This window comes from Scyliorhinus torazame, chromosome 20 (genome assembly GCF_047496885.1).
Source record: "Scyliorhinus torazame isolate Kashiwa2021f chromosome 20, sScyTor2.1, whole genome shotgun sequence".
Lineage (NCBI taxonomy): Eukaryota > Metazoa > Chordata > Chondrichthyes > Carcharhiniformes > Scyliorhinidae > Scyliorhinus > Scyliorhinus torazame.
The window spans coordinates 102,104,166-102,248,344 of record NC_092726.1 but is presented as its reverse complement, the minus strand read 5'-3'; positions in this window follow the sequence as shown (position 1 = coordinate 102,248,344).

Here is a 144,179-nt window from a genome sequence, read left to right as displayed (position 1 = left end):
GCCCTCAGTATTCTGGGGTCACCCCATCCGGCCAAGGAGACTAGGATCTACTTTAATATATTTTAAAAGACCCAATACTTCCTCCTTTTTGATTTCAACATGACCCAGACTATCCACGCACCTTACCCAAGAATCGTCTTCCACTAAGTCCTTTTCTTTGATCAACACTAATGAAAAGTAGTCACTTAGTACCCTTCACGTCCTCTGATTCAACATATAGATACCTCCACTCACCTGGTCCAATCCTTTCGCTGGTCACGCTCTTGTTTTTTTACGTACGAATGAGATGCTTTGGGATCCACCTTAACCTTCCTTGCCAAGGATATTTCATGGTCCTTCACAGCCCTCTTAATTTCCGTCTTGACCACCTTCCTACTTTCTTTATAATCTTCTATAAAGTATCGACGTTTTCATCATAAAGGATTCCCATCAGCCAATAGCGTCTGTGTCCTTTGCGAAGCAATCACGGAAGAATGTTACTGGATTCGGTGACATATCGAACATAAAACAGTACAGCACAGAACAGGCCCTTCGGCCCTCGAAGTTGTGCCGAGCCTTGTCCGAAAACAAGATCAAGCTGTCCCACTTCCTGTCATTCTGGTATGCTCCATGTGCCTATCCAATAACCGCTTGAAAGTTCCTAAAGAGTCCGATTCCACTATCACAGCAGGCAGTCGATTCCACACCCTATCCACACTCTGAGTAAAGAACCTACCTCGGACATCCCTCCTTTATCTCCCACCCTGAGCCTTATAGTTATGACCCCTTGTAACAGCTACATCCAACCGAGGAAATAATCTTTGAACGTCCACTCTATCTACCCCCCTCATCATCTTATATACCTCTATTAAGTCGCCTCTCATCCTCCTCCGCTCCAAAGAAAAAAGCCCTAGCTCCCTCAACCTTTCCTCATAAGACCTATCCTGCAAACCAGGCAGCATCCTGGTAAATCTCGTTTGCACTCTTTCCAATGCTTCCTCGTCCTTCCTATAGTGACGTGACCACAACTGCACACAATACTCCAAATGTGGTCTCACCAGGGTCTTGTACAGTTGCAGCAGAACCTTGAGGATCTTAAACTGAAGCTCCCTGTTAATAAACGCTAACACACTATAGGCCTTCTTCACGGCTCTATCCACTTGAGTGGCAACCTTCAGAGATCTGTGGACATGAACCCCAAGATCTATCTGTTCCTCCACATTCCTCAGAACCCTGCCGTTGACCCTGCAATCCGCATTCAAACGTTTTCTACCAACATGAATCACCTCGCAATTATCAGGGTTAAACTCCATCTGCAATTTTTCTGCCCAACTCTGCATCCTATCAATGTTTCTTTGCAACCAACAACAGTCCTCCACCTCATCCACTACTCCATAAATCTTGGTGTTATCAGCAAATTTACTGACCCACCCTTCAGCCCTTAAGCTGCATCTTTTCAAATGGCCGGTAAATCCTATCTTTCAGGACCTTTTCTCTTAACTTACCGACCACCGAAGTAAGTCTAACCGGCCTATAATTACCAGGGTCATTCCTATTCCTTTTCTTGAACAGAGGAACAACATTCGCCACTCTGCAGTCCTTTGGCACTATCCCCGTGGACAGTGATGACCCAATGATCAAAGCCGAAGGCTCTGCAATCTCATCCCTTGCTACCCAGGCCAACGCCATGACCCTATCCCCATAACCCAGAGACCCCACCAAACCATTTTGGACATTATGGGCAACTTAGAATGGCCATTACATCTAACCTGCACATCTTTGAACAGTGGGACGAAAGCGCAGCATCCGGAGAATAACATCAATGCTGACACGGGGAGAACGTCAAGACTCCGCACAGACAGTGACCCAAGCCGGGAATCGAACCTGGGCCTGGAGCTGTGAAAGAACAGTAACAACCACTGTATACCATGCCAACCTAATATTTGAACCGGATCAATAATCATTCTGTCAAACTAACGGTTTTCTCTCCGTCCAGCTGCAGAATTTCACTGTTTATTTTGCTCCTCTCCAGCTAATGTAGCTACGATTGTGACCCTGGCTCATCGGAATTGTGGACTCTCCAGATGTGTCACTCGCTACCTGCTGGCGATGGCAGCAGCAGATGTACTGGTCATTATTATCGATCTAATATTCAGACACATCCCGATTGTTTACTGGGAGCGGTTTTATTTCCTGTGGTTTATCCCTGTGTGTAATATCCATGCTGTCGTTCTTTATGCAGCTACGGATTGTTCTGTCTGGTTTACTGTGGTTTTCACCATTCATCGATTTGTGGCCATTTGTTGCCAGAAGCTGAGCAATAAATATTGCACTGAGAAAGTGGCTGCTGTGGTTCTCGGAACAGTGACTCTGCTGAGCTGTTTTAAAAACATTTTTTGGTACTTCATGTTGTCAGACTCGTACTCTATTAGAAACAAACCCAGCTTTTGTATTATAACATTCGCCACTCAATTATCTCTTGTTTGGATAGCCATCGAGTTTCTGCATCACATTGTGACCCCGTGTGTCCCATTCGTCCTGATTCTGTTGCTTAATGTTGCAACCATCAGGCACATAGTGGTGAGCAGTAAAGCACGCAGCCGACTTCGGGCAAACAATGCTGCGAAGAGTTCCAGAGACCCAGAGATGGAGAGTCGAACAAAATCAATCATATTGCTGTTCGTTATCTCGTTGAATTTCATCCTGTTATGGACAGTTTTAATGGTGTATTCTATATGGAGACGGACATATTATTTGATAGAAGATTCTGCATTGATGAGTGATGTGGTTCTGGAAATTGGCTTCATGTTGCAGCTTCTGAGCTGCTGCACAAACACTTGTATTTATGCCGTGACCCAAACCATTTTCAGGGAGCAGTTGATGAATGTACTAATATATCCATTTGTTTCGGGTTTTCGATGCATTCAGAGATGTATAGAAATGAATGATTGACAATTTGGAGCAATTATTTGTGTGTTTCAATTTTCCCATCGGAGTCGTTGGGAGACAGCGGACCGGAAGTACTCACGCGGGAAAAGGCGGGGGGACCCACTGTCACTGTCGCAACATTAGCAGGGTGGATCCTATCACTCTGGTGTCAGAGAGATTTGCGGAGACTGTGGCTATCGCTGAATAGCAAAACGTGTTGCTCCTATCGTGACAGCTATGGTGAAAGTGAGGGAAAGTGTTATGTGCTTACAATGATGAGGGGCAAGGTCTGCTACAAAGGGGACGGAGCGGACGTTCTAGGCCCCACTGTTAGCTGAGGGGTTGGCGGATACTCTGATTAGGGTAACAAAGCCCTGAGACACCTCATGCTCTGGTAGCGGAGTTATCTTGACGTATTGGTGATAACGTGACTTCCAAAACCTCCTAATTCTGACGTCAGTAGTCTCCCTCGCCTGTGCTGAAATATTCGAGTGTTGATGAAGCTGAAATCTTACCCATTGACCGGAACCCCATCATCGCCAGTAACATTAAATTGTTCGGGGGATGTCATTAAAGGTACTTACCGAATTTGCTGATACACCAGATAGCTGGGGGTGCGTGAGATGTCACAGGTAAATTGTGGCATTAGGACCTCTGCCATACACTTAACGAGAGGCTTTTTCATCGCACAGACAGACTGGGAAGTGCACTCATCGGTAAATGCGGGTGGGAATGATCTGTCGCTGCCACAGCAAAGAGCCGTGTATCCTCGCAATCCAGTGTCAGAGCGAATGGCGGAGCTGTGGGAACACCAGAAGAAGAGTCGTACACACAGTGCCGAGAGCCAAGTTTTGATTTGTCAGTGACATTTCAGCAAGGATTTTATATAGCATGTACAAACATTGAGGGAGGGAGAAACATTTTGTGGATATGAAATACAAGGTGCAGAAAGAAGGGATTGACAATACACCATAGAACATGGAATATAGAACTGGACATCACAGAACAGGCCTTTCGGCCCACGATGTTGTGCCGAACTAGTCTGAAACTAAAATCAAATCAACCTATTCCCAATCATTCTAAGCACTCCATATGCATATCTAATAACCGCTTGAAAGTTCCAAAAGTGTCCGACCCGACTTCCATTACAGGGAGTGCGTTCCACACCCCAGCCACTATCAGAGTAAAGAACCTACCTCTGCCATCCCTCCTATATCTTCCACCATGAACCCTATTGTTATGCCCCCTTGTAACAGGTCCATCTACCCGAGGAAAAAGTCGCTAAACGTCCAATCTATCTATCACTCTCACCAACTTAGACACCTCAATTAAGTCACTTCTTATCCTCGTTCTCTTCAATGAGAAAAGCCCTAGCTCCCTCAGCCTTTCCTCATAAAACCTACCCTCCAATCCAGGCAGATCCTGGTAAATCTCCTTTGCACCTTTTCCAATGCTTCCACATCCTTCCTAAAATGAGATGACCAGAACTGCACACAATACTCCAAATGTGGTCTAATCAAGGCCTTGTACAGTTGCAGCATAACCTCACGGCTCTTAAACTAAATCCCCCCCCCCCCCCCCGTTAATAAATGCTAACACACTATAGGCTTTCTTCGCGGCTCTATCCACTTGAGTGACAACTTTCAGAGATCTATGGACATGAACTCCGAGATCTCCCAGCTCCACATTCTTTAGAACCTTGCCGTTAACCTTGAAATCCGCATTCAAATTTGTCCTACTGAAAGGAATCACCTCACACATATCAGGGTTAAACACCATCTGCCACTTTTCAGCCCATCTGCATCCTATCAATGTCTCTTTGCAGCCTAAAACAGCCCTCCATATTATCCACTACTCCACCAACCTTGGTGCCATCAGCAAATGTACTAATCGAAGCTTCAACTCCATCATCAAAGTCATTGATATAAACCACAAATAGTAGAGGACCCAGCACTGATCCCTGTGGTACACCGCTGGTGACTGGGCTCCAGGATGAAAATTTACCGTCTACCACCACCCTCTGTCTTCCATGTGTTAGCCAGTTACTGATCCAATCGGCCAAATTTTCCTCTATGCTATGCCTCCTTGCTTTCTGGATGAGCCGACCATGGGGCATCTTGCCAGATGCCTTACTAAAATCCATGGAAACGACATCAACTGCTCTACCTTCATCTATGTAGTCAGTTACCTCCTCAAAGAATACAATCAGACTTGGGAGGCTAGACTTACCCCTCACAAATCCGTGCTGACTATCCTGGATTAAGCTGGATCTTTCCAAACACATGTATAATAATAATAATTGGGTACTCTAAGTTTATTTTTAAAAAAGATAATGCATGGGCCGTACAGCGACCACTGTGCTACCACTGATCCCTTCAACATTTCAGAGTATGGTTAAAAGTCAACCTCTGAGGGTCACATGTAGGTCAGACCATGTGAGGCTGGCAGATTTCCTTCCCTAAAGGATGCTGATAAACCAGATATTTCTTTAAGGACAGTCGATGATGGTTGCATTGTCACCATGACCGAGAGGAGCTTTCAATTCCAGACTTTGGAGTTGAATTTAAATCTGGCGAGCTGTTATGTTGTGACTTTAATTAGTCTAGTGGCATTACGTGTCGAGTGACAATACCACTGGACCAGTATCTAATCATAATCGTCAATTATCGAACACAGTTCTCGTCTTTCGTCCATAAAGAGACGGAAAGTGCTCACAGTTCTCCAAGAATAAAATAGACAAAGTTGATGTTACTCAGCACGTTCTGGCAGTTCCTGTCGCGTGAGAAACATAGTTTTTTTCATTTTTTATTTAGTAAAGTTAGAGTTCCCAATTATTTTTTTCGAATTAAGGGGCACTTTAGCGTGGTCAATCCACCTACTCTGCACGTCTTTGGTTATTGGAGGCGAAACCCACGCAAATACGGAGAGAATGTGCAAACTCCACACAGAGAGTGACCCAGAGCCGGGATCGAACTTGGGACCTCGGCGCCGTGAGGCAGCAATGCTAACCACTGCGCCACCGTGCGGCCCCTGTGAGAAACATAATTACCATCTGGCGTCCGTATTTCCATCATCCCCGTATTCCCGAGTTCATCTGACCAGCGCGTTGTGCAACTGTAGAAAATCCCCTGTTATATTCCATCATCCTTGTTAAAAATCACAACATACCATTTACCTTCCAAACTGCGTACTGTGCCACCAGACTAGCCGTCGGTGATTCATGGAAAATTACACCAACTTCACGCTGTACTTCCGGAACTGCATTAATTTAAACAAAACGCTGCTTATCTATATGGCCTGCGAAAATTGGACATGTTTACACATTTCCTTTCATATGTTCCATCTGCCAAATGTTCGCTGCCTCACTTAGTCAATCTGTATCCCTTTGCATCCATTGATTTGATGAACTCATGCATTTTTTTAAATCCACGTTGGAAAAGGCCGAGATCCCAGTAATACTTTCCCCTGCAAGCTTGCAGCCTGAAAGATGGTGTCATTTAAAGTGGTAACTAATTCGAGCTGCAGATGTCAATGATGGTCCCATGCCTGGTTCCTGAAGCTGTGAAAGGTGCTAAGTCACTGGTGTGAGCTCGAATGGACACTTTAAGGGATTCTCTTCAATCAGCACTGCTGATTCACCATTCAGTTTCTGTTCACTCATCAGAGTTCAACGGTTCAGGAACAGTTCTCAATGCCAGGAATAAAACTCGAGGAATAACGCACACTTCACAGGAAAAGTCAGAGTTATTGGTGTGAGGTTTTTAATTTACAATTCAACTCCCTCCCCTCTGCAATCTCTTCCGCTCCTCACTACTGCACTGGAATGTCAGCCAGGATATTTTGTGCTCAAGTCCTGGTGTATAACTTGAACCTACAGCCCTCTGGCAAAGAGAAGAAGGTTGTGGTTTCAATTCCATCTCCGGGTAGAACATTGTTGCCAGGGCCACACGAATAATTTCTCAGGCAAAGGGTTCCATGCACAAACCCAACCACCATATTTTGAAAAACTAGCATGTGGTAAAATGAGTGAAAAAAATATCCTGTAGATGTCTACACATTTCATTGATCATGACGGCAATCAGATCGCAATACTGCTTCAATGGTTGCACAGACATTTATCAGAAGTTTCCCTTCATAAAATTCCTTGACAAATAAGCAACAGCACAAGTGCACAGATTGAGATCTTACACGGGTTTGGGTCGGTTTTACCGGCTTTATCCGGCGGAAATTAACGGATTAAGAATGTTAAATGTAAGTAGCATCATACGCAAATTGTCCACTGACGATGTTCAATGCGGTGCATTAAACATCACCAAGGAAGCTGGCACAGAAATAAACACGGTCCCATAATGGGAATAATGAGTGTGATGGACTCTGCTCATTGCGTGTGTTTCAGGCGGTTCTTCACATTTCACTCAGGAGTTTGGGCGTCCAGGCACTAACAGTCAGTTATATTCTTAGCTCCTGTCTATATGCTGTGGCAGCAATTATTGAAGAGAACTACAAACCAACAGATAACAGTTTATTCCAGTTGTGTCATTGAGACAGGAGGGGTAGTTAAAATAATTTGATATAGTCACAATTATTACCTCGATAATATTTTTTGGAGCTTCGGCTTTTTCTTATCATTTATGATCGAATTTGAAATGGTACCTGCTCGCGCCATTCCGCTCGTCTTTTTAATGCTGAAGGAGAGACAGAGAAAGTGTAGGACTGAAGGTAGGAGAGAGAGTTGAGGATGAGAGTGCGGAGGAGACTGAGAGACAGGAGAGTGAAGATAAATTCCAGACCAATTGTAAGAGGACCGCAGAGATCATTGCAATAAACCAAACTTCCTGATATCTAACATTGATGGGGTACGCTGAAATGATTCACCATTGCGCAGGATAATGAATATCATCATCAACCACCATGTGTTCTGCTGACACATGTCACAGAGCAGCTTCAGCCTCGGTTCCCTGACATCATCTTCTGAAACCTGATGAAAAACTGTATTTTCTTTAGAGTTACATTTCTGGAGACATATTAATGACCACATATGAACTAAAAAACATCAAACATCTTATTTACACCAATAAATACTCACCATTGATCCATGACCTCTGAAAGAGATCAGATCCTCGCTGTTTTCGTGACTGATAGATGACAATTCCGGCCACGTCAGTGTCTTTATTCGGTTAATAGATCACCACGGCATGAAGTCATGTGCAGTGAATCCAGTCAGTCCGTATATAGAAACTCGTACATACATTAGATACAAAGGCGACACGGCTTGCCATGCACGGGAATGTACATTTTCTTCTGAATGAAATGAAATGAAAATTGCTTATTGTCACGAGTAGGCTTCAATGAAGTTACTGTGAAAAGCCCCTAGTCGCCACATTCCGGCGCCTGTTCGGGGAGGCTCGTACGGGAATCGAACCGTGCTGCTGGCCTGCCTTGGTCTGCTTTAAAAGCCAGCGAATTAGCCCAGTGTGCTAAACCAGCCTAAACCAGCTAAACCATGATTCATGGATTTCAAGATTTTCTTCCCATGTTCCACGATCCACTTGACTGTGGGAGGGACGAAATGTGACAGTTTCGGTGAATTTCCAATACGGTCATGACAGTTTGCATGTAAAGTGTGAACATTGATGAGATCCAACATACGTTGGAAAGTTTTTACTGGGCGAATACATGGCGTTCATGTTTATCGGCCGTCACAGTTGTGGTTTTGGCTTTTGAGGGAAATGCTTCGACCAATTTGTTGAAAGTATCATTGGTTGCTGGCATATATATGTGTAACCCCCTCCACCTCCCAACTCTCAACAAAGCGCAAGATCATCCACAAAATAAATTTGCAAATTCGACATGCGCCTGAATATCTGATCGTATGATCGTATCGGTCAATGTGCCTCCGGGCACATATCAAGCACTTTTCAATGTAATGCTTTATATATTTATCAAAATATTCCTCCAACATAAGTTCTTCATTCTGTCTACAGTTCTTGCTATTCCATGATTATCCCAATCCGCAATAAATTGATTTATTACTTAGTTACAATCTAGGGTTGGCAACACGCATCTTCCATTTTGAAGACCTAGACCCTCCCTGATGTTTAACCTGTTTTTCTGCTTCTTCAATGATGATGAGAATGGGTTCGAATGGGTTTGAAAACAAATTGTTCATTTAGAATTGAAAATGCCCCTCAAATCGAGCCTGCCAATACCGGGGCAGCAAACTGGCCTCTTGCGGAGCACACTCATCTGCATTTAGATTGCCTGCTGGCGAGGGTCTATCGCGAATCTTTACCTTAATTACCCCACTTTGTCCTCCGTGGGCGTTCTAGATTACATATTTTAGTAAGGTGGTCGACGGGAGAGACTGTTCATCCATTAACACAAATACTCCAGCTTCACTTATCCTCAAAAAGTCAGTCAGTCCATGAGAAACATACATGCTATCTGAAACAATATCATGTGGTTTGGAGTGGGTGGGTGGGGGGGGGGGGGAGTGATCCGAGTAGGTGACTGCAAATGTTACTACTGTTCATCAGATACTATGAGCCCTCATGGCACTGGGTAAGTTCAATGTTCTTGCCTCTAACACCTGCCCTTGACTGTTTACCGTATGATTACCACATCCGAAATTCCCTCTCTACATCCTCATTCGAGGATCCCTCTATTAGATGTTTTAGTGGGTGTTTGTGTCTGTCTGTTGCTCTCTGGTTTCTACCGGGCTATTGGACACTACCCCTACCTCCCTGTTTTATTTTGGCAGATGTAGTCCACTGGGACAGGGTGCTGCCACACACTGACAGTCCAGCGCTTCCCCGCTATTACTGATTTCTGCTAGGAAAGTGATTGTAATACGTCTGTTAACAGGAATGTCCTTCCCTTGTAACTTTAACATTCATCGGGCTTTGTGATCCTGACTTAGAATTCCATCTCTTATGCGTCCATCTAATAATAATTGGAGGGGACTCTGTACTGCTGAGATAGTGAGTGGATTAGTGCTAATTACATGGGTAATCAATTGGACTGCCCAGGAAACTGCCAGTATGTGGCGTTCAAATGTGGAAAATGCCTAGAGGAGCAGAGATATCTTGGGGTCTCTGTTCATAGATCATTGCAAGTTGCCACTCAAGTGGATAGAGCTGTGAAGAAGGCCAATGGTGTGCTAGCGTTCATTAACGCTAATGTAAACAGAGGGATTGAAAGTAGGAGCCGTGAGGTGATGATGCGGCTGTACAAAACCTTCGTAAGGCCATATTTGGAGTACTGTGTACAGTTCTGCTCGCCTCATTTTAGCACGCATGGGGAAGCTTTGGAAAAGGTGCAAAGGAGATCTACCAGGTTGCTGCCTGGAATTGAGAGCAGGTCTTGCGAGGAAAGGTTGAGGGTGCTAGACTTTTTCTAATTAGAACGGAGAATGATGAGAGGCGACTTGCTAGAGGTTTAGAAGGTGATCAGGGGAATAGATAGAGTAGACAGTCAGATACTTTTTCCCCGGGTGGTACAAACCATTACAAGCAGACATAAATTTAAGGTGAATGGTGAAAGATACAGGGGGGATGCCAGAGGTAAGGTTCTTTACCCAGAGAGTAGTGGGGCATGGAATGCACTGCTTGGCAAAGTAGTGGAGTCGGAAAAATGAGGGACCTTCAAGCGGCTATTGGATAGGTACATGGATTACGGTAGAATGATCTAGTGTAGATACATTTGTTCTTAAGGGCAGCACGGTAGCATTGTGGCTAGCACAATTGTTTCAGGGTTCCAGGGTCCCAGGTTCGATTCCAGCTTGGGTCACTGTCTGTGCGGAGTCTGCACATCCTCCCCGTGTGTGCGTGGGATTCCTGCGGGTGCTCTCGTTTCCTCCCACAGTCCAACGTTGTGCAGGTTAGGTGGTTTGGCCATGATAAATTGCCCATAGTGACCAAAATTGCCCTTAGTGTTGGGTGGGGTTAATGGGTTATGGGGATAGGGTGGAGGTGTTGACCTTGGGTAGGGTGCTCTTTCCAAGAGCCGATGCAGACTCGATGGGCCGAATGGCCTCCTTCTGTACTGAAAATGCTATGATAATCTATGAGTAATCTAGGACAAAGGTTCGGCACCACATAGTGGGCCAAGGGGCCTGCTCTGTGCTGTATTTTTCCATGTTCTATATTCTATCGACGTAAGAATCAGAAATAGTATCGTCCATCGCCACAACCGGAATGTCAAAAGGTAATTCTGGATTCTGTTTGTATGGCTGGCTCCTGAGTCAATGTCTTTTTAGTTCACGAATGGCCTATGTGAACAGGTCAGTCCCCTTCCAATGGGAGTTCTTTTTTATTAGATCAGACAACGGTGACGCTTTTTGTTGCAAAACTGTCCATGTGGTTTCAGCAATGTTGTAACAATCCTAAAATTGAACGTTAAGAGTTTTCAATCGATGGTAACGGGAATTGTCAGGTGGTCAACAGCCTTTTGCTTTCTATCTTGCGATTCGTCCAGGTCACCATAGCGCCTTAGTTGGTGACCCGGCTTTCCATAATATCAGCACTTTGGCTTAACGTTTTGTCCCAGGATGTCGAGAAGGCCTTGCAAATCATCGCGGATATCTGTGTTGCTCTCTCGGTACGTTTTGGAGGATAAGGCCGTCTTCATATTGAATTAAAATGTTGGGTTTGGAATATGGCAATATTGTGAAATCCCTGCGGTAAACATGTGCAGGTGGACTGACGAACCAGGACGGTGAAGGTGAATTTGTGCCGGGGTTCCTTTCTTAAAGAAATTGACCAACATCTAAAACAGTAACATTTCGGGCTTGTGTTGTTCGTTATATCAATATTTCGGCAGTGCTCACTACCGTGAGGGAGGTCAAAGGGGTTGTGTTATTCAATTTTGGATACTTAGGGGCCAGGATTCATGCGGCGTCTTAACTGGCCAGATGGGTGAATTATTTGCTGAGAATACGGGAAGTAGGACTCCCTGCCCCACTAATCCGCTAATTACTTTCAGCAATTTTTCTTGTGATCCCTTGGGGAACCCATATTCTTTCTGAAGCTTGGGTCCAGCCCTCTACAGCGACCTCTGCTGACAATCTGCTGCTATCATGTTTGAGTTGCGCTGAAACCCGCTCTCGATTCCAAACACTTGTTGCACTAATGGTCACCCTGACAGGTTATCTTTCTGAAAGCAGAGTTTACCCACGGCACACATTTGGTCCGTGTAGTTAGACACAGGAATCGGGGATTATATCTTTAACTCTCCATCAATTTATCAAACAATAAAGGATAAACTGAACTTTCACATTCGCTCAAAGCCTAGGATGTGTTATGTCCGAGAGATAACTCACTCAAGAGAGCAGAATGGAAAATCAATATGACTTCCAGTCGAAACTCTAAAGGGTCAGTTTCTCCACGTTTTTACAAGTGACCGTAGACACCGTTCAACATGATTTTCCTTTGTATGAACCAAGTGGTGCGCGATCCTCCAGTATCCCAGAGGCATTTGGCTGGATGCCTCCTACTTAATCGTTCACTAGGAGGTGCCCTATATTCTCACATTTGATGCTGCACAGGCCAGAGACCGTTATTGATTACAAAGAGGGACGTGTGTAGATTGAGACAGGGGCGAGCGCTTCTCAAAACTACGAAGGTTCTTCTTTCATGCATACTGGGTTCTTCCATCTCCTTCAGGCCCGTCCGAGTGCTGGAGACTTTTCTCAGCAACTTGTGAATAATGTTTAGTTTCGTCAGAGTCTCGGAAATAACTGAATTCGAACTATTAGGTCACAATTAGAACTCCGGCCGGTTGACGCTAGTCCTGGTCTGGCTGGTGGCGCGGGATGTCTGCTGATTGTGGTTCCACCATGACTCTTTTCTCGAGATAGGGAGAGGAATGTAGCTTTATTATTATCTCTCTGTGTCCTCCGTCATTCTCCAGATTGTCCTATGTCCCTGAATTAGAGCAACAAGAGTTTGCCATTTTCGGGGGCGATCCCGGTGGCCTGAGTTTCTCTTTGCCGTGCTCGGGTTAAATGGTGAAGGAGCCAGGTTACAGTGTGTGTTCAGTCAGGAGGATCAACAGATTCCCAAGCTTTCTGGCCATCATGGCCTGCATGTGAGACCAACGCATTCGTCAATCTGGCACGATTTGTGTTGCGCATGTCTTGTCAGAACGAATAATATTGTCCAGAACTGTGATCTCTAGAAACTCACCACAGTTGGCAATGCAGAGATTGCTACAATGATTATCAGCCTCTCCTTTCTTGTTCATCTCGTTCAATGTACAAAACTCAATTCCTCGGCGTCACTGTGATATCCAGGCTGTTTGTTAGATTTTAGTCAATGTCTGATGCAAATCCTTTCTCACTGAAAATAGTTAACTGCACCTGATTGTTCCACTTCTCAGGTTGTTATTATTCCCTGATGGACATTAGTGAACCAGCTGGGTTTTAATCACAATCGAAAATGGTTTCATGGTCATCGTTCGGCATTTTATTCTAGATATATATTGGATTTAATCCCTCCAATTGCCCTGGTTGGATTCAAACCCAGGACCCCAGAGAATTTCCTTGTGTCACTGAATTACTACTACCTGCTATTTTAGGTAATGGTAATCGGATCAGTCTCCGTGGACCCAACTTGTTTCCCTTGAGAGAGTCCACTTTCTTTAAAACGAGACTCCTTTCAAAGTTGTTCTCCCATAATCTCTTTGGCAGCATCACTTCGGCATCTGAGAGAGATAAGCAGCTCCAGAGGGTGTGAGCGGAGACATTGAAATCTGACATTCACAGCCTGGCATGTTACAACAATGGCTGTGAATGTGAGAACAATGGATTGGAATGATGCAACAATGTTTCCGAATCAGAGAACAGTCGGTAGGAATGTTACATCAATGGACGTTTTGATCTCTCTTTCTTCTGGCCTGTAACTTTTAATCAGCAGGGAGAGAACCTGAGAACATCTGGCACCCTCAGAAGGTAAGTAAGTGACTTTTACTCATTTTAAGTTTTATTACCTTTTCAAATTGCGTGTGTGTGTGTGTGTGTGGGGGGGGGGGGGGGGGAGGTAACTGAAGTGGCATCACAGAAAAGCTGTGACCTGAGTGGCTGGTTGGGAATCTACACTAAATTAAAAACAATTAAGCATTGGTAACTAATTAGACATAATTACTTAATTATAATTTAGAGGGGCATCTAAGCCAGAGATCGGAGAGTAGTGTATTTAGCTTTCACATTTATAGTAGAAATCTAGTGCTAGGAAACAGATAGTTAACAGTCACAAAAATGTTTAAATTTTACCTTTTAACTTTAATTTACAAATTAATTGACGCAATGTCAGTTAGAGGGGTGCAGTGCTCTGACTGTGAGATGTGGCAGGTCCGGGAGGCTTACAGCGTCCCGGGTGGCTTCATCTGCAGAAAGTGCACCCAACTGGAGCTCCTCACAAACCTCATGGTTCGGTCGGAGCAGAAATTGGATGCACCTGGGAGCATGCAGGTGGCGGAAAGCGTCATAGATCGCAGTCATATAAATGTGGTCACACCCAAGGTGCAGGCAGAGAAATGGGTGACCACAAGAAAGGGCAGGCAGTCAGTGCAGGAATCACATGTGGTTGTCCCCCTCTCGAACAGGTATACCCATTTGGATACTGTCGGGGGGGGGGGATAGCCTATCAGGGGAAAACAGTAGCAGCCAGAGCAGTGGCACCACGGCTGGCTCCGATGTTCAGAAGGGAGGGTCAAAGCGCAGAAGAGCAATAGTAACAGGGGACTCTATAGTCAGGGGCACAGATAGGCGCTTCTGTGGACGTGAAAGAGACTCCAGGATGCTATGTTGCCTCCCTGGTGCCAGGGTCCAGGATGTCTCCGAACGGAGACATCGTGAAGGGGGAGGGCAAACAGGCAGAGGTCGTTGTATACATTGGTACTAACGACATAGGCAGGAAGGGGCATGAGGTCCTGCAGCAGGAGTTCAGGGAGCTAGGCAGAAAGTTAAAAGACAGGACCTCTAGGGTTGTAATCTCGGGATTACTCCCTGTGCCACGTGCCAGTGAGGCAAGAAATAGGAAGCTGGAGTAGCTAAACACGTGGCTAAACAGCTGGTGTAGGAGGGAGGGTTTCCCTTATCTGGACCACTGGGAGCTCTTCCTGGGCAGTTGTGACCCAGAAAAGAAGGACGGGTTGCATCTAAAGTGGAGAGGCATAAATATCCTGGCCGCGAGGTTTGCTAGTGTCACACGGGCGGGTTAAACTAGTATGGCGGGGGGGTGGGCACGGGAGCAATAGGTCAGAAGGTGAGAGCATTGAGGGAGAACTAGGGAATAGGGACAGTGTGGCTCTGAGGCAGAGCAGACAGGGAGAAGTTGCTGAACACAGCGGGTCAGGTGGCCTGAAGTGCATATGTTTTAATGCAAGAAGTATTACGGATAAGGCAGATGAACTTACAGCTTGGATTAGTACTTGGAACTATGATCTTGTAGCCATTACAGAGACCTGGTTGAGGGAAGGGCAGGATTGGCAGCTAAACGTTCCAGGATTTAGATGTTTCAGGCGGGATAGAGGAGGATGTAGACGGGGTGGCGGAGTTGCGCTACTGGTTAGGGTGGATATCACAGCTGTACTACAGGAGGACACCTCAGAGGGCAGTGAGGCTATATGGGTAGAGATCAGGAAGAAGAAGGGTGCAGTCACAATTGTTGGGGGTTTACTACAGGCCACGCAACAGACAGCGGGAGATAGAGGAGCAGGTAGGTAGACATTTTGGAAAAGAGTAAACACAACAAGGTTGTGGTGATGGGAGTCTTCAACTTCCCCAATATTGACTGGGATTCACTTAGTGCCAGGGGCGTAGGCGGGCAGAGTTTGTAAGGAGCATCCAGGAGGGCTTCTTAAAACAATATGTACATAATCCAACCAGGGAAGGGGCGGTACTGGACCTGGTATTGGGGAATGAGCCCGGCCAGGTGGTAGCAGTTTCAGTAGGAGAGCATTTCGGGAACAGTGACCACATTTCAGTAAGTTTTAAAGTGCTGGTGGAAAGGATAAGAGTGTTCCTTGGGTGAATGTGCTAAATTGGGGGAAGGCTAATTATAACAACATTGGGCGGGAACTGAAGAACCTCGATTGGGGGCGGATGTTTGAGGGCAAATCAACATCTGACATGTGGGAGGCTTTCAAGTGTCAGTTGAAAAGCATTCAGGACCGGCATGTTCCTGTGAGGAAGAAGGATAAATACGGCAATTTTCGGGAACCTTCGATAAGGAGTGATATTGTAGGCCTCGTCAAAAAGAAAAAGGATGCATTTGTCAGGGCTAAAAGGCTGGGAACAGACGAAGCCTGTGTGGAATGTAAGGAAAGTAGGAAGGAACTTAAGCAAGGAGTCAGGAGGGCTAGAAGGGGTCACGAAAAGCCATTGGCAAATAGAATTAAGGAAAATCCCAAGGATTTAACACGTACATAAAAAGCAAGAGTGTAGCCAGGGAAAGGGTTGGCCCAGAGGAAATGGGCGAGGTACTAAATGAATACTTTGCATCAGTATTCACCAAAGAGAAGGAATTGGTAGATGTTGAGTCTGGAGAAGGGTGTGTAGATAGCCTGCGTCACATTGAGATCAAAAAAGACGAGGTGTTGGGTGTCTTCAAAAATATTAATGTAGATAAGTCCCCAGGGCCTGATGGGATCTACCCCAGAATACTGAAGGAGGCTGGAGAGGAAATTTCTGAGTCCTTGACAGAAATCTTTGGATCCTCACTGTCTTCACGTGATGTCCCGGAGGACTGGAGAATAGCCAACGTTTTTCCTCTGTTTAAGAAGGGTAGCAAGGATAATCCAGGGAACTACAGGCCGGTGAGCCTTACTTTCGTGGTAGGGAAATTACTGGAGAGAATTCTTCGAGACAGGATCTACTCCCATTTGGAAGCAAATGGACGTATCAGTGAGAGGCAGCATGGTTTTGTGAAGGGGAGGTGGTGTCTCAATAACTTGATAGAGTTTTTCGAGGAGGTCACAAAGATGATTGATGCAGGTAGGCAGTGGCTGTGGTCTATATGGACTTTAGGAAGGCTTTTGAGATGGTCCCTCATGGTAGACTAGTACAAAACGTGAAGTCACACGGTATCAGGGGTGAGCTGGCAAGGTGGATACAGAACTGGCTAGGTCATAGAAGGCAGAGCATAGCAATGGACGGATGCTTTTCTAATTGGAGTGCTGTGACCAGTGGTGTTCCGCAGTGATCAGTGCTGGGACCTTTGCTGTTGGTCGTATATATAAATGATTTGGAGGAAAATGTAACTGGTCTGATTAGTAAGTTTGCAGACGACACAAAGGTTAGTGGAATTGTCGATAGCGATGAGGACTGTCAGAGGATGCAGCAGGATTTACATTGTTTGGAGACTTGGGCGGAGAGATGGCAGATGGGGTTTAATCCGGACAAATGTGAGGAAATGCATTTTGGAAGGTCTAATGCAGGAAGGGAACATACAGTGAATGGTAGAACCCTCAAGAGTATTGAAAGTCAGAGAGGTCTAGGAGTACGGGTCCACAGGTCACTGAAAGGGGCAACACAGGTGGAGAAGGGAGTCAAGAAGGCATACGGCATGCTTGCCTTCACTGGCCGGGGCATTGAGTATAAGAATTGGCAAGTCATGTTGCAGCTGTATAGAACCTTAGTTAGGCCACACTTGGAGTATCATGTTATATTCTAGTGGCCACACTACCAGAAGGATGTGGAGGCTTTCGAGAGGTTGCAGAAGAGATTTACCAGAATGTTGCCCGGTTATGGAGGGCATTAGTTATGAGGAGCGGTTGAGTAAACTCGGTTTGTTCTCACTGGAACGACGGAGGATGAGGGGCGACCTGTTAGAGGTATACAAAATTATGAGGGGCATAGACAGAGTGGATAGTCAGAGGCTTTTCCACAGGGTAGAGGGGTCAATTATTAGGGGGCATAGGTTTAAGGTGAGAGGAGCAAGGTTTAGAGTAGATGTGCGAGGCAAGAGTTTTTACATAGAGGGCAGTGGGTGCCTGGAACTCGCTACCGGAGTAGGTAGTGGAAGCAGGGACGATACTGACATTCAAGGGGCATCTTGACAAATACATGAATAGGATGGGAATAGAGGGATACCGACCCAGGAAGTGCAGAATATTGTAGTTTAGTCGGGCAGCATGGTCGGCACGGGCTTGGAGGGCCGAAGGGTCTGTTCCTGTGCTGTACATTTCTTTGTTCTTTGCTTGTTCCTTGCGTTTCTGTGCCCTCCATTTTTGAACTTGGTTTTCCCAATTCATTGTCTTGACTCCGTCCCCTGAATGCTGTACAATCAACCCATGTTTATACTTCCCAGTGGCCTTCCCTGTTCTACTAATAACAGTTGCATCATTCCATTGAATAGACCCTTCAGGCAAGTATGTCACTTCTGTACCAACTTTTGGCAGTTGCCCTTTCGGAAAAATGGCGTGTTCTAATTCATCAGCAGTGTTGTGTTCCTCCATAGAAACCCTGTCTATTTCAGTTAATTGGTCCTCATAGTTCTGTAACACATGCGTCCCAGATGACTCTGGTTCCTCGTGATGTCTGACTGCTCTGTCTAAATTTGAACATTTTAATCTGTACCCATTATCCTTGATGAATGTACCCTAATAGTTTGATTACCATGTTGCAAAATAATTGTTTTGCCATCTATGCCTATGATCTTCCCTGTGCCTTTCCATTCATTAGAACTGTCTCTCTTATAGTATACCATGCTTCCTTGCTGAAAAACGGCATCTGATGACCGTATGTTATGTCTTAAAGCTCTGCGAATTCTTTCAGTGACTTCTGCTTCCAAAAAAGCTGTTCTACTGCTATGTAATGCATTTAAATGTTCAGCAAAACCAGAGCTAAATGTAGTTCCCTCCCAATCTGGAGGCTGATCATCCAAAATGGACGGCATTTTGGATTTCTACCAAACACTAATTGACAAGGACTATAGCCCCCAACCGTCTGCAATGAATGCTTTGCATGTACTGCCCATGTTAAAGCTGAATTTAGCCTGCAATTTGGTCGATCTGCCAAAATTTTCCGAAGCATGCCATCGTTGACAGCATGATTTCTTTCACAGACACCATTACTAAATGGGCTTTCTGCAGCCGTATTTATAACTCTGATATTCATGTTTTCACATATATCCCTAAACTCATCATTAGCAAATTCTCCCCCATTGTCCGTAAGGAGTTTGCCGGTGGACCCATTCCTGTCCCTATCCATTTTTCCACGATTTGATCCAGGATTACTCTCTTTTCTTTACTTCGTACAAGCGTTGATTGACTAAATCTGGTTGCTAAATCTACGAAATGCAAAATAAATATATTATTTGCTTCATCCCAGATCTGAAGGTCCATGGCCACAATGTCGTTAAATTACCTGGCCAAAGGTAGGGTTGCTATCGGTCGTGCTGGTGTCCTTCTGTACTTCCTACATACTTCACAGCGGTACGAACCCGTTCTATCAGTTTAGTATAGTCGTCATCCCTTACCCCTGCATCCTGTTATAATTTTTTCAGCCTCCAAGTAGACGGATGTGCAAATTGCCTATGCAGTTTTAATACCACAAGCTTTTTATCATCTAAAGTCCCATTTTCAACTGCCATTAACACATCCTTAACCACTCTACTTGTAATATTATTTGTCAGTAATGGAATACAATAGTGTCCCGACTGTATTAATTGTACGTCCACCGTCTTTCCAAAAACGGTTGCCTTATCCTGTTCCATATCCGGTTTCATGTGTGCTTTCTTCATCAACGGTCTGCTCAGAAGCAAAGGTATCTCACTTGATACAACATCCGTGCTAATGAAATGATTCACTCCGGCAATATTGCAAGGGATCACCACTCTTTTCAACGACTTCAGAATATTATCATCCCCAAACCTGAAACTTGTGGAACTTTCAAATTCCTTAACCTTGTTACGATGTTCAGCATTCAAAGAGTCCATGTAACATTTTACCCAGTCAATTCCACGGACAGTAGATGTGCAGGCACTGTCCAATACAGCACAGTTGAAGGATCCTGCAACCAACACCATCAATACCGGCGTAAACCTGCTTGTCAATAGGACAATGCCTTCTTTCTGTTCACTATCATTTTCTTCTTCTGACTCTTCCGTGTCATGTGTCGCTTCAAACACTCTATCATAACGAGTTGGACAGTTAAAAGCATCATGGTATTGAGAGTCACATCGAAAACATCGATGTATCATGCCCCGTGCATTTCTGGAGTTCATCTTCCTATTGTAGGTTCTATCTGGGATTCTGTCTTCATAATTTCCTTGTCTCGGTCTCCTTCTATAGTCTTGAGCCCTGTTCGTAACCATACGACTTCGCCATCCTATTAGTAATGTATCTTCCATATTCTGCCTTATTGCAGGCTGACCTATTTGGGTCATCAGAGCCATCGGAATCGAATGTTTCCCTAGAAACTTTTGTAAAGCTTTTGTCATCTGTTCGAATAAGGTATCCTTATCAGTAAACTGAACTCCTGTCAAAATCAGGAGACTATCCATGTTGCTCACTCTAGCATAGTCACGTAATTTAAAGGCCAACAGACTGTGGACATTACAGGTTGTGTTTCTGCAGCCTTTTATGTAGTCTGCCCAATTCCATTATATAATCTTCCATGAAGATAATCTCCATTTTCCAGAACTTATCAAAATCCGACCATGCTTCATACGCACTTAACAAGTCATCTTTCTTATAAATCGTATCCATATAATGTAATAAACTCTCCAGACATTCTTCTGAGTCTAACTCTTCCAATTCCAGCTCAGAAAGCACTTTGTTTCGGGTTTTACTGCCATATGGTAGAGAAAGAGCCAATGTCATACCTTGTTTTCTCTTTCCCAAAGCAATTACCTTCGTCCACATAACGACTGCACTTCTCCATTGGTCGTACGATTCCCTTCCAGAAAACAAGGGAGGATAGTCATATCCAGCCATCTTTATCCTCGGTTCAGCCATATATCCTTTTTTTTCTCACTCACTCTTGGTTTGACCTGGAAAAGTTGTATCTTCCAACCCTTCTCATTTACACAGCAAACCATCCTCTGCTACCAATTGTTTGACGTTTTAGTTGCTGTGATTTGAAGAGTCTAAAGTTCCGTCCCTTTTTCACAAACACCCATTTATTTCGTTCCAACAGCCTTTGTACAAAACCTTAACTATACATCAACTGACAGAGGCCATCTGAAGCCGCTTTACATATTAGTGTGAATTAATGGATACTGAACATAAATGAGACAACTAATTGCAATGTCTCGTAACCCATTACTTAACACCCAGAACCGGTTCCAATGTCACAAAAATCTGAACCCCTCCCTCCTGCCCCATCTCTCAAGCCACTATTCCTTCTGACTATTCTTGAATTTCCACTCTGACTGTCCCGTGGCACTTTTAGCAATCCTGAGATTACTACCTTTGAGGTCCTGCTTTTTAACTTATCTCCTAACTGCCTAAATTCTGATTGTAGGACTCATCCCGTTTTTTACCTATATCGATGGTGCCTATATGCACCACGACAACTGGCTGTTCACCCTCACCCTTCAGTATGGCCTGCAGCCGATCTGAGAAACCCCTGACTCGTGCACCCGGGAGGCATCATGTCATTCGGGAGTTTCGTTTTCGACTACAGAAACGCCTGTCTACTCCACATACGATTGAATCCCTATGACTATAGCCCTGCCAGTCTTTTTCCCGCCCTTCTGTGCAGCAAAGCCAGCCACGGTGCCATGAGCCTGGCTGCTACTGCCTTCTCCTCGTGAGTCATCTCCCCCAACAGGATCCAAAGCGGTATCTCTGTTTTAAAAGGAGATGACCGCAGAGCACACCTCACTGCCTTCCTGCTCTTTCTCTGCCTTTTTGGTCACCCATTCCTTGCCTCCCTCACCAATCCTATTCTGCGGTATGACCAAATCTCTAAACGTGCTATCCACGACCTCTTCAGCATCGCGGATCCTCGAAAGGGAGTCCATCCGCAGCTCCAGAGCCGTCACGCGGTCTAACAAGAGCTGCACCTGGACACACTTCCCGCACATGAAGGAGTCAGGGGCATCGGCCGCGTCCCTGAACTCCCTCATTGAGCACGAGGACATAACACGCGTCTGGGATCTCCTGCCATTTTTACACTTTACCTTAACTGATTACAAATATAACATCAAATAATGAATAAGTGAAAGGAATAAAGATTTTACTTACCAATCACAACACTTACCAAAACACGAAGAATTAAATTTCTCCCAGCTGTTGCTAATTGGAGCACTTTCCTTACCAGCCAATCAGGCCACTGCTTTGCTGTGATGTCACTCTTCAAGGTAGGTTTTTTAAGTTGAAAACTTACCTTCCTGACAGACCCCTGGCCACTGCTCCCGCCGAAAATCTGAAGGTCGCTTCTCAGGCAGCTGTGTCCCCGCCGCTCTCCTCTCGCTCTTTCACTGTGTCCCCGCCGCTCTCCTCACGCTCTTTCACTGTGTCCCCGCCCCTCTCCTCGCGCTCTTTAACTGTGTCCCCGCCGCTTTCCTCGCGCTCTTTCACTGTGTCCCGGCCACTCTCCTCGCGCTCTTTCACTGTGTCCCCGCCGCTCTCCTCGTGCTCTTTCACTGAGTCCCCGCAGCTCTCCTCGCGCTCTTTCAGCCTGAGTCCCCACCGCTCTCCTCGCGCTCTTTCACTGTGTCCCGGCCACTCTCCTCGCGCTCTTTCACTAAGTCCCCGCCGCTTTCCTCGCGCCCTTTCACTGTGTTCCCGCCGCTCTCCTCGCGCTCTTTCATAAGACCATGACCATAAGACATAGGAGTGGAAGTAAGGCCATTCGGCCCATCGAGTCCACTCCACCATTCAATCATGGATGATTTCGACTCCATTTACCCGTTCTCTCCATAGCCCTCAATTCCTCGAGAAATCAAGAATTTATCAAATTCTGTCTTAAAGACACTCAACGTCCCGGCCTCCACCGCCCTCTGTGGCAATGAATTCCACAGACCCACCACTCTCTGGCTGACGAAATTTCTCCTCATCTCTGTTCTAAAGTGATTTCCTTTTTTTCTAAGGCTGTGCCCCCGGGTCCTAGTCTCCCCTGCTAATGGAAACAACTTCCCTATATCCACCCTATCTAAGCCATTTATTATCTTGTAAATTTCTATTAGATCTCCCCTCAACCTCCTAAACTCCAATGAATATAATACCAGGATCATCAGACGTTCATCGTATGTTAGGCATACCATTCCTGGGATAATCCGTGTGAATCTCCGCTGGACACGCTCCAGTGCCAGTATGTTCTTCCCGAGGTGTGGGGCCCAGCATTGCTCACAGTCTTCTAAATGGGGCCTAACTAAACTTTGAAAAAGCTTCAGAAGTACATCCCTGCTATTGTATTCCAAGCCTCTTGAGATGAATGACAACATTGCATTTGCTTTCTTAATTACGGACTCAACCTGCAAGTTTACCTTTAGACAACCCTGGACTAGGACTCCCAAGTTCCTTTGCACTTCAGCATTATGAATTTTGTCACCGTTTAGAAAATAGTCCATGCCTCTATTCTTTTTTCCAAAGTGCAACACTTGCCCACGTTTAATTTCATCAGCCATTTCTTGGACCACTCTCCTAAACTGTCTAAATCTTTCTGCAGCCTCCCCACATCCTCCATACTACCTGCACCTTCATCCTGTGTCCACGCCAAACTCCTCGCGCTCTTTCACTGAGTTCCCGCCGCCCTCCTCGCGCTCTTTCACTGAGTCCCCGCCGCTCTCCTCGTGCTCTTTCACTGTGTCCCCGCCGCTCTCCTCGTGCTCTTTCACTGAGTCCCCGCCACTCTCTTAGCGCTCTTTCACTGAGTCCCCGCAGCTCTCCTCGCGCTCTTTCACTGTGTCCCCGCCGCTCTCCTCGCGCTCTTTCACTGTCTCCCTGCCGCTCTCCTCGCGCTCTTTCACTGTGAGCCCGCCGCTCTCCTCGCGCTCTTTCACTGTGTCCCCGCCGCTCTCCTCGCGCTCTTTCACTGTCTCCCTGCCGCTCTCCTCGCGCTCTTTCACTGTGAGCCCGCCGCTCTCCTCGCGCTCTTTCACTGTGTCCCCGCCGCTCTCCTCGCGCTCTGTCACTGTGTCCCCGCCGCTCTCCACGCGCTCTTTTAGTGAGTCCCCGCCGCTCTCCTCGCGCTATTTCATTGTGTCCCCGCCGCTCTCCTCGCGCACTGTCACTGTGTCCCCACCCCTCTCCACGCGCTCTTTCACTGAGTCCCCGTCGCGCTCCTCGCGCTCTTTCAGTGTGTCCCCGCCGCTCTCCTCGTGCTCTTTCACTGAGTCCCCGCCGCTCTCCTCGTGCTCTTTCACTGTGTCCCTGCCGCTCTCCTCGCGCTCTTTCACTGTGTCCCCGTCGCTCTCCTCGCGCTCTTTCAGTGTGTCCCCGCCGCTCTCCTCGTGCTCTTTCACTGAGTCCCCGCCGCTCTCCTCGTGCTCTTTCACTGTGTCCCTGCCGCTCTCCTCGCGCTCTTTCACTGTGTCCCCGCCGCTCTCCTCGCGCTCTTTCACTGTGTCCCAGCCGCTCTCCTCGCGCTCTTTTCCAGTGTGTCCCCGCCGCTCTCTTCGCGCTCTTTCAGTGAGTCCCCGCCGCTCTCCTCGCGCTCTTACAACGTGGACCCGCCGCTCTCCTCGTGCTCTTTCACTGTGTCCCCGCCACTCTCATGGCGCTCTTTCACTGTGTCCCCGCCGCTCTCCTCGCGCTCTTTCATTGTGTTCCCTCCACTCTCCTGGCGCGTTTTCACGGTGTCCCAGCCGCTCTCCTCGCGCTCTTTTCTCGTCTGTCCCCACCGCTCTCCTTGCGGTCTTTCACTGAGTCCCCGCCATTCTCCTCGCGCTCTTACACTGTGTCCCCGCCACTCTCATGGCGCTCTTTCACTGTGTCCCCGCTGCTCTCCTCGCGCTCTTTCATTGTGTTCCCTCCACTCTCCTGGCGCTCTTTCACGGTGTCCCAGCCGCTCTCCTCGCGCTCTTTTCTCGTCTGTCCCCACCGCTCTCCTCGCGCTCTTTCACTGAGTCCCCGCCGCTCTCCTCGCGCTCTTACACTGTGTCCCCGCCACTCTCATGGCGCTCTTTCACTGTGCCCCGCCGCTCTCCTCGCGCTCTTTCATTGTGTTCCCTCCACTCTCCTGGCGCTCTTTCACGGTGTCCCAGCCGCTCTCCTCGCGCTCTTTTCTCGTCTGTCCCCACCGCTCTCCTCGCGCTCTTTCACTGAGTCCCCGCCGCTCTCCTCGCGCTGTTTCACTGTGTCCCCGCCACTCTCCTGGCGCTCTTTCACTGTGTCCCCGCCGCTCTCCTCGTGCTCTTTCACTGAGTCCCCGCCGCTATCCTCGAGCTCTTTCACTGTTTCGCCGCCGCTCTCCAGGCGCTCTTTCACTGTGTCCCCGCCGCTCTCCTCGCGCTCTTTCACTGTGTCCCACCCGATCTCCTCGCGCTCTTTTCTCGTGTATCTCCGCCGCTCTCCTCGTGCTCTTTCCCTGAGTCCCCGCCGCTCTCCTCGCGCTCTTTCACAGTGTCCCCGCCACTCTCCTCACGCTCTTTTACTGTTTCCCCACCGCTCTCTTCGCGCTCTTTCACTGAGTTTCCGCCACTCTCCTTGCGCTCTTTCACTGTGTACCCGCCGCTCTCCTCGTGCTCTTACACTGTGTCCCCACCGCTCTCCTCGCGTTCTTTCACTGTGTCCCCGCCAGTCTCCTCGCGCTCTTTCGCTGTGACCCGCCGCTTTCCTCGTGCTCTTACACTGTGTCCCCGCCGCTCTCCTCGCGCTCTTTCACTGTGTCCCCGCCACTCTCCTCGCGCTCTTTCACTGTGTCCCCGCCGCTCACCTCGCGCTCTTTCACTGAGTCCCCGCCGCTCTCCTCGCGCTCTTTCACTGGGTCTCCGCCGCTCTCCTTCGCGCTCTTTCACTGTAGTCTGTGACGTCACAGTTCTACTTCTTTCCACTTCAACCTGCCCTCGAGTCTCCCTCTTGCTCTTTACTCGGCGGGGATCCTTACCGTGATTGTCTTTTTTTTCGGTTAGAGGAGGAGGTGGGGAGGGAAACACTGAAGAATTGACTCGGGTTAACTGTCACTTGACAACTGCTCCTCCACAAACCACCTTCAAGGTGTACAGTGCTGGAATCGAACTTGGGTTTCCGCAGTGTGAGATTAGAAAGTAAACACGTGGCAAAAGCCCCTTTTCAAAACAGATCAATGCAACCTCTAAACAAAATACACCCACTTCTAATTATAAATGTGCTGCTGCTTTTATTTATACAACACACATGTTTTGGGAACAATTAACACGCCCCGGCGAGACAGGTCCGAACTTACAATTAGGTTGATGCTGTGAAGTAACCAGTGAGCTAAAGCTGACGTCGGTTTCAAGCATGTGCCCATTTTAAAAAAATGATTACCGTGATCATACTCGCCGTGGTGGGTAACAATGACGGGAAACTCAAGGTGTTGGTGCACATCATCTGACAGCTAGACGGGACCAAACATTTAAAAGTGCTTGAAGTACACACGGAGGACATTCATTCTGTTTAACCTCAGCGGCTCTTTAGATTAGCCGTTCATTCAATCCCACTCGATCGACCTTTCCCCAGAGACATGCATTTGATTTCCTGTCGTTTCTCGCATTGACATTTCAAAGCCACTGTTGTTTCCACCTCCACCAATCTCCCAGGCAGTGCAGACTAGATAACTGAACTGTGTCCCAGAACATTGAAATAATTATTCGAGAGATATAACTTAAAAATCTTACCTTGCAGTTATATTCACCTGCGAGCTTCGAGTGCTGTGGCAACTGGAACTGATAGCAAATTACAACATAGGGAGACGACACGGCCAATCACTGCTGCCCCAACATACAGTTTGATCACAGCTGAGCTTCTGCCTCAGTGTAATTTCCTGCTTGTTCCTCGGATACTTTCATTCCCTCAAAGTTCACTGTCGGTAAGAAAAATGAAGGCAGACCCCCACAGCAAAATTTCAAACCGATTTGGACATTAGACGGTGTGCTCGAATCTGCAGCGACACAGATCTGGAAGGTGGGACAGGTCATAGGGTCATCGAAGTTTACAGCATGGAAATAGGCCCTTCGCCTAACTTGTCCATGCAGCCCCGTTTTACTACACAAAGCCTGTCCAATTGCCCACATTTGGTCATATTCCTCTATACCCATCTTCTCCATATATCTATGTAAATGCCCATCTTCTCCATACATCTATGTAAATGCATTTTAAAGGCAGAATTGCAGACGCCTCTATTTCTGCCTCTGCCAGCTCGTTCCAGACACTCACCACCCTCTGTGTGAAACAATTGTTCCTCTGGACCCTTTTGAATCTCTCCTCTCTCCCATTAAACCTATGCCCTCTAGGCTTGGATTCCACTAACCTTAGGAAAATCTACTTCATCTGTGCCCCTCATTATTTTATAGCCGACGTCAAGATCAAAGAACAAACAAAGAACAAAGAAATGTACAGCACAGGAACAGGCCCTTCGGCCCTCCAAGCCCGTGCCGACCATACTGCCCGACTAAACTACAATCTTCTACACTTCCTGGGTCCGTATCCTTCTATTCCCATCCTATTCATATATTTGTCAAGATGCCCCTTAAATGTCCCTATCGTCCCTGCCTCCACTACCTCCTCCGGTAGCGAGTTCCAGGCACCCACTACCCTCTGCGTAAAAAACTTGCCTCGTACATCTACTCTCAACTTTGCCCCTCTCACCTTAAACCTATGCCCCCTAGTAATTGACCCCTCTACCCTGGGGAAAAGCCTCTGACTATCCACTCTGTCTATGCCCCTTATAATTTTGTATACCTCTATCAGGTCGCCCCTCAACCTCCTTCGTTCCAGTGAGAACAAACCGAGTTTATTCAATCGCTCCTCATAGCTTATGCCCTCCATACCAGGCAACATTCTGGTAAATCTCTTCTGCACCCTCTCTAAAGCCTCCACATCCTTCTGGTAGTGTGGCGACCAGAATTGAACACTATACTCCAAGTGTGGCCTAACTAAGGTTCTATACAGCTGCAACATGACTTGCCAATTCTTATACTCAATGCCCCGGCCAATGAAGGCAAGCATGCCGTATGCCTTCTTGACTACCTTCTCCACCTGTGTAGCCCCTTTCAGTGATCTGTGGACCTGTACTCCTAGATCTCTTTGACTTTCAATACTCTTGAGGGTTCTACCATTCACTGTATATTCCCTACCTGCATTAGCCCTTCCAAAATGCATTACCTCACATTTGTCCAGGTTAAACTCCATCTGCCATCTCTCCGCCCAAGTCTCCAGACAATCTAAATCCTGCTGTATCCTCAGACAGTCCTCATCGCTATCCGCAATTCCACCAACCTTTGTGTCGTCTGCAAACTTACTAATCAGACCAGTTACATTTTCCTCCAAATCATTTATATATACTACAAAGAGCAAAGGTCCCAGCACTGATCCCTGTGGAACACCACTGGTCACAGCCCTCCAATTAGAAAAGCATCCCTCCATTGCTACCCTCTGCCTTCTATGGCCTAGCCAGTTCTGTATCCACCTTGCCAGTTCACCCCTGATCCCGTGTGACTTCACCTTTTGTACTAGTCTACCATGAGGGACCTTGTCAAAGGCCTTACTGAAGTCCATATAGACAACATCTACTGCCCTACCTGCATCAATCATCTTAGTGACCTCCTCGAAAAACTCTATCAAGTTAGTGAGACACGACCTCCCCTTCACAAAACCGTGCTGCCTCTCACTAATACGTCCATTTGCTTCCAAATGGGAGTAGATCCTGTCTCGAAGAATTCTCTCCAGTAATTTCCCTACCACTGAAGTAAGGCTCACCGGCCTGTAGTTCCCGGGATTATCCCTGCCACCCTTCTTAAACAGAGGAACAACATTGGCTATTCTCCAGTCCTCCGGGACATCCCCTGAAGACAGCGAGGATCCAAAGATTTCTGTCAAGGCCTCAGCAATTTCCTCTCCAGCCTCCTTCAGTATTCTGGGGTAGATCATCCCTAGCCTCCAGGAAACATGCTCCAGACTATCCAACCGCTCCGTTTAACTCAAAACATCAAGTCCGGTAGCAGCCGAGCAAATCGTTTCTGATCTCTTTCTAGGTTAATAATATCCTTTCTATCTTTGTGTTACGAGAACTGTTCACAATATTCGAAGTGTGTTCTTCAAACTGTCCTGAAGAACTTCAGCAAGACGTCCCAAATCATGTCTTCAATAATCTGACCATGTATCTGTATAATAGTAATAATGGGCACAGAAGCAGTAATTGTTGAACAAGGAGACTCCTTTAGTGTTGGGAATTTCCAATTATTCATCATGTTTGCTGTGGTTGCAAAAAGCAACGCAGTCGCAGCATGTGGCTGACTGGAAAAAATGTAGAAGAATGTCTTGTTCAAGAGACCCACAGCTAATCAAATCTTCACCCGATATCAATAGAAACAAAAGAGAAACAGAATAAAGGAGGGTGGTAAAGAGAGAAAGGGGAGAAAGCGTTTAATGATGGAGTATATTGCACACCACTCCCTTCCACCTTACTGCAGAAAACACATCGTTTCTATCTTCAAGTATTCATGCTGTTAGAAATACATTAGATTCACTTTCCTCTGAAGCAGAAGTTACATAAGAACATAAGAACTAGGAGCAGGAGTAGGCCATCTGGCTCCTCGAGCCTGCTCCACCATTCAATGTGATCATGGCTGATCTTTTGTGGACTCGGCTCCACTTTCCGGCCCGAACACCATAACCCTCAATCCCTTTATTCTTCAAAAAACTATCTATCTTTATCTTAAAAACATTTAATTAAGGAGCCTCTACTGCTTCACTGGGCAAGGAATTCCATAGATTCACAAACCTTTGGGTGAAGAAGTTTCTCCTAAACTCAGCCCTAAATCTACTTCCCCTTATTTGGAGGCTATGCCACCTCGTTCTGCTTTCACCCGCCAGTGGAAACAACCTGCCCGCATCTATCCTATCTATTCCCTTCATAATCTTATATGTTTCTATAAGATCCCTCCCCCCACCCCCCTCATCCTTCTAAATTCCAACGAGTACAGTCCCAGTCTACTCAACCTCTCCTCGTAATCCAACCCCTTCAGCTCTGGGATTAACCTATTGAATCTCCTCTGCACACCCTACAGTGCCAGAACGTCCTTTCTCAAGTAAGGAGACCAAAACAGTACACAATACTCCAGGTGTGGCCTCACTATCACCCTATAAATTGCAGCATAAGCTCCCTAGTCTTAAACTCCATCACTCTAGCAATGAAGGTCAAAATTCCATTGGGCCTTCTTAATCACCTGTTGCACCTGTAAACCAACGTTTTGCGACTCATGCACTAGCACACCCAGGTCTCGCTGCACAGCAGCATGTTTTAATATTTTATCATTTAAATAATAATCCCTTTTGCTGTTATTCCTACCAAAATGGATTACCTCACATTTGTCAACATTGTATTCCATCTGCCAGACCCTAGCCCATTCACTTAGCCTATCCAAATCCCTCTGCAGACTTCCAGTATCCTCTGCACTTTTTGCTTTCCCACTTATCTTAGTGTCGTCTGCAAACTTGGACATATTGCCCTTAGTCCCCAACTCCAAATCATCTATGTAAATTGTGATCAGTTATGGGCCCAAAACTGATCCCTGAGGGACACCACAGCTACTGATTACCAACCAGAGAAACATCTATTAATCCCCACTCTTTGCTTCCTATTAATTGACCAATCCTCTATCCATGCTACTATTTTCCCCTTAATGCCATGCATCTTTATCTTATGCAGCAACCTTTTGTGTGGCACGTTGTCGAAGGCTTTCTGGAAATCCAGATATACCACATCCATTGGCTCCCCGTTATCTACGCACTGGTAATGTCCTCAAAAGATTTAACTAAATTAGTGAGGCAAGACCGGCCCTTTATGAACCCATGCTGGGTCTGCCCAATGGGACAATTTACATCCAGATTCCTTGCTACTTCTTCCTTGATGATGGATTCCAGCATCTTCCTTACTACCGAAGTTATACTCACTGGCCTATAATTACCCTATTTCTGCCTCCCTCCTTTTTTAAACAGTGGTGTCACGTTTGCACATGATTCATTCCACCGTTAGAATGACAAATAAGGACAGCAGCATGGCCCAGTGGTTAACCCAGCTGTTTCACAGCGCTGAGTTCTTCGGTTCGATTCCGGCTTTGGGTCACTGTCCGTGTGCAGTTTGCACATTCTCCCCGTTTTTGCGTGGGTTTCGCCTCCACAACCAAAGATCTGCCGGATAGGTGGATTGGCCATACGAAATTGCCCTTTAATTGGAAAAAAGGAATTGGGTACTGTATATTTATTTTTGAAGATTGGAGAACAGTTAATTCCCAGGCCCCAGAAATTCAAAGCACCAATCCATTAAAAACATCACTTTTACTGGATGTGAGAGTTGCTGGTTAGGACAGAATTTATTGTCCATCCCTAGTTGCCCTTCAGAAGGTGGTGGGGCGCTTCCTCCTTCAATTGTTGCAGGCCGTGAGGTTTGGGTGCACCCACGTGCTTTAAGGGAGGAAGCTAAATTATTGTTTCCCCCGTTACCCTGAAGGAACGTTTATATGGTTCCAAGTGGGAGTGGTGAGTGGTTGAAGGGGGAATTGCAGTTGGTGATTTTCCCAAGTAGGGGCTTGTCTAATTCTTCAAAATGACAGTGGTCGTCGGTCTGGAAGGTACTGTCGAAGGAACAATTGCCTGAGGAACTTTGTTGAGTTATTGCGGTGCATTTTGGGATAGCTGTGGCGGAGGGATTGAATGCTTGTGGCAGGAGGAGCAATCAAGCGCACTGCTTGGTCCTCGATGGTTTCGAACACCCTGAGTCTTCCTGGATATCTGGGGAACAGCATTTCACGTGGAAAAAACTGGATTAATCAATTCGCCTGCGTAAACTATCTTGTTCCGAAATTTCAAAAAATGTATAATAGATAATCGTTAATGCTCCTTTCCTCCATTTCGGTAGTGAGTAATTGACAAAGTGTGATAGGTCAGTTATTGTACAGAGCTGGAATCGAACTTGTGTTTCCGCAGTCTGAGATCAGAAAGTAAACAGGTGGCACAAGCCCCTTTTCAAAACAATGAATGCAACCTCTAAACAAAATACACCTACTTCTAATTATAAATGTGCTGCTGCTTTTATTTATGCAACACATGTTTTGGAAATAATAAAAGCTCCAGGCAGCGCCCACGGTAAGACAGGTTCGAACTTACAATTAAGTGGATGCTGTGAAGTAACCAGTGAGCTAAAGCTTACGCTGATCACAAGCATAGACCCATTGTATACGAAGGATTACCGTGATCATACTCGCCGTGGTGGGTCGCATTGAGGGAAACTCCAGTGTGGTGGTGCATATCATCTCACAGCCAGACGTGACCAAAAACTTAAAAGTGCGCGAAGTACCGATGGAGGACATTCATTCCGTTTAACCTCAGCGGCTCTTTTGATTAGCAGATCATTCAATCCCACTCGACCGACCTTTCTCCAGAGGCATGCATTTGATTCCTGTCGTTTCTCGCATTGACATTTGAAAACCACTGTTGCATCTGCCTTCACCAACCTCACAGCCAGTGCAGACCAGATAACTGAACTGTATCCCCGAACATTGAATTAATTGATGGAAAGATGTAACTTAAAAATCTTATCGCGCAGTTATAATCATCTGCGAGCGCTGTGGCAACTGGAACTGATAGTAAATGACAACATAGTGAGACGACCCGGCCACTCACTCCTGACCCAACATCCAGTTTGATCGCAGCTGAGCTTTTGCCTCAATGTCATTTCCTGCCTGTTCCTCAGATCCTTTCAATCACTCAGGGACCATTGTCCATGAGAATGATAGAGGCAGACACCCATAGGAAAATTTCAAAATCACTTTGACATAGAGATGGAGTGCTCGAATCTGCAGCTTTACAGAGCTGGAAGATGGGATAGGGTCACAGAGTGCGAGAGGTTCACAGCATGGAAATAGGCCCTTCGGTCCAACTTAAAATGAGGCATTTGTCAGGGCTAAAAGGCTGGGAACATACGAAGCCTTTGTGGAATATTAGGAAAGTCGGAAGGAACTGAAGCAAGGAGCCAGGAGGGCTAGAAGGGGTCACGAAAAGACATTGGCAAATGGGGTGAAGGAAAATCCCAAGGCTTTTTACACGTACGTAAAAAGCACGAGGTAGCCAGGGAAAGGGTTGGCCCACTGAAGGACAGGAAAGGGAATCTATGTGCGGAGCCAGAGGAAATGTGGGAGGTACTCAATGAATACGTTGTATCAGCATTCACCAAAGAGAAGGAATTGGTGGATGTTGAATCTGGAGAAGTGTGTTTAGATAGCCTGGGTCACATTGAGATCCAAACAGACGAGGTGTTGGGCGTCTTGAAAAATATTAAGGTAGATAAGTCGCCGGGGCCTGATGGGATCTACCCCAGAATACTGAAGGAGGATGGAGAGGAAATTGCTGCGGCTTTGACAGAAATCTTTGGATCCTTACTGTCTTCAGGTGATGTCCCGGAGGACAGGAGAATATCCAATGTCGTTCCTTTGTTTACGTAGGGTAGCAAGGATAATCCAGGGAACTACAGGCCGGTGTGCCTTACATCAGTGGTAGGGAAATTACTGGAGAGAATTCTTCGAGACAGGATCTACTCCCATTTGGAAGCAAATGGACGTCTTAGCGAGAGGCAGCACGGTTTTGTGAAGGGGAAGTAGCGTCTCACTAACTTGATAGAGTTTTTCGAAGAGGTCACAAAGATGATTGATGCAGGTAGGGCAGAGGATGTTGTCCATATGGACTGCAGTAAGGCCTTTGAGAAGGTCCCTCTTGGTAGACTCGTACAAAAGGTGAAGTCACACGGGATCAGGGGTGACCTGGCCAGATGGATACAGAACTAGCTAGGTCATAAAAGGCAGATAGAAGCAATGGAAGTATGCTTTACTAATTGGAGGGCTTTGACTAGTGGTGTTCCGCAGGGATCAGTGCTGGGACTTTTGCTGTTCGTAGTATATATAAATGATTTGGACGAAAATGTAACTGGTCTGATTAGTAAGTTTGCAGATGACACAAAGGTTGGTGGAATTGTGGATAGCGATGAGGACTCTGAGAGGATGCAGCAGGATTTAGATCGTTAAGAGTCTTGTGAGGAAAGATGGGAAATGAAGTATAATCCGGGCAAATGTGATTCAATGCATATTGGAAGTTCCAATGCAGGTGGGGAATACACAGTGAATGGTAGAACCCGCAAGCGTATTGACAGTCAGAGAGATCTTCGTGTGCAGGTCAACAGGTCACTGAAAGGGGCAACACAGGTGGAGAAGGTAGTCAAAAAGGCATTCAGCATGTTTGCGTTTATTGGCCGGGGCATTGAGTATAATAATTGGCAAAGCATGTTGCAGCTGTAGAGAACCTTATTTAGGCCACACTTGGAGTGGAGTGTTCAATTCTGGTCGCCACACAACAGAAGGATGCGGAGGCTTTCGAAAGGGTGCAGAAGAGATTCACCAGGATGTTGCCTAGTATGGAGGGCATTAGCTATGAGGAGCGGTTGAATAAACTCGTTGTTTTCTCACTGGGACGACGGAGGTTGAGGGGCGACCTGATTGAGGTCTACAAAATTATGAGGGGCATAGACAGAGTATATAGTCAGTGGCTTTTTCCCAGGATAGAGGCGTCAATTACGGGGGGGGGGGGGGGGCATAGGTTTAAGGTGCCAGGGTCAAGGACGTACGAGGCAAGTTTTTACACAGAGGGTAGTGGATGCCTGGAACACGCTGCCGGAGGAGGTGGTGGAAGCAGAGACCAGAGTGATATATAAGGTGCATCTTGACAAATACATGACTGGCATAGGAATAGATGGACCCGCACCCAGAAGTGTAGAAAAGTTAAGTTTGGACAGGTGGCATGGTCGGCACAGGCTTGGAGGGCCAAAGGACCTGTTCCTGTACTGTACTTGTGTTTGTTCTTTGTTCTTTATTCGTTGTTCTTTCAACAGTCTAGTTAAACAGTGTCCCACAGTAAGCAGGCTATTTGCACAGTGTCTGACTGGAATCAATCTATTTGCACTGTTCCCTACAGTAAACATTCTATTGAAACTGTAGCCTACAGTAAACAGTCTATTTAAATATTGTCCTACAGTAAACATAGCCTACTTAAACAGCATCCCACTAATCAGTCTGAACCCTGTCTATTTAAACAGCATCCTACAACAAACAGTCCATTTTGGATCAGAAATTGGCTAGCTGGAAGAAGACAAAGGGTGGTGGTTGATGGGAAATGTTCAGACTGCAGTCCAGTTACTAGTGGTGTACCACAAGAATCTGTTTTGGGGCCACTGCTGTTTGTCATTTTTATAAGTGACCTGGAGGAGGGCGCAGAAAAATGGGTGAGTAAATTTGCAGATGACACTAAAGTCGGTGGAGTTGTGGACAGTGCGGAAGGATGTTACAAATTACATAGGGACACAGATAAGCTGCAGCGCTGGGCTGAGAGGGAGCAAATGGAGTTTAATGCAGAAAAGTGTGAGGTGATTCAGTTTGGAAGGAATAACAGGAAGACAGAGTACTGGGCTAATGGTAAGATACTTGGCAGTGTCGATGAGCAGAGAAATCCCAGTCTCGATGTCCATAGATCCCTGAACGTTGCCACCCAGGTTGAGAGGATTGTTAAGAAGGCGTATGGTGTGTTAGCTTTTATTGGGAGAGGGATTGAGTTTCGGAGCCATGAGGTCATGTTGCAGCTGTACAAAACTCTGGTGCGGCCGCATTTGTAGTATTGCGTGCGATACTGGTCACCGGATTATAGGAAGGATGTGGAAGGAGAGGAGATTTACCAGAATGTTGCCTGGTATGGAGGGAAGATCTTATGATGAAAGGCTGAGGGACTTGAGGGGACAGAGATTTAAATTGAGGGGAGATACATATAAGGCAGATGTGAGAGGTACGTTCTTTACTCAGAGAGTAGTAAGGGCGTGGAATGCCCTGCCTGCAGCAGTAGTGGACTCGCCAACACTAAGGGCATTCAAATGGTCATTGGATAGACATATGGACGATAAGGGAATAGTGTAGATGGGCTTTAGAGTGGTTTCACAGGTCGGCGCAACATCGAGGGCCGAAGGGCCTTTACTGCGCTGTAGTGTTCTATGTTCTATGTTCGGTTTACTCTAGGCCATTGTTTAAATAGACTCTTAACTGTCGGGCACTGTTTAAATCGACACCGTTTACTGCAGGACTGTTTAACGAGACTCGATTAACTGTAGGAAACTCTTTGAATAAACTGATTACTGTTGGGACCGTTTAAGTAGATTGCTTACTGTAGGGCATTATTTAAATAGACTCTTTATTGCAGGGTACTATTTAAATAGACTTTGCTGTAGGGCACTGTTTAAATAGATTGTTTACTTTAGGGCTGTTGAAATAGACCTTTTACTGTCGGGCACTGTTAAATAGACACTTTATTGTAGGGTACTGTTTAATGAAAAATGAAATGAAAATCGCTTATTGTCACAAGTAGGCTTCAAATGAAGTTACTGTGAAAAGCCCCTAGTCGCCACATTCCGGCGCCTGTTCGGGGAGGCTGTTACGGGAATTGAGCCGTGCTGCTGGCCTGCCTTGGTCTGCTTTCAAAGCTTTCAGGGATCTATGTACATGGACACCGAGATCTCCGAGATGTCCTTGCCCTCCCCCTCTTTTACCACCTTCCCTGAGCTTACTGAAATACCTAAGCTCCGGCACCTGCAACAACCATTCCTGTCCCTGCTCTATCCATGTCTCCGAAATGGCCACAACATCGAAGTCCCAGGTACCAACCCATGCGCAAGTTCACCCACGTTATTCCGGATAGTAGTAAGGGATGACATCGGTGCTATGGAGGACAAGGTTGAAGCCATTTGGATGGAAATCAGGAATAGTAAGGCGAAAAAGTCACTGATAGGAGTAGTCTATAAGCTACTGAATAGTAATATTATGGTGAGGCAGGCAATAAACAAAGAAATAACTGATGCATGTAGAAATGGTACAGCAGTTATCATGAGGATTTTAATCCGCATGTCAATTGCATGAACCAGGTCGGTAAAGGCAGCCTTGAGGAGGAGTTTATAGAATGTATCCGCGATAGTTTCCTAGAACAATATGTAATGGAACCTACGAGGGATCAAGCGGTCCTACATCAGGTCCTGTGTAATGAGACAGGATTGATTAATGATCTCATAGTTAGGGATCCTCTCGGAAGGAGCGATCACAATATGGTGGAATTTAAAATACAGATGGAGGGTGAGAAAGTAAAATCAAACACTAGTGTATTGTGCTTAAACAAAGGAGATTGCAATGGGATGAGAGAAGAACTAGCTAAGGTAGACTGGGAGCAAAGACTTTATGGTGAAACAGTTGAGGAACAGTGGAGAACCTTCCTAGCGATTTTTCACAGTGCTCAGCAAAGGTTTATACCAACAAAAAGGAAGGACGGTAGAAAGAGGGAAAATCGACCGTGGATATCTAAGGAAATAAGGGGGAGTATCAAATTGAAGGAAAAAGCACACAAAGTGGCAAAAAATTAGTGGGTGACTAGAGGACTGGGAAATCTTTAGGGGGCAACAGAAAGCTACTAAAAAAGCTATGAAGGATAGGAAGATAGATTATGAGAGTAAACTTGCTCAGAATATAAAAACAGATAGTAAAGGTTTCTACAAATGTCTAAAACAAAAAGGAGTGGCTAAGGTAAATATTGGTCCTTTAGAGGATGAGTAGGGAGAGTTAATATTGGGAGATGAGGAAATGGCTGAGGAACTGAACCGGTTTTTTGGGTCGGTCTTCACAGTGGAAGACACAAATAACATGCCAGTGACTGGTGGAAATGAGGCTCTGACAGGGAGGACCTTGAGATGATTGATTTCACTAAGGAGGTAGTGTTGGGTAAGCTAATGGGGCTAACGGTAGACAAGTCTGCAGCCCTGATGGAATGTACCCCAGAGAGCTAAAAGAGTTGGCTAGGGATATTGCGAATGCACTAGTGGTAATTTACCAAAATTCACCAGACTCTGGGGTGGTCCCGGCGGATTAGAAATTAGCAAACGTGACACCACTGTTTATAAAAGGAGGTAGGCAGAAAGCGGATAATTATAGGCCAGTGAGCTTAACTTCGGTAGTAGGGAAGATGCTGGGATCTACCATCAAGGAAGAAATAGCGAGGCATCTGGATGGAAATTGTCCCATTGGGCAGACGCAGCATGGGTTCATAAAGGGCAGGTCGTGCCTAAATAATTTAGTGGAATTTCTTGAGAACATTACCCGTGCGGTAGATAACGGGGAGCCAATGGATGTGGTATGTCTGGATTTCCAGAAAGCTTTCGACAAGGTGTCACACAAAAGTTTGCTGCATAAGATAAAGATGCATGGCATTCAGGATAAAGGATAAAGTAGTAGCATGGATTGAGGATTGGTTAATTAATAGAACACAAAGAGTGGGGATTAATGGGTGCTTCTCTGGTTGGCAATCAGTAGCTAGTGTAGTGGTATCCCTCAGGGTTCAGTGTTCGGCCCTCAACTATTCACAATTTACATAGATGATTTGGAGTTGGGGAGCAAGGGCAACATGTCCAAGTTATTGTCATATAATTTACAGTGCAGAAGGAGGCCACTCAGCCCATCGCGTCTGCACCGGCTCCCGGAAAGGGCACCTTACCCAAGCCCACACCTCCACCCTATCCCCATAACCCAGTAACCCCACCCAACACTAAGGGCAATTTTGGACACTAAGGCCAATTTATCATGGCCAATCCACCTAACCTGCACATCTTTGGACTGTGGGAGGAAACCGGAGCACCCGTAGGAAAACCACGCACACACGGGGAGGACGTACAGACTCCGCACAGACAGTGACCCAAGCCGGAATCGAACCTGGGACACTGGAGCTGTGAAGCAATTGTGCTATCCACAATGCTACCGTGCTGCAGATGACACTAAGTGAGTGGTAAAGCGAAAAGTGCGGAGGATAGCGGAAGTCTGCAGAGGGATTTGGACAGGTTGAGTGAATGGGCCAGGGTCTGGCAGATGGAATACAATGTTGACAAATGTGAGATTATCCATTTTGGTAGGAATAACAGCAAAAGGGATTATTATTTAAATGATAAAATATTAAAACATGCTGCTGTGCAGAGAGACCTGGGTGTGCTGGTGCATGAGTCGCAAAAAAATGGTTTAGGTGTGCAACAGGTGATTAAGAATGCAAATTAGTCAGGGTAGGGGCTGTTCACAGGGAGGGATCTTAGTCAGGGGAGGCGCTGTTCACGGGGAGGGGGCATTTGTCAGTGTGGGGGCTGTTCACAGCGAGGGGAATGAGACAGCGTAGGGGCTGTTCACGGGGAGGGAGAATTAGTCAGGGTAGGGGCTGTTCACAGGGATGGGAATTAGTCAGTGTTGGGGTGGGAGGGGGATTAGACAGGGTTGGGGCTGTTCACAGGGAGGGGAATTAGTCAGTGTAGGGGCTGTTCACAGGGAGGGGACAGTAGTCAGTGCAAGTGCAGTTCATATTGGAGCGGAATTAGTTATTGACTCTTTCAAATCCAAACGAACGATTTTACAAAGCTAGCCACAGGTGTGCGTTCCTTTTACATTATCCTTCCTTCAACCAAACGACGTTGGCGAATAAGGAAGTGGAGCAGCACATTCCTCCGCACCCCGGAATAGCACAATATTGGGATCCTGTTTGGGAATTTACAATTCAGGGGACCGCTTCCAGATCATATCAGAGCGGCGAACATGTAGAAACTGTATAAAGTAAATTGCACATCGATAAAAACAGCAAGAGCAGAAGAATATTTCATAAATAATGGAGCATTTTGTGTGAATGTAGGATTCAGTATCATGTAAACAACTTTATAGATAATGAATAGACAACAAGAGCAAATAGGTTACTTTCAACTTGTACAATTCTGTGCAGGAATATTATGTCCACTTGCTGACGCCATAGTTCTGGAAGGATTTGAAGGTATTGTGTAGAGTCCAGAATGGATTGACCAGAGCTTTGATGGCGGTTTGCCGATCACAGGGATTCAGGAGGAGATAGAACATAGAACATTACAGCGCGGTACAGGCCCTTCGGCCCTCGATATTGCGCCAACCTGTGAAACCACTCTATCGCCCATCTACCCGATTCCCTTATCGTCCATATGTCTATCCAATGACCATTTGAATACCCTTAGTGTTGGCGAGTCCACTACTGTTGCAGGCAGAGCATTCCACGCCCTTACTACTCTCTGAGTAAAGAACCTACCTCTGTCATCTGTCTTATATCTATCACCCCTCAATTTAAAGCTATGTCCCCTCGTGCTAGACATCACCATCCGAGGAAAAAGGCTCTCACTGTCCACCCTATCCAATCCTCTGATCATCTTGTATGCCTCAATTAAGTCACTTCTTAACCTTCTTCTCTCTAACGAAAACAGCCTCAAGTCCCTCAGCCTTTCCTCATAAGATTTTCCCTCCATATCAGACAACATTCTGGTAAATCTCCTCTGCACCCTTTCCAATGCTTCCGCATCCTTCCTATATGTGGCGACCAGAATTGCACGCAATACTCAAAATGCGGCCGCACCAGAGTTTTGTACAGCTGCAACATGACCTCATGGCTCCGAAACTCAATCCCGCTACCAATAAAAGCTAACACACCGTACGCCTTCTTAACAACCCTCTCAACCTGAGATGGGGAGAAGCGTTCACATTGGTGAAAAGATTGAGGACGAGCAGCTCAGGATGAAAGGATTGAGTAAATGAAGAAATGATGATATAAACTAGGACTTTCTCACACAGCGAGTGGTGAGGATGGGGAATCCCCTGCCTGAGTGTGTGGCGATGACCGGTTCGATAGGAAGAATTCAAAGGGGAATTATAATCTGATGTGAAAGTGAATCCCGATATACAAAGAACAAGAACAAGAAGAAAGAAAAGAAAAGCCCAGGAACAGGCCCTTCGGCCCTCCAAGCCTGCGCCGACCATACTGCCCGTCTCATCTAAAATCGTCTACACGTCCGGGTTCCGTATCCCTCTATTCCCATTCTATTCCTGTATTTGTCAAGATGCCCCTTAAACGACACTGTCGTCTCTGCTTCCACCACCTCCTCCGGCAGCAAGTTCCAGGACCCACTACCCTCCATGAAAAAGAATTGCCTCGTACATCTCCTCTAAACCTTGCCCCTCGCACCTTAAACCTATGCCCCCTAGTAATTGACCCCTCTACCCTGGGAAAAAGTCTCTGACTATCCACTCTGTCTATGCCCCTCATAATGTTGTAGACCTCTATCAGGTCGCCCCTCAACCTCTTTCGTTCCAGTGAGATTACTGGCATGTGTAAATCAACACCCTGCGCATTCATCATAGCCTATCAAACTAACCTGTACATTTTTGGATTCCCTTGTGCCCTAGCAAGTTTATCTTTGCTCTCCCATCCAGACTGACTTGTGTTTATTTCTGTAATTATCTGGATGTGACCCCCTACTGAACCTGCACACTGTGTCCCATTCCCCTCGCCAATCCAGTTGTCATACCCTCGAACAGCCTTAGAAAACCCACGGCAAAGTTGTAGATTCCATTCCCATTCAGGTGCAACTCATCCGAGATTTAAAGGTTGCGCCGGACCCAGGAACGGAATCACTGGCCGCGAAAATAAAGCCTATTCGCCCACACCATCTCTGTAGCAACCATTCATCTGCTATACCCCCCTACATCCAATCCTCGCAGTCAAGGATCTGGAGATATTAACCTCGGACGTCATTCTTTTCAATCTGCTCGGAAAACTGTAAATTATTGACGCAGGACCTCGTCCCTTTTTCTGTATCTGTCGTTGGTACCAATTTAACCCACGACCTCTGTCTGTTCGCACTCCACCTTCAGAATGCCCTGAAAGGGTTTGCCGATATTCATGGCACTGGCACCAGTCAGGCCAAATGCCATCCTGGACTCAGAGATACGGCAGTGGAAACGCTCATTGGACCTCTCACAGCGCAATGACCTTGTTTCTGGTGCATTCCCCAGATTAAACGTCGCTTCCAGCGTTTTCAAAACAGAAAAACTGTCCTTGAATGAGATGCATGCTGCGTCTTTCCTAATCTGCTGATTCCCCCTGATTATGACTGGTGGTCCCAAATTTGTACAATATAGATTAATGATCTGGAAGAAGGTACTGAAGGCACTGTTGCTAGGTGTGCAGATGAGACAAAGGTCTTTAGAGGGACGGGTAGTATAGAGGAAGCAAGGGGACTTCATGTGGAAAAGCGTGAAGTTATACACTTTGGAAGGAGGAAGTTAGGCATAGACTATTTTCTAAATGGGGAAATGCTTCGGAAATCAGAAGCACAAAGGGACTTGGCAGTCCTTGTTCACAGTTCTCTTAAGTTTAACGTTCAGGTCCAGTGGGCAGTTAAGAAGGCAAATGTAATGTTAGCATTCATGTCAAAGCGCAAGAATACAAGACCAGTGTTGTGCTTCTGAGGCTTCTGAGGCTGCATAAGGCTCTGGTCAGACCCCATGTGGAGTATTTTGAGCAGCTGTATCTAAGGAAGGATGTGCTGGCCTTGGAAAGAGTCCAGGGGAGTTTCACAAGAATGATCCGTGGAATGGGGAACTTGTCGGATGAGGGACGTTTGAAGACTCTGGGTCTGTACTCGTTGGAGTTTAGAAGGATGAGAGGAGATCTTATTGAAACTTACAAGGTACTGCGAGGCCTGGATAGAGTGGACGTGGGGAGGATGTTTCCAATTGTAGGAAAAACTAGAAGCAGAGCACACCATCTCAGACGAAAGGGACGATCCTTTAAAACAGAGATGAGGAGGAATTTAGTCAGCCAGAGGGTGTTGAATCTGTGGAACTCTTTGCCGCAGAAGGCTGCGGAGGCCAAATCATTGAGTGTCTTTAAGAGAGAGATAGATAGGTTTTTGATTAATAATGTGATCAGGGTTTATGGGGAGAAGGCAGGAGAATGGGGATGGGAAAGTATCAGCCATGATTGGATGGCGGAACAGACTCGATGGGCCGAGTGGCCTAATTCTGCTCCTATGTCTTATGGTCTTATTCCATCTTTAATTGCAAATATAATACTCCACATTTCCTACACTAACTTCCCTCTCCACACCTTAAATTACCCTCCACTACTTTCACTTCTTCACAATTCTGTTCTGTTCCCCTCATCTCTCATCTCCTTTTCCGCCTTCATTCTCCACACCTTTTTTCAACCTCTCGGTTCCACTCCTTACTTTACCTCCCAGCCACTCTTCAGTTGCCAACAATCCACTCTGTGTGCTTCCCGACATGTTGCACTATTTCAATCTCCTCCCATATCAATCTATTCATCTCGTGTACGTTCCTTTCCTCTCAATATATTTCCTATCTTCTCCCCACCTCTCTTATGCCCATCACTCTACCCTCATCTCTTGTTATTCAACTCTCAGTTCGACTAGAATTTGCAAATGCAAAATGTTTAAATATAAAGAGGAGGAAGATCGTAACAGACTCCACGGGGCGGGGTAGACGCAGGGAGGTCAGGTAATATTTAATGAGTGGTAGTATAACGTGACGGATTTTGTTTGTAGTCTCAAACGAGACATCATTATGCTAAAGTTGGCAATTTAAACTGTTGTTTCACACAAAAGCGTGATATATATTTGGCAACAACACAATTTACATTACGAGAAGTATTTATACATAGCCTGCTATTCAACCATTTCAGTGTCGTTTCCAATTGTAAACACCACGATTTATGACCAACATAAATATCGTTCAGTTAATACCACCGAACCATTATGAAAGTACTTTGCCTGGCAATAATTCAGAGACTTTGAATGTTTTCCATGAAACGTTGAAGATGGAACAACATTTAAGGAAGATAATCAATATGAAATTGATTATCATACAAAGGTATGTGGAGGCACAGGTACTATTGAGGAAACCGGGGGCGACAGAAGGACTTGGGAAGGCCAGGAGCTGGGCAAAGAAGTAGCAGATTGAATACAATGGGGAAAAGTGTGAGGTTATGCATTTTGGTAGCAAGAATGGAGGCATAGAATATTTTCTAAATGTAGAAATGCTGAGAAAACGAGAAGCACAAGTCCGAGTCGAAGATTACCTGACCATTAACGTGCAGGTTCAGTCGGTAGTTAGGAAGGCAAATGCAATGGTCGCATTAATGTTGAGAGGATAGAATGCAAGAGCAGTGATGTACGTCTGTGCCTGTATAAGGTTATGGTCAGACCACATTAGAAGTATTGTGAGCAGTTTGGGGCCTAGTATCTAAGGCAGGATGTGTTCGTCTTGGAAACAGTCCAGAGGAGGTTCACAAGGATGATCGCTGGAATGGAGAGCCTGCCGTTTGGAGCAGTTGGGGACTCTGGATTTCTACTCGTTGGAGTTTAGAAGGATGAGGGGGGCCTTTGAAACATACAGAACACTGAGAAGCCTGGATAGATTGGTCGTTGAGAGGATGTTTCCAGCGGTAGGAAAAACTAGAACCCGAGGACACAGTATCAGACTAAAGGGACGACACTATAAAACTGCGATGAGAAGAAACGTCTTCAGCCAGAGGGTGCTGAATCTGTGGAACTCTTGCCGCAGAAAGTTGTGCAGGCCAAATCACTGAGTGCCTTTAAGGCAGAGATAGTAGGTTATTGTTTAAGAAGGAGGTCAAGGCACGGAAGAACATAACAACCATGACTGAATGGCGGAGCAGACTCATTCGACGAATGGACTAGTTGTGTTCCTGTGTCTAATGGACCTACGGTCTTATAATATTGATTTGGCGCGGGGGTTCAGAGAGACGTTTGCTATATTGGTAGAAACTAACTCCATTGAACGTTCGGTATGAATGGAAACAGACTTAAGACAATCATTAAATGTATCACAGAGACATACAGCGGTGAAAGGTTATGAGGTTGCATAGAAATGTTTGGAGTGTCTGAATCGATCACATCCTCTGAGCTGAAATGTCATATTTATTATTCTGGGAGGAAATCATTTAATTACACTCATAACCAATCCAGTAATTAAACATGTCGATCTATTTCCGACGTTCCTATCTCAATCATGTTGCACCTCCTGACCAAATCAATGCATCCTTGACATTGTTTCGTCCTCCCACTCTGGCGAATTTTAACTGAGCCAAAACATCTGCCCTCCTATACCACTTGAAACAACGTTTTCGAAGTTAGTATTTTCACTGACCTATATAGATATTCCCCAGGCACACAGAAAAACAGAAACAACAATGCCACATTCCAACAAGTGTTTGGAAGTCTCTTTCTGGACTTGCTCTGTCTGACACATCACTGAATCGAGTGCCGTCAGCTAGACCCACTAATCCTGTTGTGCTCTATTCAGTGCCTTGTCCAGGTGTAACAAGATTTCCCTGTTTGTGTGCTCACCTGTCCATGAAACAAAGAACAACATTCCATTTTACGCACCTATTACCTGCTCAAATTGCATGCTGGCTTTTAATGCCTGACCCCCCCCCCCCCCACCTCTCATCGAACGCCTCGGTGCTGCATATTTCTGCTGTCTTTCTGCATTTGAATAATATTCAGGACCTTTGTTCTTCCCAGCAATGTATAAAATTACAATTCCCTACATGATATTCCATCTGTCAAGCCTTTGTTCATTCACCCAATCTGTCTATGTCTCTCTGTAACTCTGTTCCATCCTCACCACTTGTCCTCCAAGTTATTGCAGTGTGAGCAGGGCAGAGCAGAGAAGAGACGTGAGAATTAGAGCCACAAACAAATAACAGTGACGCAAAGAGTGGAGGTAAATTGAAGATGGGGCAAAGTGAAATTGATTTGCTATAAAAGGGAGACATAATAAGAGAGAAAATAATTTTGGAAACGTGAATGGGGAAGGTCCAGAAAAAGATAATCTGGGGAAATTGAAAGAAAGAAAGGAGAGGAATCTTTAATAAGAATAAGGACTGTGAGCGCGACATTGTGAGTGAGGGGATGATGCGAGGGAATGGGCAATACGTGCACAGTATTCAAATGCAAAAACAGTGTTGCTCGCCCCGGTTTTGAAATGAGCAACATTGTATAGTTAACTTTAGTCGGCATCTTCGAGCTTCGAGCCTGATTCTAAGATTGTGATGTAATCCCCAATGAGACTTGCAGTGAGAGCGCAGCTGCTCTCAACAACTTCTTTGTTGAGCAACCTGTGAAAAACATCATTAGGGATGTACAGACCTCGGATCACTAAGCATCCAGTTTAATATAAATACACCGTTCATGACCCTTTACTGTGTCAAACACCAGGGGACAGATCTTCACCAGCACCAGCACGATTCCTTGACACAGAAAATGCGTTGGACAAAATCTTCCGAGTCAGCAGCTGTGTACTATCCTGTTCTCGCAACGGCCGGCGTTCCTGGTAAATTACTTTTAGATCTTGACATTTTGAACTTGTTTCTGTATAATTTTCAAAACCGGCCAAATGTATTGCGTTGACCTTCAATTTTGAGCTAAACATGGTGATGATTATTTAACGTTCTTCAGTTTGAACATGAGAATAACTATCTGATCTGGAAAACTCATTGTAGATTATCTCTGAGTGCGTCCTTTGTCCCACTGCATTACAGTCCGGATACTTTTTTTTATTCACAGACATTTGCATTTTGATATGTTTTCTTCTGATTATTTATATTTGTCAGATATTCTGCAACACCCTTTTCCGCCCCTTTGGACTCTCTTACCTCCGACCAGCTTCATGTTTAATGATGAACTGCCTTTCAAATGTAGCGCAGTGTTTTCTTTCTGCTCCTTTCCGCTCCGTTTCCTATCATCGTTCCAGAGCGGTAGATCAGACTGCTCATTTTTATCATTGGTTTCTTCTCTGGCGGTCTGTTCATCATTCTTATTTTCTGTCCCCTCAAACCATTAACCGTGGATATTATCGGCTTTCCAACTCGGCTTTCTACCCAGCTTTCATGGATCCATTGAAACAGCTAATTCAACGCCATTTGACGTCTCAAACACAGCATTACAGCTGAGAGGTGATAATCCGCAATGTATGTCAACATCAAGCACTGGGCATTCAGGAGATTATCGCAGCACGCCGGGTGTGGGTATCAGGACATGGAACTTCAACTGAACCTGATTGTAGCAGATTCTCTATATTGAGTGTTGACCAGTGAGAGAATCATAGAATGATATCATAGAATCATAGAGTTTACAGTGCATAAGGAGGCCGTTCAGCCCATCGAGTCTGCACCGGCCCTTGGAAAGAGCAGCCCACTTAAACCTATCTCCGTAACCCAGTAACCCCACCTAACCGTTTTTGGACACTAAGGGCAATTTAGCGTGGCCAATCCACCTAACCTGTACATCTTTGGACTGTGGGAGGAAGCCGGAGCACCCGGAGGAAACCAACGCAGACACGGGGAGAACGTGCAGACTCCGCACAGACAGTGACCCAAGCCGGGAATCGAACCTGGGACCCTGGCGCTGTGAAGCAATTGTGCTAACCACTGTGCTACCGCGCCGTTCTTTTCGCATTATCACCTTCCCGGACTATAACCTGGCGGTAGCACAGTATTCAAGACTGTTGCTTCACAGCTCCAGAGTCCCAGGTTCGATTCCCGTCTTGGGTCACTGTCTGCGTGGAGTCTGCACGTTCCCCCCGTGCCTTCGTGGGTTTCGTCCGGCTGCCCTTGTTTTCACCCGAAAGTCCCGAAATATGTGTCTGTTACATGTGAAATTGACTTTCTGAATGTTCTCTCTGTGGCGACTTCCACAGGAACCTCATCGCAGTGTTTATGTGCGCCTGCCTGTGACATTATTATTCTAACTGGTTTCTATTCTCCTTCTCACAGTGAACACCGTTACAATCGCAATCCTGTCTTTCAAAAACTGTGGCCTCTCCAAATGCATCGCCCGCTATCTGGTAGCGATGGCGGCAGCCGATCTCATGGTTATTGTCTGGAATGTAATCTTACATCGCATTGCTACAATATATTGGGATTACACTTTCCTGCTCTACACTCCCGTGTGCAGATTCATTCTCTTCATGTCTCCCGCCGCAATCGACATTTCTGTTTGGTTGACGGTCTCTTTTACCTTTGATCGCCTGGTGGCCATTTGCTGTCAGAAGCTGAAAACAAAATACTGCACCGAGAAAACCGCTGTTGTTGTTATCACCACTGTGAGCTCGCTGCTCTGCTTGAAGAACATTCCCGCGCCCTTCCTGTATTCCTCCTATTCCAACTGGATGCCGTGGGGATGCCAGCTGTCCACACATGTTTTCTTTGAGCCGATTTGGATAGCATATTCTTGGATTGATCAGCTGCTAACCCCAGTGATTCCATTCTTTCTCATTTTGTTCTTTAATATTGTCACCGTCAGACGCATTTTAATCGCCAATCGCGGCCGAATGAGCCTCCGGCAGCACAGCAGCGACAGGGATGAAAAGGATCCTGAGCTGATGAACCGGAGACGATCCATTGTGTTACTCTTTGCAATATCCAGTAGTTTTATCCTGCTCTGGATGACAACAGTTATATATTTCATCTCCGTTAGAATTACGTCGGCCTTCAAGAGCAGATTCCTATTTACTACCTTTCCTCATTTTCAACAGGCTGGGATTATGCTGCAGCTTCTGAGCTCCTGCACCAACACAGCTATTTACACAATAACCCAGAGAAAGTTCAGAAACCTGCTGCTCAGTGCGATCAAATATCCCTTTACACTGATAGGGAAATTACCGAAATTTTGGGGGAAACATTGCTGAAGATGGGACTCCCATTCTCCTTGTCCCATTTCAAGTACATTACAATTATTATCCAACATTACATAATCCAATCAGCAGAAGGTCAAATAATTTTAACTGACGTTTTAAAATAATCTATTTGTTGTAAAAAGTAACCAGCATTCAATTGACCAATATCTGGAATCCAATGACTTAAGAAAATACATCCAATACGCGAAGCCCACTCAAATAATGCAATTTGTTCATTTGTCAAATTACTTCACAACACTGAAAAAAATGTAAAAATCAAATGGCTCCAATTGGATATTGATGCTTATTTCCACCGAACCATTTTACTAATTAATCCCAGATTATGGACCATTTTCCCGTCATCCACTTCACTTATTTATGAGGTTACTTAACACATACTCATTATTCAGTACCTGTAATAACTTAATAAATGTTAGACAATTTTAAACGAAAAATGTATGTGGCGGGATTCTCCCAGCCCGGCGCGAGGCCAGAGAATCCCCGCGAACGGGCCACGCCGCCCCGACGCCGGAGTGATTCTCCGCAGTGCAAGTTTTCCTTCTCATCAGCGACGCCCCCTTGTACACGGAGGCGCTAATGCTGCTGAAGGGACAATATGTAAAGTCTGTAAACGAGGTGTATGCGAGGCACTTTCTTGCCACGAGGAGACAACGCCCTGGGGAATCACTAGCCGACTTCCTGCGTGCCTTGCGGATACTCGGCCGGAACTGTGCTTGCCAGGCGGTATCGGCTACCCAACACACGGAGCTGCTGATCAGGGACGGCTATGTCGCAGGTATGAAATCGAATTACATCCGCCAGCGATTGCGAGATTGTACACCCGGCCTCCCAGAGACAGTGCAGCTCTCAAACTCGCTGGATGTCGCCTTCCAGAACATGGAGGCCTACACCTCCGACCACACGGCACCCCCGTGGACCTCGTGGGCGCCGCCATCATCTGACTCGAGTGCGGCCCAATCATCTGCTGCACAGCAGCCTGCCAACGCCGGAAGCCCGAAGTGCTGCTTTCGCGGCCAGGGTAAGCATCCCAGACAACGCTGCCTTGCACGGAACGCGACTTGCAACGGGTGTGGGAGGAATAGCCACTTTGCGAAAGCCTTCCAGGTCGAGCTCTCCCTAAAACACATGGGCCAAGCTGCGCTGCCTGCTGCCCATCGGAGCCGCCCCAAGCTGCCGCGCCACCCGCCGTGTGCGACCTGTGGGCGCTGCCATCTTCGATTTCGCCCGCCACGCGGGACCCATGGAGGCCGACTTCTTTGCCGCCATCTTGTACTCCACCCGCCATGCGTGAACCAGGGGGGCCGCCATCTTTGACGCCATCTCCGATGCCACCCACTATGCGCAACTCATGGGGGCCACCATCTTGGGACTACTCCGCAGTCTCCCAGGAGCCCTGCTCACCCGGTAGTACACTGACGGCCTCTACCTCCGACAGGCCTACCCATCACCTTCTGAAGCTCGCCGCCATCACGCTCGACCAGTCCCGGCCTCAACACCTTAGAAAATCTACAATGACCTTCCGGATCAACGGGCACGAGACGGTCTGCCTTTCCGACTCCTGGAGCACAAACAGCTTCATACACCAGATACGGTAAGGCTCTGCTCCCTCCCAATTTTACCCACTAACACAAAATCTCCCTGGCTTCCGGATCACATTCAGTAGAAATCCGGAGTACTGTGTCGCGACCCTGACTGTACAAGGCGTACAGTACACTAACTTTAAACTCTACGTCGTTCCCCATCTCTGCGCTGCACTATTTCTGGGGCTCGACTTCCAGTGCCATCTCCAATGCCTTATTTTAAAGTTTGATAGACCCGTGCCCCCCCCCCTCACCGTCTGTAGCCTCGCGACCCTTAAGGTCGCCCACCCTCGCTCTTTGCTAACCTCACCCCGGACTGTAAGCCCGTCACTACTAGGGGCAGACGATACAGTGCCCGGGACGGGGCCTTTATCAGATCGGAAGTCCAGCGACTCCTACGAGAGGGGATCATTGAGGCTAGTACCAGCCCCTGGAAAGCCCAAGTGGTGGTCGTCAAGACTGGGGAGAAGCACCGGATGGTCATTGACTCCAGTCAGACCATCAACCGGTACACACAGGTCGATGCATGCCCCCCTCCCCCGCACATCTGACATGGCCAACCAGATTGCGCAGTATCGAGTCTTCTCCACAGTTGACTTGAAGTCCACGCAGAACCAGCTCCCTATCCACCCGGAGGACCGCCAATGCACTGCCATTGAGGCCGATGAAGACTCTACCACTTCCTCAGGGTTTCCTTCGGCGTCACTAATGGGGTCTCGGTCAGCCAACGAGAAATGGACTGAGTGGTTGACCAGTGCGGTCTGCGGGCCACGTGTTCCCGTAATTAGATAATGTCACCATCTGCGGTCATGACCAGCAGGACCATTACAAAAACCTCCGGCACTTCCTCCACACCGCTGAACTCCTGAACCTCACCGAATAAGGAAAAATGCGTTTTCCGCACAACGCGCCTAGCCATCCTTGGCTAAATTGTGGAAAACGGATTCCAAGGGCCCTACCCCGACCGCATGTGCCCCCTCCTGGAACCCCCCCTCCCACACTGCCCAAGACCCTTAAGACATGCCTGGTGTTCTTCTCTTACTATGATCAGTGAGTCCCCAATTCTGAGGACAAGGCCCGTCCACTATTTTTGCACTATTTTGCCCCTGACGGCTGATGCCCGCCTGGTCTTCAACCGCATCAAGGCAGATATTGCCAAAGCCGCGATGCATGCTCTGGATGAGTCCATTCCGTTCCAGGTGGAGAGCGATGCGTCTGACTTTGATTTGGCCGCTACCCTCAACCAGGCAGGCAGGCCCGTGACATTCTTCTCCCGTACCCTCCATGCCTCCGAAATTCGACACTCCTCCGTCAAAAAAGAAGCCCAAGCCATTGTAGAAGCTCTGCGACATTGGAAACATTACCTGGTCGGCAGGCGATTCACTTTCCTCACTGACCAACGGTCGGTTGCCTTCAGGTTTAACAATACACAGCAGGGCAAAATCAAGAACGACAAGATTCTGTGGTGGAGGATGGAGCTCTCCACCTCCAACTACGTTATCTTGTATCGACCTGGGAAGCTCAATGTGCCCCCAGATGCGCTATCCCGCGGTACATGTGCCAGCGCAACCTGACCGACTTCGGGCCCTCCACACTGACCTGTCACACGGGGGTCACCCGCTTTTTTCACGTTATCAAGGCTCGCAACCTGCCTTACTCCATCGAGGAGATCAGGACCGTGACCAGGGACTGCCAGGTCTGCGCGGTGCAAACCACACTTCTATCGTCCAGACAGGGCGCACCTGGTAAAGGCCTCTCGCCACTTTGAGCGCCTCAGCATCGACGTCAAAGGGCCCCTCCACTGACTGTAACATGTACTTCCTCAACATCATTGATGAGTACTCAGGTTCCCCTTTCGCCATAACGTGCCCTGACATGACCGCTGCCACCGTCATCAAGGCCCTGCACAGTCTTTTCCTCTTGTTTGGGTTCCCCACCTCCATCCATAGCGATCTGGGTTCCTCCTTCACGAGCGACGAGTTGCGTCAGTTCCTGCTTAGCCAGGGCATCGCCTCTAGCAGGGCGACCAGCTACAACCCCCGGGGCAACAGACAGGTGGAGAGGTAGAACGCGACGGTCTGAGAGGCCGTCCTCCTGGCCCTACGGTCTAGAAGTCTCCTAGTCTCCCGCTGGCAGGAGGTCCTCCCCGATGCGCTCCACTCCATCTGGTCGCTCCTGTGCACTGCCACCAACGAGACCCCTCACAAACATATGTTTGCCTTCCCCACGAAGTCCACCTCCAGGGTCGCGCTCCCGTCCTGGCTGACAGTCCCAGGGCCGGTCCATCTCCGGAAGCATGCGAGGAGTCATTGGTCAGATCCCCTCTTCGAGAGGGCCCTGCTCCTCCGGGCCAATCCACAATATGCCTACGTGGCACACCATGACGGGCGACAGGACACAGTCTCCCTTCGGCATTTGGCACCTGCAGGTTCCCCAGCGACCATCACCACCAGCCCCGACCCGACACCGTCTCCCTCCACCTCCACCCAGCTATTTCCAGATCTGGCACCCGCAGGCCCACCTGCGACCATCACCACCACCCGCGCCCATACATCGCCCCCCCCCCCCCCCCCCCTCTCCAATCGACTCAACTACTGGGTGAAGAAGAGGACAACACGCTCCCGGACGCCTACGTCTCGATACCGGTGCCCACACCACAGGGACTGAGGCGATCACGGCGGAATGTCAATGCCCCCGACAGACTTAGTCTTTAAGTCCACTTCACCCCCGCTGGACTCTTCTTTTTAACAGGGGGTGAATGTGGTAAACCACTGTAGTGTGTAATATGTGTATTGTGGTAAACGGCTACTGTATTACATATAATGTGGTAAACGACTGCCCGATGGCTCCGCCTCCCCTCGGGTTCGGTATAAAGGTGGCTGGCTCCGCCTCCCCTCGGGCTCGGTATAAAGGTGGCTGGTCTCTGCCTCTGACCCAGTTCGGGATCAGAGGCCAGGAGGTGTTCTGTTTAGTCTATTATAGCTTCAGTTATGTTCACTACTCGTCTTGTGTTCATTGATGGCACATCAGGGGGGAGGGGGTTCCGACCCCAGGGGGGACCAGGGGGGACCTCCGATGTTGCCTGGCCCGCGATCGGAACCCACCGATCGGCAGTCCGGCCTCTGTGGCTGGGGGCCTCCTTTCCTGCGCTCCGGCTCCTCTAGCCCTGTGCCATGTTGCTTCGCGGCCGGTGCGTTGAAGGAGGCTACTGCACATGGGCGCCACTGTGCATGACCTCGTTGGTGCCGGCGCAACTGCGCATGCGCGGATCCTGCGGTGCCCAGTTCGCGCCGGGTGCTGCAGCTGGAGCGGGGCCAGAATTAGACGTGGGACCGACCCCTTCACGTAAAATGCGATGGCGTTTACGATGGCGTGGACACTCGGCCGTGTGACCGGAGAATCCAGCCCCCTGTATTGATTGTCCTGAGAACATGCTTACACTTCAAACATTTTTTTGGTCGATCTGCAACAATGGTCATTACATTTGAAGTCAAGGTGTTATTCTAATAACAGAAAGAAACAGCGAATGAGGCAGTTCAGAGGAGCAGTTCAAACTGACATGCTGCAGTCTATGTGGGCTGATTTAGAATATGGTTCGAGATGCCAGAAGCCGGACGGGTAGTAGAGATGGAATTGAAACATTGCCGCAGAGAAGAGAATCATCAGTTGCATTGTGCTGCAGGATGAACACGTGATGGAGGTGAAATGGGGGAGGGTGCTGAACTCCCACGTGGTTAACGCTGTAGACCCTCATTGTAATAGTTTCTGGGAGAGGGCAACAATATGTTGAAGTGGAACGGCGGTGGTCAATATCGAATAGTAATTGCTGTAGAGATACGTCATTGGGAGTAGGCCAAGCTGCGGGTTCCTTGGAGAGCTTGAAAATGGTCCGGTGAAGGGAAGAAAATGAGATGGATGTTGCATGATGAGTGGAGGAATGATAGTGGAGGTGTGGAGGTGGTTATTGAGTTGGCAGAAGATGTGGAAAAGTGGATAATGAAGGCAATGAAACGGCCTGGCTATAATTGCGTATATTCGAGTTTCAAAGGTTTGGTAGCCGTAAGGGAACGGATTAAGGCATTGTTGTATGGAGAATGTGCAAGTGTGGGTGTGGACAGGGAGTGACATTAGGAGCGGTGGAGTGGAAAGCTTTGGTCAAGCGTTTTTTGGACAGGATGGCTGATTATTTGGAGGGGTTAATAGATTACTTGAAGATATGAGACAGAGGGTGTGGATAGGTCTGGAGGGTAACCGACGACGATGATGTGCAGTGTGAAGGTATGTAGGGGGGAAGGGGTGTGACAACAGAAGGCCAAGGCGTTGAGGGTTTTTGTACAGGACCATGCTAGGACTGATTGGATAGATTGCGCTGGGGAGTGTCTGGACGACAGTGGACTATGGAGTTGGGAATAGACGGAACAGAAGGATTTAAGCAGTTGGAGGTGGACGTATATAGGAGTGAGTGAATGTTGTTTGGGGAAGCAGGGTGCAGGTACAGGCGGGGTGTTTATATACATATAGAATACATAGAAGATAGTAGCAGGAAGAGAACATTTGTCCCTTCGAGCCTGCTGCGCCATTTCTCACGATCAGGCTGATCATCCAACTCAACAGCCTAATCCTGCTTTCTCCCCATAGCCTTTGATACCATTCTCCCCAAGTGCTATATTCAGCCGCCACTTGAATATATTCAAAGCTTTAGCATCAACTGCTGCCTGTGGTAATGAATTCCACAGGCTCACCAATCTTTGTGTGAAGAAATGTATCCTTATGTCTGTCCGCAATGGTTTACCCTGAATCCTCAGGCTGTGACCCCTGGTTCTGGAGACACCCACCATTGGTAACATCTTCGCTGCATCTACCCTGTCTAGTCCTGTTAGGTTTTATCAGTCTCTATGAGATCCACCCTCATTCTTCTGAAATCCAGCGAGAACAATCCCAACCTAGTCAAACTCTCCTCACATGACAATCCCGCAACCCTTGGAATTAATCTGGTAAACCTTCGCTGCACTCCCTCAAGAGCAAAAACATCATTCCTCAGAGAAGGAGACCAAAACTGTATACAATACTCCAAGTGTGGCCTCACCAAGGCCCTGTACAATTGCAGCAACACATCCCTGCTTCTATATTCGAAACCTCTCGCAATGAAGGCCAACATACCATTAGCCTTCTTTTTTTAAAATTTGGAGTACCCAATTCATTTTTCCAGGTAAGGGGCAATTTGGTGTGTTCAATCCACCTAACCTGCACATCTTTGGGTTGTGGGGGCGACATCCCCGCAAACACGGGGAGAATGTGCAAACTCCACACGTACAGTGACCCAGATCTAACCTGGGACCTCGGCGCCATGAGACTGCAGTGCTACCACTGCGCCACCGTGCTGCCCACCATTAGCCTTCTTTAACGCCTGCTGCACAAGCATACTTGCCTTCAGCGAATGGTGCGCAGGAACACCCAGGCCCCACTGCACACTCCCCTCTCCCAACCATTCAGCTAGTAATGTGCCTTTCTGTTTTTACTTCCAAAATGAATAACCTCACATTTATCCAAATTATACTGCATCTGCCATTAGTTTGTCCACTCGCCCAACCTCCAGATCTTGCTGTAGGATCCCTGCATCCTCGTCACAATTCACCCTCCCACCTAATTTGGTATCCTCTGCAAACCTTGAGGTGTTAGATTTTGTTCCCTCATCCAAATCATTAATATATATTGTGACTTGCTGGGGTCCCAGCACCGATCCCTGTGATATCTCACTGGTTACTGTCTGCCAACTTGAAAAGGATCTATCAACCCCCAGTCTTTGTTTCATCTCTGCCAATCAGTTTTCTATCTACCTCAATACATTTCCTCCAATCCCATGCGTTTTAATTTTGCACAATAATCTCTCATGTGGGACATTGTCAACCGCCTTATGAACGTCCAAATATATCACATCGACTGGCTCGCCCTTGTCAACTGTACTTGTGACCTCTTCAAAAATTATAACAGATTTATCAAGCATGACTTTCCCTTCATAACTCCATGCTGAGTCTCACTGATCTTGACACTGTCTTCTAAATATTCCGCTATTAAGTCCTTGATAATGGATTCAAGCATTTTCTCCACTACCGATGTTAGGCTGACTGGTCTATACGTCCCTGCTTTCTCTCTACCTCCCGTTTTGAATGTGGGAGAGACGTGAGCTACCCTCCAATCTGCAGGACAGTTCCAGAGTTTATAGAATCCCGGAAGATGACCACCAATGATCCACTGTTTCCAGAGCCACCTCTTTAAGCACTCCGGGATGCAGATTCTCAGGCCCTGGGGATTTATCCGCATTCAATTACATCAGTTTTCCAGCACCATTTATCTACTAATGTTTATCTCCCTCAGTTCTTCCTCTAACTGAACCTTTCTTTCTCCAACATTTCTGGGATCTGATTGGTGTCCTCATTTGTGAATATAGAACCAAATTATGTATTCAATTGCTGAGCCATGTCTTTGTCCCTTATCATGCATTCCCCTGTTTCTGTCTGTCGTGGGCCCACATTTCATTTTACCAATCTCTTTCTCTTCACATATCTGTCGAAACCTTAAGCGCCAGTCTTTATGGTCCCTTCTAGCTTCCTTTTGTATTGTACTTTCCCTTCTTAATCAATCCCTTCGTCCTTCTTTGCTGAATTCTAAACTGCTCCCAATCCTCAACCCTATTATTTTTCTTGGCCGATCTGTATGCTTCTTCCTTGTCTCGTATACTATTTATAATTTCCTTTGTAACCCATGGATTGGCCCTCTTACCCCCTTTCCTTTTGTGCCAGACAGGAATGAACAGTTGCTGTAGTTCCTCCATGCGTTCCTTGAATGTTTGCCATTGTCTATCCACTGTCATCCTTTAACGTAACTCTCCGCAATCCATCAAGGCCGACTCACGGCTCATATCCTCATAGTTCCCTTTATTCTGATTCAGCACACTAGTCTCCGAATCAACTATATATGACACCCCCTAATGTTTTTTGGCCCTTGGTATTTCTCAGCTCATACAGATTCCACATTGTCAGAGCTATATCCTTTCTCACTATTGTGTTAATTTCCTCTTAAACCAGCAGTGCCACGCCAGGTCCTTTTCATTTATACGTGTTCTCCCTAAATACTGAGAACTCTGGGACATTCAGTTCCCACCCGTGTCCACCCTACAGCCATATCTCCGTAGTCCCAATTATATCATGCGCATTGATATAGTTCTGCACGATTCTTCATCCACTTTATTCCAAATGCTCCGTGCATTAAGGCACAGAGCTTCAAAGTTGGTCTTTTTCACAATGTTTTGTGAATTCGGGAGATTCTGGGGCAGTGGGATATGTTTGTGGAATGATCCAGTACAATAGAGAGAGGCTCGGGCAGTGACATCTGTTTGTTGAATGATCCAGGACCATAGAGAGAGGCTGGGGCAGTGGGATCTGTTTGTGGAATTAACCAGGACATTAGGGAAAGGCTAGGGCAGTGGGATCTGTTTGTTGAATGATCCAGTACAATAGGGAGAGTCTGGGAAGTGGGATCTGTTTGTGGAATTAACCAGTACAATAGGGAGAGTCTGGGGCAGTGGGACCTGTTTGTGGAATGATGCAGGACAATAGGGAGAGTCTGGGGCAGTGGGACCTGTTTGTGGAATGATCCAGTACAATAGGGAGACGCTGGGGCAGTGGGGTCTGTTTGTGGAATGATCCAGGACATTAGGGAGACGCTGGGACAGTGGGATCTGTTTGTGGAATGATCCAGTACAATAGGGATAGTCTGGGGCAGTGGGACCTGTTTGTGGAATGATCCAGAACAATAGGGAGAGGCTGGGGCAGTGGGACCTGTTTGTGGAATGATCCAGTACAATAGGGAGAGTCTGGGGCAGTGGGATCTGTTTGTGGAATGATCCAGGACATTAGGGAGAGGCTGGGGCAGTGGGACCTGTTTCTGGAATGATCCAGTTTAATAGGGAGAGTCTGGGACAGTGGGATCTATTTGTGGAACGATTCAGGACAATAGGGAGAGGCTGGAGAAGTGGGATCAGTTTGTGGAATGGTCCAGGGCAACAGGGAGAGGCTGGGGAGTGGGATTAGTTTGGGGATTGACACTGGGCTACGGGGAGGGTGGGGCAGGGGGATTAGTTTGGGGAAAGAGACAGGGCTATGGGGAGAGAGTGGGTCAGTGGGATTAGTTTGGGGCTTGACACAGGGCTATGGGGAGAGTGGGGCAGTGGGAAAAGTCTGGAGATTCATACAGGACAATGGAGGGGGAGAGTAGGGCAGCGTGATTAGTTTGTGGACTGATACAGGACGATGGGGAGGGAGTCGAGCAGTGGGTTTAATTTGCGGATTGATGCATGGCTTTGGGGAGTGAGCCGAGCAGTGGATTTAGTTTAGGGATTGATACAGGGCTATGGGGGAGCGCACGACAGTGGGATTAGTTTGTGGATTGATACCGGGCTATGGGAAGGGAGTCGAGCAGTGCGATTAGTTTGGGGATTGATACAGGTCAATGAAGAGGGAGCGGGGCAGTGGGATTAGTTTGGGGATTGATACAGGGCTATGGGGGAGCGCGCGGCAGTGGGATTAGTTTGTGGATTAATACCGGGCTATGGGAAGGGAGTCGAGCTGTGCGATTAGTTTGGGGATTGATACAGGTCAATGAAGAGGGAGCGGGGCAGTGACATTAGTTTGGGGATTGATACAGGTCAATGAAGAGGGAGCGGGGCAGTGGGATTAGTTTGGGGATTGGTACAGGGTTATGAGGAGAGAGTGGGGCAGTGGGATTAGTTTGGGGATTGATACAGGGCTATGGGGAGAGAGCAGGGCAGTGGGATTAGTTTGGGGATTGATAGACGGCCATGGGGAGGGAGTCGAGCAGTGGCTTTAGTTTGGTGATTGATACAGGTTAATGGGCAGCGAGTCATGCAGTGGGACTAGTTTGTGGAGTGATACATCGCTATGGAGAGGGAGTCGAGCAGTGGGTTTAGATTGTAGATTGACACACGACTATGTGGAGAGATCGGGGCAGTGGGATTCGTTTGTGGATTGATACAGTGCTCGGGGGAGGGGGTTGAGCAGTTGGATTAGTTTGTAGATTGATACAGGTCTATTGGGGAGAGTTGGGCAGTGGGATTTGTTTGTGGATTGATACAGGGCTATGAGGAGAGGGTGGGGCAGTGGGATTAGTTTGGGATTGATACAGGGCTATTGGGAGAGAGCGGGGCAGTGGGATTAGTTTGGGATTGATACAGGGCTATGGGGAGAGAGCGGGGCAGTGGGATTAGTTTGAGGATTGACACAGGGCTATATGGAGAGAGTTGGGCATAAGTACCTCATAAGTACATCCCTACCCTTGTGCTGTAGCCCTCTCGACATGAATGCAAACATTGCATTTGCCTACACCACTGCCGACTGAACTTTCACGTTCACCTTAAGAGAATCTTACACACGGACTCCCAAGTCCCTTTGTGCATATGATTTCCTAAACATTTCCACATTTATAAAATAGTCAACGCCTGCATTCCTCCTTCCAAAGTGCATACCCTCATGCTTTTCCACATTGTATTCCATCTGCCACTTCATTGCCCACTCTCCGAGCTTGCCAAATCATTCTGCAGTCCCAGCTTCCTCAATACTATCGTTCCACTATTGAACTTTGTATCGTCTACAAACGTAGCAACAGTGCCTCATGTTCCTTCTTCCAGGTTATTAATGTTTAGTGTGAAAATGTGTGATCTAAGCACAGACTCCGGAGGCACACCAGTAGTCACCGGCTGCCAGATTGAAACAGACTCCTTTATCCGCACTATCTGTCTTCTGCCAGTCGGCCAATCCTCTGTTCATGCAAGGATCTTACACTTAACACCATGGGCTCTCCAGTCTCCTATGAGGCACCTTGTCAAGGCCTTCTGTAAAACTAAATAAATTCCCCTTTGTCTAACTTCCTTGCTCGCTCCTCAAAGAAATCTAACACATTTGTCAGACATGATCTCCCCTTGACGAAGCGGTGCTGACTCAGTCCTATTTTACCATGCACTTCCAAGTACTCCGCGATCTCATATTCAATGATTGACTCTAAAATGTTACTAATGAAGGGGCTGGTTTAGCACACTGGGCTAAATCGCTGGCTTTGAAAGCAGACCAAGGCAGGCCAGCAGCATGGTTCAATTACCGTACCAGCCTCCCCGAACAGGCGCCGGAATGTGGCGACTAGGGGCTTTTCACAGTAATTTCATTGACGCCTACTCGTGACAATAAGAGATTTTCATTTCATGCGCGAAGTCAGTCTAACCAGCCCATAATTTTGCGTCTTCTGCCTCCCTGCCTTCTTAAACAGCAGTGCTACATTAGGGACTTTCCAGTCCTCTGGGACCCTTTCTGCCTTCAGTGATTCCTGAAATATTACCACCACTGCCTCCATAATCTCCTCAGCTATCTATTTTATGATTTCCACATATGCTTTTCCACATTGTATTCCATATGCCACTTCATTGCCCACTCTTTGGAAGGAGGAATGCAGGCTTTGACTATTTTATAATGTGGATGTGTTCAGGAAATCATGTAGTCCATCCTTTCAGTGTCCCCAGAAACGTCACCTTAGTGATGGTCACTGCAGTCCCCTCTGTTCCCTGATTTTCCTGGAGCACTCGCATCCCACTGGTGTCTTCCACTGTGAAGACGGGTTCAAATTAAATATTCACCTCCTCTGCCATGTCTTTCTTTCCTATTATTACTTCTCCAACCACATTTTCCAGTGCTCCCGTCTATGTTCTTGCCTCTCTCTTACCTTTTATGTATTGAAAAATATATATTCCTACATTATTTTATTCATAGCTAGTTGCCCTTATATTTAATCTTCTCCCGCCTTATTGCCTTTTCTGTTGTTCACTGCTCGCTATTAAAATTTTCCCAATCCTCTGGCTTCCCACTAATCCTCGCCACCTTTTCTTCTTTTTATTTGGCTTGACTGCTGTCCTTGACTTCCCTCGTCAGCCATGGGTGCCTTGTCCTTCACTTCGCATGTCTCCTCCTCCTTGGGATGAAATCCTGTTGTGCCTCCCGAATAACCCCCGAAAACTCCTGCAATTGGCGTTCCACTGTCTTCCTTGTTAGGCTCCATTTCCAAGCAACTCTGGCCATCCCCTCCCCCATGCCTTTGTATTTACCCTTATTTAATTGTAATACCGTTAGGTCTGATTCCATCTTCTCCCTCTCAAATTGAAGAATGTTTTCTATCAGATTATTGTCACTGTTTCCTAAGGGTTCATTCACCTTGACCAAGTCTGCCTCATTACAGATCACTGAATCCAGAATTGCCTGTCCCCGAGTAGAGCCCCAAGCTGCACCAAAAAGACACCTCTTAGACATTCCACAAATTCCTCTGCACCTTGGATGTGACCACGTCTCTGTAACTCCTATCTATGACGCGTTCCACCACCTGCATACTCCTTAGTACATCTGACTGCTGCTTCAACCGAACCACGCGGTTTGTGAGGAACTGCCATTGCTTACACTTTCTAAAGGCGTGGTGGACCGGAACGCTGGAATAGTCACAAATCTGCCACATCTCACAGTTCGAGCACTGCACCCCTCTGAGTGACATTTATGCACTAGTTAATTAATTCAAAATAAATGCTTACATTGTTATCAGATTCAGTTATAATTTACGATGTGGCCCTGGCGCTTGATTTTTACTGTTAAATGCTAAACATTAATCCCTGCCCTCAGGTTCAGCTGCTTCTCTACCTAGTTAATTAATTAGCTGCTGCAGTTGTATAGAACCTTTATTGGGCCACACTCAGAATGTGGGTTCAATTCTGGTCTCCACACCACCAGAGGGATGTGGAGGCTTTAGAGAGGGTATGGAAGAGTTTCCAATGATATTGTCTGGCATGGAGGGGGTGAGCTACTAGCGTCGGTTGGATGACAATGGTTAGCACTGCTGCCTCACGGCGCCGAGGTCCCAGGTTCGATCCCGCACTGGGTCACTGTCTGTGTTTGCGTGGTTTTCGCCCTCACAACCCAAAGATGTGCAGGGTAGGTGGATTGGGTCCGCTAAATTGCCCCTTTATTGGCTGAAATGAAATGGGTACGACAAAAAAAAAAAATTAAAGACAAAAGGGTAGATTGGATGAACTCGGTTTTTATCACTGATACTTCGGAGGTTGAGGGGCGACCTGATAGAAGCCTACAAAATTATGAGCGGCATGGACAGACTGGATAGTCAGAGGCATTTTCCCAGCCTGAAAGAGTAAATTAAGAGGCGACAGAGATTTAAGTGTGTGTGAGGCGGCGGCGGCGGGGGGGGGGGGGGGGGGGGGGGGGAGGGGGGCAAAGTTTAGAGGCGATGTGCGAGGACGCTTTTTTACATGGAAGGTAGTTGGTGCCTGGAAGGCACTTCAGGAGGAGGTGGTGGAAGCACGTACGATAGTGACGTTTCAAGGGCGTTTTGAGAAATACATGAGTAGCATGGGAATACAGGGAAACGGACGCCGGAAGTATGGAAGATTTAAGTTAGGTGGGCAGCATGTCCAGCACAGGCTAGAGGGCCGAAGGGCCTGTATCTATGTTGCACTTCATTGACCTAACTATTTATATCAGGTATTGCTCAGCCAGTAGTCCAAAATCTTAACCAAAAATATATGTTTCAAGTGATTGTCTTGAACAATGAAGACGAGGTAATGGGACTGAGAGACTGGAAATAATCCCACACCTTCTGTGCCAGACAGCGGAAGACAAGGAATCATGTGTTCAACTATTAATATAATAATAATCTTTATTAATAACAGTAGTAATAATAATCTTTATTCAAGTCACGTGTAGGTTTACATGAACACTGCAATTAAGTTACTGTGAAAAGACCCTAGTCGCCCACTCCGGCGCCTGTTCGAGTACTCTGAGGGAGATTTCAGATGTCCAATTCACCTAAAATGACGTCTTTCTGGACTTGTGGGAGGAAACCGGTGCACCAGGAGGAAGCCCGAACAGACACGTGGAGAACATGCAGACTCCGTCACAGACAGTGACGCAAGCCAGGGGTCGAACCTGGGACCCTGACGCTGTGAAGCAACAGTGATAATAACTGTGCTACCGAGCCGCTCTTCATGTCAGGAATCCTGAAGAATTGGGAGAGTGTCAGTATCACGGAGAGCTATGGATCTGCTGTGTAATACTGAGAAATAAATCACCAAGGCCATGGTAGGGTTTGATTCTCCTCCAATCCGCCAGCTCCAATCTTCACCATCACATTAGATCCCGGCATTGATCAGTCCATTAAAGCTGGGAAACAGACTCTCATTGATAAATAACGAATGAAAGCAGTGACTGATCATTCCCGTATTGTGAAACAGTCAGTATTTTGCCGAGGACAAACCCGAGAGGATACAGAAGGGAACCAAAAGGACTATTATTCCTAACAACACCAGCGGGAGTTTGTGGTTATCCAGTTCCGGCAGTCAGATAGCCTCAACAATTTAAATAAATATGTAACAGAATATACAATTGTTTTTCAGCCCATTACTTCCCGGCTTCGATCACTCAAACAGCTGAAACGTCTTCAGTAGAAACAGGCATTGAGATCACATGGTATTCCGCCAAATAGCAGCGATATTTCTAGTAATGGATGGATTTAAAACGTGAAAGATAATTGCTGGTATTCATAGACATTTCTAAATGCATATTATTCTGTAAAGTACAAACATTTCTATATATATTCAGTAATCATTGGATTGAAAATAATCAGGTTCTTGTCAAGATGATTCGATTGAACAACAATCGGCGGGAGAACAGCTGGTGAGTCAGTTTCAGCGGGAGCAGTGTGGAAGGAGGTTGCTGGGAGGTAAGTCAACCTTTAAAAGCACTTGTCTTTGCAGGGGCAGGCCAGTCGATTTCGGCGGGAGATCAGCTGGTGAGTCAGTTTCAGCGGGAGCAGTGCGGAAGTGGCTGCTGGGAGGTAAGTCTGTCCTTTAAAAGCGCTTGTCTTTGCAGGGGCAGGCCAGTCGATTTCGGCGGGAGAACAGCTGGTGAGTTAGTTTCAGGGGAGCATTGCGGAAGGAGGTTGCTGGGAGGTAAGTCAACCTTTAAAAGCACTTGTCTTTGCAGGGGTATGCCAGTCGATTTCGGCGGGAGATCAGCTGGTGAGTCAGTTTCAGCGGGAGCAGTGCGGAAGTGGCTGCTGGGAGGTAAGTCTGTCCTTTAAAAGCACTTGTCTTTGCAGGGGCATGCCAGTCGATTTCGGCGGGAGAACAGCTGGTGAGTTAGTTTCAGGGGAGCATTGCGGAAGGAGGTTGCTGGGAGGTAAGTCAACCTTTAAAAGCACTTGTCTTTGCAGGGGTATGCCAGTCGATTTCGGCGGGAGATCAGCTGGTGAGTCAGTTTCAGCGGGAGCAGTGCGGAAGTGGCTGCTGGGAGGTAAGTCTGTCCTTTAAAAGCACTTGTCTTTGCAGGGGCATGCCATTCGATTTCGGCGGGAGAACAGCTGGTGAGTTAGTTTCAGCGGGAGCATTGCGGAAGGAGGTTGCTGGGAGGTAAGTCAACCTTTAAAAGCACTTGTCTTTGCAGGGGCAGGCCAGTCGATTTCGGCGGGAGAACAGCTGGTGAGTCAGTTTCAGCGGGAGCAGTGCGGAAGTGGCTGCTGGGGGGTAAGTCTGTCCTTTAAAAGCACTTGTCTTTGCTGGGGCAGGCCAGTCGATTTCGATGGGAGAACAGCTGGTGAGTGAGTTTCAGCGGGAGCAGTGCGGAAGTGGCTGCTGGGAGGTAAGTCAACCTTTAAAAGCACTTGTCTTTGCAGGGGCAGGCCAGTCGATTTCAGCGGGAGTGGAGCTGGTTAGTCAATTTCAGCAGGAGCTGAGAATGTTTCTTTTTTTTTTAATTCGTTTTTTAGGCGGGAACAGGAAGTCGACCCGCGGACGTCTGGGAAGACCCTCACCAATAAATTCTGGTGGAGAGAAAACCCGAGACACTACACGTGTAGTGTCTCCCACCCGCCCTCCTCCTCTAACCTAATAAAAAAAAACATTGGTCTGAGGTAAGTACCATATTTTATTATATTATTATTATTTTTTATAAAAATTTAATTTAGTTGTTAGCCAGATCTTGGTAGAAAGTTAGAGGAATGGCAGGGAAGGGAGTGCAATGTTCCTCCTGCAGGATGTTTGAGGTGAGGGATGCAGTTAGTGTCCCTGCTGATTTTACCTGCAGGAAGTGCTGCCATCTCCAGCTCCTCCAAGACCGAGTTAGGGAACTGGAGCTGGAGTTGGAAGAACTTCGGATCATTCGGGAGGCAGAAGGGGTCATAGATAGCAGCTTCAGGGAATTAGTTACACCAAAGATTGGAGATAGGTGGGTAACTGTAAGAGGGACTGGGAAAAAACAGTCAGTGCAGGGATCCCCTGCGGTCGTTCCCCTGAGAAACAAGTATACCGCTTTGGATACTGGTGGGGGGGACGACTTACCAGGGGTAAGCCATGGGGTACGGGCCTCTGGCACGGAGTCTGTCCCTGTTGCTCAGAAGGGAAGGGGGGAGAGGAGCAGAGCATTAGTAATTGGGGACTCTATAGTCAGGGGCACAGATAGGAGATTTTGTGGGAGCGTGAGAGACTCACGTTTGGTATGTTGCCTCCCAGGTGCAAGGGTACGTGATGTCTCGGATCGTGTTTTCCGGGTCCTTAGGGGGGAGGGGGAAGCAGCCCCAAGTCGTGGTCCACATTGGCACCAACGACATAAGTAGGAAAGGGGACAAGGATGTCAGGCAGGCTTTCAGGGAGCTAGGATGGAAGCTCAGAACTAGAACAAACAGACTTGTTATCTCTGGGTTGTTGCCCGTGCCACGTGATAGTGAGATGAGGAATAGGGAGAGAAAGCATTTAAACACGTGGCTACAGGGATGGTGCAGGCGGGAGGGATTCAGATTTTTGGATAACTGGGGCTCTTTCTGGGGAAGGTGGGACCTCTACATACGGGATGGTCTACATCTGAACCTGAGGGGCACAAATATCCTCGGGGGGGGGAGATTTGTTAGTGCTCTTTGGGGGGGGGGGGGCGGGTTAAACTAATGCAGCTGGGGCATGGGAACCTGGATTGTAGTTTTAGGGAAAGGGAGAATGAGAGTATAGAGGTCAGGAGCACTGATTTGACGTCGCAGGAGGGGGCCAGTGTTCAGGTAGGTGGTTTGAAGTGTGTCTACTTCAATGCCAGGAGTATACGAAATAAGGTAGGGGAACTGGCAGCGTGGGTTGGTACCTGGGACTTCGATTTTGTGGCCATTTCGGAGACATGGATAGAGCAGGGACAGGAATGGATGTTGCAGGTTCCGGGGTTTAGGTGTTTTAGTAAGCTCAGAGAAGGAGGCAAAAGAGGGGGAGGTGTGGCGCTGCTAGTCAAGAGCAGTATTACGGTGGCGGAGAGGATGCTAGATGGGGACTCTTCCGAGGTAGTATGGGCTGAATTTAGAAACAGGAAAGGAGAGGTCACCCTGTTGACCTGAACACACCGACAATTGGAACTGAATCACTGAATGGTCACAGTTGCAGAGGCAGCTACACCCCAGAATGCATTGGAACCGCCCAGAGAAATACACTGACAATTGGAGCTGAATTACTGAATGGTCACAGTAACAGAGGCAGCTACACCCCAGAGTGCAGTGGAACCACCCAGAGAAACACACTGACAATTAGAACTGAATCACTGAATGGTCACAGTTACAGAGGCAGCTACACCCCAGTGTGCAGTGGAACACACAGAGAAACACACTGACAATTGGAACTGAATCACTGAATGGTCACAGTTACAGAGGCAGCTACATCCCACAGTGCAGTGGAACACACAGAGAAACACACTGACAATTAGAACTGAATCACTGAATGGTCACAGTTACAGAGGCAGCTACACCCCAGAGTGCGGTGGAACCACCCAGAGAAACACACTGACAATTAGAACTGAATCACTGAATGGTCACAGTTACAGAGGCAGCTACACCCCAGAGTGCAGTGGAACCGCCCAGAGAAACACACTGACAATTGGAACTGAATCACTGAATGGTCACAGTGGAGTGAGGGATATCACTGAAACAATCTGAGATGTAGAGATGGGACTGATGATGTCTGAGTGGACAGCATCCTTTCTGTTAATGTTAGCTGAACAATGTGACCAACACTGTCCAGCGTTTGGAAAGAGGTCACTCACTCACAAAAATAATATTTGCTTTCACTGAACCAAATATTGGAATCTGTTTGTTCACATCTTTGAAAAATAAGTTAAACGATGTCACAACCTCAATACCCCTGAGGTGGTTCCTCAGGGCATTAATTAAAAGCTTGGAGAATATATAACCTCAGAGTTTCAGACAGAGAGATTGCCAATCGCAGGAAGGGACACATCACTTCACACTGAAAATGCATCTTCCAGTTAATCATGTTGAGAAAGTATTCTACCCAATCCTGGCTATGGTTGGTGTTCCTGGTAAGTGACTATCACGATTGAAGTTGTGTAAAACTGTGTGTGAGCGGCTCTCTGATTTTAAACTCTGACTGAAAATATCTGATCCTGATCTCGTGCTCACTGTTTTATAGGCCCCTGGTCAACGATATAATTCACTTAATTCAAATCTCGTTAATAATGTCTATGGTTTGAATCCATTTCATCAACTAACAATACACCTGTTTGTAACTCTCTGGATCTCTGACCGGTGAAGTTATTATATTGAGTGGAATCTTGTAGAATGTTAGATTGGATCTCAGTGAAGGCAATCGCTCTGAAGGAAGGTTTAGTGGGAGTAAGAATGAAATCACACTGAGAGTGTATCACTAATCAGATTGGAATATCTGACAGCGGTGAACAAGGCTTAATGGAAGTATCTGTCAGCGTGGAATTGTACTGAATGTGGGTATGTCACCAGAGTGGAATATCTGATCCAATTATCTATCTATTACTGGGACTACCTGTCCGTGTGGAATTGTATTGAGTGTGGGTCAGTAACTGGACTGAAATTAGTTGGTTCTGTTTTGAAATGATGTATTTTATTGGGGAGTGGCCGCTCCATTCTGTGGAGTTCTCTCTGTGTGTTTTAACTTTGGAATAGGTTGAATACAAAGAGTTTGGCTGTGTTTTGTAGATGTTTGATATTTATTGTATGAAGTGAAATGTCTCTATCTCTGTTTTCTATTGACCGACTCCAACAGGAAGATATATCACCCACACTCTAATATTTCATAAAACCCACAGCAGTGCAGCATTCCAATAGGTTTTGTGATATTTTCTCATTCCTATTCATCCTGAAATGAACACACATGTTTGATCAATTCTTATGGGTGTGTTTAAACTGTGTTGCTGCTTCGCACGATTTGTGAATCTATTCATCTGAACCCAGAAACCCCTCCAGTCCTTCACACACGTGTTTTCCAAGGAGTGATTGGGGGATTTATTGTTCTGGTCAAAATGCAGCAGCGGACACTGATCTGTCGGAACATTAATGTCCCCTTGAAATACCCGCTTTGCAAATTCATAATTAATGATGATGTGTGCCTGTAATTAGTTGTATTCTTCCTCTGTATTCACTATCACTCTCAATTTGATTCTGTCTGTAAATTGTGTAATTATCATTCTGCTTCCCGATCCCATACTGTTGATGGGAATGGTGAAGGAGAGTGATCCCATTGCTGATCCTTGTGGAACACCACTTACCACCTTCCAACAACCAGCCTAAATCCCTTTAACTCCTCTCCCTGCTTTCTGTGTGTGTCGCCAGCATGTGTCCATTCTGCTGCTGTGTCCCCTAACTCCACTGGCTCTGAGATTACTCATCAGTCTGTTATGTCAGATCTTACTGTCGGCCTTGAGACAATCAAATTGTTTAACATCTATCATACTACTCAGATCTATTATTTCTGGTAGTTATTGAAATAATTGGATGAAATGTGTCAGGAATAATGTTAACTTTGGAATATGTGCCGACTATTTAGTGTACTCTGTGTTACTGGATTTCTTTAATTCATGCTTCTAATTCCATTGTTCCAACTGTTGACATTGTGACTGCAAGATTTGATTATATTCTGTTCTAAATTCAAGAATAACAGAGACCGACTTCTGCTTTTCAATTCTTTGGTAATTATTCTGATGATGATCAGTGAATAGATAATATTGTCTCTGCTGTTTCTCACTGTCTATTTGATGAATATTTGTTGTTGAAATCCATCCGCCTCCAGTAATCTCCCTCTACCTGGACCCCACCCTCTGGCCTCCTATCAGCTCGTGACCTTTTCATTGAGGTCTATCAGTGCGACATCGACCGTCTCAATTTCTCTGTGCCTCTCACCAACACTATCCTGACTCACTCTAAACTTGCTCCAATCCTCTCTCTAATATCCAACCCTGGCCTGATTATCTAAGCTGCTCACAAGGGTGGTGCCATTATTGTCTGGTGTCCTGACCTCTTCCTCACAGAGGCTGACCGTCAACTCTCAGACCCATCCTGCTACCTCCCCCTGGACCAGCAGCACACTACCAAACATCATGATATTGTCTCCAGGACTTTCACTGACCTGGTTGACTCTGGATATCTTCTGTCCACAGCCTCAGACATAATAGTCCCACAATCCCACACATCCTGCATCAACCTCCCGCTTCTACCTCCTTCCCAAAATCCACAAACAGGAAAGTCCCAGTACACCCATTATTTCGGCCTGTTCCAGCACCACCAAGATCATTTCTTCCTATCTTGATTCCATCCGCTTCACCCTGTTCTGCCCCTTCCCAAAGACATTGATAGCACAGTGACTCAGTGGTTTGCACTGCTGCCTCACAGCGCCAGGGTCCCCGAATTAATTTCTACCTTGTGTGACTGTCTGTGTGGATACTGCACTTTTTCTCCGTGTCTGCATGGATTTCCTCCGGGTGCTCCGGTTCCCTCCCACAGTCCAGGTTAGGTGGATTGGCCATGCTAAATTACTCCGTAGTGTCCAAAAAGATGTGTAGGTTAGATTAAGGGGTTAATGAGATAGGCGGGGGAGTGAGCTTGGTTGAGGTACTCTTTCAGAGGTTTGGTACAGGCTTAATGGGCCGAATGACCTCCTTCTGCACTGTGAGGATTCTATGATTCCTGATTCCTCTGGTGCCGTAAACAAGGTCCATTTCCCTGGCCCTAACCGCCTAATCTTCACAATGGATGTCCAATCCCTCTGCACCTCCGTTCCCCAACTCGAGGGTTGTGTACAGATCCTCATTCCCTGCTTCCTGTAAAGACTGAATCTCATTCTCCCACTTTCTCCGCCTCCATCGCCTCTGTTCTGATGGTGACATGTTAGAACATAGCCCGTCTGGCTGTCTTACTTTTCCTTAAACGGGCTGTCCCCACCACCTTCCTTTGTTAATAGGCCTCTCAATCGTGTTCAATTCATTTCTCACACCTCTATCCTCACACACCCCCTCCCTCTCGGAATCATGATAGTGTCTCCCTCTCCTCACTTTCCACACCATCAGCCTCCCCATTGAAAGGAAAATCCTCCTCCATTTCTGCCAACTCCAGCATGATGTCACCACCAAACACATCTTCACCACTCTCCAACCACCCCCCTCAATTTCTGCATTCCTCAGGTACCGCTCCCTCCCCCTTGTCCACTTCCCCCTCACACCCCGCACCCCTTTCCCTTCCCCCAGCACCTTCCCCTGCAATCAGAGACGGTGCAACAACTGTCCCTTTACCTCCTCCCGCCTCATGGTTCTCAGCAGCAAACTCTCCTTTCTGGAGAAGCAGCGTTTCACTTCTGTGCCTTCAATTTGTTCTACTGTATTCGCTGCTGCCAATATCGTCTCCTCTACATTGGGGAGACTAAACGCAGACTGGGAGACTGCTTTGTGGAACACCTTCACTCAGCCCACAGCATGGCCCCAGCCTTCCTGTTGTGGCCATGTTAACTCAGCACCTTGCTCTCAGGCCCACATGTCTGTCCTTGGCCTGCTGCAAGAATGCAGTGAAGCCCAACGCAAGCTGGAGGAGCAACATCTCATCGTCCAATTAGGATGTTGCATCCCGCAGGACGAAACTTTAAATTAAACAACTTTAGTCTGGGTACACTCTCCTCCATCTTAACGCTCTTGTTTTGGAATTTTCCTACTTTCTTGTCGAATGCAATGAGTCCGAATCTGGAGAGAGTCTATTCCGGCCAAGTGAACCCTGGGGAATGTCCAATGCCGGAGCGGGAATATTCCTGAGAAAAGTTTGGCAGGGATTGTTTTCAAAAAGGGAGAGGATGGATTCCTGGGAACAATGATGTTGGGATGTTCGAGACATGGCAATGGGGGATTCCTGGGAGCGGGTGCTTTACGAATGATGAAACCTGGGATGGATGAACCCTCGGGATGTTATGGAGACTGGACAGACAATATTCTGGACAGGCTGGGCTGCACGGTAACACAGTGGTTAGCACAGTTGATTCACAGCTCCAGGATCCCAGGTTCGATTCCCGGCTTGGGTCATTGTCTGTGCGGAGTCTGCACTTTCTCCCCCGTGTGTGCGTGGGTTTTCTCCGGGTGCTCCGGTTTCCTCCCACAGTCCAAAGATGTGCAGGTTAGGTGGATTGACCAAGATGAATTGTGTTTAGTTTCCAAACAATTTAGATGGGGTCACTGGGTTATGGGGATGGGGGTGAGCTGAACTGGTTTTCTCTTTCCAAGGGCCGGTGCAGACTCGATGGACCGAATGGCCTCCTTTTGCACTGTACATTCTACATTTATATTCCTCGCATGGTTATGAAGTGGGAAGGTCCTGCGTTTGTTTTATTTTTTCCATTGATCGTGGAGTATTCAAATAATCCAGGAGTGGGGTCCAACCCCATCAGAAATCCAGTCCAGAGAACGGTCCAATCCGGGGGGTGGCCCAATAATTGAGCTGGGATGACAATCTCTGGTATGTTTGTGTCCGGTTTGGGAAACCTGGCCGGCCTGAGTGAATCCTGTAAATCAGACTAAATGAGAAATGTAACCTCTCCCAAAGGTCTCTGAATTATAAACATTTTCCTACCACTGCCATCAAACTGACAGGGCTGCAATTCACACTTTTCCCCCATTCCCCACCTTTAACACTGGAGTTACATTTCCTACTTCCCGCTCTGCAATGTTAATCTCTGTGCCCACTCCTCTCCCAACACCCCCACCCACCCACTGTCCATTATATTGATGCTGAAATTATGTCCTGGTCCAGACAGGGAGATTCATTACCCAGTAATTTCCCGCGTCTCTCCTTTCTCTCTCTGACAGTTAATATACTGGGAATTGTGATTCTGTGTCGGGGGAAGTGTGGCCTCTCTACCTGCACCACTCGCTACCTGGTGGCCATGGCAACGGCGGATCTGCTGTTTATTATCACTCATCCCATCCTGAACATGATCAATGTTTATTATTTCCCCTGGAGTTTCCTGTCCCTCACCGCTGTGTGTACTGTTAACTTTGTCCTGCAGACTGCAGCCAGGGATTGTTCTGTCTGGTTCACCCTCACTTTCTCCTTTGATCGATTTGTGGCCATTCGCTGCCAGAAACTGAAAACTAAATATTGCACCGGGAAAACTGCGGCTGTGGTTCTGTCCACAAGCGGCCTCCTGCTCTGTGTGAAAAATATCCCCCGGTACTTTATATTGGAACCTAGGGAGATAATCGACAATGTCCAGTGGGGCTGTCGGACAAAGAGCAGCGTTTGGACTGACCCGGGATGGGGTGGATATTCCTGGTTTGATCAGGTTTTAACCCCATTGATGCCGTTCTTCTCAATCCTGTTGACCAACGCTCTGACAGTCAGACACATTTTACTCACCAGTCGGGTCCGGAAGGCACTGAGGGCTCAGAGTCAGGGAGACAATCGCACCGACCCAGAGATGGAGAGCAGAAGGAAGTCAATGATTTTACTCTTCAGCATCTCCGGAACTTTCATCCTCCTCTGGACCGTGAATGTTATTAAATTTTTCTATTTGGATTTGAGAGGATTAGTTTACATCACCTTTCCTCAATATACTTTACAACAAGTCGGATTTATGCTGCTGGATTTAAATTGCTGCACAAACACATTTATTTATGTGGTGACTCAGTCCAGGTTCAGGGAGGAGATCAAGATGGCGGTGAAATACCCGGTCACATCAATAATTAAATTAATGAGAACATTAAACTGACTGGCAGCCTCTCAGCCCATCAGGAGGTCCACCCGCTGACTGACAGCCTCTCAGACAATCAGGAGCTTCAGCCGCTAACTCACAGCCTCTCAGCCAATCAAGAGCTCCAGCCCCTGATTGACAGACTCTAAACCAATCCAGCTCCAGTTTTTGACTGACAGCCTCTCAGCCAATCATCAGTTCCAACCGCTGCTGACAGTTGTGGGTTGTGGGGTAGCACTGGAAGTGCTGGCTGTGTTGGGAACACTGGCAGTGCTGGCTGTGTGGAAGGAAGCACTGGCAGTGCTGGCTGTGTGGGGAGCACTGGCAATGCTGGCAGTGTGGGTGCACTGGCAGTGCTGCCTTTGTGAAAGGGAGCACTGGCAGTGCTGGCTGTGTGGTGGGAGCACTGGCAGGGCTGGCTGTGTGGGGAGCACTGGCAGTGTTTGCTGTGTGGGGAGCACTGGCAGCGCTGGCTGTTAGGGGGAGCACTGGCAGTTTTGGCTGTGTGGGGAGCACTGGCAGTGCTGGCCGTGTGCGGGAGCACTGGTAGTGCAGGCTGTGTGGAAAGGAGAACTGACAGTGCTGGCTGTGGGGAGCACTGGCAGTGCTGGCTGTGTGGGGAGCACTGGCAGTGCTGGCTGGGTGGGGAGCACTGGCAATGCTGGCTGTGTGGGGAGCACTGGCATTGCTGGCTGTGTGGGGGGCGCACTGGCAGTGCTTGCTGCGTGGTGGGAGCACTGGCAGTGCTGGCTGTGTGGGGAGCACTGGCAGTGCTTGCTGTGTGGGGAGCACTGGCAGTGCTGACTGTTTGGGGGAGCACTGACAGTTTTGGCTGTGTGGGGAGCACTGGCAGTGCTGGCCGTGTGCGGGAGCACTGGTAGTGCAGGCTGCGTGGAAGGGAGCACTGACAGTGCTGGCTGTGGGGAGCACTGGCAGTGCTGGCTGTGTGGGGAGCACTGGCAGTGCTGGCTGTGTGGGGGAGCACTGGCAGTGTTGGCTGTGTGGGGAGCACTGGCATTGCTGGCAGTGTGGGGGGCGCACTGACAGTGCTGGATGAGTGGGGAGCACTGGCAGTGCTGGCTGTGAGGGGAGCACTGGCAGTTCTGGCTGTGTGGGGGTAGCACTGACAGTGCTGGCTGTGTGGGGGAGCACTGGCAGTGCTGGCTTTGTGGAGGAGCACTGAGTGCCGACTTTCTGGGGAGCACTGGCAGGGCTGGTTGCGTGGGGAGCACTGGCAGTTCTGGCTGTGTGGGGAGCACTGGCAGTGATGGCTGTGTGGTGGGAGCACTGATAGTGCTGACTGTGTGGTGGGAGCACTGGCATTGCTGGATGTGGGTTGAGCATTGGCAGTGCTGGCTGTGTGGGAAGCACTGGCAGTGCCGGCTGTGGGGGCGCACTGGCAGTGCTGGTCTGGCAAGAGCTGACAAAGGAGAGAACACTGGCAGTGCTGGCTGTGGAGAGCACTGGAAGGGCTGGCTAAGGGCAGCACTGGCAGTGCTGGCTATTGGGGACCACAGGGAGCACAGGCAGTGCTGTCTGTATGGGGAAGCACTGGCAGTGCTGTCTTTTGGGATGGAGTGATGGCTGTGGGGTGCACTGCCAGTGTTGGCATTGAGGGGGGAGCACAGGCAGTGCTGGCTGTGGGGAACACTGGCAGTGCTGGCTGTGTGGAGGGGAGCACTGTCAGTGCTGGCTGTGTGTGGAGCACTGGCAGTGCCGGCTGTGTGCGGGAGCACTGGCAGTGCTGGCTGTGCGGGAGCACTGGCAGTGCTGGCTGTGTGGGGAGCACTGACAGTGCTGGCTGTGTGGGGAGCAATGGCATTTCTGGCTGTGTGGGGGTAGCACTGACAGTGATGGCTGTGTGGGGAACACTGGCAGTTCTGGCTGTGTGGGGCTAGCACTGACAGTGATGGCTGTGTGGGGAGCACTGACAGTGCTGGCTGTGTTTGGGAGCACTGACAGTGCTGGCTGTGTGGGGGTAGCACTGACAGTGATGGCTGTGTGGGGAGCACTGGCAGTGCTGGCTGTGTGGGGAGCACTGGCAGGGCTGGCCGCGTGGTGAGCACTGGCATTCTGGCTGTGTGGGAAACACTGGCAGTGATGGCTGTGTGGTCGGAGCACTGACAGTACTGGCTGTGCGGTGGGAGCACTGGCAGTGCTGGCTCTGTGGGGAGCACTGACAGTGCTGGCTATTGGGGAGCACAGGCAGTGCTGTTTGTATGGGAGCACTGGCAGAGCTGGCTTTCGGGATGGAGTGCTGGCTGTGGGGGGAGCACTCCCAGTGCTGGCATTGAGGGGGGAGTACAGTCATTGCTGGCTGTGGGAAGCACTGGCAGTGCTAGCTGTGTGGAGGGGAGCACTGGCAGTGCTGGCTGTGTGGGGAGCACTGGCAGTGCTGGCTGTGTGCGGGAGCACTGGCAGTGCTGGCTGTGGGGGAAGCACTGGCAGTGCTGCCTGCGTGGGGGAGCACTGGCAGTTCTGGCTGTGTGGGGAGCACTGGCAGTGATGGCTGTGTGGTGGGAGCACAACCCGTGCTGGCTGTGTGGTGGGAGCATGGGCAGTGCTGGCCGTGAGGGGAGCACTGACAGTGCTGTCTGTGTGGTGGGAGCATTGACAGTGCTGGCTCTGTGGGGAGCACTGACAGTGCTGGCTATTGGGGAGCACAGGCAGTGCTGTTTGTATGGGAGCACTGGCAGAGCTGGCTTTCGGGATGGAGTGCTGGCTGTGGGGGGAGCACTCCCAGTGCTGGCATTGAGGGGGGAGTACAGTCATTGCTGGCTGTGGGAAGCACTGGCAGTGCTAGCTGTGTGGAGGGGAGCACTGGCAGTGCTGGCTGTGTGGGGAGCACTGGCAGTGCTGGCTGTGTGCGGGAGCACTGGCAGTGCTGGCTGTGGGGGAAGCACTGGCAGTGCTGCCTGCGTGGGGGAGCACTGGCAGTTCTGGCTGTGTGGGGAGCACTGGCAGTGATGGCTGTGTGGTGGGAGCACAACCCGTGCTGGCTGTGTGGTGGGAGCATGGGCAGTGCTGGCCGTGAGGGGAGCACTGACAGTGCTGTCTGTGTGGTGGGAGCATTGACAGTGCTGGCGGTGTGGTGGGAGCACTGGCAGTGCTGGCTGTGGGGAGCACTGGCAGTGCTGGCTTTGTGGGGAGCACTGGCAGTGCTGGCAGTGTGGTGGAGCTCTGACAGTGCTGGCTGTGTGGTGGGAGCACTGACAGTTCTGGCTTTTTGGGGAGCACTGACAGTGCTGGCTGGGAGGGGAGCACTGGCAGTGCTGGATGTGTGGGGGAGTACTGACATTGCCGGCTGTGCGGTGGCAGCACTAACAGTGCTTGCTGTGTGGTGGGAGCACTGGCAGTGCTGGCTGGGTGGTGGGAGCACTGACAGGGCTGGCTGTGTCGGGAGCAGTGGCAGAACTGGCTGTGTCGTGAGTAATGACAATGCTGGCTGTGTGGGGAACACTGACAGTGATGGCTGTGTGGGGAGCACTGACAGTGCTGGCTGTGTTTGGGAGCACTGACAGTGCTGGCTGTGTGGGGGTAGCACTGACAGTGATGGCTGTGTGGGGAGCACTGGCAGTGCTGGCTGTGTGGGGAGCACTGGCAGGGCTGGCCGCGTGGTGAGCACAGGCATTCTGGCTGTGTGGGAAACACTGGCAGTGATGGCTGTGTGGTCGGAGCACTGACAGTACCGGCTGTGCGGTGGGAGCACTGGCAGTGCTGGCTCTGTGGGGAGCACTGACAGTGCTGGCTATTGGGGAGCACAGGCAGTGCTGTTTGTATGGGAGCACTGGCAGAGCTGGCTTTCGGGATGGAGTGCTGGCTGTGGGGGGAGCACTCCCAGTGCTGGCATTGAGGGGGGAGTACAGTCATTGCTGGCTGTGGGAAGCACTGGCAGTGCTAGCTGTGTGGAGGGGAGCACTGGCAGTGCTGGCTGTGTGGGGAGCACTGGCAGTGCTGGCTGTGTGCGGGAGCACTGGCAGTGCTGGCTGTGGGGGAAGCACTGGCAGTGCTGGCTGCGTGGGGAGCACTGGCAGTTCTGGCTGTGTGGGGAGCACTGGCAGTGATGGCTGTGTGGTGGGAGCACAACCAGTGCTGGCTGTGTGGTGGGAGCATGGGCAGTGCTGGCCGTGTGGGGAGCACTGACAGTGCTGTCTGTGTGGTGGGACCATTGACAGTGCTGGCTGTGTGGTGGGAGCACTGGCAGTGCTGGCTGTGGGGAGCACTGGCAGTGCTGGCTTTGTGGGGAGCACTGGCAGTGCTGGCAGTGTGGTGGAGCTCTGACAGTGCTGGCTGTGTGGTGGGAGCACTGACAGTTCTGGCTTTGTGGGGAGCACTGACAGTGCTGGCTGGGAGGGGAGCACTGGCAGTGCTGGATGTGTGGGGGAGTACTGACATTGCCGGCTGTGCGGTGGCAGCACTAACAGTGCTTGCTGTGTGGTAGGAGCACTGGCAGTGCTGGCCGGGTGGTGGGAGCACTGACAGGGCTGGCTGTGTCGGGAGCAGTGGCAGAACTGGCTGTGTCGTGAGTAATGACAGTGCTGGCTGTGTGGGGAACACTGGCAGTGCTTGCTGTGGGGGCACACTGGCAGTGCTGGATGTGGGGAGCACTGGCAGTGCTGGATGTGTGGGGAGCACTGTCAGTGCTGGCTGTGAGGGGAGCACTGTCAGTGCTGGGAGTGTAGGGGCAGCACAGGCAATTCTAGCTGTGTGGGGGGAGTACTGGCACTGCTAGCTGTGTGGAGCACTGGCAGTGCTGGTTTGGCGAGAGCTGACAAAGGAGAGAGCACTGGCAGTGCTGGCTGTGGGGTAGCACTGGCCCTGCTGGCTTCGGGGAACACTGGCAGTGCTGGCTGTAGGGAGCACTGGCAGGACTGACTATGGGGGGGAAGCACAGGCAGTGCTGGCTGTGTGGGGAGCACTGGCAATGTTGGTTTTGGGGATGGAGCACTAGCTGTGTGAAGAGCACTGCAAGTATTGGCTGTGAAAGGGATCACTGCCAGTGCTGGCATTGGGGAGCACTGGCAGTGCTGGCTGTGTCAAGGGGAGCACTGGCAGTGCTCACTGTGTCAAAGGGAGCACTGGCAGTGTTGATTGTGGGGAGCAGTGCAGTGCTGGTTGTGGGGGTGCACTGGCAATGCTGGCTGTGCGTGGGAGCGCTCGCAGTGCTGAATGTGGGGAGCACTGGCAGTGCTGGCTGTGTAGAAGGGAGCACTGGCAGTGCTGGCTGTGCAGGGGAACACTGCCAGTTCTGGCCTTGGGTGGTAGCAATGGAAATGCTGGCTACGGGGAGGGCGCACTGGCAGTGCTGTCTGTGGGGGGCGCACTGGCAGTGCTGGCTGTGGGAGCACTGGCAGTGCTGGCTATGGGGAGCACAGGGAGCACAGGCAGTGCTGTCTGTATGGGGAAGCTCTGGCAGTGCTGTCTTTTGGGATGGAGTGATGGCTGTGGGGTGCACTGCCAGTGTTGGCATTGAGGGGGGAGCACAGGCAGTGCTGGCTGTGGGAAACACTGGCAGTGCTGGCTGTGTGGAGGGGAGCACTGTCAGTGCTGGCTGTGTGTGGAGCACTGGCAGTGCCGGCTGTGTGCGGGAGCACTGGCAGTGCTGGCTGTGCGGGAGCACTGGCAGTGCTGGCTGTGTGGGGAGCACTGACAGTGCTGGCTGTGTGGGGAGCAATGGCATTTCTGGCTGTGTGGGGGTAGCACTGACAGTGATGGCTGTGTGGGGAACACTGGCAGTTCTGGCTGTGTGGGGCTAGCACTGACAGTGATGGCTGTGTGGGGAGCACTGACAGTGCTGGCTGTGTTTGGGAGCACTGACAGTGCTGGCTGTGTGGGGGTAGCACTGACAGTGATGGCTGTGTGGGGAGCACTGGCAGTGCTGGCTGTGTGGGGAGCACTGGCAGGGCTGGCCGCGTGGTGAGCACTGGCATTCTGGCTGTGTGGGAAACACTGGCAGTGATGGCTGTGTGGTCGGAGCACTGACAGTACTGGCTGTGCGGTGGGAGCACTGGCAGTGCTGGCTCTGTGGGGAGCACTGACAGTGCTGGCTATTGGGGAGCACAGGCAGTGCTGTTTGTATGGGAGCACTGGCAGAGCTGGCTTTCGGGATGGAGTGCTGGCTGTGGGGGGAGCACTCCCAGTGCTGGCATTGAGGGGGGAGTACAGTCATTGCTGGCTGTGGGAAGCACTGGCAGTGCTAGCTGTGTGGAGGGGAGCACTGGCAGTGCTGGCTGTGTGGGGAGCACTGGCAGTGCTGGCTGTGTGCGGGAGCACTGGCAGTGCTGGCTGTGGGGGAAGCACTGGCAGTGCTGCCTGCGTGGGGGAGCACTGGCAGTTCTGGCTGTGTGGGGAGCACTGGCAGTGATGGCTGTGTGGTGGGAGCACAACCCGTGCTGGCTGTGTGGTGGGAGCATGGGCAGTGCTGGCCGTGAGGGGAGCACTGACAGTGCTGTCTGTGTGGTGGGAGCATTGACAGTGCTGGCTCTGTGGGGAGCACTGACAGTGCTGGCTATTGGGGAGCACAGGCAGTGCTGTTTGTATGGGAGCACTGGCAGAGCTGGCTTTCGGGATGGAGTGCTGGCTGTGGGGGGAGCACTCCCAGTGCTGGCATTGAGGGGGGAGTACAGTCATTGCTGGCTGTGGGAAGCACTGGCAGTGCTAGCTGTGTGGAGGGGAGCACTGGCAGTGCTGGCTGTGTGGGGAGCACTGGCAGTGCTGGCTGTGTGCGGGAGCACTGGCAGTGCTGGCTGTGGGGGAAGCACTGGCAGTGCTGCCTGCGTGGGGGAGCACTGGCAGTTCTGGCTGTGTGGGGAGCACTGGCAGTGATGGCTGTATGGTGGGAGCACAACCCGTGCTGGCTGTGTGGTGGGAGCATGGGCAGTGCTGGCCGTGAGGGGAGCACTGACAGTGCTGTCTGTGTGGTGGGAGCATTGACAGTGCTGGCTGTGTGGTGGGAGCACTGGCAGTGCTGGCTGTGGGGAGCACTGGCAGTGCTGGCTTTGTGGGGAGCACTGGCAGTGCTGGCAGTGTGGTGGAGCTCTGACAGTGCTGGCTGTGTGGTGGGAGCACTGACAGTTCTGGCTTTTTGGGGAGCACTGACAGTGCTGGCTGGGAGGGGAGCACTGGCAGTGCTGGATGTGTGGGGGAGTACTGACATTGCCGGCTGTGCGGTGGCAGCACTAACAGTGCTTGCTGTGTGGTGGGAGCACTGGCAGTGCTGGCTGGGTGGTGGGAGCACTGACAGGGCTGGCTGTGTCGGGAGCAGTGGCAGAACTGGCTGTGTCGTGAGTAATGACAATGCTGGCTGTGTGGGGAACACTGACAGTGATGGCTGTGTGGGGAGCACTGACAGTGCTGGCTGTGTTTGGGAGCACTGACAGTGCTGGCTGTGTGGGGGTAGCACTGACAGTGATGGCTGTGTGGGGAGCACTGGCAGTGCTGGCTGTGTGGGGAGCACTGGCAGGGCTGGCCGCGTGGTGAGCACTGGCATTCTGGCTGTGTGGGAAACACTGGCAGTGATGGCTGTGTGGTCGGAGCACTGACAGTACCGGCTGTGCGGTGGGAGCACTGGCAGTGCTGGCTCTGTGGGGAGCACTGACAGTGCTGGCTATTGGGGAGCACAGGCAGTGCTGTTTGTATGGGAGCACTGGCAGAGCTGGCTTTCGGGATGGAGTGCTGGCTGTGGGGGGAGCACTCCCAGTGCTGGCATTGAGGGGGGAGTACAGTCATTGCTGGCTGTGGGAAGCACTGGCAGTGCTAGCTGTGTGGAGGGGAGCACTGGCAGTGCTGGCTGTGTGGGGAGCACTGGCAGTGCTGGCTGTGTGCGGGAGCACTGGCAGTGCTGGCTGTGGGGGAAGCACTGGCAGTGCTGGCTGCGTGGGGAGCACTGGCAGTTCTGGCTGTGTGGGGAGCACTGGCAGTGATGGCTGTGTGGTGGGAGCACAACCAGTGCTGGCTGTGTGGTGGGAGCATGGGCAGTGCTGGCCGTGTGGGGAGCACTGACAGTGCTGTCTGTGTGGTGGGACCATTGACAGTGCTGGCTGTGTGGTGGGAGCACTGGCAGTGCTGGCTGTGGGGAGCACTGGCAGTGCTGGCTTTGTGGGGAGCACTGGCAGTGCTGGCAGTGTGGTGGAGCTCTGACAGTGCTGGCTGTGTGGTGGGAGCACTGACAGTTCTGGCTTTGTGGGGAGCACTGACAGTGCTGGCTGGGAGGGGAGCACTGGCAGTGCTGGATGTGTGGGGGAGTACTGACATTGCCGGCTGTGCGGTGGCAGCACTAACAGTGCTTGCTGTGTGGTGGGAGCACTGGCAGTGCTGGCCGGGTGGTGGGAGCACTGACAGGGCTGGCTGTGTCGGGAGCAGTGGCAGAACTGGCTGTGTCGTGAGTAATGACAGTGCTGGCTGTGTGGGGAACACTGGCAGTGCTTGCTGTGGGGGCACACTGGCAGTGCTGGATGTGGGGAGCACTGGCAGTGCTGGATGTGTGGGGAGCACTGTCAGTGCTGGCTGTGAGGGGAGCACTGTCAGTGCTGGGAGTGTAGGGGCAGCACAGGCAATTCTAGCTGTGTGGGGGGAGTACTGGCACTGCTAGCTGTGTGGAGCACTGGCAGTGCTGGTTTGGCGAGAGCTGACAAAGGAGAGAGCACTGGCAGTGCTGGCTGTGGGGTAGCACTGGCCCTGCTGGCTTCGGGGAACACTGGCAGTGCTGGCTGTAGGGAGCACTGGCAGGACTGACTATGGGGGGGAAGCACAGGCAGTGCTGGCTGTGTGGGGAGCACTGGCAATGTTGGTTTTGGGGATGGAGCACTAGCTGTGTGAAGAGCACTGCAAGTATTGGCTGTGAAAGGGATCACTGCCAGTGCTGGCATTGGGGAGCACTGGCAGTGCTGGCTGTGTCAAGGGGAGCACTGGCAGTGCTCACTGTGTCAAAGGGAGCACTGGCAGTGTTGATTGTGGGGAGCAGTGCTGTGCTGGTTGTGGGGGTGCACTGGCAATGCTGGCTGTGCGTGGGAGCGCTCGCAGTGCTGAATGTGGGGAGCACTGGCAGTGCTGGCTGTGTAGAAGGGAGCACTGGCAGTGCTGGCTGTGCAGGGGAACACTGCCAGTTCTGGCCTTGGGTGGTAGCATTGGAAATGCTGGCTACGGGGAGGGCGCACTGGCAGTGCTGTCTGTGGGGGGCGCACTGGCAGTGCTGGCTGTGGGAGCACTGGCAGTGCTGGCTATGGGGAGCACAGGGAGCACAGGCAGTGCTGTCTGTATGGGGAGCACTGGCAGTGCTAGCTTTCGGGATGGAGTGCTGTCTGTGGGGAGCACTGCCAGTGCTGGCATTGAGGGGGTGCACAGGCAGTGCTGGCTGTGGGGAGCACAGGCAGTGCTGCCTGTGGGGGAGCACTGGCAGGTCTGGCTATGGGGGGAAGCACAGGCAGTGCTGGCTGTGTGGGGAGCACTGGCAATGTTGGTTTTGGGGATGGAGCACTAGCTGTGTGAAGAGCACTGCAAGTATTGGCTGTGAAAGGGATCACTGCAGTGCTGGCATTGGGGAGCACTGGCAGTGCTGGCTGTGTCAAGGGGAGCACTGGCAGTGCTCACTGTGTCAAAGGGAGCACTGGCAGTGTTGATTGTGGGGAGCAGTGCAGTGCTGGTTGTGGGGGTGCACTGGCAATGCTGGCTGTGCGTGGGAGCGCTCGCAGTGCTGAATGTGGGGAGCACTGGCAGTGCTGGCTGTGTAGAAGGGAGCACTGGCAGTGCTGGCTGTGCAGGGGAACACTGCCAGTTCTGGCCTTGGGTGGTAGCATTGGAAATGCTGGCTACGGGGAGGGCGCACTGGCAGTGCTGTCTGTGGGGGGCGCACTGGCAGTGCTGGCTGTGGGAGCACTGGCAGTGCTGGCTATGGGGAGCACAGGGAGCACAGGCAGTGCTGTCTGTATGGGGAGCACTGGCAGTGCTAGCTTTCGGGATGGAGTGCTGGCTGTGGGGAGCACTGCCAGTGCTGGCATTGAGGGGGAGCACAGGAAGTGCTGGCTGTGGGGAGCACAGGCAGTGCTGCCTGTGGGGGAGTACTGGCAGGGCTGGCTATGGGGGGAAGCACAGGCAGCGCTGGCTGTGCTGGGAGCACTGGCAGTGTTGGCTTTGGGGATGGAGCACTGGCTGTGTGAAGAGCACTGCAAGTATTGGCTGTGGAGGGGATCACTGCCAGTGCTGGCATTGGGGAGCTGGATGTGAGGGGGAGCACTGACAGTGTTTCTGTGGGGGAGAACTGGCAGTTCTAGCTGTGAAGTGGAGCACTGACAGTGCTGGCAGTGGGAGCAGTGGCAGTGCTGGCTGTGAGGGGGAGCACTGGCAGTGCTGGTTGTGGGGGAGCAGTGTCAATGCTGGCTGTGGGAAAAGCACTGGCAGTGCTGGCTGTGTGGGGGTGGTACACAGGCACTGCTGGCTTTGGGGTGCACTGCCAGTGCTGACTGTGGGTGGGAGAACTGGAAATGTTGGCTATTGGGAGGACGCACTGGCTGTGCTGGCTGTGGGGGGCGCACTGGCAGTGCTGGCTTTGGGGAGAACTAACAGTGCTGGCTATGGGGGAGCACAGGGATCACAGGCAGTGCTGTCTGTATGGGGAGCACTGGCAGTGCTAGCTTTCGGCATGGAGTGCTGGCTGTGGGGGAGCACTGCCAGTGCTGGCATTGAGGGGGAGCACAGGCAGTGCTAGCTGTGGGAGCACTGGCAATGCTGGCTGTGTGGAGGGAAGCACCGGCAGTGTTGGCTGTGTGATCACTGGCAGTGCTGGCTGTGGGGGGAGAACCCGCTGTGCTGGCTGTGGGGGCAGCACTGGCAGTGCTGGTTGTGGGTCAGCACTGGCAGTGCTGGCTGTGGGGGAAGCACTGGCAATGCTGGCTGTGTGTGGGACCACTGGCAGATCTGGTTGTGGGTGGTGCACTGGCAGTACTGGCTTTGGGGGGGGGCGTGATGGCAGTGCTGGCCTTTGGGGAGGAGAGCACTGGCAGTGCTGTCTGTGTGCGGAGCACTGGCTGTGCTGGCTGTGGGTAAGTACTGGCAGTGCTGGCTGTGAGGGGAGCACTGGCAGTGCTAGCTCTGGAGGGGAGCACTGTCAGTGCAGGCCTTCGGGGTGAGCACAGGCAGACCTGTCTGTATGGGAGCACTGGCAGTGCTGAACTTTCGGGATGGAGTGCTGGCTGTGGGGAGCACTGCCAGTGCTGGCATTGATGCGGGAGCACAAGCAGTGCTGCCTGTGGGGATCACTGGCAGTGCTGGCTTGGCAAGCTCTGGCAGTGCTGGCTGTGGGAGGCAGAACTCGCTGTGCTGGCTGTGAGATCAGCATTGGCAGTGCTCGTTGTGGGACAGCAGTGGCAGTGCTGGCTGTGGGGAAGCACTGGCAGTGCTGGCAGTAGGGGAGCACTGGCAGTGCTGGCTGTGTGGAAGGGAGCACTGGCAGTGCTGGCTGTGGAGGGAAACACTGCCAGTACTGGTCTTGGGAGGGGAGCACTGTTGGTGCTGATTGTGGTGGCGCACTGGCAGTGCAGGTTGTGGGGAGCACTGGCAGTGCTGGTTATGGGGGGGCGCACTGGCAGTGCTGTGGGGAAGCAATATAAGTGCTGATGTCAGGGGAGCACTGGCAGTGCTGTGTGTAGGGGAGCACAGGCAGTGCTCGATGTGGAGGGAGCACAGGCAGTGCTGGCAGTGGGGGGAGTACTGGCAGTGCTGGCCGAGAGGGGAAGTACTGACAGTGCTGGCAGTGCGGGGAGCGCTGGCAGTTCTGGTAGTGCGGGGATGCAGTGGCAGTGCTGGTTGTGGGGAAGCAGTGGCAGTGCTGGCTGTGTGGGGGAGCACTGACGGTGCTGACTGTGTGGTGGGAGCACTGACAGTGCTGGCTGTGTGGTGGGAGCACTGACAGTGCTGGCTGTGTGGGGGAGCACTGACAGTGCTGGCTGTGTGGTGGGAGCACTGACAGTGCTGGCTGTGTGGGGGAGCACTGACAGTGCTGGCTGTGTGGGGGAGCACTGACAGTGCTGGCTTTGTGGGAGCACTGACAGTGCTGGGAGTGCAGGGGAAGCACAGGCAATGCTGGCTGTGTGGGGGGAGCACTGGCAGTGCCAGCTGTGGGGAGCACTGGCAGTGCTGGCTGTTGGGTGATGTCTGGCAGTGCTGGCGGTGAGTGGATCACTGGCAGTGTTGGCTGTGGGGCGAGTACTGGCAGTGCTGGCTGTGAGGGGGAGCACTTGCAGTGTTGGCTGTGGGGAGCACTGGCAGTGCTGGCTGTGAGGGGAGCACCGTTTTCTTGCAGGCAGTCCGGCAATCTCCCACTGTGCACAGTACTCCAGGTGTGGTCTCACCAAGACCTTGTATAACTGCAGCAAGACATCTCCACTTCTGAACTCAAATCCCTCTTGCAATGAAGGGCAACATATCATTGGCCTTCTTAACTGCTTGCTGCTCCCCCCTCTCAATTTTCACTGACTGGTGTACAAGGACACCCAGATCCATCTGTCCATTCACATATCCCAACAAATCACTGTTTTACTATGACTCTTTCCTTCAATGTATTTTACATCAACGTGCACAACTGTACACCGTGAACTGTCATAAAATGGCCACCGTGAGCTGACATAAAATGGCCACCGTGAACTGACATACAATGGCCCATGTGAACTGACATACAATGCCCATTGTGAACTGACATACTAATGGACATCGCAAAGTGATGTAAATTGGCCACCGTGAACCGACATAAAATGGCCACCGTGAACTGACATAAAATGGCCACTGTGATCTGACATAAAATGGCCACCGCGAACTGATGTAAAATGGTCTCCATAAACTGACATAAAATGGCCACCGTGAACTGTCATGATATGGCTACCGTGAGCTGTCATAAAATGGCCACCGTGAACTGATATAAAATGGTCCCCATGAACTAACATGAAATGGCCGCCGTGAACTGCCATAAAATGGCCCCCGTCAACCGACATAAAATGACCACCGAGAACAGACATAAAATGGCTACCGTGAACTGACATACAATGGCCACCGTGAACTGACATCAAATGGCCATTGCGAACTGCCATAAAACGGCCCCCGTCAACCGACATAAAATGACCACCGTGAACTGACATAAAATGGCCACCGTGACCTGACATAAAATGGCCACCGTGGACTGACATACAATGGCCACCGTGAACTGACATCAAATGGCCATTGCGAACTGCCATAAAATGGCCCCCTTCAATCGACATAAAATGACCACCGTGAACAGACATAAAATGGCTACCGTGAACTGACATACAATGGCCGCCGCGAACTGACAAAAAATGGCCACCGTGAACTGCCATAAAATGGCCCCCGTCAATCGACATAAAATGACCACCGTGAACTGACATAAAATGGCCACCGTGAACTGACATAAAATGGCCATTGTGAACTGACATACAATGGCCCCTGTGAACTGACAAAAAATGGCCACCGTGAACTGACATAAAATGGTCCCCGTGAATCGACATATAATGGTCACCATGACCTGAGATAAAATGGCCACTGTGTTCTGACATAAAATGGCCACCGCGAACTGATGTACAATGGCCACCGTAAACTGACATAAAATGGCCACCGTGAACTGTCATAAAATGGACACCGTGAGATGACATAAAATGGCCACCGTGAACTGACATACAATGGCCACCGTGACCTGACATCAAATGGCCATTGCGAACTGCCATAAAATGGCCCACGTCAACCGACATAAAATGACCACCGTGAACTGACATAAAATGGCCGCCGTGAACTGATATACAACGGCCACCGTGAACTGACATCAAATGGCCATTGCGAACTGCCATAAAATGGCCCCCGTCAACCGACATAAAATGACAACCGTGAACTGACATAAAATGGCCACTGTGAACTGACATAAAATGGCCATTGTGAACTGACATACAATGGCCCCCGTGAACTGACATAAAATGGCCACCGTGAACTGACATAAAATGGTCACCATGAATCCACATAAAATGGCCACCGTGAATTGAGATAAAATGGCCACCGTGAACTGTCATAAAATGGCCATTGTGAACTGACAGACTAATGGGCACCGCGAACTGACATAAAATGGCCACCGTGAACTGACATACAATGGCCCATGTGAACTGACATACAATGCCCATTGTGAACTGACATACTAATGGACATCGCAAGCTGATGTAAATTGGCCACCGTGAACCGACATAAAATGGCCACCGTGAACTGACATAAAATGGCCACTGTGATCTGACATAAAATGGCCACCGCGAACTGATGTAAAATGGTCTCCATAAACTGACATAAAATGGCCACCGTGAACTGTCATGAAATGGCTACCGTGAGCTGTCATAAAATGGCCACCGTGAACTGATATAAAATGGTCCCCATGAACTAACATGAAATGGCCGCCGTGAACTGCCATAAAATGGCCCCCGTCAACCGACATGAAATGACCACCGTGAACAGACATAAAATGGCTACCGTGAACTGACATACAATGGCCACCGTGAACTGACATCAAATGGCCATTGCGAACTGCCATAAAATGGCTCCCGTCAACCGACATAAAATGACCACCGTGAACTGACATAAAATGGCCACCGTGACCTGACATAAAATGGCCACCGTGGACTGACATACAATGGCCACCGTGAACTGACATCAAATGGCCATTGCGAACTGCCATAAAATGGCCCCCTTCAATCGACATAAAATGACCACCGTGAACAGACATAAAATGGCTACCGTGAACTGACATACAATGGCCGCCGTTAACTGACAAAAAATGGCTACCGTGAACTGCCATAAAATGGCCCCCGTCAATCGACATAAAATGACCACCGTGAACTGACATAAAATGGCCACCGTGAACTGACATAAAATGGCCATTGTGAACTGACATACAATGGCCCCCGTGAACTGACAAAAAATGGCCACCGTGAACTGACATAAAATGGTCCCCGTGAATCGACATATAATGGCCACCGTGACCTGAGATAAAATGGCCACCGTGAACTGACATAAAATGGCCGCCGTGAACTGACATAAAATGGCCATTGTGAACTGACATAAAGTGGCCACGGTTAACTGACATGAAATGGCCATTGTGTACTGACATTAAAAGTCCCCTGTGAACTGACATAAACTGGCCCCCTTGAACTGACATAAAATGGCCATTGTGAACTGACAGTCTAATGGCCACCGTGAACTGACATACAATGGCCCCCCGTGAACTGACATAAAATGACAACCGTGAACTGACATACAATGGCCCCCGTGAACTGACATATAAAGGCCATTGTGAACTGACATACTAATGGACATCGCGAACTGATGTAAAATGGCCTCCGTGAACCGACATAAAATGGCCACCGTGAATTGACATAAAATGGCCACTGTGATCTGACATAAAATGGCCACCGCGAACTGATGTACAATGGCCACCGTAAACTGACATAAAATGGCCACCGTGAACTGTCATAAAATGGCCACCGTGAGATGACATAAAATGGCCACCGTGAACTGACATACAATGGTCACCGTGAGCTGACATCAAATGGCCATTGGGAACTGCCATAAAATGGCCCACGTCAACCGACATAAAATGACCACCGTGAACAGACATAAAATGGCTACCGTGAACTGACATACAATGGCCACCGTGACCTGACATAAAAATGCCACCGTGAACTGATATACAACGGCCACCGTGAACTGACATCAAATGGCCATTGCGAACTGCCATAAAATGGCCCCCGTCAACCGACATAAAATGACAACCGTGAACTGACATAAAATGGCCACTGTGAACTGACATAAAATGGCCATTGTGAACTGACATACAATGGTCCCCGTGAACTGACATAAAATGGCCACCGTGAACTGACATAAAATGGTCACCATGAATACACATAAAATGACCACCGTGAATTGAGATAAAATGGCCACCGTGAACTGTCATAAAATGGCCATTGTGAACTGACAGACTAATGGGCACCGCGAACTGACATAAAATGGGACATACAATGGCCCATGTGAACTGACATGCAATGCCCATTGTGAACTGACATACTAATGGACATCGCAAACTGATGTAAATTGGCCACCGTGAACCGACATAAAATGGCCACCGTGAACTGACATAAAATGGCCACTGTGATCTGACATAAAATGGCCACCGCGAACTGATGTAAAATGGTCTCCATAAACTGACATAAAATGGACACCGTGAACTGTCATGAAATGGCTACCGTGAGCTGTCATAAAATGGCCACCGTGAACTGATATAAAATGGTCCCCATGAACTAACATGAAATGGCCGCCGTGAGCTGACATAAAATGGCCCCCGTGAACTGACATAAAATGGCTGCCGTGAGCTGACATAAAATTGCCACCGTGACCTGTCATAAAATGGCCGCCGTGAACTGATATACAATGGCCACAGTGAACTGACATCAAATGGCCATTGCGAACTGCCAAAAAATGGCCCCCGTCATCCAACATAAAATGACCACCGTGAACTGACATAAAATGGCCACCGTGACCTGACATATAATGGCCCCCGTCATCCAACATAAAATGACCACCGTGAACTGACATAAAATGGCCACCGTGACCTGACATAAAATGGCCATTGTGTACTGACATTAAAAGTCCCCTGTGAACTGACATAAACTGGCCCCCTTGAACTGACATAAAATGGCCATTGTGAACTGACAGACTAATGGCCACCGTGAACTGACATACAATGGCCCCCCGTGAACTGACATAAAATGACCACCGTGAACTGACATACAATGGCCCCCGTGAACTGACATATAAAGGCCATTGTGAACTGACATACTAATGGACATCGCGAACTGATGTAAAATGGCCTCCGTGAACCGACATAAAATGGCCACCGTGAATTGACATAAAATGGCCACCGTGAACTGTCATAAAATGGCCACCGTGAGATGACATAAAATGGCCACCGTGAACTGACATACAATGGCCACCGTGAGCTGACATCAAATGGCCATTGCGAACTGCCATAAAATGGCCCACGTCAACTGACATAAAATGACCACCGTGAACTGACATAAAATGGCCACTGTGAACTGACATAAAATGGCCATTGTGAACTGACATACAATGGTCCCCGTGAACTGACATAAAATGGCCACCGTGAACTGACATAAAATGGTCACCATGAATACACATAAAATGGCCACCGTGAATTGAGATAAAATGGCCACCGTGAACTGTCATAAAATGGCCATTGTGAACTGACAGACTAATGGGCACAGCGAACTGACATAAAATGGCCACCGTGAACTGACATACAATGGCCCATGTGAACTGACATACAATGCCCATTGTGAACTGACATACTAATGGACATCGCAAACTGATGTAAATTGGCCACCGTGAACCGACATAAAATGGCCACCGTGAACTGACATAAAATGGCCACTGTGATCTGACATAAAATGGCCACCGCAAACTGATGTAAAATGGTCTCCATAAACTGACATAAAATGGCCACCGTGAACTGTCATGAAATGGCTACCGTGAGCTGTCATAAAATGGCCACCGTGAACTGATATAAAATGGTCCCCATGAACTAACATGAAATGGCCGCCGTGAGCTGACATAAAATGGCCCCCGTGAACTGACATAAAATGGCTGCCGTGAGCTGACATAAAATGGCCACCGTGACCTGTCATAAAATGGCCGCCGTGAACTGATATACAATGGCCACAGTGAACTGACATCAAATGGCCATTGCGAACTGCCATAAAATGGCCCCCGTCATCCAACATAAAATGACCACCGTGAACTGACATAAAATGGCCACCTTGACCTGACATAAAATGGCCACCGTGAACTGACATACAATGGCCACCGTGAACTGACATCAAATGGCCATTGCGAACTGCAATAAAATGGCCCCCATCAACCAACATAAAATGACCACCGTGAACTGACATAAAATGGCCACCGTGACCTGACATATAATGGCCACCGTGAACTGACATACAATGGCCACCACGAACTGACATCAAATAGTCATTGCGAACTGCCATAAAATGGCCCCCGTCAACCGACATAAAATGACCACCGTGAACTGACATAAAATGGCCAGCGTGAACTGACATAAAATGGCCATTGTGAACTGACATACAATGGCCCCCGTGATCTGACATAAAATGGCCTCCGTGAACTGACATAAAATGGTCCCCGTGAATCGACATAAAATGGCCACCGTGAACTGAGATAAAATAGCCACCGTGAACTGACATAAAATGGCCATTGTGTACTGGCATTAAAAGCCCCCCGTGAACTGACATAAGCTGGCCATTGTGAACTGACAGACTAATGGGCACCGCGAACTGACATAAAATGGCCACCGTGAACTGACATACAATGGCCCATGTGAACTGACATACGATGCCCATTGTGAACTGACATACTAATGGACATCGCAAACTGATGTAAATTGGCCACCGTGAACCGACATAAAATGGCCACCGTGAACTGACATAAAATGGCCACTGTGATCTGACATAAAATGGCCACCGCGAACTGATGTAAAATGGTCTCCATAAACTGACATAAAATGGCCACCGTGAACTGTCATAAAATGGCTACCGTGAGCTGTCATAAAATGGCCACCGTGAACTGATATAAAATGGTCCCCATGAACTAACATGAAATGGCCGCCGTGAGCTGACATAAAATGGCCCCCGTGAACTGACATAAAATGGCTGCCGTGAGCTGACATAAAATGGCCACCGTGACCTGTCATAAAATGGCCGCCGTGAACTGATATACAATGGCCACAGTGAACTGACATCAAATGGCCATTGCGAACTGCCATAAAATGCCCCCCGTCAACCAACATAAAATGACCACCGTGAACTGACATACAATGGCCACCGTGAACTGACATCAAATGTTCATTGCGAACTGCCATAAAATGGCCCCCGTCAACCGACATAAAATGACCACCGTGAACTGACGTAAAATGGCCAGCGTGAACTGACATAAAATGGCCATTGTGAACTGACATACAATGGCCCCCCGTGAACTGACATAAAATGGCCTCCGTGAACTGACATAAAATGGTCCCCGTGAAAAGACATAAAATGGCCACCGTGAACTGAGATAAAATAGCCACCGTGAACTGACATAAAATGGCTGCCGTGAACTGACATAAAATGGCCATTGTGAACTGACATAAAATGGCCATTGTGAACTGACATAAATTGGCCACCGTTAACTGACATAAACTGGCCATTGTGAACTGAAATACAATGGCCCCCGTGAACTGACATAAAATGGCCATTGTGAACTGGCAGTCTAATGGCCACCGCGAACAGATGTAAAATGGCCACCGTGAACCGACATGAAATGGCCACTGTGAACCGACATAAAATGGCCACCGTGAGCTGACATAAACTGGCCACCGTGACCTGACATAAAATGGCCGCCGTGAACTGACATACAATGGCCACCGTGAACTGACATCAAATGGCCATTGCGAACTGCCATAAAATGGCCCCCGTCAACCGACATAAAATGACAACCGTGAACTGACATAAAATGGCCACCATGACCTGACATAAAATGGCCAGAGTGAACTGACATACAATGGCCACCATGAACTGACATCAAATGGCCATTGCGAACTGCCATAAAATGGGCGCATCAACCGACATAAAATGACCACCGTGAACTGACATAAAATGGCCACCATGACCTGACATAAAACGGCCACAGTGAACTGACATAAAATGGCCACCGTGAACTGACATAAAATGGCCATTGTGAACTGACATAAAATGGCCGCCGTGAAGTGACATAAAATGGCCATTGTGAACTGACATAAAATGGCCATTGTGAACTGCCATAAAATGGCCACAGTTAACTGACATAAAATGGCCATTGTGTGCTGACATTAAAAGGACCCCGTGAACTGACATAAACTGGACATTGTGAACTGACATACAATGGCAACCGTGAACTGACATAAAATGACCATTGTGAACTGACATATTAATGGGCACGACGAACTGACAAAAAATGGCTACCGTGAACTGACATACAATGGCCCATGTGAACTGACATAAAATGGCCATTGTAAACTGACATACAATGGCCCCCGTGAACTGACAAAAAATGGCCACCGTGAACTTACATAAAATGGTGCCTGTGAATCGACATAAAATGGCCACCGTGAACTGAGATAAAATGGCTACCGTGAACTGACATAAAATGGCCGCCGTGAACTGACATAAAATGGCCAGTGTGAAGTGACATAAAATGGCCACCGTTAACTGACATAAAATGGCCATTGTGTACTGACATTAAAAGGCCACCGTGAACTGACATAAACTGGCCATTGTGAACTGATATACAATGGCCCCCTTGAACTGACATAAAATGGCCATTGTGAACTGGCAGTCTAATGGCCACCGCGAACAGATGTAAAATGGCCACCGTGAACCGACATGAAATGGCCACTGTGAACCGACATAAAATGGCCACCGTGAGCTGACATAAACTGGCCACCGTGACCTGACATAAAATGGCCGCCGTGAACTGACATACAATGGCCACCGTGAACTGACATCAAATGGCCATTGCGAACTGCCATAAAATGGCCCCCGTCAACCGACATAAAATGACAACCGTGAACTGACATAAAATGACCATTGTGAACTGACAGATTAATGGGCACGACGAACTGACAAAAAATGGCTACCGTGAACTGACATACAATGGCCCATGTGAACTGACATAAAATGGCCATTGTAAACTGACATACAATGGCCCCCGTGAACTGACAAAAAATGGCCACCGTGAACTGACATAAAATGGTGCCTGTGAATCGACATAAAATGGCCACCGTGAACTGAGATAAAATGGCTACCGTGAACTGACATAAAATGGCCGCCGTGAACTGACATAAAATGGCCAGTGTGAAGTGACATAAAATGGCCACCGTTAACTGACATAAAATGGCCATTGTGTACTGACATTAAAAGGCCACCGTGAACTGACATAAACTGGCCATTGTGAACTGATATACAATGCCCCCCTTGAACTGACATAAAATGGCCATTGTGAACTGACAGACTAATGGCCACCGCGAACTGACATACAATGGCCCCCGTGAACTGACATAAAATGGCCACCGTGAACTGACATACAATGGCCCCCGTGAACTGACATACAATGGCCATTGTGAACTGACATACTACTGGACATCGCAAACTGATCTAAAATGGCCACCGTGAACCGACATAAAATGGCCACCGTGAACGGACATAAAATGGCCACTGTGATCTGACATAAAATGGCCACCGCGAACTGATGTACAATGGCCACCGTAAACTGACATAAAATAGCCACCGTGAACCGTCATAAAATGGCCACAGTGAGCTGACATAAAATGGCCACCGTGAACTGTTATAAAATGGTCCCCATGAACTAACATGAAATGGCCGCCGTTAGCTGACATAAAATGGCTGCCGTGAGCTGACATAAAATGGCCACAGTGACCTGACATAAAATGGCCGCCGTGAACTGATATACAATAGCCACCGTGAACTGACATCAAATGGCCATTGCGAACTGCCATAAAATGGCCCCCGACAACCAACATAAAATGACCACCATGAACTGACATAAAATGGCCACCGTGAACTGACATAAAATGGCCATTGTGAACTGACATACAATGGACCCCGTGAACTGACATAAAATGGCCACCGTGAACTGACATAAAATGGTCACCATGAATCAACATAAAATGGCCACCGTGAATTGAGATAAAATGGCCATTGTGAACTGCCATAAAATGGCCACCGTTAACTGACATAAAATGGCCATTGTGTACTGGCATTAAAAGTCCCCCGTGAACTGACATCAGCCGGCCATTGTGTACTGACATACAATGGCCTCAGTCAACTGACATAAAATGGCCATTGTGAACTGACAGACTAATGGGCACCACGAACTGACATAAAATGGCCACCGTGAACTGACATACAATGGCCCATGTGAACTGACATACAATGGCCATTGTGAACTGACACACAATGTCAGTTCACGGACATCGCGAACTGATGTAAAATGGCCACCGTGAACCGACATAAAATAGCCACCGTGAACTGACATAAAATGGCCACCGCGAACAGATGTAAAATGGCCACCGTGAACCGACATGAAATGGCCGCCGTGAACCGACATAAAATGGCCACCGTGAGCTGGCATAAACTGGCCACCGTGACCTCACATAAAATGGCCGCCGTGAACTGACATAAAATGGCCAACGTGAGCTGACATAAAATGGCCACCGTGAACTGATATAAAATGGTCCCCATGAACTAACATGAAATGGCCGCCGTGAGCTGATATAAAATGGCCGCCGTGAACTGACATAAAATGGCCGCCATGAGCTGACATAAAATGGCCACCGTGACCTGACATAAAATGGCCGCCGTGAACTGATATACAATGGCCACAGTGAACTGCCATAAAATGGAGCCGTCAACCAACATAATATGGCCACCGTGAACTGACATAAAATGGCCACCGTGACCTGACATAAAATGGCCACCGTGAACTGACATACAATGGCCACCGTTAACTGATATAAAATGGTCCCCATGAACTAACATGAAATGGCCGCCGTGAGCTGACATAAAATGGCCGCCGTGAACTGACATAAAATGGCTGCCGTGAGCTGACATAAAATGGCCACCGTGACCTGACATAAAATGGCCGCCGTGAACTGATATACAATGGCCACAGTGAACTGACATCAAATGGCCATTGCGAACTGCCATAAAATGGCCCCCGTCAACCAACATAAAATGACCACCGTGAACTGACATAAAATGGCCACCGTGACCTGACATAAAATGGCCACCGTGAACTGACATACAATGGCCACCGTGAACTGACATCAAATGGTCATTGCGAACTGCCATAAAATGGCTCCCGTCAACCAACATGAAATGACCACCGTGAACTGACATAAAATGGCCAGCGTGAACTATCATAAAATGGCCATTGTGAACTGCCATAAAATGGCCCCCGTCAACCAACATAAAATGGCCATTGTGAACTGACATAAAATGGCCATTGTGAACTGCCATAAAATGGCCACAGTTAACTGACATAAAATGGCCATTGTGTGCTGACATTAAAAGGACCCCGTGAACTGACATAAACTGGACATTGTGAACTGACATACAATGGCAACCGTGAACTGACATAAAATGACCATTGTGAACTGACATATTAATGGGCACGACGAACTGACAAAAAATGGCTACCGTGAACTGACATACAATGGCCCATGTGAACTGACATAAAATGGCCATTGTAAACTGACATACAATGGCCCCCGTGAACTGACAAAAAATGGCCACCGTGAACTTACATAAAATGGTGCCTGTGAATCGACATAAAATGGCCACCGTGAACTGAGATAAAATGGCTACCGTGAACTGACATAAAATGGCCGCCGTGAACTGACATAAAATGGCCAGTGTGAAGTGACATAAAATGGCCACCGTTAACTGACATAAAATGGCCATTGTGTACTGACATTAAAAGGCCACCGTGAACTGACATAAACTGGCCATTGTGAACTGATATACAATGGCCCCCTTGAACTGACATAAAATGGCCATTGTGAACTGGCAGTCTAATGGCCACCGCGAACAGATGTAAAATGGCCACCGTGAACCGACATGAAATGGCCACTGTGAACCGACATAAAATGGCCACCGTGAGCTGACATAAACTGGCCACCGTGACCTGACATAAAATGGCCGCCGTGAACTGACATACAATGGCCACCGTGAACTGACATCAAATGGCCATTGCGAACTGCCATAAAATGGCCCCCGTCAACCGACATAAAATGACAACCGTGAACTGACATAAAATGACCATTGTGAACTGACAGATTAATGGGCACGACGAACTGACAAAAAATGGCTACCGTGAACTGACATACAATGGCCCATGTGAACTGACATAAAATGGCCATTGTAAACTGACATACAATGGCCCCCGTGAACTGACAAAAAATGGCCACCGTGAACTAACATAAAATGGTGCCTGTGAATCGACATAAAATGGCCACCGTGAACTGAGATAAAATGGCTACCGTGAACTGACATAAAATGGCCGCCGTGAACTGACATAAAATGGCCAGTGTGAAGTGACATAAAATGGCCACCGTTAACTGACATAAAATGGCCATTGTGTACTGACATTAAAAGGCCACCGTGAACTGACATAAACTGGCCATTGTGAACTGATATACAATGCCCCCCTTGAACTGACATAAAATGGCCATTGTGAACTGACAGACTAATGGCCACCGCGAACTGACATACAATGGCCCCCGTGAACTGACATAAAATGGCCACCGTGAACTGACATACAATGGCCCCCGTGAACTGACATACAATGGCCATTGTGAACTGACATACTACTGGACATCGCAAACTGATCTAAAATGGCCACCGTGAACCGACATAAAATGGCCACCGTGAACGGACATAAAATGGCCACTGTGATCTGACATAAAATGGCCACCGCGAACTGATGTACAATGGCCACCGTAAACTGACATAAAATAGCCACCGTGAACCGTCATAAAATGGCCACAGTGAGCTGACATAAAATGGCCACCGTGAACTGCTATAAAATGGTCCCCATGAACTAACATGAAATGGCCGCCGTGAGCTGACATAAAATGGCTGCCGTGAGCTGACATAAAATGGCCACAGTGACCTGACATAAAATGGCCGCCGTGAACTGATATACAATAGCCACCGTGAACTGACATCAAATGGCCATTGCGAACTGCCATAAAATGGCCCCCGACAACCAACATAAAATGACCACCATGAACTGACATAAAATGGCCACCGTGAACTGACATAAAATGGCCATTGTGAACTGACATACAATGGACCCCGTGAACTGACATAAAATGGCCACCGTGAACTGACATAAAATGGTCACCATGAATCAACATAAAATGGCCACCGTGAATTGAGATAAAATGGCCATTGTGAACTGCCATAAAATGGCCACCGTTAACTGACATAAAATGGCCATTGTGTACTGGCATTAAAAGTCCCCCGTGAACTGACATCAGCCGGCCATTGTGTACTGACATACAATGGCCTCAGTCAACTGACATAAAATGGCCATTGTGAACTGACAGACTAATGGGCACCACGAACTGACATAAAATGGCCACCGTGAACTGACATACAATGGCCCATGTGAACTGACATACAATGGCCATTGTGAACTGACACACAATGTCAGTTCACGGACATCGCGAACTGATGTAAAATGGCCACCGTGAACCGACATAAAATAGCCACCGTGAACTGACATAAAATGGCCACCGCGAACAGATGTAAAATGGCCACCGTGAACCGACATGAAATGGCCGCCGTGAACCGACATAAAATGGCCACCGTGAGCTGGCATAAACTGGCCACCGTGACCTCACATAAAATGGCCGCCGTGAACTGACATAAAATGGCCAACGTGAGCTGACATAAAATGGCCACCGTGAACTGATATAAAATGGTCCCCATGAACTAACATGAAATGGCCGCCGTGAGCTGATATAAAATGGCCGCCGTGAACTGACATAAAATGGCCGCCATGAGCTGACATAAAATGGCCACCGTGACCTGACATAAAATGGCCGCCGTGAACTGATATACAATGGCCACAGTGAACTGCCATAAAATGGAGCCGTCAACCAACATAATATGGCCACCGTGAACTGACATAAAATGGCCACCGTGACCTGACATAAAATGGCCACCGTGAACTGACATACAATGGCCACCGTGAACTGATATAAAATGGTCCCCATGAACTAACATGAAATGGCCGCCGTGAGCTGACATAAAATGGCCGCCGTGAACTGACATAAAATGGCTGCCGTGAGCTGACATAAAATGGCCACCGTGACCTGACATAAAATGGCCGCCGTGAACTGATATACAATGGCCACAGTGAACTGACATCAAATGGCCATTGCGAACTGCCATAAAATGGCCCCCGTCAACCAACATAAAATGACCACCGTGAACTGACATAAAATGGCCACCGTGACCTGACATAAAATGGCCACCGTGAACTGACATACAATGGCCACCGTGAACTGACATCAAATGGTCATTGCGAACTGCCATAAAATGGCTCCCGTCAACCAACATGAAATGACCACCGTGAACTGACATAAAATGGCCAGCGTGAACTATCATAAAATGGCCATTGTGAACTGCCATAAAATGGCCCCCGTCAACCAACATAAAATGACCACCGTGAACTGACATAAAATGGCCACCGTGACCTGACATAAAATGGCCACCATGAACTGACATACAATGGCCACCGTGAACTGACATCAAATGGTAATTGCGAACTGCCATAAAATGGCCCCCGTCAACCAACATAAAATGACCACCGTGAACTGACATATAATGGCCAGCGTGAACTATCATAAAATGGCCATTGTGAACTGACATACAATGGCCCCCGTGAACTGACATAAAATGGCCTCCATGAACTGACATAAAATGGTCCCCATGAATCGATATAAAATGGCCACCGTGAACTGAGATACAATAGCCACCGTGAACTGACATAAAATGGCCACCGTGAACTGACATAAAATGGCCATTGTGAACTGACATAAAATGGCCATTGTGAACTGACATAAATTGGCCAGCGTTAACTGACATAAAATGGCCATTGTGAACTGACATTAAAAGGCCCCCGTGAACTGACATAAACTGGCCATTGTGAACTGACATACAATGGCCCCCGTGAACTGACATAAAATGGCCATTGTGAACTGGCAGTCTAATGGCCACCGCGAACAGATGTAAAATGGCCACCGTGAACCGACATGAAATGGCCACCAAGAACCACCATAAAATGGCCACCGTGAGCTGACATGAACTGGCCACCGTGACCTGACATAAAGTGGCCGCCGTGAACTGACAAACAATGGTCACCGTGAACTGACATCAAATGGCCATTGCGAACTGACATAAAATGGCCCCGTCAACCGACATAAAATGACCACCGTGAACTGACATAAAATGGCCACCGTGACCTGACATAAAATGGCCGCCGTGAACTGACATACAATGGCCACCGTGAACTGACATAAAATGGCCATTGCGAACTGCCATAAAATGGGCCCCGTCAACCGACATAAAATGACCACCGTGAACTGACATAAAATGGCCACCGTGAACTGACATAAATTGGCCACCGTTAACTGACATAAAATGGCCATTGTGAACTGACATTAAAAGGCCCCCGTGAACTGACATAAACTGGCCATTGTGAACTGACATACAATGGCACCGTGAACTGACATAAAATGGCCATTGTGAACTGACAGTCTAATGGCCAGCGCGAACTGATGTAAAATGGCCACCGTGAACCGACATAAAATGGCAACCGTGAACTGACATAAAATGGCCACTGTGAACTGACATAAACTGGCCACCGCGAACTGTTGTAAAATGGCCACCGTAAACTGACATAAAATGGCCACCGTGAACTGACATAAAATGGCCACCGTGAACTGACATGAAATTGCCACCGGGAACTGATATAAAATGTCCACCGTGAACTGCCATAAAATGGCCACCGTGAACTGTTATAAAATGTCCGCCGTGAACTGACATACAATGGCCACCGTGAAGTGACATCAAATGGCCATTGCGAACTGCCATAAAATGGCCCCCGTCAACCGGCATAAAATGATCACCGTGAACTGACATAGAATGGCCACCGTGAACTCACATAAAATGGCCATTGTGAACTGACATACAATGGCCCCGTGAACTGACATAAAATGGCCACTGTGAACTGACATAAAATGGCCACCGTGATTCGACATAAAATGGCCACCGTGAACTGAGATAAAATGGCCACCATGAACTGACATAAAATGGCCGGCGTGGACTGACATAAAATGGCCATTGTGAACTGACATAAAATGGCCATTGTGAACTCACATTAAATGGCCCCCGTGAACCGGCATAAAATGGCCACAGTGAATTGGCATAAAATAGCCATTGTGAACTGACATCAAAAGGCCCCCGTGAACTGACATAAACTGGCCATTGTGAACTGACATACTAATGGCCACCGCAAATTGATGTAAAATGGCCACCCTGAACCGACATAAAATGGCCACCGTGAACTGACATAAAATGACCACTGTGATCTGACATAAAATGGCCAGCGCGAACTGATGTAAAATGGCCACCGTAAACTGACATAAAATAGCCACCATGATCTGACATTAAAATGGCCACCGTGAAGTTGACAAAATACAAATGTCTTCACCCGTCAGTCTGGCCTCAATAAAAGTCGTGATGGATTTGCAGGTACAGCATTAGTTATTTTATTTGGCTTGCAAGCCTTTCTCAATTCACAGCAAGTACAAAGCACATCTTTCTTTGTACACCTCCGGAATCAAGTGAGTCTGTAGGACATAGGGATCTCTACTACTCACACAACTGGCATCGAGTTTCACATACCCGATTCCCATAGGTCATCCTCTACCCCTCCTGACCTATCCATACACTCTAATTGGCTCACTTCCAATCCCTTCCTCTGTCCCCTATTACCCAGCATCTTTTTCTCCTCCTTTGGTGGACACACCTCCTCCTTGCTTTGCCAGGCGGTCTGAAATCCTTTGTCTGTGAACTCACCAAAATGAGACTGGCCTTTCTCTACATTACAGTAACTAATATCTCTAAAGTAACTATTTTATATCACATTGGTCAAAGGGACATAAAATGGCCACCCTGAACTGAAATAAAATGGCCACCGTGAACAGACATGAAATGGCCACCATGAAGTGACATAAAATGGCCACTGTGAACTGACATAAAATGGCCACCGTGAAGTGACATAAAATGGCCACCGTGACCTGACATAAAATGGCCACCGTGAACTGACATACAATGGCCACCGTGAACTGATATAAAATGCTCCCCATGAACTAACATGAAATGGCCGCCGTGAGCTGACATAAAATGGCCGCCGTGAACTGACATAAAATGGCTGCCGTGAGCTGACATAAAATGGTCACCGTGACCTGACATAAAATGGCCGCCGTGAACTGATATACAATGGCCACAGTGAACTGACATCAAATGGCCTTTGCGAACTGCCATAAAATGGCCCCCGTCAACCAACATAAAATGACCACCGTGAACTGACATAAAATGGCCGCCGTGAACTGATATACAATGGCCACAGTGAACTGACATCAAATGGCCATTGCGAACTGCCATAAAATGGCCCCCGTCAACCAACATAAAATGACCACCGTGAACTGACATAAAATGGCCACCGTGACCTGACATAAAATGGCCACCGTGAACTGACATACGATGGCCACCGTGAACTGACATCAAATGGTCATTGCGAACTGCCATAAAATGGCCCCCGTCAACCAACATAAAATGACCACCGTGAACTGACATAAAATGGCCAGCGTGAACTATCATAAAATGGCCATTGTGAACTGCCATAAAATGGCCCCCGTCAACCAACATAAAATGACCACCATGAACTGACATAAAATGGCCACCGTGACCTGACATAAAATGGCCATTGTGAACTGCCATAAAATGGCCACCGTGACCTGACATAAAATGGCCACCGTGAACTGACATACAATGGCCACCGTGAACTGACATCAAATGGTCATTGCGAACTGCCATAAAATGGCCCCCGTCAACCAACATAAAATGACCACCGTGAACTGACATAAAATGGCCAGCGTGAACTATCATAAAATGGCCATTGTGAACTGACATACAATGGCCCCCGTGAACTGACATAAAATGGCCTCCATGAACTGACATAAAATGGTCCCCATGAATCGATATAAAATGGCCACCGTGAACTGAGATACAATAGCCACCGTGAACTGACATAAAATGGCCACCGTGAACTGACATAAAATGGCCATTGTGAACTGACATAAAATAGCCATTGTGAACTGACATAAATTGGCCAGCGTTAACTGACATAAAATGGCCATTCTGAACTGACATTAAAAGGCCCCCGTGAACTGACATAAACTGGCCATTGTGAACTGACATACAATGGCCCCCGTGAACTGACATAAACTGGCCACCGTGAACTGACAAACAATGGCCACCGTGAACTGACATCAAATGGCCATTGCGAACTGACATAAAATGGCCCCGTCAACCGACATAAAATGACCACCGTGAACTGACATAAAATGGCCACCGTGACCTGACATAAAATGGCCGCCATGAACTGACATACAATGGCCACCGTGAACCGACATAAAATGGCCACCGTGAGCTGACATAAACTGGCCACCGTGACCTGACATAAAATGGCCGCCGTGAACTGACAAACAATGGCCACCGTGAACTGACATCAAATGGCCATTGCGAACTGACATAAAATGGCCCCGTCAACCGACATAAAATGACCACCGTGAACTGACATAAAATGGCCACCGGGAACTGATATAAAATGTCCACCGTGAACTGACATAAAATGGCCACCGTGAACTGTTATAAAATGTCCGCCGTGAACTGACATACAATGGCCACCGTGAACTGACATCAAATGGCCATTGCGAACTGCCATAAAATGGCCCCCGTCAACCGGCATAAAATGATCACCGTGAACTAACATAGAATGGCCACCGTGAACTCACATAAAATGGCCATTGTGAACTGACATACAATGGCCCCGTGAACTGACATAAAATGGCCACCGTGAACTGTTATAAAATGTCCGCCGTGAACTGACATACAATGGCCCCGTGAACTGACATAAAATGGCCACCGTGAACTGACATGAAATTGCCACCGGGAACTGATATAAAATGTCCACCGTGAACTGACATAAAATGGCCACCGTGAACTGTTATAAAATGTCCGCCGTGAACTGACATACAATGGCCACCGTGAACTGACATCAAATGGCCATTGCGAACTGCCATAAAATGGCCCCCGTCAACCGGCATAAAATGATCACCGTGAACTAACATAGAATGGCCACCGTGAACTCACATAAAATGGCCATTGTGAACTGACATACAATGGCCCCGTGAACTGACATAAAATGGCCACCGTGTACTGTTATAAAATGTCCGCCGTGAACTGACATACAATGGCCCCGTGAACTGACATAAAATGGCCACTGTGAACTGACATAAAATGACCACCGTGATTCGACATAAAATGGCCACCGTGAACTGAGATAAAATGGCCACCGTGAACTGACATAAAATGGCCGGCGTGAACTGACATAAAATGGCCATTGTGAACTGACATAAAATGGCCATTGTGAACTGACATAAAATGGCCATTGTGAACTAAAATGGCCCCCGTGAACCGGCATAAAATGGCCACAGTGAATTGACATAAAATAGCCATTGTGAACTGACATCAAAAGGCCTCCGTGAACTGACATAAACTGGCCATTGTGAACTGACATACAATGGCTCCCGTGAACAGGCATAAAATGGCCATTGTGAACTGACATACTAATGGCCACCGCAAATTGATGTAAAATGGCCACCCTGAACCGACATAAAATGGCCACCGTGAACTGACATAAAATGGCCACTGTGATCTGACATAAAATGGCCACCGCGAACTGATGTAAAATGGCCACCGTAAACTGACATAAAATGGCCACCATGATCTGACATTAAAATGGCCACCGTGAAGTTGACAAAATACAAATGTCTTCACCCGTCAGTCTGGCCTCAATAAAATTCGTGATGGATTTGCAGGTACAGCATTAGTTATTTTATTTGGCTTGCAAGCCTTTCTCAATTCACAGCAAGTACAAAGCACATCTTTCTTTGTACACCTCCGGAATCAAGTGAGTCTGTAGGACATAGGGATCTCTACTACTCACACAACTGGCATCGAGTTTCACATACCCGATTCCCATAGGTCATCCTCTACCCCTCCTGACCTATCCATACACTCTAATTGGCTCACTTCCAATCCCTTCCTCTGTCCCCTATTACCCAGCATCTTTTTCTCCTCCTTTGGTGGACACACCTCCTCCTTGCTTTGCCAGGCGGTCTGAAATCCTTTGTCTGTGAACTCACCAAAATGAGACTGGCCTATCTCTACATTACAGTAACTAATATCTCTAAAGTAACTATTTTATATCACATTGGTCAAAGGGACATAAAATGGCCACCCTGAACTGACATAAAATGGCCACCATGACCTGACATAAAATGGCCACAGTGAACTGACATAAAATGGCCACCGTGAACTGACATAAAATGGCCATTGTGAACTGACATAAAATGGCCGCCGTGAAGTGACATAAAATGGCCATTGTGAACTGACATAAAATGGCCATTGTGAACTGCCATAAAATGGCCACAGTTAACTGACATAAAATGGCCATTGTGTGCTGACATTAAAAGGACCCCGTGAACTGACATAAACTGGACATTGTGAACTGACATACAATGGCAACCGTGAACTGACATAAAATGACCATTGTGAACTGACATATTAATGGGCACGACGAACTGACAAAAAATGGCTACCGTGAACTGACATACAATGGCCCATGTGAACTGACATAAAATGGCCATTGTAAACTGACATACAATGGCCCCCGTGAACTGACAAAAAATGGCCACCGTGAACTTACATAAAATGGTGCCTGTGAATCGACATAAAATGGCCACCGTGAACTGAGATAAAATGGCTACCGTGAACTGACATAAAATGGCCGCCGTGAACTGACATAAAATGGCCAGTGTGAAGTGACATAAAATGGCCACCGTTAACTGACATAAAATGGCCATTGTGTACTGACATTAAAAGGCCACCGTGAACTGACATAAACTGGCCATTGTGAACTGATATACAATGGCCCCCTTGAACTGACATAAAATGGCCATTGTGAACTGGCAGTCTAATGGCCACCGCGAACAGATGTAAAATGGCCACCGTGAACCGACATGAAATGGCCACTGTGAACCGACATAAAATGGCCACCGTGAGCTGACATAAACTGGCCACCGTGACCTGACATAAAATGGCCGCCGTGAACTGACATACAATGGCCACCGTGAACTGACATCAAATGGCCATTGCGAACTGCCATAAAATGGCCCCCGTCAACCGACATAAAATGACAACCGTGAACTGACATAAAATGGCCACCATGACCTGACATAAAATGGCCACAGTGAACTGACATACAATGGCCACCATGAACTGACATCAAATGGCCATTGCGAACTGCCATAAAATGGGCCCATCAACCGACATAAAATGACCACCGTAAACTGACATAAAATGGCCACCGTGAACTGACATAAAATGGCCATTGTGAACTGACATAAAATGGCCATTGTGAACTGCCATAAAATGGCCACAGTTAACTGATATAAAATGGCCATTGTGTGCTGACATTGAAAGGACCCCGTGAACTGACATAAACTGGACATTGTGAACTGACATACAATGGCAACCGTGAACTGACATAAAATGACCATTGTGAACTGACAGATTAATGGGCACGACGAACTGACAAAAAATGGCTACCGTGAACTGACATACAATGGCCCATGTGAACTGACATAAAATGGCCATTGTAAACTGACATACAATGGCCCCCGTGAACTGACAAAAAATGGCCACCGTGAACTGACATAAAATGGTGCCTGTGAATCGACATAAAATGGCCACCGTGAACTGAGATAAAATGGCTACCGTGAACTGACATAAAATGGCCGCCGTGAACTGACATAAAATGGCCAGTGTGAAGTGACATAAAATGGCCACCGTTAACTGACATAAAATGGCCATTGTGTACTGACATTAAAAGGCCACCGTGAACTGACATAAACTGGCCATTGTGAACTGATATACAATGCCCCCCTTGAACTGACATAAAATGGCCATTGTGAACTGACAGACTAATGGCCACCGCGAACTGACATACAATGGCCCCCGTGAACTGACATAAAATGGCCACCGTGAACTGACATACAATGGCCCCCGTGAACTGACATACAATGGCCATTGTGAACTGACATACTACTGGACATCGCAAACTGATCTAAAATGGCCACTGTGAACCGACATAAAATGGCCACCGTGAACGGACATAAAATGGCCACTGTGATCTGACATAAAATGGCCACCGCGAACTGATGTACAATGGCCACCGTAAACTGACATAAAATAGCCACCGTGAACCGTCATAAAATGGCCACAGTGAGCTGACATAAAATGGCCACCGTGAACTGCTATAAAATGGTCCCCATGAACTAACATGAAATGGCCGCCGTGAGCTGACATAAAATGGCTGCCGTGAGCTGACATAAAATGGCCACAGTGACCTGACATAAAATGGCCGCCGTGAACTGATATACAATAGCCACCGTGAACTGACATCAAATGGCCATTGCGAACTGCCATAAAATGGCCCCCGACAACCAACATAAAATGACCACCATGAACTGACATAAAATGGCCACCGTGAACTGACATAAAATGGCCATTGTGAACTGACATACAATGGACCCCGTGAACTGACATAAAATGGCCACCGTGAACTGACATAAAATGGTCACCATGAATCAACATAAAATGGCCACCGTGAATTGAGATAAAATGGCCATTGTGAACTGCCATAAAATGGCCACCGTTAACTGACATAAAATGGCCATTGTGTACTGGCATTAAAAGTCCCCCGTGAACTGACATCAGCCGGCCATTGTGTACTGACATACAATGGCCTCAGTCAACTGACATAAAATGGCCATTGTGAACTGACAGACTAATGGGCACCACGAACTGACATAAAATGGCCACCGTGAACTGACATACAATGGCCCATGTGAACTGACATACAATGGCCATTGTGAACTGACACACAATGTCAGTTCACGGACATCGCGAACTGATGTAAAATGGCCACCGTGAACCGACATAAAATAGCCACCGTGAACTGACATAAAATGGCCACCGCGAACAGATGTAAAATGGCCACCGTGAACCGACATGAAATGGCCGCCGTGAACCGACATAAAATGGCCACCGTGAGCTGGCATAAACTGGCCACCGTGACCTCACATAAAATGGCCGCCGTGAACTGACATAAAATGGCCAACGTGAGCTGACATAAAATGGCCACCGTGAACTGATATAAAATGGTCCCCATGAACTAACATGAAATGGCCGCCGTGAGCTGATATAAAATGGCCGCCGTGAACTGACATAAAATGGCCGCCATGAGCTGACATAAAATGGCCACCGTGACCTGACATAAAATGGCCGCCGTGAACTGATATACAATGGCCACAGTGAACTGCCATAAAATGGAGCCGTCAACCAACATAATATGGCCACCGTGAACTGACATAAAATGGCCACCGTGACCTGACATAAAATGGCCACCGTGAACTGACATACAATGGCCACCGTGAACTGATATAAAATGGTCCCCATGAACTAACATAAAATGACCACCGTGAACTGACATAAAATGGCCACCGTGACCTGACATAAAATGGCCACCGTGAACTGACATACAATGGCCACCGTGAACTGACATCAAATGGTCATTGCGAACTGCCATAAAATGGCTCCCGTCAACCAACATGAAATGACCACCGTGAACTGACATAAAATGGCCAGCGTGAACTATCATAAAATGGCCATTGTGAACTGCCATAAAATGGCCCCCGTCAACCAACATAAAATGACCGCCGTGAACTGACATAAAATGGCCACCGTGACCTGACATAAAATGGCCACCATGAACTGACATACAATGGCCACCGTGAACTGACATCAAATGGTCATTGCGAACTGCCATAAAATGGCCCCCGTCAACCAACATAAAATGACCACCGTGAACTGACATAAAATGGCCAGCGTGAACTATCATAAAATGGCCATTGTGAACTGACATACAATGGCCCCCGTGAACTGACATAAAATGGCCTCCATGAACTGACATAAAATGGTCCCCATGAATCGATATAAAATGGCCACCGTGAACTGAGATACAATAGCCACCGTGAACTGACATAAAATGGCCACCGTGAACTGACATAAAATGGCCATTGTGAACTGACATAAAATGGCCATTGTGAACTGACATAAATTGGCCAGCGTTAACTGACATAAAATGGCCATTGTGAACTGACATTAAAAGGCCCCCGTGAACTGACATAAACTGGCCATTGTGAACTGACATACAATGGCCCCCGTGAACTGACATAAAATGGCCATTGTGAACTGGCAGTCTAATGGCCACCGCGAACAGATGTAAAATGGCCACCGTGAACCGACATGAAATGGCCACCATGAACCAACATAAAATGGCCACCGTGAGCTGACATGAACTGGCCACCGTGACCTGACATAAAGTGGCCGCCGTGAACTGACAAACAATGGTCACCGTGAACTGACATCAAATGGCCATTGCGAACTGACATAAAATGGCCCCGTCAACCGACATAAAATGACCACCGTGAACTGACATAAAATGGCCACCGTGACCTGACATAAAATGGCCGCCGTGAACTGACATACAATGGCCACCGTGAACTGACATAAAATGGCCATTGCGAACTGCCATAAAATGGGCCCCGTCAACCGACATAAAATGACCACCGTGAACTGACATAAAATGGCCACCGTGAACTGACATAAATTGGCCACCGTTAACTGACATAAAATGGCCATTGTGAACTGACATTAAAAGGCCCCCGTGAACTGACATAAACTGGCCATTGTGAACTGACATACAATGGCACCGTGAACTGACATAAAATGGCCATTGTGAACTGACAGTCTAATGGCCAGCGCGAACTGATGTAAAATGGCCACCGTGAACCGACATAAAATGGCCACCGTGAACTGACATAAAATGGCCACTGTGAACTGACATAAACTGGCCACCGCGAACTGTTGTAAAATGGCCACCGTAAACTGACATTAAATGGCCACCGTGAACTGACATAAAATGGCCACCGTGAACTGACATGAAATTGCCACCGGGAACTGATATAAAATGTCCACCGTGAACTGCCATAAAATGGCCACCGTGAACTGTTATAAAATGTCCGCCGTGAACTGACATACAATGGCCACCGTGAAGTGACATCAAATGGCCATTGCGAACTGCCATAAAATGGCCCCCGTCAACCGGCATAAAATGATCACCGTGAACTGACATAGAATGGCCACCGTGAACTCACATAAAATGACCATTGTGAACTGACATACAATGGCCCCGTGAACTGACATAAAATGGCCACTGTGAACTGACATAAAATGGCCACCGTGATTCGACATAAAATGGCCACCGTGAACTGAGATAAAATGGCCACCATGAACTGACATAAAATGGCCGGCGTGGACTGACATAAAATGGCCATTGTGAACTGACATAAAATGGCCATTGTGAACTGACATAAAATGGCCATTGTGAACTCACATAAAATGGCCCCCGTGAACCGGCATAAAATGGCCACAGTGAATTGGCATAAAATAGCCATTGTGAACTGACATCAAAAGGCCCCCGTGAACTGACATAAACTGGCCATTGTGAACTGACATACTAATGGCCACCGCAAATTGATGTAAAATGGCCACCCTGAACCGACATAAAATGGCCACCGTGAACTGACATAAAATGACCACTGTGATCTGACATAAAATGGCCAGCGCGAACTGATGTAAAATGGCCACCGTAAACTGACATAAAATAGCCACCATGATCTGACATTTAAATGGCCACCGTGAAGTTGACAAAATACAAATGTCTTCACCCGTCAGTCTGGCCTCAATAAAAGTCGTGATGGATTTGCAGGTACAGCATTAGTTATTTTATTTGGCTTGCAAGCCTTTCTCAATTCACAGCAAGTACAAAGCACATCTTTCTTTGTACACCTCCGGAATCAAGTGAGTCTGTAGGACATAGGGATCTCTACTACTCACACAACTGGCATCGAGTTTCACATACCCGATTCCCATAGGTCATCCTCTACCCCTCCTGACCTATCCATACACTCTAATTGGCTCACTTCCAATCCCTTCCTCTGTCCCCTATTACCCAGCATCTTTTTCTGCTCCTTTGGTGGACACACCTCCTCCTTGCTTTGCCAGGCGGTCTGAAATCCTTTGTCTGTGAACTCACCAAAATGAGACTGGCCTTTCTCTACATTACAGTAACTAATATCTCTAAAGTAACTATTTTATATCACATTGGTCAAAGGGACATAAAATGGCCACCCTGAACTGAAATAAAATGGCCACCGTGAACAGACATGAAATGGCCACCATGAAGTGACATAAAATGGCCACTGTGAACTGACATAAAATGGCCACCGTGAAGTGACATAAAATGGCCACCGTGACCTGACATAAAATGGCCACCGTGAACTGACATACAATGGCCACCGTGAACTGATATAAAATGCTCCCCATGAACTAACATGAAATGGCCGCCGTGAGCTGACATAAAATGGCCGCCGTGAACTGACATAAAATGGCTGCCGTGAGCTGACATAAAATGGTCACCGTGACCTGACATAAAATGGCCGCCGTGAACTGATATACAATGGCCACAGTGAACTGACATCAAATGGCCATTGCGAACTGCCATAAAATGGCCCCCGTCAACCAACATAAAATGACCACCGTGAACTGACATAAAATGGCCAGCGTGAACTATCATAAAATGGCCATTGTGAACTGACATACAATGGCCCCCGTGAACTGACATAAAATGGCCTCCATGAACTGACTTAAAATGGTCCCCATGAATCGATATAAAATGGCCACCGTGAACTGAGATACAATAGCCACCGTGAACTGACATAAAATGGCCACCGTGAACTGACATAAAATGGCCATTGTGAACTGACATAAAATAGCCATTGTGAACTGACATAAATTGGCCAGCGTTAACTGACATAAAATGGCCATTGTGAACTGACATTAAAAGGCCCCCGTGAACTGACATAAACTGGCCATTGTGAACTGACATACAATGGCCCCCGTGAACTGACATAAACTGGCCACCGTGAACTGACAAACAATGGCCACCGTGAACTGACATCAAATGGCCATTGCGAACTGACATAAAATGGCCCCGTCAACCGACATAAAATGACCACCGTGAACTGACATAAAATGGCCACCGTGACCTGACATAAAATGGCCGCCATGAACTGACATACAATGGCCACCGTGAACCGACATAAAATGGCCACCGTGAGCTGACATAAACTGGCCACCGTGACCTGACATAAAATGGCCGCCGTGAACTGACAAACAATGGCCACCGTGAACTGACATCAAATGGCCATTGCGAACTGACATAAAATGGCCCCGTCAACCGACATAAAATGACCACCGTGAACTGACATAAAATGGCCACCGTGACCTGACATAAAATGGCCGCCGTGAACTGACATACAATGGCCACCGTGAACTGACATATAATGGCCATTGCGAACTGCCATAAAATGGGCCCCGTCAACCGACATAAAATGACCACCATGAACTGACATAAAATGGCCACCGTGAACGGACATAAAATGGCCATTGTGAACTGACATAAAATGGCCATTGTGAACTGACATAAATTGGCCACCGTTAACTGACATAAAATGGCCATTGTGAACTGACATTAAAAGGCCCCCGTGAACTGACATAAACTGGCCATTGTGAACTGACATACAATGGCACCGTGAACTGACATAAAATGGCCATTGTGAACTGACAGTCTAATGGCCACCGCGAACTGATGTAAAATGGCCACCGTGAACCGACATAAAATGGCCACCGTGAACTGACATAAAATGGCCACTGTGAACTGACATAAACTGGCCACCGCGAACTGATGTAAAATGGCCACCGTAAACTGACATAAAATGGCCACCGTGAACTGACATAAAATGGCCACCGTGAACTGACATGAAATTGCCACCGGGAACTGATATAAAATGTCCACCGTGAACTGACATAAAATGGCCACCGTGAACTGTTATAAAATGTCCGCCGTGAACTGACATACAATGGCCACCGTGAACTGACATCAAATGGCCATTGCGAACTGCCATAAAATGGCCCCCGTCAACCGGCATAAAATGATCACCGTGAACTAACATAGAATGGCCACCGTGAACTCACATAAAATGGCCATTGTGAACTGACATACAATGGCCCCGTGAACTGACATAAAATGGCCACCGTGAACTGTTATAAAATGTCCGCCGTGAACTGACATACAATGGCCCCGTGAACTGACATAAAATGGCCACCGTGAACTGACATGAAATTGCCACCGGGAACTGATATAAAATGTCCACCGTGAACTGACATAAAATGGCCACCGTGAACTGTTATAAAATGTCCGCCGTGAACTGACATACAATGGCCACCGTGAACTGACATCAAATGGCCATTGCGAACTGCCATAAAATGGCCCCCGTCAACCGGCATAAAATGATCACCGTGAACTAACATAGAATGGCCACCGTGAACTCACATAAAATGGCCATTGTGAACTGACATACAATGGCCCCGTGAACTGACATAAAATGGCCACCGTGTACTGTTATAAAATGTCCGCCGTGAACTGACATACAATGGCCCCGTGAACTGACATAAAATGGCCACTGTGAACTGACATAAAATGGCCACCGTGATTCGACATAAAATGGCCACCGTGAACTGAGATAAAATGGCCACCGTGAACTGACATAAAATGGCCGGCGTGAACTGACATAAAATGGCCATTGTGAACTGACATAAAATGGCCATTGTGAACTGAAATAAAATGGCCATTGTGAACTAAAATGGCCCCCGTGAACCGGCATAAAATGGCCACAGTGAATTGACATAAAATAGCCATTGTGAACTGACATCAAAAGGCCTCCGTGAACTGACATAAACTGGCCATTGTGAACTGACATACAATGGCTCCCGTGAACAGGCATAAAATGGCCATTGTGAACTGACATACTAATGGCCACCGCAAATTGATGTAAAATGGCCACCCTGAACCGACATAAAATGGCCACCGTGAACTGACATAAAATGGCCACTGTGATCTGACATAAAATGGCCACCGCGAACTGATGTAAAATGGCCACCGTAAACTGACATAAAATGGCCACCATGATCTGACATTAAAATGGCCACCGTGAAGTTGACAAAATACAAATGTCTTCACCCGTCAGTCTGGCCTCAATAAAATTCGTGATGGATTTGCAGGTACAGCATTAGTTATTTTATTTGGCTTGCAAGCCTTTCTCAATTCACAGCAAGTACAAAGCACATCTTTCTTTGTACATCTCCGGAATCAAGTGAGTCTGTAGGACATAGGGATCTCTACTACTCACACAACTGGCATCGAGTTTCACATACCCGATTCCCATAGGTCATCCTCTACCCCTCCTGACCTATCCATACACTCTAATTGGCTCACTTCCAAACCCTTCCTCTGTCCCCTATTACCCAGCATCTTTTTCTCCTCCTTTGGTGGACACACCTCCTCCTTGCTTTGCCAGGCGGTCTGAAATCCTTTGTCTGTGAACTCACCAAAATGAGACTGGCCTATCTCTACATTACAGTAACTAATATCTCTAAAGTAACTATTTTATATCACATTGGTCAAAGGGACATAAAATGGCCACCCTGAACTGAAATAAAATGGCCACCGTGAACAGACATGAAATGGCCACCATGAAGTGACATAAAATGGCCACTGTGAACTGACATAAAATGGCCACCGTGAAGTGACATAAAATGGCCGCCGTGAAGTGACATAAAATGGCCGCCGTGAACTGACATAAAATGGCCGACTGCTGATTGTGGATTTTGTTCTGACAGATTCGCAGAGAGAGACGGAGAGACACAGAGACCGAGAGAGGTGGAGAAGGGCGATCACGCCCCTACCCCCACCGAGATAGATCGAGAGGGAGGAACCCCCCGCCCACCCATCGAGAGTGATGGAGAAGGGGACACCCCCCTATGGAGCGAGATGGAGAAGGGGAACATCCCCACCGAGAGAGATGGAGAGGGGGAAACACCCCCCCACCGAGAGCGATGGAGGGGGTGGAACCCCCACCGAGAGAGATGGCGAGGGGGGAACCCCGCCCCCCCCACCGAGAGAGATGGAGAGGGGGAACCCCTCCTCAGAGAGAGAGAGATGGAGAGGGTGGACCCCCCCACCGAGAGACATGGAGAGGGGGAACCCCCCCACCGAGAGAGATGCAGAGGGGGGGACAGCCCCCTCCGAGAGAGATGGAGAGGGGGGAACCCCCACCCACCGAGACGGAGAGGAAAACTGCAGGGGATGGGCACAATGGAAATGTGGAGCTTGTTCAAGGAACAGCTACTGCGTGTCCTTGATAAGTTTGTATCTGTCAGGCAGCGAGGAAGTCGTCGAGCAAGGGAACTGTGGTTTACTAAAGCTGTCGAAACACTTGTCAAGAGGAAGAAGGAAGCTTATGTAAAGATGAGACATGAAGGTTCCGTTGGGGCGCTCGAGAGTTACAAGTTAGCTAGGAATGACCTAAAGAGAGAGCTAAGAAGAGCCAGGAGGGGACATCAGAAGTCTTTGGCAGGTAGGATCAAAGATAACCAATAATCTTTCTATCGAAATGTCAGGAATAAAAGAATGACTGGGGTAAGAGTAGGGCCAGTCAAGGACAGTCGAGGGAAGTTGTGCTTGGAGTCCGAGGAGATAGGAGAGGCGCTAAATGAATATTTTTCGTCAGTATTTACACAGGAAAAAGATAATGTTGTCGAGGAGAATACTGACATTCTGGCTACTAGACTAAAAGGGCTTAGTGTGAAAATGGATAAGTCCCCTGTGCCGGATGGGATTTATCGTAGGATTCTCTGGGAAGCTAGGGGAGGAGATTGCTGATCCTTTGGCCTTGATCTTTAAGTCATCTTTCTCTACAGGTATAGTGCTAGAAGACTGGAGGATAGCAAATGTTGTCCCCTTGATCAAGAAGGGGGAGTAGACAACCCCGGCAATTATAGACCAGTGAGCCTTACTTCTGTTGTGGGCAAAATCTTGGAAAGGTTTATAAGCGATAGGATGTATAATCATCTGGAAAGGAATAATTTGATTAGAGATAGTCAATACTTTTTTGTAAAGGGTAGGTCGTGCCTCACAAACCTTATTGAGTTCTTTGAGAAGGTGCCAAACAGGTGGATGAGGGTAAAGCAGTTGATGTGGTGTATATGGATTTCAGTAAAGCGTTTGATAAGGTTCCCCACGGTAGGCTACTGCAGAAAATACGGAGGCATGAGATTTCGGGTGAGTTAGCAGTTTGGATCAGAAATTGGCTAGCTGAAAGAAGACAAAAGGTGGTGGTTGATGGGAAATGTTCAGACTGGAGTCCAGTTACTAGTGGTGTACCAAAATGATCTGTTTTGGGGCCACTGCTGTTTGTCATTTTTATAAATGACCTGGAGGAGGGCGTAGAAGGATGGGTGAATAAATTTGCAGATGACACTAAAGTCGGTGGAGTTGTGGACGATGCGGAAGGATGTTACAAATTACAGAGGGACATAGATAAGCTGCAGCGCTAGGTTGAGAGGTGGCAAATGGAGTTTAATGCACTGTAGATTTAATGATAATCTATGATTAATCTAGGACAAAGGTTCGGCACAACATCGTGGGCCGAAGGGCCTGTTCTGTGCTGTATTTTCTATGTCTATGTCTATAAAAGTGTGAGGTGATTCATTTTTGAAGGAATAACAGGAAGACAGAGTACAGGGCTAATGGTAAGATTCTTGGCAGTGTGGATGAGCAGAGAGACCTCGGTGACCATGTTCATAGATCCCTGAAAGTTGCCACTCAGTTTGAGAGGGTTGTTAAGAAGGGGTATGGTGTGTTAGCTTTTATTGGTAGAGGGACTGAGTTTCGGAGGCATGAGGTCATATTGCAGCTGTACAAAACTCTGGTGCGGCCGCATTTGGAGTATTGGGTGCAATTCTGGTCGCCGCATTATAGGAAGGATGTGGAAGCATTGGAAAGGGTGCAGAGGAGATTGACCAGAATGTTGCCTGCTATGGAGGGAAGATCTTGTGAGGAAGGGCTGAGGAGCTTGAGGCTGTTTTCGTTAGAGAGAAAAGGTTAAGAGGTGACTTAATTGAGGAATACAAGATGATCAGAGGAATGTATAGGGTGGACAGTGAGAGCCTTTTTCCTCCAATGGTGATGCCTAGCACGAGGGGACATAGCTTTAAATTGAGGGGAGATAGATATAAGACAGATGTCAGAGGTAGGTTCTTTACTCAGAGAGTAGTAAGGGTGTGGAATGCCCTGCCTGCAGCAGTAGTGGACTCGCCAACACTAAGGTCATTAAAATGGTCATTGGATAGGCATATGGACGATAAGAGAATAGTGTAGATGGGCTTTAGAGTGGTTTCACAGGTCGGCGCAACATCGAGGGCCGAAGGGCCTGTACTGCGCTGCAATGTTCAATGTTCTATGTTCTATGAGAGAGAGGGGGAGGGGGAACACCCCCACCGGGAGAAATGGTGAGAGGGACCACCCTCCACCGAGAGAGATGGAGAGGGGTGTACCCCCCCCCCCACCGAGTGAGATGGAGAGTGGGAACCCACCGCCCCACCACGAATGATGGAGAGGGGGAATCCCCCCCCCCACCGAGAGAGATCCAGAGGGGGAATCCCCCCACCGAAAGGGATGGAGAGGGCGGACGTCCCCCCACCGAGAGAGATGGAGAGGGGGAACACCCCCCCCCCCCACCGAGAGAGACGGAGAGGGGGGAACCCCCCCTCCCACACCGAGAGAGATGGAGAGGGGGGAACCCCCCACCGAGAGAGATGGAGAGAGGGGAACCCCCCCACCGAGAGAGATGGAGAGGGGTTCCCCCCCCACCGAGAGGGATGGCGAAGTGGGACACCCCCACCAAGAGAGATGGAGAGGGGGAAACCCCGCCTACCGAGAGGGATGGAGAGTGGGTAACCCCGCAATCCACTGAAAGAACACGACTGAAACCAATGGAGGGAGAAAAGAAAGGGGGGTTAAGGGGGTCAACAAGGAGTAGGGGGTCACACACCAGGCCGGCCAGGAAGGGCATCATGGAGGGTCTGTGGGGGAGAGAGGGGACCGGTTAGGGAAAGGGTGTTTGGGAGGGGGGGGGGTCAGACTCGCCGAATTGAACGGCAACAGTTTGTAATTAAAGTAACGTAAGCAAAAGCTTTTTCACTCTCTGCTAAATGTAAACAAGCCGCAATGCACAGAATTGTGGAAATGGCAATAAAACGATTTTTTTCCAATTCAGGGAAAATTTAGCGCGGCCAATCCACCTGCCCGGCACATCTTTGGGTTGTGGGGGTCAAACCCAGGCAAACACGGGGAGAATGTGCAAACTCCACACAGACAGTGACCCAGAGCCGGGATTGAACAGTGGTTAGCACTGCTGCCTCACAGTTACAGGGTCCCAGGTTCGATTCCCGGCTTAGGTCACTGTCTGTGCGGAGTCTGCACGTCCTCCCCGTGTCTGCGGGGGTTTCCTCCGGGTGCTCCGGTTTCCTCCCACCGTGAAAGACGTGCAGGTTAGGTGGGTTGGCCGTGATCAATCCAAATTGCCCACAGTATCTAAAGATGTTCAGGTTAGGTGGGGTGGCAGCGACGGAATAGGGGAGTGGGCCTAGGTATGGCGCTCTCTTCAGGGTTCACACTGTCTCTGTCATTATTGTTTACACATTCAATGCTGCCAAACTTTCTACCAAACTTTCTATCTGTTTATCTTCAATCAGTACTAAACAAAGTCACACTGAGATACACCTCAACACAGAGACACACAGGCTCATACACACAGGCTCATACACACATAGACACACACAGACACACACAGACACACACAGACACACACAGACACACGCACAGACACACACACATGCGCACACACACAGATACACACACATGCGCACACACACAGACAGACACACACACTGGCAGACACACAGGCACACACACAGGTTCTCAGACACACAGGCACACACACAGGCTCACACACAGGCACACGCACAGGCACACAGACACACACACAGGCGCACAGACACACACACACACAGGCACACACACACACACACACAGGCACGCACAGACATACAGGCGCACACACACAGGCACACTCACACACACAGGCACAGGCACACACACGCGCACACACACAGGCACACACACAGGCACACACACACACAGGCACACACTGCAATGAAGTTACTGAGAAAAGCCCCTAGTCGCCAATCTCTGGCGCCTGTTTGGGTACACTGAGGGACAAATCATAATGTCCAATTCACCAAACAGCACGTCCTTCGGGACGTCAGGGAGGAAACTGGAGCACCCAGAGGAAACCCACACAGACAAGGGTAGAACGTGCAGACTCTGCACAGACTGTGACCCAAGCCGGGATTCGAACCTGGGACTCTGGAGCTGTGAAGCCGCAGTGCTACCCACTGTGCTACCATTAACTTACAGTGCTGCGTAAAGAATGCCACACATACAACCCCCCCCCCCCCCCACACACACACACACATGTGTACAGAAAAATACAAACTCAAACTCAGACAGGCTGGGTCAAATGGAGAGAGATCCATTCTCCACCTTTAACTTGGAGAGGTGTATCTGGCCTGTGTCTGACCCAAGTCACACACTGACTATGAACATCCTCACAGCAGCTGAGGGACAGGCATTTCTAAACACTTTTTCATAACCTTTGGGTATCACAAACTGCTTCACAGGCAACGGAGCCCTTCTGAAATGTGGTAATTTAGGACATGGACCAGCTAATTTCAGAGAGAGAGAGACATAGAAACAGGATGAGATTGTGCTGTACATGTTTCAGAGCTGGCACTGAGACACACACGAGATGTACAATATCAATTATTATTCTGAAGCATTTTGATTAAATCACCTCTGAGACTAAATTCCAGTGTTTCAGAGTAAAGTTTCATCTACACTGTCCATCAAACACTCACAACCCAAATACTGTCTGGGGTTAAATACAGAGTCAAAATCCCTCTGTCCTGTCCAAGGAATGTTTCATTGCACATAGTTATTTTTATTTCTTTGAAAAGCAGAACTTAAATTGCACAGAATCCCAGGGTGGATTCTTGTTTATTGCAATCATGAGTTCAGCCCTTCATATTTAAACATGAAGTTTAAGCTCCGATTACAGGTGTCTGCTTGTCTCTGTCTGCATATTCAATGTTCCAGTAGCTTATTCACTTGTCTGAAGTATTTGAATAATAGGCATTGGTTAATCAATCCTTTCTCACAGCACATGGAAGTTGTGAATCTTCAAGGCTCTCAGTCTAATGTAGTTAACAAACAACTGCTTCCTTTGATCATCAATCCATTTCCCAACCCTAAATAGATCTCACACATTTCTATAATGCAGGAATATCTCCATCAAAACTTCTAATCAGTTCCCCATACATTTGTTCACACTTGCCTGTATGAAGTAAATTCCACTGACAGATTCCGAAAGCTGCACAGAAAAATGACCGGTTATTTTAAACTTTGAAACGGAACTATTTTAACTTGTCCATCAGTCTTATTAAACAGAAATGTTGTCCCTGTGGGATGACAGTCTCTGAGCAAGATTGAAACATTGAGGGACCCCACCTACTACATTTGACAATATTTGTGGCACTTCCAAAATCTCCGATGCACTGCTGACTGTATTGTGTGAATCCAGCTGTGAAATATCTGTACAGTTTAAACTTCCACTGTTTCTGCCTTCTCATCATTTATAAAGAACACAGTTCTAATCTTTTAAAGTCTAAAGTACATCATCTTACATTTCCCTGCACTGAAAAGCGTCCACCAGTTCAGTCTTTAGCCAAAATATTAATATCTCTCTGCAATTTGTTTCAGCAATGTTGCTTACAATGCTGTCTAATGTTTGGTGTCATTGGCAAAATAGGATGTGTAGCATTCTATCAAATTGCCTTAAAGGGCTAATGTACACAGCAAAACTGTGTGTGTGTGCACACGCACACATGTGTCTCTGTAGGCGTGGAGGTGTGTGTACGCATGTATCTGTACATGTGTATGTATCTGTCAGTGTGTGCACGCGCATGTGTTTGTGTTTGAAAATGAATGAATGAAAATCACTTATTGTCACAAGTAAGCCTCAAATGAAGTTACTGTGAAAAGCCCCGAGTCGCCACATTCCGGCGCCTGTTCGGGGAGGCTGGTACGGGAATTGAACCGTGCTGCTGGCCTGCCTTGGTCTGCTTTCAAAGCCAGCGATTTAGCCCAGTGTGCTAAACCAGCCCCTAATTCCCTAATTGACGAACTAATCCCACTGCCCCACTCTTTCCGCATAGCCTTGTATCAATCCAAACATATCCTACTGCCCCAGTATGTCCCCAAAACCATGTGTCAATTCATACTTATCCCACTGCCCCGCCCTCTCCCCATAGCCCTGCATCAATCCCCAAACTAATCGCACTGCCGCGTCTTCTCCCCATAGCCTTGTATCAATGCCAAACTAATCACACTGTCCCACTCTCTCCCCATAGTCCTGGATTAATACAAACTTATCCCACTGCCCCACTCTCTCCGCATAGCTCTATATCAACTCAAACTAATCCAACTGTCCCACTCTATTCTCACAACCCTGTATTAATCCCAAACTAATCCCACTACCCCACTCTACCCTCACAGCCCTGTATCAATCCCAAACTAATTCCACGACCCCACTATCTTCCCATAGCCCTGCATCAATCCCAAACTAATCGCATTGCCCCGTCCTCTCCCCATAGCATTGTATCAATGCCAAACTAATCCCACTGCCCCACTCTATTCTCATAGCCCTGTATCAATCCCAAACTAATCGCATTGCCCCGTCCTCTCCCCATAGCATTGTATCAATGCCAAACTAATCCCACTGCCCCACTCTATTCTCATAGCCCTGTATCAATCCCAAACTAATCCCAGTGCCCCGTCCTCTCCCCATAGCCCTGAATCAATCACCAAACTAAACCCATTGCCTCTCTCTCCCCATAGCCATGTAGCACTCCTAAAACTGATCCCATTGCCCCTATCTCTCACCATCGCCATGTATCAATCACTGAACTAATCCCACTGCCCACTCTCTCCCCACAGCCCTGTATCAATCACTGAACTAATCCCACTGCGCCAATCTCTCCCACAGCCATGTATCAATCCCAAACTAATCCCACTGCCACGCTTTCTCCCCATAGCCCTGTATCAATCACTGAACTATTCCCACTGCCCCACTCTCTTCCATAGCCATGTATGAATCCCAAACTAATCCCACGGTCCCACTCTCTCCCCATAGCCATGTATCAATCACTGAACTATTCCCACTGCCCCACTCTCTTCCATAGCCATGTATGAATCCCAAACTAATCCCACTGTCCCACTCTCTCCCCATAGCCATGTATCAATCACTGAACTATTCCCACTGCCCCACTCTCTTCCATAGCCATGTATGAATCCCAAACTAATCCCACTGTCCCACTCTCTCCCCATAGCCATGTATCAATCACTGAACTATTCCCACTGCCCCACTCTCTTCCATAGCCATGTATGAATCCCAAACTAATCCCACTGTCCCACTCTCTCCCCATAGCCATGTATCAATCACCAAACTAATCCCATTGCCCCGCTCTCACCCCATAAACCTGTAACAATCTCCAAACTAATCCCACTGCCCAACTCTCTCCCCATAGCCCTGTGTCAATCCCAAACTAATCCCACTGCCCCTCTCTCCCAATAGCCCTGTTTCAATCCCAAACTAATCCCACTACCCCACTCTCTCCACATAGCCCTGTATCAATTCCCAAACTAATCCCACTGCCGCACTCTCTCCCCATAGCCCTGTAGCAATCCCCAAACTAATCCCACTGCCCCACTCTCTCCCCATAGCCCTGTAGCAATCCCCAAACTAATCCCACTGCCCCACTCTCTCCCCATAGCCCTGTATCAATCCAAAACTAATCCCACTGCGCCACTCTCTCCCCATAGCCCTGTTTCAATCCCAAACTAATCCCACTGCGCCACTCTCTCCCCATTGCCCTGTATGAATCACCAAACTAATCCCACTGCTCCGCTCTCTCCCTATTGCCCCTTTTCAATCCCCAAACTAATCCCACTGCCCCACTCTCTCCCCATTACCCTGTATCAATCCCAATCTAATCCCAGTGCCCCGCTCTCTCCCCATAGCCCTGTATCTATCCCTAAACTAATCCCACTGTCCCACTCTCTCCCCATAGCCCTGGATCTATCCCTAAACTAATCCCACTGCCCCACTCACTCCCCATAGCCCTTCACCAATCCCCAAACTAATCCCACTGCCACGCTCTCTCCCTATAACACTGTGTCAATCCCCAATACTAATCCCACTCTCCCCACAGCCCTGGGTCAATCCCCAAACTATTCCCACTCTCCCCATAGCACTGTGTCAATCCCCAAACTAATCCCACTCTCCCCACAGCCCTGTGTCAATCCCCAAACTAATCCCGCTCTCCCCATAGCCCTGTATCAATCCCCAAACTAATCCCACTCTCCCCACAGCCCTGTGTCAATCCCCAAACTAATCCCACTGTCCCCACAGCCCTGTGTCAATCCCCAAACTAATCCCACTCTCCCCACAGCCCTGTGTCATTCCCCAAACTAATCCCACTCCCCCCACAGCACTCTGTCAATCCCCAAACTAATCCCACTCTCCCCACAGCCCTGTGTCAATCCCCAAATTAATCCAACACTCCCCAGAGCCCTGTTTCAAACCCCAAACTAATCCCACTCCCCCCACAGCCCTGTGTCAATCCCCAAACTAATTCCACTCTCTCCACAGCCCTGTGTCAATGCCCAAACTAATCCCACTCTCCCCACAGCCCTGTGTCAATCCCCAAACTAATCCCACTCTCCCCACAGCCCTGTGTCAATCCCCAAATTAATCCAACACTCCCCAGAGCCCTGTTTCAAACCCCAAACTAATCCCACTCCCCCCACAGCCCTGTGTCAATCCCCAAACTAATTCCACTCTCTCCACAGCCCTGTGTCAATGCCCAAACTAATCCCACTCTCCCCACAGCCCTGTGTCAATCCCCAAAGTAATCCCACTCTCCAGACAGCACTGGGTCAAACCCGAAATTAAACCCATTCTCCCCACAGCCCTGTGTCAATCCCCAAACAAATCCCACACTCCCCACAGCCCTGTGTCAATCCCCAAACTAATTCCTCTCTCCCCACAGCCCTGTGTCAATCCCCAAATTAGTCCAACACTCCCCAGAGCCCTGTGTCAATCCCCAAACTAATCCCACTCTCCCCTCCGCCCAGTGTCAATCCCAAACTAATCCCACTCTCCCCACAGCCCTATGTCAATCCCCAAACTAATCCCACTCTCCCCACAGCCCTGTGTCAATCCCCAAATTAGTCCAACACTCCCCAGAGCCCTGTGTCAATCCCCAAAATAATCCCACTCTCCCCTCCGCCCAGTGTCAATCCCAAACTAATCCCACTCCCCCCACAGCCCTGTGTCAATCCCCAAACTAATTCTAATCTCCCCACAGCTCTGTGTCAATCCCCAAACTATTCAAACTCTCCCCACAGCCCAGTGTCAATCCCCAAATTAATCCCACTCTCCCCACTGCCCTGTGTCAAACCCTAAACTAATCCCACTCTCCCCACAGCCCTCTGTCAATTCCCAAACTAATCCCATTCTCCCCACAGCCCTGTGTCAATCCCCAAACTAATCCCACTCTCCCCACAGCCCTGGGTCAATCCCGAAACTAATCCCACTCTCCCCACAGCCTGTGTCAATCCCCAAACGAATCCCAGTCTCCCCACAGCCCTGGGACAATCCCCAAACTAATCCCACTCTCCCCACAGCCCTGTGTCAAACCCCAAACTATTCCCACTCTCCCCACAGCCTGTGTCAATCCCCAAACTAATCCCACTCTCTCCACAGCCCTGGGTCAACCCCAAACTAATCCCACTCTCCCCACAGCCCTGTGTCAATCCCCAAACTAATCCCACTCTCCCCACAGCCCTGTGTCAATCCCCAAACTAATCCCACTCTCCCCACAGCCCTGTGTCAATCCCCAAACTAATCCCACTCTCCCCTCCGCCCTGGGTCAAAACCCAAACTAATCCGACTCTCCCCACAGCCCAGTGTCACTCCCCAAACTAATCCCACTCTCCCCACAGCCCTGTGTCAATCCCCAAACTATTTAAACTCCCCACAGCCCAGTGTCACTCCCCAAACTAATCCCACTCTCCCCACAGCCCAGTGTAAATCCCCAAACTAATCCCACTCTCCCCACAGCCCTGGGTCACTCCCCAAACTAATCCCACTCTCCCCACAGCCCTCTGTCAATCCCCAGACTAATCCCACTCTCCCCGCAGCCCTGTGTCAATCCCCAAACTAATCCCACACTCCCCACCGCCCTGTGCCAATCCCCAAACTAATCCCAGTCTCCCCACAGCCCTGTTTCAATCCCCAAACTAATCCCAATCTCCCCATCGCCCTGTGCCAATCCCCAAACTAATCCCTGTCTCCCCACAGCCCTGTTTCAATCCCCAAACTAATCCCACTCTCACCAGAGCCCTGTGTCAATCCCCAAACTAATCCCACTCTCCCCACAGCCCTATGCCAATCCCCAAACTAATCCCAGTCTCCCCCAGCCCTGAGTCAATCCCCAAACTAATCCCACTCTCCCCACAGCCCTGTGTCAAACCCCAAACTAATCGCACTCTCCCCACAGCCCTGTGTCAATCCCCAAACGAATCCCACTCTCCCCACAGCCTAGCGTCAATCCCCAAACTAATCCCAGTCTCCAAACAGACCTGCGTCAATCCTAAAACTAATCCCACTCTCCCCACAGCCTAGCGTCAATCTCCAAACTAATCCCAGTCTCCCCACAGACCTGCGTCAATCCCCAAACTAATCCCACACTTCCCACAGCCCAGTGTCAATCCCCAAACTATTCCCACTCTCCCCACAGCCCAGTGTCAATCCCGAAACTAATCCCTCTCCCACCCACAGCCCAGTGTCCATCCGCGAACTAATCCCACTCTCCCCTCAGTCCTGTGTCAATCCCCAAACTAATCCAACTCTCACCAGAGCCCTTTGTCAATCCCCAAACTAATCCCACTCTCCCCACAGACCAGTGTCCATCCGCGAACTAATCCCACTCTCCCCTCAGTCCTGTGTCAATCCCCAAACTAATCCCACTCTCCCCACAGCCCTCTGTCAATCCCCAAACTAATCCCACTCTCCCCACAGCCCTGTGACTAATCCCAAACTAATCCCACTCTCCCCACAGCCCTGTTTCATTCCCCAAACTAACCCCACTCTCCCCACAGCCCTGCGTCAATCCCCAAACTAATCCCACACTCCCCACAGACCTGTGTCAATCCCCAAACTAATCCCACTCTTCCCACAGCCCTGTGTCAATCCCCAAACTAATCCCATTCTCCCCACAGCACTGTGTCAATCCCCAAACTAATCCCACTCTCCCCACAGCCCTGGGTCAATCCTCAAACTAATCCCACTCACCCACAGCCCTGTGTCAATCCCCAAACTAATCCCAGTCTCCCCACAGCCCTGTGTCAATCCCCAAACGAATCCCACTCTCCCCACAGCCCAGCGTCAATCCCCAAACTAATCCCACTCTCCCCATGGCACTGTGTCAATCCCGAAACTAAACCCATTATCCCCACAGCCCTGAGCCAATATCAAAACTAAACCCACTCTCCCCAAAGCCCTGTGTCAATCCCCAAACTAACCACACTCTCCCCACAGCCCTGTGTCAATCCCCAAACTAATCCCACTCTCCCCACAGCCCTCTGTCAATCCCCAAACTAATCCCACTCTCCCCACAGCCCTGTGACTAACCCCAAACTAATCCCACTCTCCCCACAGCCCTGTGTCAATCCCCAAACTAACCCCACTCTCCCCACAGCCCTGCGTCAATCCCCAAACTAATCCCACACTCCCCACAGACCTGTGTCAATCCCCAAACTAATCCCACTCTTCCCACAGCCCTGTGTCAATCCCCAAACTAATCCCATTCTCCCCACAGCACTGTGTCAATCCCCAAACTAATCCCACTCTCCCCACAGCCCTGTGTCATTCCCCAAACGAATCCCACTCTCCCCACAGCCCAGCGTCAATCCCCAAACTAATCCCACTCTCCCCATAGCACTGTGTCAATCCCGAAACTAAACCCATTATCCCCACAGCCCTGAGCCAATACCCAAACTAAACCCACTCTCCCCAAAGCCCTGTGTCAATCCCCAAACTAATCCCACTCTCCCCACAGCCCTGTGTCAATCCCCAAACTAATCCCACTCTCCCCACAGCCTTGTATCAATGCGGAAACTAATCTCACTCTCCCCATAGCCCTCGGTCAATCCCCAAACTAATCCCACTCTCCCCACAGCCCTGTGTCAATCCCCAAACTATCCCACTCTCCCCACAGCCCAGTGTCAATCCCCAAACTAATCCCAGTCTCCCCACAGACCTGTGTCAATCCCCAAACTAATCCCACTCTCCCCACAGCCCAGTGTCAATCCCCAAACTATTCCCACTCTCCCCACAACCCAGTGTCAATCCCCAAACTAATCCCACTCTCCCCACAGCCCTGGGTCAATCCCCAAACTAATCCCACTCTCCCCACATCCCAGTGTCAATCCCCAAACTAATCCCTCTCTCCCTATAGCCTTGTGGGGAATTTTACATTCTGATCACATTTCTGATTGTGGAATCTTACTGTGCAATCAATCTTCCTGCTGTCAGTTTGTTCACCTTCGAGCAGAAAGAGAGATAGAAATCCATCTTCAGAGAGTCAGAACTTAATTTTGAATGTACCCCATTTTTGGGTTCTTCCTGTGCACAATCTGCCTGCAGAATTCCCCAAATTAAATACAAGGTGAGAGAGGATCGTTAACAGAAAGCAGTTGGGGTTATCATACTGACCGTTTTAATTTAATCTAAATTGTTTCAATATAAATTCTAATCTCAGAAATTGACATCGGAAGGTTTCAGTGAAAAACCCCATTGATCCTCCCTGACTAATAAAATGATGATGTGGAGATGCCGGCGTTGGACTGGGGTGAGCACAGTACGAAGTCTTACAACACCAGGTTAAAGTCCAACAATTTTGTTTCGATGTCACTAGCTTTCGGAGCGCTGCTCCTTCCTCAGGTGAATAAAATGATGTTGTTGGCGATGACCCTGTGAATATTCAGGAATAAACTTTACGTCTCCCAGTGGGAAAAATCAAATTGAATCCAAATTGATAGAGCAGCTGACTGAAGAAATCTGTCTGTGAGCAACAGAATAAGATTGTCCCCATCAAATACTCCCAAGACAGCAACGTCCTCGGGTTTCTTGCCGGTCTTTACTCATTGTATCGAAAACTCTCATTGGGAGACAGAGAGAATAGACATCCCAAACTAGTCAGAAATTCAGGGGGTTATAATTATTAACATCAAGACTGAAGTAAGGACAGGACATTGCTAGATCTGTTGCTGTGCCCTGAATTAACATAACCACAGACAGGACAAATGCCTCTGGTCTCTCCTGTGAAGACACATCTTTAGTAAACAATCACAGCTGACAGACTGAAAACATTCATGAGAGAAAGGCAGTGGGTATGTCTGCACTCAGATCTCTGAGGAGATCCCAACCAATACTGTTTCTAATAATTTCCCAATAGAATTTTAACTTATGCTTCAATTCTGTTATGCAGAAATGTGGTCCCTGTGGGAGGATTGTGTTAAGACAGCAGCTTGCTGGATCCATTGCTGTGTCATTTATCAACAGTAAGGAGATTGGTATCTCTTGTCAGTCATTTACATGTCAATAGTGAGCTGTCCTCAGAGGCAGACATTCCACACGTGTCAGAGACTAGGACTGGAGTTTGCTCACAGCTCACTGAGGATAGATCTGAGTCTGATGGACATCTGGGGTGAAATTCTCCGGTATCGGCGCGATGTCCGCCAACTAGCGCCCAAAATGGCGCAAATCAGTCGGACATCGCGCCGCCACAAAGGTGCGGAATGTTCCGCATCTTTGGGGGCTGAGCCCCAACCTTGAGGGGCTAGGTCGGCGCCGGACGAATTTCTGTCCCGCCAGCTGGCGCGGAAATGACATCTCTGGGCGGCTCATGCGCGAGAGCGTCAGCGGCCGCTGACGGCATTCCCGTGCATGCGTAGTGGAGAGAGTCTCTTCTGCCTCCGCCCTGGTGGGGACCGTGGCGAAGGCAGAAGGAAATGAGTGCCCCCGCGTCACAGGCCCACCGTGGGGGCACCCCCTAGGGCCAGATCGCCCCGCGTCCACCCCAGGACCCCGGAGCCCGCCCGCGCTGCCTTGTCCCGCTGGTAAGGTAGGTGGTTTAATTTCCGCCGGCGAGACAGGCATTTTAGCGGCGGGACTGCGGCCCATCCGGGCCGGAGAATCGCGGGGGGGGGGGGGGGGCGCCAAACTGCGCGGCGCAATACCGTTTGAAGTGACAGAGCTTGAAGCAAGAGCTGTTGGTGGTGTGAGGAAGTGGAGTTCCCAGATCCAACCTGCCCCAGCTTGTGTGGTGGGAGTGGGACCACCTGGGGCTCCACGCCCAGCCTCCTGTCCTCCCATCCCTCTGCCTGAGGTGGGGGTGGGACCATCCAGGGCTGTAGGCCCAGTCTCCTCTCCTCCCTCCCACTGCCTGGGGTGGGATTGGGACCATCCAGGGCTGCATGCCCAGCCTCCTGTCCTCCCACCCCTCTGCCTGAGGTGGGAGTGGGACCACCTGGGGCTGCAGGCCCGGCCTCCTGTCCTCCCACCCCTCTGCCAGAGGTGGGAGTGGGACCATCCAGGGCTGCAGGCCCAGCTTCCTGTCCACCCACCCCTCTGCCTGAGGTGGGAGTGGGACCATCCAGGGCTGCAGGCCCAGCCTCCTGTCCTCCCACCCCTCTGCCTGAGGTGTTACTGGGACCATCCAGGGCTGCAGGCCCAGCCTCCTGTCCTCCCACCCCTCTGCCTGAGGTGGGAGTGGGACAATCCATTGCTGCAGGCCCAGCCTCCTGTCCTCCCTCCCCTCTGCCTGAGGTGGGGGTGGGACCATCCAGGGCTGCAGACCCAGCCTCCTGTCCTCCCACCCCTCTGCCTGAGGTGGGAGTGGGACCATCCAGGTCTGCAGGCCCAGCCTCCTGTCCTCCCTCCCCTCTGCCTGATGGGAGTGGAGCCATCCAGGGCTGCAGGCCCAGCCTCCTGTCCTCCCACCACTCTTCCTGAGGTGGGAGTGGGACAATCCAGGGCCGCAGGCCCAGCCTCCTGTCCACCCACCCCTCTGCCTGAGGTGGGAGTGGGACCATCTAGTGCTGCAGGCCCAGCCTCCTGTCCTCCCACCCCTGTGCCTGAGGTGGGAGTTGGACCATCCAGGGCTGCAGGCCCAGCCTCCTGTCCTCCCACCCCTCTGCCTGAGGTGGGCCTGGGACCACCTGGGGCTGCAGCGAAAGACTTTGTTTTGGGCTCCGGCAGAGCTGAAGACTGTGGTCCACCCGCTTTACCACCTGCGGCGGGTGTGGGGCAGCTTTGGACATTACTTTAGGCCCCTCCAGGGCGGAAGAACGCTGCCCAGCTCTGCTATTGCCCTGCGGCGCCTTCCCTTGTGGCCCCTGCATTTAGGCTGCCACCTCCCCACCTCCCCAGTCCGTTGCCGTTTTACACGGCCGGGTGGTAGCAGGGGTGGGCATGGCCAGCACCTCGGGGGCATCCTCCACTCTGCCGGGGGCAGGGCGGCCAAGACATTATGCGGGGGCGGCAGCCTCCCGTCCCTCCGCTGCCTCCGCGGCGCCCTCGCCCTCCCGCCTGCTCACGCGGCAGCTGGGGGTGAAGTGCTATGCCCACCCTACCATGACCATTGAGGAGTGCGCCCGTGCGATGGGCGGGGTTGTAGGCCCCTCGGCCGTCGTAGCCGCCTCGCGGATGTACGGCAAGGCCGTGTTCTTCCTGCGGGCCGAGCAGGCGGCCCACCGGGCCCTGGAAAGGGGGCTCACGGTGGGCGGGACACACGTGGTGGTGGAGCCGCTGGAGGCCACCGCAGAACGTGTTGTTCTATCAAACGTCCCGCCCTCCCTCCCCACTCAGCTCCTCCTCCCCCATCCCAACCTACTGGGGGTCTCGCTGCCCCCTCCCCGGGTGAGGGGGATGGGGCTTGCTGCCCCCTCCCCGGGTGAGGTGGGTGGGCCTCGCTGTACCCATCCCGGGAGAAGGGGGTGATTTCGCTGCCCCCTCCCCGTATGAGGGGGGTGGGTCTCGCTGCCCCCTCCCCGGGTGAGGAGGTGGGTCTCATTGCTCCCTCCCCAGGTGAGGGGGGGTCGGTCTTGCTGCCCCCTCCCAGGGTGAGGGGGGTGGGTCTCTCTGCCCCCTCCCCGGTGAGGGGTCTCTTGCTGCCCCCTCCCCCGGTGAGGCGGGTTCTCTGTGCCCCCTCCCCGGGCGAGGGGGGTGGATTTTGCTTCCCCCTCCCTGGGTGAGGGGGGTGCGTCTCGCTGCCCCCTCCCCGGGTGAGGGGGGTGGGTCTTGCTGCCCCCTCCCCGGGTGAGGGGGGTGGGGGTCTCCCGTGCTGATTCCCATCTCCCTGACACCCAGCCCTGCGCACAGAATAAGAAAACCAAGGCCAGCGGCCTGCGAGGGATCTGCCTGAGGACGACCCTGGGGTTGGGGTCTACCCGGCCTAGGGTTAGCCTGTGGGCCCATCCCGCCCACACTCCATGTGGCGGGGGACTCGAGTTCAGGTGGTGGCCGTTCAGTTGAGGAAGGCGGCTTGGTGGCGGGTGAGGAGGAGGATTTAGACGCTCTCTGCAGCGAGGCAGAGGGCACCCTCACACCCAGCACCGAGTCTCCCCTCATCCACTCAGGGGAACTCCCAACATTTCTGGGTAAACATCACGGTCACCCAGACTGTGTGCGGCTGCCCCCGGGTAGCTGGGGAAATCTGGGGCTGCTCCTTGGCTCCGTCCGCGCCTATGCCAGAGAGGCCCGGGAGTTCGATCAAGACTAGGAGGAGCAGCGCCAAGCTGCTCAGTTCCTTGTGGGACTCCTGAGGGAGTGGAAGGGGCGTTGAACCTCCCTCTGAGCACTGAAGATATTGGTGACGGATAGACAATACTACTGACACGGAGGTAACCATCGCCAGCCTAAACACCAACGGCAGCAGCCACGCGCACCACCGTTTCCAGTTCTTGTCTATCCTCCGGGACGGAAAGTACGGGGTGTGCTTCCTGCAGGAAACCCAGGCCATCGGGGTGACGAAGCTCAGTGGACCCTGGAGGGGCAAGGAGGAGTCTTCATGAGTCACCTGGCCCCACGTTCGGGCGGGGTGGCTATCTTGTTGGCTCCACATTTCCAGCCGGAGATCTTGGAGGGTCAAGGAGTCGGTGCCAGGCCGTCTGCTGCACCTAAAGGCCCGGGACGGGGCAGTGGTGATTCACTTTGTAAATGTATCCGCTCCCGTGGCCGGACCGCAGCAGGCGGCTTTCTTCCAAAAGGTGTCCACTCTTCTCGGCACCATCCCGGCGGGCGAGTGCATCGTCCTCGGAGGGGATTTTAATTGTACCCTCCGGGACAAGGACCGTGGTGGAGTCCAGCGCAGCGCGGCGGCGGTGGTGAATTTCGGGGACCTGGTTAGGTCCTTTGACTTGGTGGATGTCTGGCGGACTCTCCATCCTGAATTGCGGGTGTGCCCCTCTGTGCGGCCCCCGTTCAGAGCGTCCAGCATCGACCGTCTTTACATTTCCAAGACGTACTTGCCCAGCGTTCCGACGGCCTCCATGGAGCAGGCGCCGAGCTCGGATCACCACCTGGTGTGGGCGGGTCTCGCCCCGTCCCGCGCTCAGACACGGTCCGCGTACTGGCCCTTTAACAACCTGCTGCCGGAGGTCTAGCGGTTCCTGGACTCGTTCCGCCGTTTCTGGGCCAGCTGGAGAAGGAAGCGGGGTGACTTCCCCTCCTTGAGGCTACGGTGGGATGTGGGCAAGGCCCAGATCCGTGCCTTCTGTCAGGGGTACACGAAGGGGTCTACGGCGGGGCGGAACTCCACGATCATCAACCTGGCTGGGGAACTCCACTACCTGGAGTCACGTCTCGCTCAGCCCGATGAGGCCTGGGGCTGGTGTACAGGGAGAAGAGGGGCGCACTGCGGGACCTGCAACTGGCCGGGTCCCGCGGCGTGTACGTGAGGTCGCGGATCCGTCTCCTAACGGACATGGACCGCGGCTCCCGCTTCTTCTACTCGCTGGAAAGAGGACGCGGGGCCCGTCGGCAGGTTTCTACGCTGCTGGCCGACGACGGGTCCCTCGTCTCGGATCCGGAGGGGGTCAGGACCCTGATCAGGGATTTCTACTCCGACCTCTTCTCTCCGGGTCTGTCCAGCGAGGACGCTTGCAGAGTTCTGTGGGAGGACCTGCCGCAGGTGGGCCCGGAGGGCGCCGGGAAGCTCGATAATGACATCAACCTCCAAGAGCTGACCGGCGCCCTGGACAGCCTCTCACGGGGCAAATCCCCAGGGCTGGACGGGCTGACCGTGGAGTTCTTCAGAGCGTGCTGGGACGTCCTGGGGAGCGACTACGCGGGTATACTGGGGGAATGTTTCGCGACAGAGGAGATGCCCCTTTCGCGGCGCAGGGCCGTCATTGCGCGGCTGCCCAAGAAGGGGGATATCCGCCGACTTAAGAACTGGCGACCGGTCTCCCTCCTCAGCACGGACTATAAAATATGTGCAATGTGCTGTGTTTACGCCTTGGCCCCGTGCTGGACCACATGATCCACCCTGACCAGTCCTACACAGTCCCGGACCGCACAATCTATGACAATATCCACCTGGTCCGGGACATTATTCATTTTACCCAGAGGACTGGTATGTCGAGCGCCTTCCTGTCTCTTGTCCAGGAGAAGGCGTTCGACAGGGTGGGGCACGGGTATTTGCTCGGGACACTGCGAGCTTTCGGGTTGGGGTGGTATTTTGTCGCCCGTATCCGGTTACTGTCCGCCGCCTCGGAGAGTCTGATTAAGGTTAACGGGTCCCTGACGGCGCCCCTTCGCTTTGGGAGACGAGTGCGTCAGGGCTGCCCCCTGTCCGGTCAACATTATTCCCTATGCGTGGAGCCTTTCCTGTGCCTCCTGCGGAGGAGGTTAACGGGGCTGGTTCTGCGCGAGCCGGACGTGGGGGTGGTCCTCTCGGCGGACGCTGATGACGTGTTCCTCATGGTCACTGACCCCGGGGACCCCCGGAGGATGCGAGAGAGCCAAGCTGTCTACTCCGCCGCGTCTTCCCCACGGATTAACTGGGCTAAATGTTCCGGACTCCTGGTTGGTCCTTGGCAGATGGACCCACTCACGGAGGAGCTCGGGCCCTTCAGCTGGAGTCGGACCAACAACCTCTACTTGGGAGTCCATCTTTTCCCGGCAGAGGAAGCCTGGCCGGCGAACGGGCAGGAGCTGGAGACCAAGGTCACCGCTGGCCTGGGACGCTGGACAGGACGGCTCCGAGAGCTGTCCCACAGGGGTCGAGATCTCGTCATAAACCATCTGATCGCCTCCATGCTGTGGTCCCGGCTGGTCACTGACTCCTCCCCCTGGCTTTGTCCCACCATCAAGAGAACCCAGCTTCGGTTCCTCTGGGACAATCGACTGCACGGGGTCGCTGCGGAGGTCTGGAGTCTCCCGATTGCGGAGGGCGGTCAGGCGCTGGTGTGCCTTCGCACCCAGACTGCCACTTTCCACCCTCAGACTCTGCAGCGTTACCTGTACGCTGAGCCTCCTCCACGATGGTGCCCTGGCGACGGATTTCTTTCCCCAGGTGCTCGGCCTGAACTACGACGTGCAGCTCCTATTCATTGACCAGCAGGGTCTTCGGAACTCTCTGTTGGCGCTGCCCGTCTTGTACCAGGACCTCCTCAAAGTCTGGAACACGGTCGCCACGCGCCGCCGCTCTCCCCCGTCAGGAGTGGCGGCTGTCGTAAGGGAGCCGCTGCTCAGGAATCCGCACCTCCGCCAATATCCATTCGGGTGGCTGGCGGAGCGGAGGGCTGTGGATGCCGTGGGAAGGGCTGGGTGGCGGAGGGCCGGGCTGTGGATGCCGTGGGAAGGGCTGGGTGGCGGAGGGCTGTGGATGCCGTGGGAAGGGCTGGGTGGCGGAGGGCCGGGCTATGGATGCCGTGGGAAGGGCTGGGTGGCGGAGGGCCGGGCTGGCTGACACCCCACGAGCTCGCTGAGCGGGGCGGTGTCTGTCCGGCGCGCGGCCAATGCCATCCAAGCCTCAAAACGGCCGTGCTCGGCCCCGCGGGCACACTGGTGCTAGAGGCGGCCTGGTTGTGAGGTTGGCATCCCGTGTGAGCGAACCCCTGCTCGGACGGAATTCCACATTGGTCCCAGGCCCGGTGCACCCGCCGGGCGCCGGCGCCCCACAGCCGCAGCCGGCTCATGGAAATAGCCTCCGTGACTTTCCGCACTGCGCGGAGGGGTTTCCTGTACGGCCTGCTGTGGCACATCTTCCACCTCCTTTACCTCGCCGCCGTCCCGACACGCCTTGGCGTCCGGCAGCGGAGGTCCCTCCTGGGGGTCCCTCTACGGAGGTGTCCTCCCCATAAAACTGGGGGACCTGGGGTGGAGGGTGCTGCACACGGCAGTGCCGTCCAATCACAGAGTCTATCACTTCTCGGCCTCCCCAGAGACCTGCCTCTTTTGCGGCCTGGTGGGGACCGTGGACCTTGTCCATGTTGTCTGTCCTCGGCTGCTCTCCCGCTTTGATTTCTCGACAACGTTGTTGTTGAGGTTTTCTTTGCACTTCAGCCCCACGCTCCTGATCTACGGACACCCGGTGCGGAGGGGGCGGGGAAGGCGGAGGATCTCCCCGTGAACCTGCTCCTGGGCCTGGCCAAACTTGCCATTGATAGGTCCAGGCAGCGGGCGACTGAGGGGGCCGTCCGGCCCGGCTGTCTGCCCCTCTTCCGCGGCCTGGTTGGCGGCCGGGTGTCCCTGGAGCGGGAGCATGCGCTGTCCACGGGCACACTCGAAGCTTTCCGGGCTCGGTGGGCCCCGCAGGGGTTGGGCTGCCGGACTGACCCCGATTCTCACACTTTCATTTGACGGCGTTTTGTTAAGTTTTTGTTTCTCCTTTTTGTTCTTTTTGGGTTGTGCTCCGCCCGTCGTTTTGGAGTCCACCCCCTTTTCTTTCTCCCTCAGTTACTTTGTGTTCTTTTACTCAGTTGCTGCAATAGGCATCATGCAGCACACTAGTCCCCGGCTACATGTAGATAAATGTGGCCCGGCTTCACCTCACAGGAGGGGGACAAAACACATTATTTTCTTTTGACTTCTTTGGCCTTAAATTTATAATTAATAGCAGTAACACCTTATAAAAGGTGCTGCGAGTTTGTGTAACTGAGAGGGAGAATCTTGGCCTCTTGCTGTGTTTCCAGTTTAAACACTTTCCTGCGTATTAGTTAACTTTCTCCCTCTTTCCCCCAGGAATTTGAATTTTGAAGACTGCAATGTGACCAGGAATCTTTGGACAAGGGATTTTCTCCAGAGGACACGTGGATGGACTGAGGCCTACTCCACAGGCCGCACTCACGTGAGTTGTACTTTTATTGCCGCCCCGGCCTTGCATTTAGACACAAACACATTAACCCTTTGGTGGGTGACAAAGAGTAAATTAAAAATCTGTAATATGAAGCTGTCTAAATTTTATTTAAGAACCCAAAATGACAGGTGTTCTTTTAAATCTGGGTGTCCTGAAAAACGGGGGGGGGGGGGTGGTTTCATTGCCTGAGCCCCGTTCACTCTCCGTATAATCTGTTAGCTATTTTAAACGACACTCAACACTGCTGACTGCAGCTTCTGGGATCGTTCTGTGTACCAATGGATTTTGTTTTAAAAAGGTTTTTCTCAGTTTCAGGAGGCAGTTTAACTCTTTCAGAGAATTGAAGGGAGATCTTTAGACTTGGTCCAATCCACACACACAGGATGAGGGGGGAGGAAGGGGTTTAGATCCAGGGGGAATGGGGATCGTAGCAGGAGTGAGGGGGTGGTGGGGGAGGGGGGGAAACAGCGTCCCGCCTGGTTACGTTCACATTGCTGCTGCTGTGGGATCTTGCTGTTCATGCACAGGACTGTGGCCTTTGCCCGCAAAGTAATTGTGATCACAACTCTTAAAATCAAAAAAGCACACGGACTGCAAAGTGGGTTCGAAGGTCTCAAATTTTCAAGTCTTGGGAATGAGGGAGTTGATGAACCGTTTTCACATGGGACTGAGGGATATTCAGCCAGGATCACACTGCTGCTTGTGGGATCTTATTGTGCAATCAATACTGCCGTCAGTGTGTACAATACAACAATGGTGCAGAAACAGAGAGAGAGAGAGAGAGAGAAAAATCCCATATCAGAAACTCTGAACTCAATTTTCAAAGTGTAATCATTTTTGGGATCTCCCTGTGCACATGTTGCCAGCAGAATTCACAAAATTAACAATAGTGGGGTCACTTTAGGGCAGCAGGGTGGCGCAGTGGGTTAGCACTGCAGCATCACGGCGCCGAGGTCCCAGGTTCGATCCCGGCTCTGGGTCACTGTCCGTGTGGAGTTTGTACATTCTCCCCGTAGTTGCGTGGGTTTCGCCCCCACAACCCAGAGATGTTCAGGGTGCCTCTTTAAACCTTCAATCTGTGAAAACCACCCCAGAAACTGCAATGGGGAGTCTCATCACATCTTTAGGTGATACCCTGATTTGGGAAAAGAATAGAAATAAATGCTGGGAGGGCGATTTTAAAAAGTCTCCTGACGGACCCGGCAGTGGGTTTCCCAGTTTAAAGAGGGGAGTTTAACTCTTTCTGGGGACAGTCGATGTGTCTCCAGACTCGGAATACCCATGGGGTTCAGGGGTAGGAGTATGGTGGTGGGGGTCAGGGGAGATGGAAGGAAGAATATAGCAGGCAATGGAAGGAATATGACCTCACCCCCCTGCTCACCTGCCTGTCCCTGACAGGATCACATTGCTGTGTGTGGGATCCTGCTGTGCATCAATGGCCTGCTGCATTTACTGAACTTCAACTTAGAGACCACACACATTTAAAATTAAACTAGTTGTCTGAGTGTAAAGCAGTCAGGAGGAGGTGAGGGAGTGGATCTGAAATGAACAGGCCGCAGCCTGGGTAAAGGTTTGTCCTCAAGCCCAGAGTGGTGTTCGTGTTTTAGGCAGGGTGGTGGGATTGGAAGGGTTTCTGAGGGGGCTTTGTGATGAAATATCCCTTTCTCTGTCCCTCCAGCTTTCTTTCACTCTGTCTTTCCAATCACTCCCTCTTTCCAATCTCTCCCTCTTTCCAATCTCTCCCTCTTTCCAGCCATTTCTTTCCATATTTCACCTTGTAATACATGTAAAAGGAAATCCCAATGCGATTTGTCGAGAGAGAAGAGAGAGTACAGAGAGAGGGTGGAGGGAGAGCGAGAAAAAAAGAGAGGGGGGAGAGAGGGTGGAGGGAGAGCGAGAGAAAAAGAGAGGGGGAGAGAGAGGGTGGAGGGAGATTGAGAGAAAAAGAGAGGGGAGAGGTCGGTCGGAGGGAGATAGAGAGAAAAAGAGAGGGGGAGAGAGGGTGGATGGAGAGCGAGAGAAAAAGAGAGGGGAGAGAGAGGTCGGAGGGAGATGGAGAGAAAAAGAGAGGGGGAGAGAGGGTGGAGGGAGAGCGAGAGAAAAAGAGAGGGGAGAGAGAGGTCGGAGGGAGGTGAAGAGAAAAAGAGAGGGGGGAGAGAGGGTGGAGGGAGAGCGAGAGAAAAAGAGAGGGGGGAGAGAGGGGGGAGGGAGAGCGAGAGAAAAAGAGAGGTGGAGAGAGAAAGACAGAGAGCGATATAGTGAAAAAGAAAGGGTCTGTGGGTGGGGTTCTGCTGTGTGCAGTCAAGCACGGCCCAGTTACATTTTGTTTTAGAAAGTGCGATTTTACACAAACTACAATCCTGAGACAGTCGATTTGAAAATGTCTCCTGAGGGAAAGAAGCCTTGTGAGAAAAAGAGAGGGGGTGTGGGAGAAATTCCCTGTCTCTTTCTTTCCCACCGCACCTCCCCCCTCCCCACCGCACCTGCCCCCTCCCCCACCACAAGCCTCTCTCTCTCCAGCTACTTCTGTCTATATTTCCTCTTCCAATAAAATGATAGAAACACCAATGTGATTTGTCGTTATTTGAATGGGGGACAGGCGGGGGTGGGCAATTGTGTGTGAGTGGGTGGGGGGGGGTGGAGGTGTGGGTTGAGTGGGAGGTTGTTAAGAGAGACACAGGATATGGACTGGGCTCCTGTCTCCATCATGTTTATTTATTGTGGGATTCTGCTGTGCACACTGCGACATGTAAACGTGAACACATCGCCTCTCCTAATGTTGCCGAGGTGCTGGAATTGAAGTTGTAAATGTGAGGCTGTGGAAGGGATTGTTTCTAATCCCAGAATATCTCCTGTGCTGAAGATGGGCTGATTAGTGACGTGTTGGTGATGGGGAGCGGGTGCATGTGTGTGTGTGTGTCTGGGGCGGGCTGGAGGGGGGGGGTGCAGGCTGGGCTGGGCGGCGGGGGGGGGGGGGGGGGGGGAGGAATTCAGCTCACCGAGTTCTCCAAAGTCTCCAAACTTTCCCCCACTCCTCCCGCCTCACTGCCAGTTTTAAAGAGGGACTTTCATTTCATTTCAATGAGACAATTTGACAATTGCACAGTGCCCGTGTTTTACTGGAATGTCAGTGTTGTGTGTGGAAAAGCCCAGGGCAGCGTTTGAATTGACTTTGACAAAGCTTCTGCTTGTCAGATGCTCTGTGTCTTTCCCCGTCTTACTCCCCGAGTCAGAGAAACGGTTGAAGAGAGAGTGGCGAGGGAGGGGAGAGAGCGAGGGGAACAGGAATAGAGAGCAGAATAGAGGTGGAGTTTGGTGGGAGGGTCAAAGAGGGGATGGGGAGGGAGGGTAGGCACACAGTATCTGGGGGTCTCCAGTGTGGAGTCAGTGCCCTGCTCCCAGTCTCAGGGGGGGGGGGGACAGGGGAGGGTTAGGTTATGTCTCCCCCTCCCCAAAATGTGCTTTACAGTCTATGAACTAGTTTAATTTGACACTGTGTGTGGTCACTAAGCTGACAGTCCAGGAAAGGCTGCAGGCCATTGGTGCACAGCAGGATCCCACAGACAGCAATGTGATCCTGTCCGGGTGGGGAGGTGGGAAACACACTTTCCTTCCCCTGCCTGCTGTCATCCTCCTTCCCTCTCCCCCGTACCCACACTCTCTCTCTGAACACCCCCACCCCACCCGTGAACAGCATCTGTATTGCCAGTCTGCAGACACATCTCCTCTGCCCCCAGAAAGAGTTACCCTGCCCTCTGTGCACTGGCAAATCAGCTGCCCATTCCTTTAGGAGTCTTTTTCCAATCACCCTTCCAGCAAATATTTCTATTCCCGAATCAAGTGCAGAAAGTGGGAGAAGTTAGTGGAAGCTGAGTTTAAAGTTGTTTAACACCAGACTGCATTCTGGATTCATGCTGGCAGGTTTATACATTGCGATGAAGTGAGGCTTTAGTGACATTCGCAGCAATCAGTTTGAATTGAGGTTTAGTGACTGGCTGACTTTTAATTTGTCCCTTTGTCTCTCTTTCTCTTTACCCATGTCTCTCTCTATTTCCTCAGTCTGTGTCTCGTTCTGTCTCTCTCTGACTGTCTGTCTCTCCCTGTCTCCCGCTCTCTCTGACTCTCTCTCTCTCTCTCTCTCTTTATCTGTCTCTCTCTATCTCTTTGCCTCTCTCTCTCTCCCTCCGCTCCTGCCTTTATGTCTCTGCCAGTCTATCGCTCACTCTGTCTCTCTCTCTGCCTGTCTCTGTCCCTCTCTCTTTACCTCTCTCTCTCTCCCTCCGTCCCTGCGTTTATGTCTCCGTAAGTCTCTCCCTCACTCTCCCCCCCTTCTCTCTCTCTCTGACTGTCTGTCTCTCTCTCTCTCTCTTTACCTCTCTCTCTCCCTCCGTCCCTGCCTTGATATCTCTGCCAGTCTCTCCCACACTCTGTCTCTCTCTCTCTCTATCTCTGACTGTCTCTCTCTCTCTTTACCTCTGTCTCTCTCCCTCCGCTCCTGCCATTCTGTCTCTACCAGTACTCTCTCTATCTCCTCACCACCCGTCTTTTTCTCTCTCTCTCCATAAACAGTAAACACTTGGAATAGAACATAGAACAGTACAGCACAGAACAGGCCCTTCGGCCCTCGATGTTGTGCCGAGCATTGTCCGAAACCAAGATCAAGCTATCCCACTCCCTGTCATTCTGGTGTCCTACATGTGCCTATCCAATAACCGCTTGAATGTTCCTAAAGTGTCCGACTCCACTATCACAGCAGGCAGTCCATTCCACACCCTAACGACTCTCTGAGTAAAGAACCTACCTCGGACATCCCTCCTATATCTCCCACTCTGAACCTTTTAGTTACGCCCCCTTGTAACAGCGACATCCACCCGAGGAAATAGTCTCTGAACTTCCACTCTATCTATCCCCCTCATCATCTTATAAACCTCTATTAAGTCGCCTCTCATCCTCCTCTGCTCCAAAGAGAAAAACCCTAGCTCCCTCAACCTTTCCTCAGAAGACCTATCCTACAAACCAGGCAGCATCCTGGTAAATCTCCTTTGCACCCTGATGCACGACCAATGACCACTAAAGCGAGGTTGTAGTCCAACTGAAACATTAATAAGCTAGACGTTTCCCCCAGCAGCTCAGATTGGGACGGCACGGGCTCTTATACCCCGCTTTTCAGGGCGGAGCTTTCATACATTCTAACCAATAGAAAGCATACAGTTTCCTCCAATGGTGCTTCAGCCTAGCAGGTACCGTAATACCAATAATACCACATTCACCCCCTGTTAAAAAAAGAGTCCGGCGGGGGTGGTGGCCTGAAACTACAAAACATGGCAACGTGGTATAATTAGTTATGGAGGTACCGTAATAAGAACATAAGAACTAGGAGCAGAAGTAGGCCATCTGGCCCCTCGAGCCTGCTCCGCCATTCAATGAGATCATGGCTGATCTTTTGCGGACTCAGCTCCACTTTCCGGCCCGAACACCATAACCCTTAATCCCTTTATTCTACTGCTTCACTGGGCAAGGAATTCCATAGATTCGCAACCCTTTGGGTGAAGAAGTTCCTCCTAAACTCAGTCCTAAATCTACTTCCCCTTATTTTGATGCCATGCCCCCTAGTTCTGCTTTCACCCGCCAGTGGAAACAACCTGCCCGCATCTATCCTATCTATTCCCTTCATAATCATATATGTTTCTATAAGATCCCCCCTCAGCCTTCTAAATTCCAACGAGTACAGTCCCAGTCTACTCAATCTCTCCTCGTAATCCAACCCCTTCAGCTCTGGGATTAACCTAGTGAATCTCCTCTGCACACCCTCCAGTGCCAGTACGTCCTTTCTCAAGTAAGGAGACCAAAACTGAACACAATACTCCAGGCGTAGCCTCACTAACACCTTATACAATCGCAGCATAACCTCCCTAGTCTAAAACTCCATCCCTCTAGCAATGAAGGACAAAATTCCATTTGCCTTCTTAATCACCTGTTGCACCTGAAAACCAACTTTCTGCGACTCATACACTAGCACACCCAGATCTCTCTGCACAGCAGCATGTTTTAATTTTTTATCATTTAAATAATAATCCCTTTTGCCGTTATTCTAACCAAAATGGATAACCTCACATTTGTCAACATTGTATTCCATCTGCCAGACCCTAGCCCATTCACTTAGCCTGTCCAAATCCCTCTGCAAACTTCCAGTATCCTCTGCACGTTTTGCTTTACCACTTATCTTAGTGTCGTCTGCAAACTTGGACACATTGCCCTTGGTCCCCAACTCCAAATCATCGATTTAAATTGTGAACAGTTGTGGGCCCAACACTGATCCCTGAGGGACACCACTAGCTACTGATTGCCAACCAGAGAAACACCCATTAATCCCCACTCTTTGCTTTCTATTAATTAACCAATCCTCTATCCATGCTCCTACTTTCCCCTTAATGCCATGCATCTTTATCTTATGCAACAACCTTTTGTGTGGCACCTTGTTAAAGGATTTCTGGAAATCCAGATATACCACATCCATTGGCTCCCCGTTATCTACCGCACTGTTAATGTCCTCAAAAAATTCCACTAAATTAGTTAGGCACGACCTGCCCTTTATGAACCCATGCTGCGTCTGTCCAATGGGACAATTTCCATCCAGATGCCTCGCTACTTCTTCCTTGATGATAGATTCCAGCATCTTCCCTACTACCGAAGTTAAGCTCACTGGTCTATAATTACCCACTTTCTGCCTACCTCCTTTTTTAAACAGTGGTGTCACGTTTGCAAATTTCCAATCCGCCGGGACCACCCCAGAGTCTCGTGAATTTTGGTAAATTATCACTAGTGCATTTGCAATTTCCCTAGCCATCTCTTTTAGCACTCTGGGATGCATTCCATCAGGGCCAGGAGACTTGTCTACCTTTAGCCCCATTAGCTTGCCCATCACTACCTCCTTGGTGAAAACAATCCTCTCAAGGTCCTCACCTGTCATAGCCTGATTTCCATCAGTCACTGGCATGTTATTTGTGTGTTCCACTGTGAAGACCGA